Below are 121,165 nucleotides of genomic sequence, written 5' to 3'. Positions count from 1 at the left end.
GGGGGCGGCCGGCGGCGGCCCGGGGGCGGAGCGCCGCTCCCCGCCGGCCCGATCCGGGACCTGCCTGTCCGCACGGCCGCCGGGAGCGGCCGCAAAGTTCCTCGGTGCGCCGGGGATGCGCCTCTGGAGGCGAGAGAGCTGCCCCGGGAGCTCGGCCCGCCTTCCTCCGCCACGGGAGAAGGAGGGTGAATAATTCATCAGCGCCGGCCGCTTGTTTCGGAAAGAGAGAGGGGAAAAACTGTAAAGGGAAGAGAGGGGAGGGGTGGGGGCAGGGGAGGGGAGGGCGAGGGAGGGGGGGAGGGAGGGAGGGGAGGGCGAAGCGAGAGGCTGCTGGGGGAAGCTGCAGTTGGTCTGGCGCGGAGGAAGGGACAACTTTATTTTCTGCTTAAGGGAGAGGAAGACTAGAAGTCGGGGGCGGAGGGCCGAGAGGTCAGAACGAGGCTCGCTCTTGGATTTGATGGCATGGCGTTGGTCGCTGCTGCGCTCTCTCCTCTTTTCCACTCCAAGCAACCCAAGCGGGATTCCGCGGCCCTCCCTCGCTCCATCTTATCTGCGGAAGATTCCCGCGAAGCTGAGCATCAGGGCTTGGCCGCGAGTCACCCAGGGAGTGCGCTTGGCCACAGCCTGTGGGAGCGTCATGTTCAGGGGGAAGCAGAAGTCTGGATATCGGGCATGGAGAGATGAGCAAGAAGGAAGGTCCTTGCCTGGGGTCTTCTCTGAGGCATAAGACTGACCCTTCCTGGAAAGGAGAAGCTTGGATCGTAAGGCTCCTGGGCCTGATCATAGCCTATCACTTCTTAGGGGCAAGGGGGTGTTTTTAAGACATGTCCCTTTTTCTATATTTTGGAGGGAGACTTGTCAGAACAACGAGGCCGATTCCTCTGGAAATCTTCCAACTTGAGCCTCTGCCCATTTCTTTGTGGCTTTACTGGAGCTTACACCGAAGTAAAGAAGGATACCCAGAGGGACAGCCATGCAGGTCTGTCCTGTCCCATCCATGATTGCCTGGAATCAAGACCCACAAATTGCAATGATTCCAGAGGTTCCAGGAAAATACACCAAGGATTGATGTCTCCTTAGCCTGCAATGCCATACATCTCCTCATTTCTTTCCCTTCCTGAGCCTTAAAACTCTACTCTGGCTCATTGAACAGACACCCCTTGAAGGATGATGGCCCCCTTAGCCTGCAGAATTTGGGTGCTGATCTGAGCCTTCCAGCAGGCACTGAAGGGGAAAGAGGAGGGCAGACTTTAAGCCCAGAGTCCTAGAAGTCAGCCCTGGGCTGCAGAGGGAGTGAAAGACGCCCTAGGGGAAACCGGGGGAATCTATTCCTCCATTCACATAACCCAGGGACACTTATGTAGCATCTCCCAAGCACTCGATCAGGGATCCCCTTGATGCCTCCTTGGTGGGCCAGCGGGGAGCTCGGGGAGTGGTGCATCCAGGCACAAGGAAGCAGTAAAGACGTTCACATCGAGACAACGGTGCCTTGCCTGGCGGGACATAAGCCATGCATCTCCCTTGGTGCTTTTTGAAAGGATTAGTTTTATCTGTCTTAAGTATCTGTATCCTGACTTTCTGCCTCAGTATGAGGCACCCAAGGCAGCTCACAGCCTACATTTGCATTGCATATTTCAGATGTGGCTATTTGGAGAGACCCTGATATGTTCATGCCATTCTTTCTCATGTGGGATGTTTTTTCCCCAGTTCTTACTGGGTGCATCTGAGCAATGCCTTGTTGAGCAGGTTTGTATTTTAAAAGAAGCAGTGGGGGGAGATGATCTTTCCTTATTGGTATTATGCCCCAGGGGTTGGTATGGAGGGAGGGGGCAAGAAGAAGGAAGGAAGGAAGGAAGGAAGGAAGGAAGGAAGGAAGGAAGGAAGGAGAAGGTAGGATAGATGAGCAAGAAAGACAGAAGAGGTGAGAAAGAAAAGGGAAGGGAGAAAAGGAGGGATAGGAAAAGGCAGGCAGAAGGGGAGGGAGGGAGGGAGGAAAAAGGAAAGATAGAAATGGAAAGAGAGGGAAGAAGGGAAAGGAGAAAGAAGGGGGAAGGAAGGGGGAAGAAGACTAGGAAAAGGAAGGAAAGAAGGAAGGAAGCAAATATTGTCGTCATTTTTTGTTATCAGAGAAAACCTCGGGACCCTGATGCAACCATGCATGAAGGAGACCCTCCTTACGAAGTGGAAACAACACATATCAGCTACTTGCCAGGAGAACCAAGACCTGCCCTCTCTATTTAGCCTTGCAAAGAGCTGCTCTGTAATACTACCATTTTCTAATACGACCCTTATGAGCACTGGAAGGGGGGGGGATGGGGGAAACAGGGAAGTGAGTGGCCCCCCCACTGGCACATTAGATGCACATTACATGCACCACTCCTTATCTAGCTGGGGCAGCCTTTCCCAACCTGGTAGCCTCCAGATATAGTTACCATCAGCCCCAGCCAGTGTGAGTGTGAGGAATGCTGGGAGTTATAGTCCAAAACCTCCAGAACGTGCCAACAGAAGTTTGGGAAGGCAGACCAAGGGATCTATGCAGAGAAGGCTTTTTTCCAAACATAAAAACCCTACAGCAATGCCTGGGGCCACAGAAGCTCAATGATCAAGAAATTTTATTGCAGGTAGAATTGGGGGAAACCCAGGATTATCAATTTCCTTTAAGTTTCAGTTCAAATTGAACTCAGATGAAAGTTGACCCCCTCCCCGCACTCAACATGTTTGTAAGGAAACTGAAGATATTTTCCCAGTTCTATCCTGTCCCCTCCCCTTTTTCAGTACAGGCAAGTTTGATATGCGCTGCTTTTGTCATTCCGGAACTTGTTACTGATGGGTAGTTGACATTAAATATTGATCCCAGCTGAACAAACACAACTTAAGCAAGACAATGCCTTTGGAGCAGCACATCAATCACTCAAAGATCCAAGGGAAGTGCACGTAAAGCCAAATTTGGAACCAATCAATGTGAACTGAAGAGAAGAGAATATGGATTATGCAAATATTCCAAAACCAGCCAAAATTTAAATTTGCTGATGGAACAGAAAGAAAGTTTCCAAGATAATACCTGATCAGGAAATTAAATCCAGCATTTCTGTGTCTCTTTCTCCTGATCTATGTTAGCATCAGTTTCCTCCAGCTGGAGCCCTCCAGGTGCTTTGGACCATAACTCCCATCCACACTGACTATTGGCCTTGCTGGCAGGGGCCAATGGGAGTTGTCATCCAGAACATCTGGAGGGTTCCAGTTTACAGGAGGCTGTTTTAGCAGGAAGGGAAGCGATGAAGATGACACTGTGTGCAGACGGGCACCGAGACGAATGAAATGTCAGCGCCAGGCGCTGGGGAGACATCTGGGATTCCATAGTTGGGGTGATATGAGAAGGCCCTTCCCTGAGCAGGGTGATATGAGAAGGCCCTTTCCCTCTTGCAAAGAAGGTGCCCAGAGAAGAACCTCAGCGGACGATCTTAAGGTTCAGGGAGGTGTACATGGAAGGAGACATTACATTAGTGATCAAGTGGCAACGTGGAGAAGTTCCTTTTCAGTCGGTGGCCCCACCACCTCTGGAACAAGCTCCCCACTGAAGCTTTCCTGGAGCCAACTTGACTAGCTTTTCAGTGCCAGGTTAAGACTGTCCTCTATTGCAGGGCATCTAATTAATTTTCCTGGGACGTGTTAGTTGCTAACAAGATTTACAACAAGAAAACTCAAAGATTTTCTTTAAGTTATATTTTAAAATTTTGATTTTCATTTGATTTTAAAATTTGTATGGTAAGCTTTTGATGAAGTTTTGATTTGGTATGTATTCTACTTTTTTTAACGTACCGTTGGAAAATACCCAGAGAGTCTCAGTTATTGGGCAATAGAGAGAATGGATGGATGGATGGATTATGGATGAATGGATGAATGGATAATTCTACGCATCTAATAGGCCCCTGGTAGGAAACATTGACTTTGTGCATCTCTCGTAAGTCTCGGCAAGTTCAGAGTGAACAAGAGGACAAAACTGCTCAGAAGGACATGACTGCCCACCCACTGGCCTGAAAGGTCAAGCAAAGCAAGGGACTCTGGGGAAGCTCTTTGGCATAATGGCCTTCAGGTAACATCCAGAAGATGCAAGCTGCAGGTGGCTAAAGACCTGGAGAGCTAAGGCACGAGAGCTCAACAGCCCCTGCAGTTCTGTCTGTTTTATTTCTGGGAACCAGATCTGCTCTCTCTCCTCTTTTCATAGCAAGAGCCCCTCTGGAATCAATGAGTCAGGCTGGACTTTAATTGCTATGCAGACTTTCTCTGCATCCCTGACCCGGCTTCCCCCTCACTGGCAGCATCATGAGTCTGGCTTCTTGCTTCGCAAGCTGAGGGCAGTCAGGCCTCTGTATCTGAGATGCTCTGGAAACCGGGTCTACCCTGCTTGCACCGGGAACAGCCCAGAGCAGCCGGCACTGTTGCATCCATCGGGGTGGCCCTTGTGTCCCTTCTTTTTCCCCAAGGAGCTGCGGTTTCGGCATTTTCTGTGCATCACCTTTTCCCACCCAGCTGACCTACAGCCAAGCTAGATTGCAACCCCCATCATCCCCAGTAACATGGCCATTGGGAAAGGCTGTAGTACACTGGCATCAGCAATCAGGGCGTGCGGTCCATCAGGGCCATGCAACCTGGATGCAGGATTCTGCTCTGGACCAGATCTTTGGCAGGGACCTGGTTTCCGATGAAGCCAGAGACTGCTCCAGGCGGAGGTGGAAGCCAGACAGAGTTGCCTGTGCATTGCTCCAACAAGGAGCGGAGCAAGACGCAGGTTTAAGTAAGAGTTTGGCTGCACTGCGGCTGGCCGGCCACACCGACACACTGATGAACAGCTTTTCGGGTCTGTTTTAGCAAAGGGGAGTGGATGTTGCATGCTTGCTTCTTCATGCCCTGAATTCTCAGAGGCAGAAGACAGTTGGGTGACCTCTGCACAGAGTGGGGTGGGGGTGATCTGTGGGGGATATCTGGGCCCCAAGAGCTGGAAGATCCATGTCTACTTTCCACAGGACAGATCTTCTCCCTGAGCCATTCACTCCGGAGCCTCTTCTCCAAAGGAGGAGAAGTTCAGGTCCTTTAAGGATGAAGTTTTGGGAATATCATCCATGACACCATCTAGAAAATCCACAGATGACTGAGACTTCGAAAAAGTGCCTGCTAGCCCCAGTCCACTCCTGCAGATGTCAAAGGGAGGTGATCTGGCCATGAGAAAGTAAGGCAAGCCATGCTGGATAAGACCAAAGGTCATAGAACCACAGAATCCTATGGTCCATGCTGCCCAGCACTCTGCGCATGGTGGCCAAGCAGCTGCCCACAGGATCCCCCAGGCAGGATGGGTGCAAGGCCTCCTCCTGCCCAGGCTCCTCAGCGACTGGTGCAGGCAGGCAGGCCCCCTCTGGCGAAGGAGGGAGCACATGGCCAGCAGCCACGGAGAGCCCCCTCCCTCATCCATCTGTCCAAGCCCTTTTTTAAAGCCATCCAGATGGCTGCCATCACGACATCCCGTGAAAGTCGATTCAATGGTTTAACCACACGCTGTGTGAAGAGGGCCTTCCTTTTATCTTTCCCAAGACTACCCCCAGTCAGCTGCAGAGGGTGACCCTCGGTTAAAGCATTATGGGAAAGGAAGAAAAATGTCAACCTTTCCACTTTCTCCACACCATCCATAATGTTAGGCACCTCAGTCCTGACTCTGCCTACTCACCTTTCTTCCAAGCTGAACATTTCTGGCTGTCACAGCCTCTCCAGCTGCCTGATCATTTTGTTGCTCTTCTCTGTACCTTCTCCAATTCAACCATGTCCTTTTTCAGGTAAGGTGACCAGAATGGAACACAATATAACCTATCCATTTATTCATTATTAGATGCAAGTCCTACTTTTTTCTCATGAACTCAAAGTAGCTTACATCATTGTCCTCCTCCTTCTGCTCTCAAACTTATCCCCACAACAACAACCCTGTGAGGGAGGCTGGGCTGAGAGCCTGGGACTGGCCCCAAACCACCCCATTAACTCCATGGCTGAGTGGGGACTCGAACCCAGGTCAACTGAGTTCCAGCCTTGCCCTCTTAACCACTGCCCCACACTGACATATTCCTAGTGTGGCTGCACAAAGGATCAGTATAAGGGTGATGCAGTTTTGGCAGTTCTGTTTTCTGTGCCATCCCTAATGATGCCTAGCATGGAGTTTGCCTTCTTCACAGCAGCTGAGCACTGGACGGACATGTTCATGGAGCTGCCCACCACGACCCCAAGAACCCTTTGTGCTCTGCTACTGCTAGCTCAGATTCCATCACCGCATACTTAAAGTTCGGATTTTTTTGCCCCAACAAGCTTTATATTTGTATATTGAGCTACATTTGCCATTTTGATGCCCATCCTCCCAGTGTAAAGAGAATCCTTTGAAGTGCCACACCATCTCTTTTGGTTTTAACCACCCCAAAAAGTTTAGTGTCATCAGGAACCTTGGCCACCTCACTCCGTACTACTAATTCCAGATCATTTATGAATAGGTTTTCAAAGCATTGGTCCCAATACAGAACCCAATACAGAATTTAGTGTATTTTGTATTTTATTTGATGTTGTAAGCCGCCCTGAGGCCTCAGCAAGGGGCGGCATAGAAATGTTTTAATAAATAAATAAATAAACAAACCCCGTGGGACTCCATTGAGGCCATCCCTTCACTGGGAGAAATTGCCATTTATTCCCATCCTCTGCCCTCAACTCTTGACCAGTTAGTGATATATAAGAGGCTGCTGCACTCCCATTAACAAGGTTTTTCCAAGGTTCTTCCCATCAAAAGTTAGATTAAACATTAAAGAACACGACGTCCTCATCCACAAAGCTGCCACGGCTTACTAATATCACTATCAATTTAATTTATCTACCACCCCATAGCTGAAGCTCTCTGAACAAATTGCAACAATCCATAAAAACAAGGCATTAGAAGACAATAAAAATATGCATCCAAAGAACATGGGCCGGAACACGCAGATTCTCCTCTGACATTCCTGAGTCAGAGCAAATGTCACCGGGAAACAGCTGTGGAGCTGAATCCCCTTGGAACACGGGGCACATTTGCTCTAGCTGCCGGTCCAGACCATCTCCAGCGGCAGGTGGCCTTGCTGGAAGTTCACTAGGGAGGTGGGAAAGTGGTGGCCATCTCCTCCCTGCGGCTTCACGATCCAGTTAGTTGCCGCTCTGGGCTGCAGACAGCAGCACGCAAATGTTTTCCCTCTGGGCATGTGCAGACTCCAAGCTCATTACAAAAGCAGGAGGTTCTCTTCTGCTATGTGTGCTTTGAAGGACCCTCTCCTGATCCCTTGGTGAGCTGCTTGTTTAGGACTGACATCGTTAGGACAGGCGGTCCAAGAGCTTCGGCTCTCGAGGCAGCTTCCTGTATTGCAGCCATGCACCCTACTTAGCTGCAACTGATTTACTGCTGGTATGATAGGAAAAGGGAAAAAATCAATACAGAGTCCAGGTTCTCACTCACAGAGGAGTCTGATCTCTGCCTCTCTGCATGATTTATGGGACTGGCCTCATCCCCTGACCTGCAGCTTGGGAAAGGCTGCCGGACAAGTGACACAGAAGTCGCAGTGCACCGGGTTGTCCATCAAGGCCAGCACTGCCTGCTCGGACCAGCAGCAGCTCTCTTCCCACCACTGCCCCTGAAAGGTAGTGTAGCTCAGTGGTAGAGCACATGCTTTGCATGGAGAAAATCTGCATGACAACCTGTTGCTGCCGGTCAGTGTTGGTAGTCCTGGGCTAGATGGACATAAGGACTGGAGAAGAGCCATGCTGGATCAGATGAAGGGGCCATCTGGTCCAACTCAGTGGCCAGCCAAGTGCCCGTGGGATCCCGCAAGCAGGACAGGAGGGCAACAGCCCCATCCTGCTCCAGTTCTCCAGCGACTGGGGTCTGCAGGGCAACTGCTCCTGCTAGTGGAGGCAGCACATCCCTGTGCTTGAGACCTTCTGCCTGTACAGCACGCACTCAGCCTAGGGCTGGGGCAGGAGACGGAGCCATTCCACCAAGGAAGTCACCGCCTGGAATGCACCAGGGCTGAGCAGGGCTGCCATGGAGGACTCCCAGCCTGGGCTAAAGAGAAAACAAAGAAACTGGGGAGGGCTTTGGCTTGTGTTGAAAGCTTGTAAGGCTTGGCACAGCCCACAAAGGAGAAGGGAGGCTGTCCCGCAGCTGGGGTGTCAGCCCCGGACACACCTTTTCTTGGGGTGAAGGTATGCCATGCTGAGTAGAGGTAGCAGTAGCAGGTACCCGATGGCTCCCCCATCTTAGCACCGGGGCAGATACAGAAGGGAGAAGGTGTCCCATCAGTTGAGCAGGTCCTTAGCCACGCAGGGCACAGGTAAGCCACACAGGCCCATGGCTTCCAGTAAGCCTGGACCCCTTTCTTGGCACCCGCCAAGGTGGACTATCCCTCCCTTTTTAAATTAACACCTTTTCTGACGGTCAGCTGTGAAAGAGGCTTCTGCTGGGGCCAAACATTGAGACTTCGAAGGAGCCGCTGAGTGTGCTGGGGCTCAGACCCCGCTTCTGCATTGAATTCAGCCTCGGGAGCAAGCCGGGAATCCTTGGCCATGCCCCTCCTGGCAGCCATTTCGTGGCAGTGCCCCAGACTGTTTCTCAAAGTGCCAGATGCTCCCACAGCCCCCAAACGTTGCTGACAAAGGACTTCCGATGTCCGCATGAGCACCTTGGACATGGCCTGGCAGCTTGTAGGCGGCCCCTTCAGCTCTTTCGGAAGAGCTGTCACCTGCTCCTAGCCAGCTGCAGCCCACCGCCCTGGCGTTCTGCAGCACCTGCCACCAGAAGGCAGCCTCACGGCAGCTGCACATACAGCGTATTGCAAGAACCCCGTTGTGAAGTTTCCAGCACATGCAACCAGATGCACGGGTTCAACAGTGGAGAGGGAGACACAAATTAACCTCTCCAACAGATACTGTCCAACATCTGTTCCTCCCATCTCAGATTTCTCAGGGGAAACCCAGCGACACAGAGAGAGAGAGAGACCCAAATGATGCTTCCCTACAATGTCCAAACTCAGCCCTCTGTCTCTTGGAAAACTGGAAACTGCTTGGCCCAAGACAGACCACAAGTCTCCCTAGCCCAGGTTGTCAGCACAAGCTGCCAACAGGTCTCCATGTTTCAAGCAGCTTTTCCTGCCCTTTCTAGAATTTTCGGGGGTTGAACCAGGAGCCAACCAGATAATCTGCCACCGTGCTGTGCCTTTCTCAGTCTCTGATTGCATCTGGCTCATTTGGTCATTTATTTAAAAATCTTTAAAAAGATTCAGAAATCTTAGGAAAGATGCTTAAAACATCACCTCCCATTTCCCTACTAAAAGATGTGCTTGGTAACTATGATCTGGGACTATCAAAGGATATTTTCAGTCCTTCTGGCCCTGTTAATCCACTCCTGTCCCAACACCCCACACTTACAACATTATACTGAAGTAGAAACGAGACCTTTCACTTTAAGGGGCATCCGTGCCATTTCAGCAGGGCTTCAGTTCCAAAAGCAGAGTATCGAAGACGGGAAAACTTATGATACATTCTGCTTTCAATAGACTTAAATCACTTACATGGTTATTCATTTTAAGCAAGTGAGCCCCCTCCTTTTCTTCCAGCTTTTTGGATGCATTTTATAGTATTTTAAACAGAGAGTGTTTCGATTACTAGAAAAGATTATCATGCATAGGCAGCATTTTATGATACAACGTTCTTTACTATGATTATTTCATTAATCACCCCGCTCTGCAAAAATTGGAAAATAGGCTTTTATTAATATTATTATCTCATTTAATGCATGAAGAGCTATTATAAGTGGTCTATCAAATGAATTCATGGTTGAGTTGGAATATGAATCCATGTTTCATGGGTTTTAAAGCATGTATTCATTTCCCTGACTAATAGATGCTCCAAAGACTAATCTGGATTAATTCCCTCCAATGTTCAGAAAGGGTGTTTGACACCCCCTTCTTGCTTCAAGTTGGGTGGCTTCTTGGATACTTTTCTAAAAGGAAAATGGTGTGGGGAGATTCACCATGGAGCTCTAACTTGGAATGAATGGATTTTGTTAAATCCATTGTTTGCCATGGATTGTATGGCATCTTTGATTCCACCATCTGCTCACTAATGGAATCTGAATTTTTGAGGGTGCAGATGAATGTCATTTTGCTCGTGCTGATGCACATTTTGGTTAGTGCACTTGACTGTGACTGTACATTTGCACAAATATGAATTAATGCTATCGTGCATCAGCAAAGTTGAATTCTCATTTTTGTCTACCTACCCATCACACGGAATTTAATACACAATTACTGTAAATGGAATTCTCCACACGCTTTTGACGGCTCGGATTCTAACCCTACAACATGGGAAGGATGAATGGTCGTCTGCAATAAAATAGGATTTAATGAAACATTCAATTTAATGAAACATTCAATTCAGTTTTTAGGTTTCATTTACAAATGGATAAATAAGTAGAGATTTAGGCTGCCTTTGTTTAAGTTTATGTGTAATTGTTTTGTAAGCCGCCCTGAGGCTTTTGCGAATGGGGCGGCATAGAAACGTTTTAAATAAATAAATAAATATTTTTTACAACTGTGGTATGCGTTGTTCTGCTCTAGCACAATAGGGATTAATAACATCTACTTCATTAGTCTTGTGCATCTTCTTAAAAGAAGATTTTTTAAAAAAATTCTTAAAAATTTCCAAAAAGCTGTAATATTTTAGGTAATTTTATCTATTTTCCCTTCCAAGCTGTGATCTGGTTTGGTTTGGTAATACACAATTCAAAAATACATTCAAAAAGTTGAATTAGCACAAAGTGCAAATTCTTCCTGCAAGGGTAAAAAACCGCTTTACTAGTCGGTTGCTTCCATGCAACTCAAGCTAAGTCATTCTGCAACAAATTCTGCAGACCAGATTTGCAGAAGTCCAAACTCACTAGAAAGCACTGTGGATTTCTCGGACATCCTGAGCTGCGATATCATGTGCTGTTTGACCATCCGTTCCACCTCAGGAATCCATCTGCTGGGCTCCACCCCATGAAAACAACACGCAGCTGTTTTGCAAGGACTGGCACACCCCGTTTTGTCACAGAACAAAACTGGAGCTGCTCCCAAGAGCCCAGCAAGCATCCCACGATGCCCCGGGGCAAGGGAAATCAAAGTGAGGTGCACTGGCTATGAACTGGGGTGCAACTAGCCAGCAGCCCCAACTCCCACCTGCTCTGGGCCAGAGGCTCTGGGCCAGGCAAACAGGAGGCGTGCTTGGCCTGGCTTCTTCTATCTTAAATGCAGCTTCTCATGAGATGTGTCCCATTCATCCAATGCTCCCCAACCTGCCATCCTCCCGATGAGTATAAATACAGCTCCCATCATCCCCAGCCAACATGGAGATGTCTGAGAAATTAGTTTCAGTTTTGATCAGGTTTTACATTCAAAATTCTCACTTTCTGGACTGAATCCAATCACAGGCACAGTCTGCAAGTCCACGTGTTTCTGAGCTTCAATATGATCTGAGGACAAAAGAGAATGCATTCAACAATGCGCAGGCATTGGACAAATGTGTCTCTAAGTGTGCATTTTTAAATGAGCATGAATGCACTTCAATCAATGGGAGAAGAACGTGCACATTTCAAGGCTGAGCACAACTGATGCGAACATTTGGGAAATGTGCACGAAAAGAAAGACACGAAGCTCACAAAATCTATTACGAACCCATCAGAAGGACTCTGAGATGGAATTCGGGTTCCACAAGCTTAAGTTTGGCTGGTTCCCTGTCCCTAAATCAAACTTATTCAGGGGATAACAAGATGGTGAAGACCGGAGACTATGCTTAAGGTGGGAGAAAGCATGTCAAAGGCTTAGATCCAGCCCCTCTCCTTAAACATGGCTTAATAATAGGCTTGGAGACGGTTCAGAACGCACTAGCAAAAATGTGGCTTTCTCCTCTCCGTCTATCTCTCCTTCCAAACTCTCCTACCAAATTGGTCTGACTCCTATATTTTGAATCCGTCACCAGAAGAACAAGAAAAACGAAATCCACTGCAGCTTATGGGAATCGTATTTGTGGTCTACAGCTGGGATCCATTCTTCCCTTTCGTCTTCTTCCTTCTTCCAGAGCATCAACGGCAATGTTATTTTCTGATACCGACCAAACTGTGGGCATCTCTGAATGAATTCTAAGCACACAAGAAAAGGAGAAATCCAATAGCACAGATACAACTGGAACGGGGCTGAGGAGGTGCAGGACTGGATCTCAGAGTTCAGATTTAGGGGTTCAGTGCTGACACCCTGCTTTTATGAATCACGGACTGCACTTGCTGCAGTGTTCTGTGTGGTTCAACCTTATTACACGCTATTCTTTCTTCTACTCTTTTTTCATTAATCCAACCGCATAATTTGTTGCTATTGGGCGGACTGAAACTATAAGAGATACGTAAATAATGCAGCCATGTTGCATCTGGGACACGTCTGTTTAGAGGAAATAAGCAGTACTGCACAGAATGGAAGTGGCTTCTGGTATGCTTGCATTGCAGCCTCAATGATGCATTTATTATTATTATTATTATTATTATTATTATTATTATTATTATTATTATTATTAGAACATTTCTATGCCTCCCCTTGCCGAAGCCTCGGGGCGGCTTACAAACATAATAAAATACAATATACAAAAATAACAATATAAATTAAAATTAACAATATAAAATAAATAAAAATATAAAAGAAGAAATATATAAAATATATTTTATATAATAAAATAAAATATATAAAAGAAATATATAAAATATATTTTGGGGATATCATCCTGGATGTTGCCTCCGGGAAACCTGAGCCCTCCGGTTGTCAACTCTCATCAGCACCAGCCAGCGGTGGCAGGAATTTTGTCCATCCTGCCCAGACCCTCAGTCTTCCTCAGTACTCATCCCTGGGATCCCTGGCACAGAGAAGTGTGTGCGTGGGGGGGGGGGGAGCTCCTAAGAGGAGGGCCTTCAAAGTGGTGGCACCCCGTTGCAGAAAAGCATCCCAGAGGGGCTCGCCTGGCTCCAACATACCCTTTGCTGCACTAGGTGAAGTCCTCTTTGTCCTCATTTTGGGCAGTTCGTCATCGCGATAGCATTGCATTGATATCCCACCTTCTCTCTTTTTACAGAACCCAGGCCAGCCTACCTAGCGCCTATTTATCCTCACAACAACCCTGCGAGGTGGGTTGGGCTGAGAGTGAGTGGCTGGCCCAAAGCCACCCCCTGAGCTCCACGGCCAAGTGGGGACTAGAACCCGGATCGCCCAGCTCCCCAGCCCAACCTCTCCCCACCACACCACACCGCACCACACCACATCACAACACACCAGCCTGGGCCACCAGCTACCCATCTGTAGCCCTATCAGAGCACATCCTTGCCGCAGACACCCCCCTGCCCACGGGTGAGTTGCAGAGCCGTTGCCCAGCTCCCAACACCCAAATATCAAAACTTCATCCTCCACCCTTTTCCCTTCCTTTTTTGATTCCTTCACACTATGGGTAAAATGCAAGATCGACACTGGATCCCCTGCCATACGATCCCTCCCGTAGTAATGCTTTGGCAGCCGCAGAGGATGCTGCAGCGGCTGGCATCACTAATTAATTAACACGGAAAATGTCCCTAATTTGCCGTTCCACTGGATACTTAACTAACATAACCATTTATAATGGAAACACAGGTCTGGAATGAGCATAGCTTACTGCAGGCAAGAGGCAAAGAAGCGTCTTTTTAAAAAGCACGCATTTTGTGGTTTGGCTCCTGGAATGTATACTCAGATAGGGTGGGGGGACATTTGTAGGGTACTTTCGGGGGCTGAAAGGTTTGCTGCTGCACGACCTCATTGGAATTCTCACAGCAGCCCTGTGAGATGAGTCAGTATCGTTACACCCCATAATGCAAAAGAACAGAGGATGGATGAGAGCACTTTGCAAAGGCAGAAGCAAGAGAAGGTCCGGGGTTTGCTCCATGCAGAGCCCAGTCTCTTACCCTACATGGAAATTATGTGCATTCGGATCTTGCAAACAGGTTCCTAGATGTGGTGTGTGGGACTGAAATGTGATCAAAAGCACATTTCATCTTCCCTTGTAATCCACGGCCTGCTTCCTCAGAAGAACATCCCAGCAAGGAGCAACCAACCTGGTCCAGACATCAGCAAGAGAAGGAGCTTCACTGAGGGTACTTTGCTTCATCCCTCCAGGCCAGAAGAATCACTTCGAAGAGCTTTGCAGCTAAGAAAACAATGCCAGGCTATCTTTTTCCTCTTCCCTCCCAACACCTTTTCCTTTTGCGTTGTGCCTTTTAGATTATGAGCCTGATGGCAGGAACATGGCAAGTTACCCTCAGAGCCTCTTTTTCAGTTGAAGAATAGGCTTTGATTGATTAATTAGTTAATTAATTCATAGGTTTATCAGAGTTCTTGCAGCAGGCAGGATAGAGTTAATCAGGAATCAGAGGCAAGGATTTCAGGTCAGAAGATGCCCAAACATCTGCCCATTTCTAAATATAGTTTGCATTAAGAGAAATATGACTATGAAAATCCCTGGAGTGGCCAAGGTAACCTGCCAAAGACAAACAGATCAAATTGGCAAAAAGGCTTCTGGAAAAGCTGGCATGCAGCCTGACCAACAGTCCCTGCTCAGATGCTTATAATCTGAAAAGTCATAACACACAAGGAAAAGAGGGTGGGAAGGGAAGAGAAAAAAATAAGCAGCCATGCTCTGAGACTTGGGAGAAGATCTGGCCAATGGGAAAGGTGGCTTGATGGTTTCCTAAAAGTGAGGCAGTTGGAAGGAATTCCATCTTTGACCATTCCATAGGCACCGAACTGATCCATAGCTTCCAGTGAGGATTATTATTATTATTATTATTATTATTATTATTATTATTATTATTATTATAACATTTCTATGCCGCCCCTTGCCGAAGCCTCGGGGCGGCTTACAACATAATAAAATACATTGAAATACAATAGAACATAATAAATTACCACTAAATACAAAAATACAAAAAATACACTGAGATACAAACACAATAATATAAAATTAAAATTAACAGTATAAAATAAGTAAATAAAGAATACAGGAGGAGAAAAGAGAAGGAAGAAGAAGTTGCCCTGGCCAGATCATATATTTTAACAATTAAAATGATGTTTAAATAACAAGGTCTTTACCTGGCGCCGAAAAACCAGTAATGACGGTGCCAGGCGGACCTCTTTGGGGAGTGAATTCCATAGGTTGGGCGCCACTGCAGAGAATAGAATTTAAGCTACAACCCTGTACTCATTGACTTGGGACTAGATCCCATTGAACTTAATGGAGCTTACTTCTGAGTGGAAGCCTCTGGTATTTGCTCTTCTCAAATGTTCCAGAACAATTCTCAGCTCTCCAAAACAATCCAAACACACTTTAAAATTCATTCAAAGAAAGAAATGCTTCCTTAGAAAGGCATGTTTGGAGAGAAAATTGATTTAAAATACATATGTATATATTCAAATTGAAATGCAAATACCTGTGCAATTTTAAAGCTGCAGATTAAAATGGAAACTGGACAGAACAGACATATTAATTAACCTGTACGGACATCACATGGACTGGAGACAGACTGATTCAAGCATGCCCAATTCTGGGGATTCTAACTGTGTCTCCATCACTGGTTAAATGGGCCTGGTGAGGTGGACTTTCTGGGAGACACATCCCCACAAATCATTGACAGAGAACCTCCGCTCCATACACCTAATCTGGCCTGCACAGATTTCCCATCCAGCCGGTGGAGCCATCATGGGCCCCTAGCCCTGAGAGAAGTCCTTCCCATCGCAGACTGGCAAGAGATGCACCAGGGCACGTGGCCTTGGAGGAGCCATCTCCTGGCTCCCCACCGAAGGGCCAGCCTGAAAATGAGTCGACATTGCGGGTGTCCTCAGGTGGCAAATTCTGGGAGGTGGCAGCCACACACTGCAGGAGAAAGCCTGTGCCCTTCAGCCTTACCTGCCTCCCCAGCCAGCCTGCTGGCTTCAGGTCTGGGCTCTCCCACCCACGCTGTTGAAGAAAGCAGCTCAGTTTCGACGGAAGCCTTCAAGAACCCCAATTTAATTCCCTCGAAGCAGATCCTGGGGCGTCCCAAGGCAGGAGGTTCTCATAACCTGGACCTGGCACAGAGAGCGTTTCCTGTGTGTGCCTTTTAGTGGTCCTTCGTTGCATAGACCTTCTCCCCAAGAGAGCAGCTTCAGTGAATCTCAAGAATTGCATCTGTTCTGACCCTTAAAGTACACACACAGACACACAACACACATATGCACACAAATACTGCCATCCCAGCTTAAAGGCCTGTGTTGCAGCCAATGAAAAAACCAGAGGGTGGAAGATATTCTTTGCAAGAAAATCTTAATCCCTGGATTGTGACACTAGAATACCAGAGGTTAGAAGGAGAGCAGCAAAGACAGTGGATGCATTAAATATGAACCTGATTCCTGTTCGAACGAAGGCGGCCAGGCAGCTCAGGAATGGATGACACGAATGTGCCAAGGGCACAGAACATGTGCTAAGTATTTATTTTGCTGAAGAAAATCAGGCAAGGGCTTTTACATAAAATATGTCTCTGCCACAGCGGTTTCACAGCAGCTGAAATAGGCTGCCCCCTGAGAACGGAGCTGCTTCTGCATGATAGAAACATGTGGCTTTCAGTGTCAAAAGCAGAGCCCGACATCACGGTACGAAGACGGATTTCCTCTGGCCTCGGGATGCAGGTTAATCAGGTGCATGGTGCTTTCCTACACTGAATGTCCAGGTCCATGCCTTTGTCACTTGAGCACACGGATGGTGCGATACCTGAGCATTGGGTGCGCACATGAGCCGCAATGTTGTACATGGGTTAAGTGCATTTAAACCTGACTTTGTGCACAATGCACAAACTTTGGGTTTGTGCAAAATGCTTCCACGGGGTGCAGGCAACATGGTGTCCAAGGAGCCATTGGCAAAGGTAAGACAAGAGGTGTGAAATCTTCAGTGGGGAGGAAAGCCAGCAGAATTCGGGGAGGCTGGAAAACCTACAGGTTTTAATTCGGTTTATTTTCCAGGAGAGATTTTTTCCCAAGGGTGCTTAACAGTGGCACCCAAAGTGAAAGAGCAGAGTGTGAGTTGCCACATCTATGTTTCTTTTCCAAAAAAATATTAATTAACTTTGAGGTTTTGGTCTATGGTACTTATAGGCACAATTTTTCAAGCAATTTCCCAGGTATAGTTCAACTCTAGGAAAAGCTGCCTAAAGTAGAATGCTTTTAACTGTTGACACTCCAATAAGTCTTCTCTGCCTCAGCAACCTGGATTTGATGGTGTTGGCACGGGATTTTTCGCCTGATACACCTGTCCTTATTTTGTTTCTGTACTGCTCAATAGCCAAAGCTCTGCATGCAATTTACAGTGATTAAAAACCTTCAAAATGGTATGGAATCCAAAGCATTTATTTACAAGCATAGAAATGGACAACAAACAGCCCTACATAATTTTAACCATCAGCAAGTTTAAAAACTCCAGGATCTGGTTAAAAACCTTATGCCTACAGTGCTTGAGAGTAGAGGAAGGTCTTAATGTGGCACCGGAAAGATAACAGTGGAGGCACTAGGTGGGGAAATTGCTCTGGAACCAAGGGGCCACCACTTTGAAGGCCCTTTCACGTGTTGCCTTCCAAGCATCCTTTAGAGGAGATATTTGGAGAGAACCTGAGACAATGAACAAACAGGTAGTTTTGAGAGAAACACCTGTCAGAGACTGTGATTCCAAACAGTGCAAGTCTCTGTAAGTCCAAACCATCTGTCAGTATTAACTGTTTAACCACTTACCTGTTAAATGGTTTAAATATTGCATTCAATGGTTAAATAGTTTTAATATTGCATTTTATCCTATTCCATTGCTATGCCTGTGCACTGATTCAGTTGCAATTGCTGCCGTTTTGTTGCTTTATGCTAAATTTATACCATAAAGCAATAAATAAATAAGATTTAGCTAATAAATTTACCACGCTCTCTTGCATTCCTCCACATTTGCTTGGGAGACCTCAATAGCCAACAAGCTCCAGGGGCCGGAACGAACGGGAGGAGGAACAGCCCCAAAGATCGGAATTACTTGTTTTCACGTGCTTTGTAAAGCTCCGTCTGTCTTTATAAATTGCTCAAGGGCTATGCTGATGTTAATCCTCATATGTAGTCCATGGTGACCCCAAGGCCACAAAGATAAGAACAGCAGTGCTTTTACAATAATGCACTGTCATAACTCAAAAGGATTCCTGCAAATCGGCCTGGGAGATTGGTAACCTGGGAGAGGAAAAGAAATCCAATTTAACAAAAGCTTTTATACACACACACTCACACACACAATACATGTTGCGACCTGCTACACAAATCCATGAATAACTGCTCGGCACAGCCAGATGGAAAGGGGAAGGAAGCGAGCCCTGGCAAAGCTACTTCACAGCCGCTGCGAGATGCGGGCTGTCGATAGGGGAACTTGGAGCGCCCCTGGTGGCATTCGAGGGAAGAGCCTCACGCATTTCTCTCCCTCACGCTGCAAGCGCCCAGATCCAGCCGGCTTGGAAGCTGCAGCATGACTTGTCCACTCCTAATTTCATCCCTCATGCCTGTTCCCCACCCACCGCCGCGTCCCCATTCATGCAGGTGAATTTCCTTGCACAGAAATACTGCCTCTCAATTGCACAGCTGAAATACTGGCCGTAGCAGGTTTTACCTGTTGAACTGGGACCCCTGGATCCAGCGATCCACAGTTAAACAGGCTCATTTATGGGGCTGTGCACAAGTTCCTGGCAAAGCTCAGGGCTCCTCTGGGATTAGCTCAGGGCTCCTCCGGGATTTTTCTTTTTTCCTGCTCTAAGGGAAAGGCAGATGCCGGGTGGGGCTGCGGGGAGGGGAGGGAGACTCACAATGTACAGCATGGCTTGTTTTGTTAAACATTTATCACATGTTTATATTGTCCATTAGCTAAAGCTTTCCAGGCAGCTGTGACAAAGCATAAAACTGTAATAAATTCAAGCACTGGGAAAACAATATAAAACTGTACATATAAAACAGGATAAAACCAAAGTAACAAGCAAGATAAAAGCCAGCAGGAAATTCACTAGATGCAATGCAATGCAATGCAGTGGCCGGGTGTCCTGCTGTACAGAAGACAATTTTCTGTTTGAGGTGTCCTCTATTTCAGGGGTGTTGACCTCCTCCATATGTTGAGGAGATCACAGGTCCCATCATCCTCATGGAAGTGTGTTTTGGTTTGTGCAGTGATTGAGGAGGAGCTCTGCCTGAAATCTGATTGAAGGAATCTGATTTGTGACAGAGGAAATTTTCCCTCATCGCTGCCTCAGAGTCGACATTCATAGGATTGAGCTGCCAACCTCTGAGTATCCGATGCACAAAGCAGATGGAAATCTGGCCATTCCTGTTTGCAAAATTTTTGTTGTTGTTGTTGTTTAGCAAAGTCACGTCCGACCCATCGCAACCCCGTGGACAACACTCCTCCAGGCCTTCCTGTCCTCCACCATCCCCCGGAGTCCACCTAAGCTCACACCAGCTGCTTCAGTGACTCCATCCAGCCACCTCATCCTCTGCCATCCCCTCCTTCTTTCGCAGGTAATTGTTCCCAGCATCAGGGTTTTCTCAGGAGTGACATAAATTCTCCTTGGTAAACAGAGTTGGAGAGCATTATGGTGAGTTCATAGGAATCCACATCAGTGAACCTCAGTGAAATCTGATGCACACTGACCTGGAAGTATGTAAGACCCAGTGGACACAATGAGGCTTACTTCAGAGTAAACATATATAAGATGGCACTGCTAATCTCCTGAAGACCAGTGGCTCTCCAGCTATGGCGTAGCCCCCTCTGGGGAAGCACTGAGAGGGAGCAAAGTTCCAGAGAGACGCAGCCCTGAAGCTGGTGTCATTCCCCACCAGTCCAGCCACACAGCTCTCCCCTGGCAGGCACAAAGATCCTGCCTTGCTCCCAGGGACAACAAATTCTTAGTGTTGAGGGATGTGGGAAGGCATGTGGGGCTCTGACACAGACTGGCACCATGCGCTGGCAGCCTTGCATGCTTCCGGGCCCAATTCAAGGTGCTGGTTCTAACCCATAAAGCTCAGCAAGGCTTAGAACCTTGATCCCTGGCAGAATTCCTCTCCTGACCTTGGTCTACCCTGCCATGACAATCCGCATCCAAGGCCTTCCTCCAACTGCCAAGTGAGTCAACAGGAGCAGAGTCTTCTCCGTGGTGGCCCCCTATTATAGAATAGTCTCCTCACTGAGACCTACTTGGTACCATCTTTGTCATCTTTTCAGCTGCATTTAATAGCATATGATGAGATATGTCTGCTGTTTTAACAGGTCTACTTTCGATGGATATTGTCTAAATTGTTTAAGCTGTTTTAACTTGTACATACTTTCATTTTAGCATATATTTTATTTGTAATCTCACTGGAGAAGACCCTGATGCTGGGAACAATTGACGGCAAAAGGAGAAGGGGATGGCAGAGGATGAGGTGGCTGGATGGGGTCACTTGGGCAGCGGGTGAGGGCTTGGGTGGAGGACAGGAGAGCCAGAAGGAATGTTGTCGATGGGTTTGTGATGGGTCGGGCACGACTTTGTGACTAAACAACAATTTTTATTAATGTGCCCATGTTTAGGAATCGCTGTGAGCTGCCCAGAGATCTTCAGCTATCAGGTAGTATAGAAATGAAAACCACAACAAAGATGATGCACTGAATTAGGCAGGGCTCTTTCCCAAGCCTTCCTGGAGATGCCGGGAATCAGACTTGGGACCCTGCATGTTAAACAGCCGCTTTCCTTAGGCTGCCGCAGCTGCTGTTCCCCGACAGTCTCCCCTCCAAGTTCTAAGCACACCTGGCCTTGCTTTGCTTTCAAGATCAGAGGAGACGAGGTATGCAGAGGTCGGCGTCGAGGCTGTAAGAAGGGCAGCCTCCGCTTGGAAAGGGGGGCTAGACTTGGAAAGTATTAGAGAAACACACCACCCATGGCCTTTTTCTATATATAGGAAAACAGAGACGAGGGAGCTCTTGGCCTCGGCAAGCTAATTAGGAGAAAGCGCTGCTGGAACCGGCCTGTGCATCACCGAGCTCCTGCTTTAACGGCCTTCTTCAATGCGAGACGTTTGCTCCAAGTGGAGCTGCCAGACAAAGGAGCACAATTAGGTGGTTCGCACTGCATTCGACCAAAGGGCCGTGCTCTGAATGCGAGAGCGCTGCAGGGTGGCCAATTTTGCGTTACTCAGAGGAGGACCCCGCTTTCCATGACATGTAAAAATCCCCATTTATCTGCATAGAGGTAGATCACTGTAATAGAAGCACAGTGCAGCTCAGCCTTCCATGGTCCTCTGTGGCTACCCGTTCAGGTGCAGGCCGTTCAGACAGCTTATGATCTCTGAGCTGGGATCAGGCAGGACAGCACTGGTGCAACTGGGGTGTATCCATTCCGGGTTTCAGTCTGAACTTTTCAGAAGCTAGCTGAGCTCATCTGGGGACTGGGGCAGGGATCAGCGGCATGTATGGCTCCTTAGACCTTCAGTGGCTATACCACTTCGCCGACGTTGGAGCCAGCAGCCACTGCCGCAAGAGAGGCAGCCTCCTTCAAACAGAGGAGGCCCGCAGAGAATGGACAGTCCTCTGGCAGCCCTTCAAATACACGGGTGTCCTCTGTTGAACATTCCAATGTGCTACCTAAGTGCTCATTATTATCGTTATTCAGGCCTGGGAAGAACACAGGCAATTTTATTTATTTATTTAGAATATTTTTACCCCGTCCTACATGGAGATCGTCCCAGGATGGCTTGCAATGTTAAGAACAAAAAAGAAACAACATATATAATAACAAACAAAAAACAAAATGGACTGTAAATGTATTAAAACCAAGTTAAAATTCCACAATCCTTAAAATAATAGGTAAATAAAAAGGTTTTTACCGTGTGCCGAAAAGACTATAAAGTCAGTGCCAGGCGAACCTCTCTGGGAAGCGCATTCCATAGTCGGGGCGCCACCACAAAGAAGGCCTTTCTCCAGGTTATACGCCCTTTTTACCTCCTTCAGAGAGGGTTCCCGGAACAGGGCCTATCCTACAGATCTTAGGGGGCAAGAGGCATATAGGGAAGGAGACGGTCCTTCAGGTATCCTGGTCCCAAGCGGTTTAGGGCTTTATAGGTTAATACCAGCACCTTCAACTGGGCCCGGACTTCAGTTGTGCTGAAGACATTCGGCGTGTCGGTTTGGATGGAGACCTTTGCTGGTAGCAGCACCATGGCGCTGCCCAAAGCCCTCCAGACTCAGGGTTGTAGCCGGGCCCCTCTGAGCCAAGAGTTGTCTCTGGACGAGAGGGGTCACTTCCGCCTTCATAACACCGTTGCAGGAGCTGACAGGCAAACCAGCAACTGCGGGATGGACTCAGCAGCCCTGCTTAGCCTCCCCACGGCTGCCTATTTGCTGCAGCCTCCCCAACCTGGCGCCCTCCAGATGTATTGGACTGCAGTCCCCATCGTTCCCAGTTGCGAGACAGGAGCTCTGGATGCGGCAACGCAAATTCTACGGGTTCCTTGCCTGCCGTTTCGCTTGCTGGCCACCAGGGGGAGAAAGAGAGCAGCGGGATGCCCGGCAGCAGCCACGCAGCCGGCGGGGAAAGCGCCGTGAAGCTCCGAGAAATATTAGCATAATATTCAAGCGCTAATTGTGGACGAACTTTGCAAGGCAAGAAGGACCGACCCATCCAACCAAGAGGGAGGAAATTAGGCGTGACTTTAGACGTGCAAAATAATCCTCCAAGAGGGGTAAACACTTTTGAATCCCCTTCTTGTCCCTTAACTGTAAATCCACGTCCATTGTTGTATGTGAACATGGGATTCCCCTTTGCATTTGAGTCCATTGTAAGCCCCTTGGGGCAGGGGCCTGCCTTCTCATTATTTGTAACACACACATAGAGAGTGCCGTATAAATAATTATCTTTATCTGTGTAATGGACACATTTGTAGATCCTGGTACTAACCTTTGGTAACACTCTTGAGTGACCAAGAAGTGAAAATCAGAAGATGCCAAGCAATTCCAAGTCTTGTCCTCTTTTACTACACTCTAAGGGAGAAAAAGCAAAGTCTGTCTTCTACCACCCGAGAAAGGGACTCACCAGAGCAACTTTAGCCCCTATCCAGAGTTGTACGTTTTCCACACAGAAGTAAACAGCTGCTGCTCATGCCTATGCTGAAAAGTATCACTGCCCCTTGAACCCCCTGCATGGTTAAAAGACAACTTTTCTCCTCCAGCTGAGCGGTCCAGAAAGCGACAGACTTCATCCATGGAGGTGTTAGGATAAACCGAGCAAAAACTCTGCTATTATACAGCTGCCAAAAGCCTGACACTGAAAGAACAGTTTTAGATTTAAGATGGGATTCCTGATCTGACCCATATATACCTGTCAGACCCATATACGATATGCCAAGGTAACCCTACCCTGAAAGTCCTTCCTTTGTCTTAATCCATTCCACCCCCTTGTTTTCTTCTGATACCCACCTTCTCCCAATCTGCGTATGAAGCTCAAAGGTTATGAAAGCATCTTGTACCCACCCCATCTTGGCAGTCCCTTCGGGAGCTACCTACACACTGTATGTCAGAAGAGACTGTAAATGTTCTTTGGATTGTACACCCCCAGCATAGTTGTGTTCACAGATTGTTGACAGGGGCAAGAGGGTATATATGTCATGTTCAGAGTGCATTGAGATTTGCTCCATCTCTCAAGGGGGGTAAAACTTTGCTCCCTCTCCCCACACATGCACACACCTCACACGCAGCCCTCTGCAAACTACTGCGGAGAAACAAGCAAAGAACTAAAGATCGCCTCTGATAATTCCCAGCAAATTCCTTGTGCAACAGACCTCAGAACCCACCCTGTAAACTGAGAGTTTGAAACCTCCCTGGCTGCAATTACCCAAGGCTGTAGGCAAACAATCCAGTTCGCAGCAGCTCCACACACAGCCACTGGGCTGGAAATCTGCATTTTTAAATGCTCCCTAAACTGTGGTGTTTCTCCTGCTGCGAATGTTAGCTGAACTGCTTTCCTCGGGTTCCACGCTCAGGTCCTTTTCCCCCATATTCTCCACAGTGGCCCAGTGGCATGCCTTGCCTTTCTGGGTGAACTGTTTCACATTTAATTATTCATTCTCCTAGTCCATAAACCACTTGGCCAAGTTTCCCCTGAAAATGGCACTTCTAGGTTTTCCTCGTTTGCTTTTGAAGGGACGACATTGGCTGAAATGCCTGTATGCAAAAAGAACTGGGAATCTCCATGCTGGAGGCACACGGAGAAGTAGGTACCTCCATGCAATGGACACACCGCCACTGAGTATTGTTGGGAAAAGTCAGAGAAATCCAGGTAGAAAAGGGTAGCTTATATGTGCTTTTGTGTTATCAAATCAAACCTGCACCCCTTTCTCAGAAAGCAGCAGAATTCCAAGCCAGGTTACTGTTTAGCGTTGCTGTTCGCTTAAAAAGATGGAATTCTTAGCTGGACTGAGAAGCTGCTGGAGGCTGATGCTGTCAGTGGGGATATGCTGGTGTTCCCATCAGCTGCAGAGAGCAGGGACAAAGATGTCCATTTGTTTCTGAATGGACTCATTTAATCATCTAGTTCCACAGAGGCAAGTGCCTGAGCAGTGTATTTGTCAAACCAGTTTTTCTGAATGGTTCCTCCATCAGACACATCTGTATGTTTAAGGAGAAACAGGCTGATCCAAACTGTCAGGAATTCACTGAACTGATTTGTCAATAAGGCTCAATCAGGGAAATTTTCTATTCTATTGTCACGGGCATTTCTGATCAAGTTAGGGTATTGTTTTGTGTATGAAGACATCAAGATGCCGTTATGTTGACATGATCTGGAAACCTAATACTCTGTACGCGACTGGAAGGTTATAAAAATGTCTGCACATGGGCTGCGATTTTGTAGTTGGAGGTGGAGACCACCTGGTAGCAGAGTGCTGCGGGTGACTCCGGGGGGCCTGGGTGATCTCCCCAGGAAAAATGTTGGGGTTCAAGGCAACTCAATCTTCCCTGTGACTCCTGGTAATTCATTCTTGCCATTGGTAAGGAGACCCTGACAGCAGCAATTGAGGGGCAGGGTCCTCCCTTGTCATCCCCCCCCATGAACTATGTGGCGCAAGAGTGGCCAGGAACCACCCCCCCCCCGGACACCCACACACACACAGAGTCCACTGCCAGGGGTCTGCCCCCAGCACTGCAGCCACGGTTCCCAGTTTCCTGGAGCTTCTCTGCTTCCCAGAGACTGTGCACCCGCTTTCCCACTGTGGAGCATGGTCATGGTGGCTCCTCTGGCGTCGGCTGACCTGTGGGTCTCTCTCTGCAGGAGGAACATGTCGCCGCTCCCATGCACTGGAGCACCAATCAGGTTCAGACTGCTTTCTTGTGCCTCATCGGCGAGAATACCTGCAAGGCCATCCCTTTCACTCCACTTCACATGGGCTGGAGAGCTTCCTTGTGCTCTTGAGCTCCTCCATGAACACGCTCCATTGTGCAGCCCTGATGCAGTTCCCTTCACATGGTTGTTTATGGCCCCAGAAGGGAGCCAGTGACCCTCCAGTTTCACTTCTGCCTTTAAATGGCACTTTTGGAGAGCCGTTTTTAGAGCAGGGAGATGTGGCATTGGGTGAGCCCACATGATCCCAGAAGCCACGGTGAAACTGTACCACTGTGCTGACCAGTCCAAGTTCTGGAGTTGCAGCCTGGTAGAATCAGTTTCCTGAAACTAAGGAGAGAATTGGTGGAGTGTTCTCGGGCTTCCACACTTCACTGTGGTTTTTCTGGTCATCCAGTCCCTGAATCAATGTCTTGCCATGGTTCTGTATAGCTTGAAGTGCCTGATCCTGCCTAATCTTGGAAGCTAAGCAAGGTCTGGCCTGGCTGAAATCTGGATGGGTGACTTAAAATGTTGTGAACTGCCGAGAGAGCTTTGGCTATGAGCAGTATAAAAATGTAATGTAATGTAATGCAATGGTTGGTCTGGAAACACCCTGCAGTCCCACAGCAGGACCTATCAGTTTAGAGCCTGATCCACCCCGGGAGCACCCTGCAGGCGCTTGCGGGGAGCAGCTGTGGGGCAGTGCTGGTGGTCCCGGAGAGCAGCCCCAAAGGCTTTGCGGCACTGCCCTCCTGCCACGGCAACTCGGGCTGCCCTGCCGGCTTCCTCGTGCTCTGCCTTCCTGCACTGCCTTGCCAGGAGCCTTGTTCTCGCCTGCCTCCCCGGCTTCCACCCAGCTCCAGCTTGCCCCTGTTCTGCTCTCGTCTCCAGCCAGGCCCTGCCTGCCCGCCCAGGTGCCTGCACCCATCCTTCCTGACCGCACCTGGCTCCTGAGCCTGGCGGTCTTCCTGGCACCTGCCCTTTGGGTCTGATTTAGCAGCCAATTTTGGATCCACGTAATAGCTTTTCCATCTAGTCCAGTTTTTGCTCATTTGCTTATCAGAATGTTGTGCAGCACTGTGTCGAAAGCTTTGCTAAAGTCTAGGTAGATTATGTCCACAGTGTTCCCTTCATCCATTTGGGAGGCTACCCAGTCAAAAAATGAGATTCAATGGAGAGTCTCACTGGCTCTTGACCCCGAACTGTTCCAGGAAGTGCCTCTTGCCTCTGGCCCTCTGCCCTGGTGCAGGTCTCCTCCCCGTGTCTGCACCCCGGTCCAGGCGTCCTGTCCGTAGCTGCCTGCCGCCCTCATCCTGGACCTCCCAGAAGCAGCCGCAGAAGTGGCTGCTCGAAGCCTTGGAGCACAGCTGCCCTCGGCCGCATCCTCGAACAGGCGCATCATCCATCGCTTTATTCCCAAGCCACGTTGGCAGGGCCATGTGTCCCTCTCCCTGTTACCTTCTGGAAACGGAGGCAGTGCAAAAATACATGGGGAAAGAAGGGGAACTGCAGCAAAACTGTTTCCATTTCTGACAGCTCTTAAAACTCTCTGCGGCAGCTGGACCAGCCGGGAAGCACCACAGACTCGCAGGAACACTCGGAAGGGAGAACTTGGCTCAGGACCACAGCGGACCAATCAGTAGGATGCCGCTGCGGTTCCTAGACAAGAATAGGGAGAGGACAGAGGGCGCTGCTTATGGGGGCTGAGAGGTCAGAAACTGTGCTGCCCAAGTAACCCCATGATTCTCTAACTGGTAAGTCGAGTGAAGATCAGCACACCATAGAAACAGTGTAGAATTGTTCAGTGTGACACGTGAGCCCAGCTATTACTTCAAAAAGCAAAAGACAGTGCTATTTCCATTGGTGTAGCTGTGCTGTCCTGTTTTACCACAGTGCCACCTAGAGGTGACTTCATGGAAAAGCAAGCTAGGAAATGCTGTTTTTGTAGTGCTTGGTTTGCAGTTCTGTGACAAACGTCAGGACAATGCCAGCCAGCCTAATATGTGGCAAAGGACATTTTGACCCTGATCGTCAGGTATAATAGGGATTTTGAACAGCAAGCAAGCAAATAAAAACCAGTCAAGGGAATTTGCATGCGCACGCTCTACAGACATTCTTTGACTCCCCTCCTCATGAGGAAGGTAAGGAAGGACACAGTCCTCACGATATTCTGCTACCAATAAGTAGATCAGAGGTGAGCCCAACCCAGTCTTGAACCCATTCCGCTGCCACCGCTGCCCCCTCCCTTCTGCACCAGGTAACTTACAGGAGAAAGCAGACATACTGGCGTGACCGTCAGAGCGTTGGACTGGGGACCCAGGACAAGCATGTTCTCGTCCCCACTCAGCCATGAAGCTTTCTGGGTGATTTTGGGCTGCTCACACCCTAACCTCCCCTACAGGGGTGTTCTTGAGATGCCAAAAATTACTTATTTTTTTACAGTTTTTATATACCATCAAATCGTTACAGAATCTCAAGACAGTTTTCACTGAAGAAAATATATACACACACCATTATTACCCCAGTGCAACAGTTAAAAACTTCCAAGTGACAATACTTTCTGCAACTAATTAAAATAGCATTGTTAATTTAAAGACTGGGGAAATATAATGGTTTTGGCCCAGCACTGGTGCCAGGCGCACCTCTCTGGGGAACAAGCCCCATAATTGGGGCGCTATGGCAGAGAAGACCCTCCTGCTCACAGTAGCTCTCCTCACCTCTTCAGGGGTCTCAGGGCCTGGGCAGGCTGGCAGGGAAGGAGACGTTCCCTTTGATAACCAGGCCCCAAACTGTTTAGGGCTTTATATGTTATTGTTTAAAAATGCAGAGGAAACGAACGTTGCAACCTGCCCGAGTTTCTTGCCCGTGGAAGGAAGGCAGGAGATTCGTGCATGGTCGTCGTAATCTCCACCAGCTGCAGCATGGGCTTGCTCCCTGGGACCTTCGCCAGCTGTGGCGAAGATGCAGAAGGCAACGGTTATTTCAAGGATAATAGTGGTGCACAGATGTCTCCTTCTCAGCTCTAGACCGTCTCCGCCACCGCTGGTAGTTGTTAGCATCGTAGCTGGGACGGAGCTCGTATCCGTGCTGGCTTCCTACCAAGCCAAGTCAGTCGACTAGAACTTCAGAAGATGGGTTACCTTGAGTAGAATAGTGCACCGGTGCCCAAAACATTCCCAGGGTGCAGATTTCAAGCCGAGCCGAGTCCCCGAGCCCCCCAAAGGTGCTGCTTAAGACCAGAGGCAGTTACTCAGGCCGCGCTCTTTGTCCTGTTTTCATGGGAGCCCCCGTCCAAAGCTGATGATCTGTCTTCGGAAAACATCGCTGCAATTACCGTGCAGCGCTTTCCTCTGCAGCGCTGGCTTATTCTTGCTTAATTAAAGCATTAACCTTCTCCCATTAGTGGGTTTATTGTATTCTGAATCCTAAAAAGGACCGCTGCCTCCTGGCAACAGGCCAGCTCTGTCTCTGATAAGAGAAGATGCTCTGCAAAGGAACCAGGGCGGTTCCTCACTTCTTTCACCCTGCACAAGGTAGGGGAGGGGGTTTTTGGTGGGGGGAGCTGTAGCAAAGGGAGACAACAGGGAGGCATTAGGTGACTTGTGAGTAGGTTAAGCGCACATTCAGAAGACCTCAACCCGGGTCACTCACAAGGCATGGGCCCCTTTCCAGGAAATGGCGGGATGTTTGCACCATTGAATAGCGCATGTTACGGAGAGGTGCACATGGTTTATCTGACCCAGAATTATTGAACGAGAGGAAGGTCACAATACATGTCTGAAACATCTGGAGAGCACCGCGTTGGGGAAATCATCAACACAGCCAGTCTTTAATGCAGCTGGGAATGGGGGAACTCACTGAGCTGTGAGCTTGGTGAGGTTCTTGGAATCCCCACTTGATGCCCCATCTGCGTCGCCCATCCCTAATTTCAAACTCCCTACCTGGTTTCACTGCCCTGCCTCCACTGCTGTTCAAATGTGGAATATCCACACCTGGGTGCAAATGTTCCAAAGTCCACACCCACATGTGTGATTTCCCTGCATTCGACCCAAGCGTGAACATGCGATTTTCTCCCAAAATACATTTTTCTAAAGGATACATTTCTGCAAATGAACCTGGCACAGTCAGGAAATACAAGCTTTCCCCCTATGATGGCAGGGGGGCTGTAGTTATGGGGAGGGAAAATGATTCAGTGGTGAAAGTCCTTGTGTGCGGGCAGGGCTGAGAATTTCGTGCCTGAAACCCCGATGCAATCTGTGTTGCTCACACGGGGGAAGGTGTATCGAGGGCAAGGAGCAGGACAAGGCAGCTTGGCACGTTCACAGGAAGGCTCCAAGACAGAATGTCCTAAGTTCAAATTTCATCACAGCTGGGAATGGACTATACAGGCATGGCATCCAGTCCTCTCACTTCCTGGCAAATAGATGGGGAAGAAATGGAGGTAGTGACAGATTTTATTTTCCTGGGCTCCAAGATCACCGCAGATGGGGACTGCAGCCAAGAAATTGAAAGACGCTTGCTCCTGGGGAGGAAACCTATGGCAAATCTAGACAGCATACTAAAAAGCAGAGACATCATCCTGCCGACAAAAGTGCCTATAGTCAAGGCTATGGTTTTCCCAGTTGCAATGTATGGCTGTGAAAGCTGGACCGTAAGGACGGCTGAGCGCCGAAGAACTGAGGCCTTTGAATTGTGGTGCTGGAGGAGACTCCTGCGAGTCCCCTGGACCGCAAGGCGATCAAACCGGTCAGTCCTAGAGGAGATCAACCCTGACTGCTCTTTAGAAGGTCAGATCCTGAGGATGAAACTCAAATACTTTGGCCACCTAATGAGAAGGAAGGACTCCCTGGAGAAGAGCCTAATGCTGGGAACGATTGAGGGCAAAAGAAGAAGGGGACGGCAGAGGATGAGGTGGCTGGATGGAGTCAATGAAGCAGTTGGTGTGAGCTTAGGTGGACTCTGGGAGATGGTGGAGGACAGGAAGGCCTGGAGGAATGTTGTCCATGGGGTCGCGATGGGCTGGACACGACTTCGCAGCTAACAACACATGCTACCAAGAGGCCATAGCTTAGTGCAGCCTCCTCCAAACTGGCATCGTTTGAATGTGTGCGGACAACTACTCCCATCACCCACAGCCCCGTATGGGAGATAGGAATTGGAGTCATCCCACAGCAGGATCAGGCGGGGTTCTTGATGGGGCACATTCTTGCCTCCATGTAGAGTGTCTCTGGGACCAAATCCAGCCCAAAAGATCTCAGGGGCCCAAGTCGGGGAACGGTGTTCTACCAGAAATAGATGAACCGAGAAGCCCAAGCAGACCTGGGCCACTCCAGGTTGCTTCCACTGCCTCCCTTCAAAGTTCATCACCAGTTGCGTTTCAGGGATGGGAGAGATGCTAAGCACCTGTGCGGTGAAAGGACGGACAGGCCAGCAAGTAGCTCCCAGTTCTGAGACAGAGGGAAAGGTTCTGATTCTTCTCGTTGGCTTTTATTTCCCGTAATAGTGGGAATTTAGAAAGCCTCAAACAGGCAGCTGATCGGTCCCAGCCAAATCAGGCCATTTTCGGATGTACCGAGCTGGGCGCCCAGTCAGAGCCCGGGGTCGTGCGCACCTCTTGGTCACATGCCATGGAGTCTCTGGGAAAAGGGCAGCTGGGCTGCCCGGCTGAAGCCCTGAGCAGGTGTGCTCCGTGCTCCATGCCACAGTTTGTCCTGCATCCCAGCCTCACATCATTTGTGCAGTGGCGCCCAGGATCCAGGCAGGATGACCTTTGCCAAGGCCTTCTTGGCCCTGCGCATACACGGGACTTAAGCTGAGATGCGCGAGTGGGGCCCTGATTCGGAGGCTTTTTGTCACATCGCCGCCAAGGAAGGAGGCATTTTAAACAAGGGGATCTTTGGGGAAAGCTTAGCAGATCATAAAGATGTCCATGACTAACAGGAGAAAAAGCGAAAAGAACGCACACATTTGAGAAGGTGGGAAAGCCAGAGGAGGAGGAAGGCTGGAGCTGAGGAAAGACCTTATGGGGAAATGAAGAACTCTGATGGGAATCCAAGAATAGGGCCATTCCCACAACTGGTGCGTGAACTCAGAAATCCCAGTGTATCATCACATCTGCCACGGAAAACTAAAATTAAAGCTGTGAGGCCACAGCACAGCAGCTGGATAGGGAGAGACAGCTCCGCTCTAGGGGCCGCAGCTGTTTTCCGCAAGTAAGCAAGCCAGCGCACCACCATCAGTGTATTTCAGAAATAACCACACATTCTTAGACCCAGCTCCCTTCCCTCCCCAATGGCTCAGCTGCCCGCCCCCCAACCCCATTGCAAATTAGCAAGCAATCCTTTTGCAATTCACTTGATATAATATTGGTCAAAGGAAGAATTGCATCATTAAAAGCTGAAGGTCAGACAAGCCACAACATATTGCCATTGGGCCATTTTACGGAGAGATGCATCTCTACATGTTCCGTTTGTCTGTCACGCTTAATGTTTCAGGACGGAACACATCTGTTTGCGATCTCGATGCGGCTCAGCCAGCCTTCCTAAGCTGGTGTCCTGCAGGTGGGCTGCACTGCAATTCCCATCATTGCCAGCAAGCATGTGCCACACTTCTTTATGATTCCAGGTTGGGGTGGCTGCTCTTAGAGGACCAGATATGCAGAACAGGTTGCCTATGTTTTTAGGACCGAAGCGGGGAACCTCTTGGCCATGAGAAACTGCAGCCACCCCGCTCCGCAAGCTGCCACACCTTTCCAGTCCTTCCAGCCCCTTTGCCCCGTTCAGCAATAGCTGGGGGCTTTCCTGATTTTTGTGCAGGATCCTCCCCTTTCTAAAAAGTTGAAAAGCACCTTGTAAGTCTTAGTTGCTAGCAGCAGGAGCATCAAGCGGCCTAGGCCAGCGGTTTTCATTTTGACTGCACCCCCTTTTGCTCTGGCATATGACAGAATCTCGGTTTTCAATTTGTGAAAAGGAAATAAAAACTCAGGTTCATGGGAAAGATCAGTCATTTGAACCTCTGCTGCTTTATTGTCATAAGTACAGGTTAGAGGACAAGTGGCTGGAGAGCAGCACTTGTGAAAGGGACCTCGGGGTGCTGGTTGACTGCAGGCTGAACATGAGTCAGTCGTGTGATGCGGTGGCCAAGAGGGTGAACGCCACCCTTGGTTGCATAGCCAGAAGTGTGGCTTCTAGATCGAGGGAGGTATTACTATTACTCTGTACGACTCTGGTGCACCCGCAACTGGAGTATTGTGCTCAGTTTTGGGCCCCTCATTACAGGAAGGATATAGCCAGGTTGGAGTCAGTGCAGTGTAGGGCCACAAGGTCGGTGGCCGGTTTGCATGGGATGGGGTATGAGGCGAGTCTGAGGGAACTGGGTCTCTTCAGCCTGGAGAAGAGGAGACTCAGAGGGGATCTGTTGGCGACATACAGGTATGTGAGGGGATGTCACATAGAGATGGGTAGAGGCCTGTTCTCCCCTGCAGAGGAAGGCAGGACACGCTCCAACGGAGCAAAGCTCAGGGAGCCAAGGTTCCATTTGGATGCCAGGAAGCACTTCCTGACAGTCAGGACCCCGAGGGTGTGGAATGGGCTTCCACGAGAGGTTGTTGAGGCCCCATCAGTGCGGGAGTTCAAGGATAGGCTGGACATGCACATGGTGGGCATGTCGTGAGCGGAGCTGGCTGGAGCCGGGGGTCAGACTAGATGGCTCGGGAGGCCCCTTCTGACTCGCTCTGTTTCTATGTTTCTATTGTCCAGAGCCCCAGGATACCTGCAGTTACAAACGATGATGCATTACTGAGCAGAGGGAAACTCAACTGCAAGTTTTCACCTAGCATTTCAGAACCTGCTAGTCACGTACACAAGATAGAGTGTTAAGTTTCCAGAGAATCTTAGTACAACAGCATCCTGATGTCTTTAGGCATGACATGTTCTAAACCAATCAGAAATACTGGTAACAATAGCATGGAAAACATTACTGATTGCTGTACTGATAAGACAGTCTAGCAAAATTCTTGACAGTTCAGGTCAGCCAGTTCTGTCTGTTCACACATGCAAATGTGTCTGATGGAGGAAGCATTTACGAAGTCTGGTTTGGCAACTTAAACTCAGCAGGAGCTTGCCTCTGTTTAGGTGGGCCCATTCAGAAACAAATTAACAGCATTATTTCAGTTTTTTACAGCTGATAAGAACACAGGTTCTTCCCTAGCTAAGAATGCCATCTTTTTAAGGCAACAGCAGTATTAAACAGTGACTTTGCTTGGAAAGCTGGTGTTTAGTGAGAAAGAAGTGCAGGTTTGATTTTATAACACAAAGGCACATATAAGCATTGTTTTTCTGCCAGGATTGATCTAACTTTTCCCAACACACACACAATGGAATGTGACTACACCATCCTGAGCTTTATAGCATGCCTTTTTTCCTTACAAAGAACTCCCGCTCTCAATCTTACCCCCACAACAACAACCCTGTGAAGTAGGTTGGGCCAAGCAGGGACAAGAACCCAGATTGCCTGAGTCCCAGACCTGTGCTTTGAACCACTGCACCATGTTGGCTCTTGACTGAATTTGGGCCTTGGACTGAAAGCAGCTCCAAAGTCCTGCTTTAAGAACTGAGCGGCAGAGAAGGTTCCAGTGCCTTTTCACATCCTTTCCACACCAGGTGGGATTCTTTCTTCAGTACATGTCATTGTAAGTCCTTGAGCAACTCTGATCACTTCAGCAGTTATAACAGTATCAGCTGTGAAGCCGCAACTGGGCTGTGTTTGCAGGTGGCTTCCTTAGGAGATCAAATGTACTCGTAAGCAGGGATGGAAGAACTGGTAGTTTTCAGGCTCACCTAAATCCTCTGAAAATCACTTTGAAGCTTGCAGCTTCCTCGCATTCGCAATCTATTTTTCAGCTCTTTCACATGGCGAAAGTGTGTCTCGCTAGCAGGAAAACTTCAGAGTCCCTTTATTGAGTCAAGCATGAAAGTGGGTTTTTTTAATGCACGTTTTAAAGTATGCATTTTTAAATGCCGTTACGGAATGCAATTGCAAAGTTGTGGCTGTGTGACCAGATCTCGGAAAAAGCACTCCTGCTCGTGTTTGCATGCAGGACTGCAAGCAGGACATATTCGCATGATTTCTAACAGAACTGCTGTTTTTATGCCACCCTGCTCAGGACAGGATTTCCAGCAATTGTGCGATACACCTTCTTGAGGAGTTTCAGCCCATGCTGGTGCCCAGGTGGGTGGGGGCAATGAGGACGTTGTTGGGAGTGACAGATGGCTGCTCTTGGTGCACATTCCCAAGGCTGGACTTCGGAGGAGAAAGAGGAGGAAGAAGAGGTATGGGGAGAGGCCTTGGAATGTGGGTCACTTCCAGATGTTGAGGTGGGAGAAGTAAAGGTGCTCATCTCAAGGCCAGACTCCTCAGGTGCGCAGGCCGCCTCTAGGAACAACCAAGACGTGCCGTTGGTGGGAGGGAACCTGGAGCAGGGGAGTTTCTCAGAGACAGAGGAGGCAGGCAGGGCTCTTGACTGCATGGTGCATTGTCAGCAGGGCAGGGGCATTCCTGTTTTCAGAAGGCCCCTCCCAAAGGGATGCAGCCCAGGCATGCTCGTAAGGAGAGTTCCTGGAGGAAAACGCTAGATTAGGTTGAATGAACCAGTCCGAGCAGGCTCAGAGATTCCTTCTGGGTGTTTGTGCTTCTGGAAAACACTTTGGTCAATAAAGAAGAACAGAGAAGAAAAAAGTGGGATATAAATCTATTTTATTATTATTATTATTATTATTATTATTATTATTATTATAGCATTAAGGAAGGAAGGAAGGACGGATGGATGCAAGCAAGCTAGCTAGCTTTGCAAACAAGCGTTGCAAGAAAGCTTTGGAGGAGCCCTGCCTCATGACAGACCTTTTCTTCTGAGAAAATTGCCTGGACACAGGGAATACCTGATTTTTCCAGGTGTCTTTCTTGCATTTTTGCATGAGGGCTCGATGGATGAACCCCATGGAGACAAGATGCATATTTCCCTGCGGATAGTCCAAAGCACAGGGAAGAATATGCTGTGGCAGGATCAGCAGCTGGCAGGCAGCACCAGGCCCATGGTAGGAGCCAATCGAGCTGGCCAGGCGTGATGAAGGGGCTTACAGCGTTGGGGCCCAGGAGGCCGGGTTCAGGTCCCCACTTGGCCATGACGCTCGCGGTGTCACTGTGGGCTTCTCAAGGCCTCTCAGCCTGTCCTACCTCACAGGGTAGTTGTGAGGATAAAATGGCAAGGAGGAGAGCTGTCCACGATGCTTTGGGCTCCTGGGAGGAAAGGTGGAATAGAAATGTAGTGAATGAACAGTCTGGCACCAGCTGCTTGGCAGTAGAATGCCATGACGCGAAGGCTGGAGCGAACGCTGTGAGCACACAGGTCCCTTATGCCTTAAGAGAACGAGAGGACAATTCGGCTGCACAGTCCCAGTTGTGCGCAGCTCACGCAGCTCACGGGTCTGGAAGCTCATGCAGTTCACTGACCCTGCACTAGGGTTGCCTGAATCCAAAGCACTGCATCTGTTTTGTTGGTTTAGTCACAAAGTCGTGCCCGACCCATCATGACCCCACGGACAACATTCCTCCAGGCTCTCCTGCCCTCCACCCTCCCTTTATCCTCCTGTGAGCAACCCAGCATGACTACATAGCTCTCGCTTATCCTCACAACAGCAACCCTGTGAGGTAGGTCAAGCTAAGCTTCTGTGACTGGCCCAAATGCATGCAGTGAGTCTCAGGGCTGAGTGGGGACTAGAACCTGGATCTCCCAGCTCCCCAGTCCAATGCTCTCATCACCACACCAGGTCTCTCACTACCGGCTCACACCTTCTTTGCAATGTCTTGTACATTCTAGATCTTTGCCAATCAATATCAGTTGCCCAGTTCAATCCACCGGCTTCTTACCATCCTGAGAGCCGGGAGTAATGCAGAGGTGACCTAAGGGATCCCACCCATTTGATCCATTTGATGGGGAGCAGCTCTTCCAATGTCCGGGAAGAGACGGTGGCCTTATTAGATGCTCAGTACCAAAAGTCAGCCTTTGCTGGGCACCTGCCAAGGCTCAAATCTCACCAGGGGTCCATGCTGGAGCCCAAGAATTCCGTGCCATTTCGCCTTGCTGCTGTTGCGGCCTTTCCAGCAGCAATGAGAACAAGGAAGCAGAAACTCGACTGGTCTCGTCTTGGGGGATTGGGCCCCCTGGAGAAGGAATGGGGAGCGGTGACCGTGGCAAGGGGAGAAAGAGCTAGCTAGCACTGCAGTGGCCAGAAGAGCTTGGTCTTGGGCACTGGGACCCACTGCACTAATCCTGTGTGGGATTAGCCTCCCTTCCAAAGGCCCCTGTGGGCTACAGGGGAAAGCACTCTCTGGTACGCAGGGAGCGGAGTCTGGCCTGTTCGAAGATCACGAGTGGGCGAATTACCCAAGAACGAGCACACTGCTCCCGATGACACAGAGATTCCTGCTTACTAAAGCAGCATTGTTTCTGGTGAATGGGATTTTGGGGTTTCTTTCCGTTCATTCATTCCCTCACAGAAAACGATCGAAGCCTCAGCAAAACAAGGGTCTGGACTATTTGCCACAGTGCTAAGCCGTCCTCAAAATGTGGGGGGCAGAGAGGAAGCCCAGTCAAGAGTCAGGGTGGAATAGTGTGTTGCACACATAATTTAGGAGGGGGGAGCTGGAAGTGGTGAAACTTCACGAGGATGGAATGAAATGGAGTAGTGTGGGCGGGGGGGGGGGGGAAGCAGAAAGAACAGGGGAGGGTTAAGTGTACCCTTCCTCTGTCTTGGCTGCAATCTCTCCACCAGAATCCTGTACTGCAGAGCCTGCATCAAGCAGGGGTTGGACTGGATGACCTCCAGGATCCCATTACAACATGCTTCGCCTCAGTGGTAGAGCATCTGAAGAAGCACCCTGGTGCAAGCCCCTGGGTAGGATTGGGGAAAAATCCCACCTGAGAATCTTAAGAACTGTTGCTGCCAGCCAGTGTTGACAATATTGGGCTTAAGGAATGGAATGGAGCTGGAGGGGGGCCCATAAGACAAGCCTCTTGCCTTCCACATGTGGTCGCCCATCCAGCTGCAGGCCCGTGCCTTTCCAGCTTAGCAAAGTTGGCTGGACATGCCAGTTCCATCTATAGCTAGAGGCCAGTTCTGTACAGGTTCTGGTGCTCCCATGGTTTTTCCAGCTCTATGATTCCATGCTTCTGAGCTTCCCTTCCCATGTGTATATGCATGCACAGTCTGATGCTTATTTGTCTGGATCCCATGTGTTCACAGAGTGTTTGTTTCGAATGCAGGGAGTTCCCTTGGACCTCACACCCTTCTCCACCATGTTGGCCCTCCAGCAGGAAGCAGGACTGCTTGCCTAGACTTCCGAGGCACAGCATCTGGTTCACAATCAAGCAGGCATGGGGAACCTATGGCCCATGGGCCAGATGCGGCCCGTGGTAATTCCCTATCAGGCCTGCCACCTTCTTCTGCAGGCCACACCATCATCTCCTGCAGGAAAAAAAGTTCTTATCTCCATGCAATAGACATTCGAGGGGGGGGGCATCCCCTGACAAGTTTATCCATAAAGTTCACTGGATGATTTTGGGCCAGTCACTCCCCCTCAGTCCAACCTACCTCACTGGGTTGTTGCTCTGAGGACAAAATAGAGCTACATAAACTGCCTTGGGTTCCTCACGAAAGGAAGGAAGGTGGAATATACATGCAACATTGTTGTTTTGCCTTAGCAATTAGCCCAATATCTGGTGAACAGAGGTGACCAATAAAGAGAAGTCACTGTGTGTCCGTGCCAGCAGACTTCCAGAAGTGTCACCCCCAAAAATGGTGAGGATAAGCTAGCACCATGCAGGAGGTTATCTGGCTTAGAAGTCTCTTCATTCCACCCACCATTCAGCCTCTGGAGATGTTCACTACATTAAGCCAGGATCATCCGCGGTGTGAATCCCATCCTTCTGCTTGGGGAATTCTTCGACTGGATTCTTACAGGCCGCTCCAAGCCTGAGCTCAGGAGCTTGCCCTGCTGCTTATTTTTAACAAGGTGCTGGCCGGAGTGTGTGAAGAGACTTTTCCCCAAGCAAAGAGTGTCTCTTGCATTCCGTTCTATGCTTTTATAAGGAGACACCCTTTGAAAACAAGTATCCACCACGCTTGTTGAATTTAGGCTGCCATACTACCCTAGTCTGTGCAAAGAGATACTCTGCCCATATATTAGGAATGGATGCCACAACTCCACACACAGACAAACACACAGTTACTATGTGAACAAATTCCACTCATCTGGAGCACATCAGTCTGAGAGCTGGCCTTTGGGCCAATTAACCTGCAATGGCCCTGATCTCGCATCTGCCTTTACACAGGAGGAAGTGAATGTTCTTCCACACATTTTCTTTAAACACTTCTTTTCTTGAGAACTCTCAGAGCAAAGCTTGGACCACTCTGTCAATGTTGCTTCCTTCCCATTTGAACATTTAAAGCCTCGAGTTCATTTTCTCCTGAATATGATGAACTTCCAGAATGCTCTTTTTCTGGAGCAAGGCAGATTGGTGGTGGTTGCAGCCTGTCCCAAGCCAAGCACAGGAATTTCTGCTCATTCTGGGGCTTCCTAAAGGAAGTGTTAAATCTCTATTGTGCAAATGAAGATCTTACAATGAAATGTTTGAAAATTAAAAATTAATTGAAACAATTTAAAATAGCTAAGATATGTTAAAGTCACAGGATATGTTAAAGAGCCTGTTAAATTTAAGGAAGTTAAATTTCTGGGCATGTGGTTTTCTTCTAGCAGTTCCTGGGAATTGTAGATTGCTATGGATGTTAATTTCATCAGACCGTAGGCTGGCTCTTTGCAGAGTGCCAAAAGCACCAGTCAGAGCACTGGTTTAGGGTAACCCAGGGATGGATAACCTGGGCTGGGTGACAATGGGGAAAGGTTACATAATGCTCATGTCACCTGTTAAAATAATACTATGCCATGTGACGCTTTCCTCTGCACAAAAGGGTTCACCAGGAGTTCAGGATGGCCAAGGAAAGGCGCAACTTCCCTATGTTTGGGGGCTGGGGATGGGAGCTCCACCACTTGGTTTAGAGGCTGGTGGGACAGGTGCCTAAAATCCAGCACAGTAAAGCACATTCAATCATGGAGCATCCCTGGAGGAGGCAGGAGCATCTCCGGCCAGCTGATGCCTACGGGGAAGCACCACAGCAACCGTGCAGGACCAGAGAAGATGCAGAATTGGTGCAGCCGTGCCCTGGAAGGACCACAGCTCTCCTTAACGCATCCCAGATGTTTGCAGTCACTCTTCACAAGGGTCAGTCCAAGGGTAACGTCTCCAACGTGTGTGTGTGTGTGTGTGTGTGTGTGTGTATTCCTGACAATCCTTTTATACTGACATGCCAGCTCCCAAGAAAAGGCTGTCCCGACACATAGAAAGGGCTCATTTCGGCACCGGTCCCATCACCTCTGGAGTGACGGCATTCAGGACAGGCTTCTGGAGCAGGAAACCACTGAACTTCAGCCTGCAGGGAGACCTCTAGTGTTTTTCTTCCTCCATGTCCTGGCAGAGTTCCTGTAACGTACAAACACACACAGAGCTTCTATTGTTTGGAGCCCTTCATGAGCCCCACTGATCCTAATATGGAGTTCAGCAGGAAACCCATGATTTCCTGACATACAGCAAGCCGGAGAAAATAAAGGGGCTGCATGAGAAAAAAGCCAGGAGGAAAGAAACCGCTTCCATTAAATCCCTCCGGCTTCCCTCGCTTCTATTTGGAAAGGAATGGAAAATGGGATGGATCTAGTTCAAATCCCTGTTTTTTCAGGCCAATCTGGAGAAAAAGCGAAGGCATTTCACTCCTCGGACTGCTGCTATTTTTAAGCTGTGTGAAATACCGAAGCCTCTGCCTCCAAGATGAAGATTTCCTGACTTGAGCTAACACGCTTGTTGGTCGTCTATTTATTCCCTCGCATGTTTCTCTCGGGCTCTAAAGGATCACGTTGGAAGAGGCTGCAAATCGAAAGTTATGATTTCATGAACGTCCATCACTCGGGCAGTGACAAAACTTAACTCAGGAAGAAGCCAAAGACGACCTCACACCCCCTTTTTGTGTTCGACTGATTAGATGCGCCCCTGAAAAAATTGGAGGAACAAGGAGGAGGGAAGGATCCCAGAATCTACCAAGATGAGCAGCCAAGAGGGAGAGGACCCCAACCCGGAAAGTGGCCCGAAGAAGATGTTGAAGTGCGTGGTGGTTGGTGATGGGGCTGTTGGCAAAACCTGCCTGCTGATGAGTTATGCCAACGATGCTTTCCCAGAGGAATACGTACCTACCGTGTTCGACCACTACGCAGGTAAGAAGGCCATGTGCTTCCGAAATCTATTTACCGAAGGTGCAGACAGTGCTAACCTGTTTTCACAGTCAGCCTGCCTGCCTGCCTGCCTGCTCGCCATTCCCCTAAATACAAATAAATTGTAAATACTATCCAAATTGACATATTCATTGCACAGAATACGATGTTAGACTGAAGTGTGAGAAGTTAGGAATGTCTCAAATGGGAGGGTGAGTCATACTTATGAATCTTTTCTTCTGCAAAGGAGCCAAGCACGTAGTGAGCGAGCAGACGGAGCCACACTCTTGTTCCACGCAGCTCATTTCATTCCTCACGGAAGTGTCATTGCTGTTTTTATTATTATTCTCGTTATTCATGCAGTGGGGATGCAAAACAGGATTCCACATCTGAAGTGGGAGAATCTAGAATTCTAACCAATTCCTCTGTTTCTTGTTCTATTCTGTGGAACGTGTAGATAGTTGCAAACTTTGCCTCTTTGTTGGCTGGATGGAAAGTCTGGGGGTGCCCAAAGCACGAGGCTTGGTTGCCAGGGGGACGGGAGCTCCTCCCCCAGCATAGCCTGACGAGTGCTCTGATTGGACTGTGGGACCCCGTGCCCTTTTATTGGCTCGGGGACAGAGTGACCCACTAGTTGGAATCCCCTGGTGAAGCAGGTGTCCTTGCAAGCAACTTTTGGAGCATCCCTGGGGCAGTTTTGGGGCATGTTAAAGGCTCAAATCCTTTTTTTTTTTTAACAGTGGGGGAAAATAATTGGCACCCTGAGCAACCTCATTGCCTTGCCTAGCTGATGTGGGGAAAGGATGATGTTGGACCTGGGATCTCCTTTATTTATGCATCACTTGTTCACTGATTTCAAAGCAACTTACAAGGTAGAATGTATGGTCTGGAAACTGGGAAGTACATGCTCAGCAGCTGCTCTGCATCTAGTAGTAGTAGTAATGGCAGTAGTAGAAGGTTTATTTTAAATCGGTAACTCCCACAGGCAGCCACAGGTTGGAAAACCAAGTCTCAGTTGAGCAAAGCAAGAAAAAAATTGGTTGTGTCGCGGCAAAACAAACCTCCATGGGGGAGCATTTCAAAGAACTGGGGGCTTTGAGGAAGAAGGCTTTGGGTTTGGTGTAAGCACGAAGAGGATATCACTGACGATTCTTAAAGCATGAAGGAGAAGGTGTGTTATTATTTTATTTATTTGTTTATTTTATTTTATTTTAATTATTTCAATAATGCCCAGTAGCCATAGTTCCCTGGGTGGTGAACAACAGTAATAACTACAATAAAACAATATAGATTTTTTATATATTGCAAAATTTTTAAAACCACATTAAAAGCTATATGTTTATAGCCTAACAGCGAAAATCAGTCCAAAGTGCTAGGTCTGAAGAGACGCGGCTGGTACTGCCCCCCAACCCCTCCCCGCTCCCGTCCCTGTGCCGTTTGGAGTTGGTCAATCCCTCAGCAAGAGGGCTGTCTAAACCTGACACTGGAAAATAGTGAAAGGCAGGCCTCTGTGGGGCGATTGTTCCACAGTTTGGGGGCCACCACAGAGAAGGCCCTTGTCCTTGTCGCCACCAGCTGAGCCTTCCTCAGAGGTGGCGGTTGGAGGAAGGCCTCCGATGTTGAGCGAGGTGTCCGTGTCAACAGCCGTTGGGGCAGAGGTGAATATGGGCGATACGTGGATATGGCAGCGTAGAGGAGCTGTGATTCTTTGGCCTCAAGATGGCCAAAGGAAATGCCCATACAATGGGGAGCCTCATTGAATGCATCCAAGAATAGACCTTTGTCTCCTGTCCTCTCCCCAGTCCCTTCTACTGAAATCTCTCTACCCACACTCCTCGCTACTGAACCCTGGAACGGCAAATTCAGTCGCCAGAAATACCAAACAATCCCCTTTGAATGTTTTCCCCCTTTCTGGCAGGAGAGATTTTTCTATGGAAAAATTTATTCCAAGGATGGAGAATGTGCTAGGCCCACGGTCGTGGATGATGGGAGCTGCAGCCCATCAACATCTCCCTGCCCCAGCTTGCTTCCACAGTTTCCAGTCGTTCACAGCTCCTTTCTCCAGCAAGAGAACAGAAGTGCAAGCGGAAATGCCCAAGCTTGGCATTCGGGGGCCCCAATGTGCTCCACCTGTCAGATCTGGCTTGCGACTCTAGCCAGCCTTCGTGGGCTGTTTTATCCTCCTAAACAGTTTCAGTGTGTACCTCAGGCGTCTGAAATCTAAAACACACACCCACCCCCTTTATCAAGCTCACTGTAAGTCTCTCCCTAGTGGTAAATGATTCATGCACTGAAACAGAGTTTTGTTTTGGGGTTTTTGCCTGTGAAAACTGGATTTTTAGGGGTAATGGAGATCCTTCAGTGAGCCCTCGTTTAATGGACTTTCCTAATGTCTTTTTATTATTGTTGTTCTTAATGGACTGGAATGGGAGGTGGAAATGTGCCAGAGCGTTGGATTTTTAAGGAGTAAATTGTTCTATAATATACTGAAGTATTGTTAAGCATGGAGGTGGTGTGAAACAGTGGCCTGAGGAGGCACAGGCAAGCTGGTGCCTTCCAGATGGTGCAGACAACATTCCTATCATCCCTCACCATTGACCATTTGGGCTGGGGATTATGGACATTGTAGTCCAAAACAGTCCCGAGAGCAGCGGACTGTCTGCCTCTTGGCTATAGGGTCAGAGTAGGGTTCGGCGGACCTGATTTAAATCCCAAATCAGTCCAGCAGCCATGAGATCCACTGGGTGTCAGTGGATTATTTCTCAGCCTAGCCTACCCCTCAAGGCTGTTGTGAGGATAAAATAGGGATGGGAAAGCACCCTAAGTATGTTCAAGGAAGGGTGGGATGGAAATATCATTCATGAACCACTTAGGTATTTAATTTAATCAAACTGTATATTTGTAAATGGTAGGCATGTCGTGAGTGGAGCCGGCTGGAGCCGGGGGTCAGACTAGATGGCCCAGGAGACCCCTTCTGACATGCTCTGTTTCTTTGTTTCTAAATAATAAAGAATTTATATGTAAGTGGTGGTGATCACAGAAGCTACTTACGTAAGCATATGACAAGCAGGGTTGGATGATGAGAAAGGGATGGGTGGGTGGGCGGGCAGGTGGGCGGGCGGATAGCTGATTTCTGTACCCCCCAATAGATGAAGCTCTCTGACAGATTGATAGATTGACTGATATACTGACAGACTTATAACACAGAAACAGAGCGAGTCAGAAGGGGCCTCTTGGGCCATCTAGTCTGACCCCCAGCTCCAGCCAGCTCCATTCACAACATGCCTACCATGTGCACGTCTAGCCTATCCTTGAACACCCACACCGATGGGGCCTCAACCACCTCCCTTACATTTAAGATGCAGTCCATGGCAATGGCCATCAGCCACTAGGCTCAGAGGTTTTTGGTCACCATCAGTGGCAGAGGCTATTAGGGTCAACCTGGAGTGGCCCAGACCAAACCGACTCCGACTCCAACTTGCCAGCTCCAAGAGGAAGCAATGTCCATTTGCAAGACTCGGCTGAATGCTGCCAGGTCTGGATGCCGGCACTGAGATGCACAGACCCCGATGAAGGCAAGATCTGCCGGCCAGGAACTTTTACTTAACACTCACAGGAGGAAAACTCTGACCTGCCAAGAGCTCCCACACCAGGTGCCCAAACAAGGAGGAATCTCAGAAAGGCAGAAAGGGTGGGCTGAAAAGGCCAAAATAATCCCAGCCCTTGGCCATAGGCAACATCTCAGGGCCAGTAGGATGCTCCGATTCCTAGACCTGAGGTAGGAGAAGGCGCTCCAGCCTTGGAGCTGGGAATTGGATGCTGACTTTCTCCTTCTTGCAGCCGCTGCTTCCAAGCCTGGTGAGGCAACAGGGCGTGGGGCACAGGCCGCGGTTCCATGGGCAGAGGAGACGGTAGAAGCCGCAATGCACACTATTCTGCAAATCATTCCCTTCCCCTCCAAAACACCTGCACCAGGTGGGCAAACGATCATGTCTAGTGGCCATGTAAAACAAGGAATAGGGGGCAAGGCTACCTTGGGGGTGAGCTGGTGTCTCCCAGCCCCTTGGCTGTGGGCACAAGGCCTGGCACAGAATAGCCAGCTGGTACTGGCTGCCACCACTGAGAGTAAAACCAAGCCAGTCTGCATGGTCCCCAGGTGTTCTTGATCCCCCAGTTACACCTGGCCAAGGATCCCACTCAGGTGTATCAGGCTAGGCTTCTTTGCAGCCTGCAGGTGTCCAAAAGAGAGCACAGCTTAGGATACAGGTTTTGCTCAGCACATTGCATGCGTCCTGCTTGTTAAATAGGCATGAGTGTGACCAAAACTGTGATGTGAGGAAGGTTCTCAGCTTTCATAGAGAAACTACTACTTTTCGTGATTTGGAAGTAATACTTCTGCTAATGCATCCCAAAATAGCATTTGCCCCCTTGGCAGCTGCATTGCATTGTTGGCTCATGCGTCGCCTGTTGTCCAGAATTACTATGAGATCTTTTGCTTTTTCAGTTCTCTTGAGCCACGTATTCCCCATCTTGTATCGATTCATTTGGTTTCTTTTTCCTACGTGGAGAACTTGGCACTTGTCCTTATTGAAACTCATTCTGTTGCATTGAGCCCAGTGCTCAAGTTTATCAAGATCGCCCTGGATTCACTCCTGGCTTTGTGCTGGGCTGAGACTTTCTGTATTTTCAGCCTGCCCTTTGCCTTCTGCCCCACCCCCATTGGGACACATCCCCCAATTTCACCTCCAAAATGGAGCGTGGCCCTTGGACCGAAAGTCTTTCCCCACTTCTGTGATACTGGATGTGGGCAGGGCAGGCTGAGCATCGGCTAAAGCTGCTGAACATGCTGTGGTGGTCTATGGGCATTGGCTAGGCTTGCTGGGGCTGATGGGAGTTGTGGTCAAAGACATCTGGTAGGAACCCTGCAGTGCAGTGTGTAGGAGAGGGAGAAGCAGAAAGAAAAAGCTGTGATTGCAAGGTCAGAGGGCGGCAAACGCCTGCTCTTGGTCTGAGGTCTCCTGAACCCATTTTCTCCCTTGGCTTGCATTTTCAGAGGAAAATGGCAGCAGCTGTCATTTGCACGTGCATAAATCCCATGGAAATCAATAATGCACTTCTCACATGGTCATTTGAGACTGTGACGTTTGCAAGGAAAAGTCTTGGCTGCTGGAGCTCCCAGCTGCAGGCCGGTTTTGTGCATCCGCTCGCGTGAGTCAGCATTTGGCACGCCACCGTAAGCCGAGGGCCAGCTTACAGCGGCTTCCGTCATGGAGGTTTTGCATGGGATCAAGCATGGGAGAAGCGTCAGGACTGCTGTGCAGAGCGTACTGCGGGCATCTTGGATGTGTCCGCCCACTGTCCTCATGAGCACGAGGACATAAGCCTGTACCCCACAGTGGCACCTGACGTTCTGCAGCGGGCTCATGGCGATGCTGTGGAAAGCAGTCCATTGCTTATCACCCATCTGCAGCGGTCAGCCAAAGGCTGGATCCTGTGCGTGGAGATGAGGACATAGGACCGTGGGGCTCAGCTGTGGGGCAACATGGGCAAGTCTGTTCCTTTGGCCACCATCTGACTGAATGGGCGTGCAAGCAGAAAAGTGAACACAAAGATTGCCCACCATCCGGCTTAACACAGTAGAGTACATTCATTTCAATGGGGGTCACGCTCATTTCATGGTATTTCTCTGCAATCGGTAGGGACGTGGGGGTGGGGAAATTGTTCAGTTTACTTTGTAGGGTGCAATTCTATGAGAATGTCTGTAAATAGGAGCATGCGAGGAATCCATTTTGGGGGGCTATACTCTCAGGCCAGCCCCCCCCCCCCCAGATGCCAGTCTACTTTCTGTCTTCCCTAAGTCAGCCTAACCCTGAGCGTTCACATGTTCGACCAGCAGGAAATTCAGGATGTTCAAGCAAAGTGCTCTTCCACACACGTGACCTGCAGGCTTTGCGTATTTTGCACAAACAGCTCCATATTTTGTATCTCTTGTGCAAAGAATAATGTGCTTTCCATACTTGGTGCAAAGAATCCATCAGCATTCATGGACTTGATCTGCGCTGGGCTCACTTCCTGGCCGGGGAGGAGCATGGGCCAGGCGCTTGACAGGCACAAGAGGGCCAGATCCAACCTGATCTTTGCATCTCTGGCTGTAACCCTCCAAACTTGGGGAATTATGGGCAGATGAAGCAGGGTGGCCAGAAAAAGCTGGCTTCCTGTCCTTCCAGCCTTGCAAAACAACTAGGCAGATGGTTCTGGCACATCAGAGGAGGAGGGAAGAGGACTGTGGGGCTGGTCTCTGCCCCTCCCCATTCCCCGGAATACCCACTAAACCCCTTCCTGGGTTGCTTTGCAGCCTAAGAAAATAGCTGCAATAGTTCTTTCTGTCTTGCCGGCGTGGTTTGGGAATCCAAGCACAGATCCTCAGCTCAGAAATCAGAAGCATTTTCCATCCTCAGTGCTGAGAAGCTGAATGATCCTATGGACCACCCCTAGGTCTCCTCAGTTCATGTGAAATTACTATGAATTTTGCACTTTCAGACCACCATGTGAACACCATTATCCTGCAGAATTTGCACATCTCCAAAATTTGCAAAATACAAAAATGTGTCTATTGGACAAACCATAATCAAATCATGCATTGCAATAGGATAATTATTTGCAGAGCATACATATTAGGCAAAGTATGTGTGTGTGTGTGTGTAAAATGTATGTAATCAAAGAAACATGCACAAAAATGCTTATGAATTTTCATGCCAAATTTTAAAAAAATCAAGGTATAGGATGAACCAAACATAAGACTGGAGAAGTTCTCAAAGTTTTAAGTGAACTGAAGACTGAAATATGAGAAGCTAAATGCAAGTGATAGATTCATCTACCCCTCATGACCAGTTCTCTGGTTTTAATGTTCTGCGTATTGTGAACTAACAGCTCCCAGGCCAGCCAGAAGGACTATGCTATAAATCTTTCACACACCCTGTCAGATAGAAAGGAGTTTGTGAAGACTAAACAATAACTTTACTAATTACATCCAAAAAGGAACTCCGTAGTGGTTCAAGAAAATCTAGGCAGTTATAGAAACCAGTCTGTCTTTCAACACTATAAGGGAAAGAAAATCTTTGAATATTCCTAGGAGATTTTGTGGGGTGGAGGAATAAAAAGAAACATTTCAGGTCACCTCCCTGGACAAGGAACAGTCTTGAACCTCAAAAGGCAAATGTAAGGAAGATCTGTTGGTCGGCAACTGTGTGAGGCTGATGCTCCAATGTCAGTGGACTGGTGGACTGGATTCCACTGGTGGCTGTGGTCTGAGTCTCAAGGTGCTGTCCGTGGTGAAGAACCTACTGGATTTGAGGGTCAGCACCATGGACGGCTCCTGCAATGTTCAGGCTGAACCCCAAAGTGACTCTGCAGCCCAGCTTCCACTGGTGTGGCTTGGTTGTGTCCTAATCATATATTGGACCTATGAGTGGTAAGGCACAACGCCCAACAAGCACATTTTTCAAGGCTGCCTCTCCACGCAAGAAGGACCCTTCCCCTTCTTCAAGAGGTGGTTGAGAAAATAAAGGTGCATTGTTTTGGGCATGTGTCCCAGTTTTTAATCGGGGGGGGGATGTCCTCCCAGAAGTGTTGGGAGTGGGTGTCTCACTTGGGAATTGAGAATATTTAGGAAGAAACAAAACTGCCTGTCATGGAGATGAGATACAGTTGACTGTGTATCTGTTGGGATGAATAGAATTTGGATGCAAGTTATCAACACATAAGCAAAAGAGAAACCTACTGACGCCCTGTTACTCAGGGGGTTTTCTGATGTGACGACTGATATGCCCAGAGCACTGATGACTTGGACACTTTGCACGCTCCTAGTTCCAAGCGGAAAGCCAAGAACAACACTCTGTCATGAATTTTATAAGAGCCCTTCTCTCCCTCTGTTCCAGAAGTTCCCCTGTCCCTTCCCCTCTCCCCAGGAAGCAAGGAAGGGAGAATAAGAGAAGGTCCAGCAATCCCTATCTCAAGGACGAGGCAAGGAATTCATTGCAGCTGGTAATCTCCTGCCAGGCAACACAGGGGCCCTACCGGCTTCTCACAGCAATTGAGCCATAGAAGTGCCTTTGGCTGCATTTCATGCCCAAGCTGTTCACACTTAATTCCTGATCATGGTGTCTTCCAAACATTGATCACAATACCTAGTCTAAAGTATTGCTAGTTAAGTAAACATCAGCCTGACACTGAATGAAACGGGTCTTCTGAGGTGAGATGGGAGCCTAGCAAGGAGAGGCCTTTTCAGTGGTGGCACCTGATTTCCACAAAAGCCTCCCTGAACAGACTAGGGAGATGCCTTCTTTGATGAAACCTGGGCGACAGTTTCCTATTCCGTCACCCAACATCCTGCTTCTTTGCTGTCTTCACAGTCTTGGCTTTATTTGCTCCCCAGACTCCAGGCCACGTTCTCTCTTCCCTGACCCAAATCATGCAGAACATCTGTGTGAGCACCTGGTAGGAAGCAAGTTCAATCAGATTTCTGCTTCTTCATGCATGACTTCCATGTTTCGCACACTTTGCACAAAGATTTATGTACTCTGAGTATCTTGAGGAAAACATTGTAAAATATGTATACTTTGCACAAAGAATTGCATAATAGCATAGTCTGCACAAAGAATCTGCTAGCATTCCTGAGTGTTCATGAACACAGAAACACAGAAACGTAGTGAGTGAGAAGGGTCCTCCTGGGCCATCTAGTCTGACCTCTGGTTCCAGCGCTGACCGTTAATCCAATCCCCAATATGTGGTTGTCCAATCTTTCCTTGAACACCCTCACTGATGGGGCCTCCACCACCTCCCATGAAAGCCCATTCCATATCCCAGGGGTCTTAACTTCCTGACATCCAACCTGAAGCCTGGTTCCTTGAGCTTTGCCCCACTGGAACGTGTCCTGCTCTCCACCATGGGGGGAAACAGGTCACAACCCTCTTCCATTTGACACCACTTCACATACCTGCATGTCACTATAAGATCCCTTGTGAGTCTCCTCTTCCCCAGGCCAGAAAGACCCAGCTTCTTGAGTCTCGTCTCATATGTGTTCCCTTCGTTTGTCTTCCTTGTCACTCTGCACTGAACTGATCCTAACCTAGCTTGTCTCTCTTACAATGTGGAGCCCAGAGTTGGACACAGCACTCCAGCTGTGGGCTCATCAGAGCCATGCAGAGCTGCACCAGCACCTCCCTTGATCTGGAAGCCACGCCTCTGCCTTTATATCCAAGGGTGGCGTTCCCCTTCTTAACTGCCATGTCTCACTGCCGGGTCAGGTTTAGCTTCCTGTCGCCAAGTACCCGAATATCCCTTTCACAAGTGCTGCTTTCCAGCCACTTACCTCCACCGATGGCACCTATGCCTGTGTTCCAAGTGCAAGATCTGGCACTGATCCACATGGAATATCATCCCGCTGCCCCCCACCCACTTCCACAGTCTATCAGGACTCTTTCGGATCTGGAATGCCTGCTGCTCCTTTATGGCCACCATCCCCGCTTGGCTATCATTGGCAGATTTGGTCAGCGGACTGGCGACCCCCTGCTCCAGGTCTTTGATAAATAGATTGTACAGAATCGGTCCCAGAACTGAGCCCTGGGGGATTCCTCTCCCCTAGACTTGATTTATTTTGGCTTCTTCCCTGTCCAGGCCAAGCATGGGAAAGCAGGCTGGTGAGCACAGGAGAGCCAGATTCCAGCCCGATCTTTGCACCACTAAGATCTTTTAAAGCTTCTGCATAAAGGGTTGTCTTGACCTGGCACCGAAAAGAATGCAAGTTTGGTGCCAGGCAGGCTGCAGCAGGGAGGTTGCTCCGAAGATGGGGAGTCACCACCAAGGACCCCCACTCCCTGATTGCTACCCTCAAAGTTTCCCACAGGGTTGGCATTCCGAGAAAAGCCCCAGAGTAGTTGGGAGATGTGTTCCCACAGGTTTTGTGGTCCCAAGCCATGTGAGGCTCATACTTTAAAACCAGCACCTTGGATGGGCCCAAAAGCAGACAGACAGCAAATGCAGGTGGGCCAGAAACCATCCAAGGGAGGACAAAGTGAGCAGGATGTCCCCACTTGAGAAGAGAAGACTGAGAGGGGACATGAGATCCCTCTAGAAGTACCTCAAAGGCTGTCACAAAGAGGAAGGACATGATCTCTTCTTGCTGATGCCAGAGTGTAGGACATGGAACAATTAATTCAAGTTGCGACCACCCAGGTTCAAGCTGGACATCAGGAAGAGCTTCCTCACTGTCAGAGCAAGACAGCAGTGGGACCAGCTGCCTGGAGAGGTGAAGGGCTCTCCCACACTGGGTACATTCCACAAGAAGCTGGACAGCCACCTGAGTGGGATGGTGTGACTTGGTGTCCTGCAACAGAAGGGGGTTGGATGGCATTCACAACCCCTTCCAACTCTCCTATTCTATGATTCTAGGATGCAAAAAGTGTAGTGTCATTTGTGGATTGGGCTTAATTCATTTCTGCGGCCAGGATGCAATGGTGTGAGATGACTTAATACCGGGAGCTTCCATTTTTGTTCGAGAGAGAAAATCCACTTTTCTGTCCAAGTCCTTGGCAAAGCAATGAACCAGCGTGAAAGGGCCTCTCCGAATACTCAGCTTTTCCCACTTGAAAAAGCAGCAGCTGGACTGTGAGGGCAGGGAATCTGTGGATATTAATAAGGCTTCAGAAAATGTTTGTCCTTTGGGGAATGCGACAAAAATACCACAATAGAAAAGTCTCTTGACACTGAAGTTGCCCTTGCTATTTATATCTGCGCATAGAAGTGCACGCATGTCTCTGCGGGATCTCCCCCGTGGGACCGAAATTGGCATGGGGGGGGGCAGTGGAAGTGAGCCAGAGCAGAGCAGAAAACCTCCAGTTTTTCAAAAGCTGCTCGCAAGCCCCTCGGTTTGGATTGGTGCGTTAGAGGAGCAAAGAACATCCTACAGATACTTCCAAAAGCAGAGAGATGTCTCAGGGTAAACATCGCTGCTGGTTATGCAGCAGTGAAAGAAGGACAGAGGAGAGGAGAGGAGAGGAAAGGCACTGGAGAGGGGGGTGCCTGACACTCCTTTGTGCCAGAGTTTTCTCTACCGCTAATCCCCTGCCACGTGCGCCTCCCCCCTCAGTAGAATGACAAACTTGAGTTTCAGCCTACCCTTTTGAATCATACATGGCAGCGAAACATCTGTGTGGGCAGCTTAAAGAGGAGAAGCTAAAGAGAGAAACAAGTGAGCTCTCTTCTCCTGAAACCAGGAGTGGGTAAATATATCCAAAAGCCCCCCAGCTGCTTTTTCAGCCCTCCCTGCCCCCACCCCCACCCATCACCAAATTTGCTACCGATGGCTTGCTTCCATGCTGCAGCAGAGGAGCAGAAAACAAGGAGGGCCAGTTGCAAATCCAGAAGCACCGTGCAGGCAGGGCTGTAACCCCAAGTTGGCCCCACGGGGCAAATGGGGCCCAGAATGCCAAAGGTTGCCCACATCTACTCTAAATCCAGCTGTGCTAAAGCTAAACATCACAACTCGCCCAGATAGCTTGCTTCAGTTTTTATGCAGTATAGAAAAGTAACATGCCAATAAATAAAATGGAAAGAACTAGGATTCTGGTAGGTTAAAATCAAGGTCTGTGGCTGTTCAGCATCTTACATTCCACTCTATCAAGCCAAGTGCCTCTAGGATGCCCTAAAGGGAGAATAAAGACAATCACCCTTTCACAGTGGCCCTTCAAGGTATACTGCCTTTGACCATGGAGGTTCCATTTAGGTAGCACGGCAATCACTAGCCTAACCCTCACGAAAGAATTATTTATTTATTTATTTATTTATTTATTTATTTATTTATTTAAACATTTCTATGCCGCCCCTTGCCGGAGCCTCGGGGCGGCTTACAACATCAAATAAAATACACAATAAATTAAAACAATAACAATTAAAATACATACAGTAGAATAAAATAAGCCGCCCTGGCCAAATAAAATTCAATAATATTAACATTTAAAATGCTGCTTAAATAAAAAGGTCTTCGCCTGGCGCCGAAAAATAAATAACAACGGCGCCAGGCGGACCTCTCTGGGGAGCGCGTTCCACAACTTAGGCGCCACCGCTGAGAAAGCCCTCCTCCGAGTAACCACCCTCCTAATTTCCTTCACGGAGGGCTCCCGGAGGAGGGCCTCTCCCGCTGATCTCAAGGGGCGGCTGGGCATATATGGACGTAAGGTGAATTAATCTTTCACCTTTTCCTGCAAGGAGCCCAAAGCATCTGCACAACCCCCCCCCCTTCCTCATCTCCACTTTATCCCCACAACAACCCCGTGAGGCAGGTGAGGCTGGGAGTCTGCGACTGTTCCAAAACACCCAGAGGGCTTCACGGCTGAGTGGGGACTAGAACTCAGATTTAGCTGGGGACCAGAACCCAGACCTCCCAGCGCAGCAATCTAATCATAATGCCATACCAGCTATCACACTAGACTTCGGAGGAGCCTGACTCTGCACACATGGACTCCAACTAGCATCTCGCAAGGGACTTCCACTTCCTCCCCTCTGCACCCCTGGGAAGCCCCAAATCTCCTCCGAAGGCCACCCTCTTTGGAGCAGATTTTGTGAGCGTGCAGGGGAAAACAGTGCCACCAACTGTGTCCAGTCCACGGACGAGTGGGTGCCGCTGGCTTCCTCCCTTAATTAGTCACTGCCTGTCTTTGTGCCCAAAAAGAGCCTGCAAGTCAACATACAACTTCACAATATTTCCACAAACTGACCAAATTCAAGATGGAACCAATAGCTAGAAAGCAAATTAATCCAGTTTTGAAACACATAGAACAAAACCACAGGTCCAGTAGCCTCCCTAAAGGTAAGCAAAGACGAGGCCAAGCTCACCTTCACAGGGAGATGCTGCCAGCAGAGGGGCATAACCCATGGAAGAGGCCTGGTCCAACCGAGCTAGAGTTTGGCACCTCTTTCGCCCCAAGGACCAGATTCAATTTTAGAGACGCTCATGTGGGCATTCCATTGGTGGGTGTGACAAATACCAGAAATACCAGCATATTTTAGCTCTGTCATGCTCTTGCTGTCCACAGCTTAGCCTTCAGAGAGGCATTTCAACCAGTAGAATGGGGAAGAAAACCACACGCAAGCTGGAAAGCCACCAAACCCTCAGTGGTCCAGGGAAGGGAGATGGGCACAGGGGGAAGGCGGTGGCCTCTTAAGAACCCAGGTAGACCCTGTGGGCCTGAGCATACGCACCTTGCAATAGAGCTCCTAAAGGAAACTGTAGGTTAGGGAGGGGCAAGTTGTTGTTGTTGTTGTTATTGTTGTTGTTATTATTATTATTATAACATTTCTATGCCGCCCCTTGCCGAAGCCTCAGAGCGGCTTACAACACAATAAAATACATTGAAATACAATAGCACATAATAAATTACCATTAAATACAAAAATACAAAAAATACATTGAGTTACAAACATAATAATATAAAATTAAAATTATCAGTATAAAATAAGTAAATAAAGAATATAGGAGGAGAAAAGAGAAGGAAGAAGAAGTTGCCCTGGCCAGATCATATATTTTAACAATTAAAATGATGTTTAAATAAAAAGGTCTTTACCTGGCGCCAAAAAACCAGTAACAACGGTGCCAGGCGGACCTCTTTGGGGACTGAATTCCATAGGTTGGGCACCACCGCAGAGAAAGCCCTCCTCCGAGTACTTACTCTCCTAATTTCTTTCATGGAGGGTTCCCAGAGAAGGGCCTCTCCCGCAGATCTCAAAGGGCGGTCGGGCATATATGGATGTAAGCGCTCGTTCAGGTAGCCCGGACCCAAGCCGTTTAGGGCTTTATAGGTCATAATCAACACCTTGAATTGGGCCCGGGCTTCAATGGGAAGCCAGTGAAGCTGACGGAGGACTGGAGTCATGTGAGCATAACGCCCCGTCCCCGTCAGCAACCTGGCAGCTCTATTTTGCACCAATTGAAGTGTTCGGACCGTCTTCAGGGGAAGCCCCATGTACAGTGCGTTACAGAAGTCTAGGGAAATCACTCTTAGCTATAGCAAGCCCCTGACTCTCCTGGAACCATGCCAGTTTCGGGATACTTTTAAAGCTTCAACCTTCAGACCAAGGGCAGCCCACCTAGGACCGGTGGCACCTCCAAACCCGGAGGGAGCTGTCCGCCAGCTAACAGAATCACCAGCATTTTCCAGCCTCCATCGAAGCAGGCAGCCGTCACTAAACATCGAGGTCCTTGCTGATTGCACAGAGGGTGGAAGGAAGTATTTTCCTTTGTCTGGCTGGCACTTCATTGGACTTGTATCATAGCTCCTAATTCATCCCTTGCAAAGCGGATATTTTTATCTGAAAGAAACTAGAAGTGTTCTGCAGTTCTTATCATTCAGCTTGTTTATCAACACTGTGTTGCAGCAAGCATTGGGATGAAACCTAGCTGGATCCAGCCTCTTCTCCTTGTGGACTTTGCTCTTGCGCTCAGGTCAGTCTTGGAAAGTGAACTGAGCCAAGAGGAAGTCCGGAAATGCTCACAGAGCAAAGCTACGCAACTGGCAAACCAAGGCTGCTACACAGGACCCGGAAGAGGGATGCCGCTTGGGCAGCAGCCGTGTGGGGCTCCGTTCCTGGCAAGCCCCACACGAGCAGCCTTCTTTCCCATCAGGTGCAACATGGCACAGAAAAGGGATGCTGCTTGCACAGTGTAATGGGGCTGATTCCTGCTGAGCACCCTGCAAACACAGAGCGTGCTTGCAAAGAACCGGGACTCAGCCGCTACCGGAACTGGGACCGGGGATCCAAGCCTGGGGAATCTGATGGATTCCCAGCCCCAGTATGGATTCCTCCACACCCCTAGATGAAGCACTCCCCTGTTCATCAGATCACAACTTTCCAGGTCCTGCCAGAAAGCTCGTTAAGCCCACATATAACAAATTCAACCTGAAAGCAAGAAAGTTCCATGGAAGTCCCACGTAGGGTCGAAATGTGGTTTCAGTGACCTCCTCTAAGTAGGACTTCCATTGGACTTTAGCTGGTGGGGGGAGAGAAGGGGGGAATAAGGACAAGTTCTTCATGCAGGCACACATAATGCCCAGTTGCTGCAGCACCACTGGGGGGATCCTGCCCCCCCCCCCCCCGCTGCCAACTAGCACCAAACCTTTGGAATTGCCGCGATTCGGATTTTCTGCTCTGAGCCACGCAGGCAGAAGTCATGAAGTGATGCGATATCAAGTGATTCAGCTCTTAGTCAGCCCCAGCTGGGCTCATGATCTGGGGGAGGGTTTGGATGCTCCGCCCTCCATATTAAGCATCCCAAAGCTATTAAACGGGAAGGAGACTGTACTTCAGCTAGTCCCGTTCTGATGTCCAGAAGCCACCCCTGACCTCTGGAGCTCTGATCAGCGGTTGTGCGCTATAAAGTTTCCCGGTTTCATTACTCCACTTGTCTTCATTTCTGAATAATCATTTGCTGCCTGATCCATTCATTAAAATCACATTTATGATTCTTACTCACGTCTGTGCGGTGCATGTGCTTTTATTACGTCTTGCAGCTTGTAGTGGCAGCATTAGGACCAGTCCTCTTGCTGGTTGCTTCCTGGTGGCCACCATTTTATTTTCCCAGAATGCCCTGGGATGTTATTCCATGGAGGAAGGTTACCATCCCGAGACGTTCTGTAAGAGACAGCATAGAAAAGCTTTTAACAAATAAATGAGTAAATACCACCGGGGGGTGGGGGGAGTGATGGCCGTCATTTTATTTCCCTAGAATGCTCCAGAACAAAGTGTCTTCTGGGAAATAAATGGAAGCTGCCAGGAGAAATCCAATGAGAGGACTTCTATTCCTGTCTGAGCAGGTCAACCCTCTTGCCACTGAAAATGTGATGGCTAGGTGATAAATATAAGCTCCATTCATACGCTTTCATTGCACTTAGCATGCATATAACCAATGCAAATGGAATAGAAGAGATCTGATTTAGTTCAACTTGTAATATTATGAATTCTTGTTGGGATACATGCCAAAGTTCCCACCCCATGTTTAGGGTCGCTCCATATGAATTGCCAAACACATCATTGAAAAGGAGGACACTAGAGGACAGCAGTTTGCATAAAATCTTTAATGTACAAGTTTATTTGCAAATCAAAAATTACTGTTGCAATTTACATAAAAATACAGTTGATGGAAGGCTGTTTCCAGGTGAACTGACACCTGTCCCTTCTACTTGCCATCAAGATGCTAAGTGTGGATGGACAGCTGTTTTGAACTTTACCATTAAACTGGACAGAATAGTCCTTCAGACAGAGGGCTGTTTTCACCACTCTGCTTTCAAGGCTTACTTCAAAGAAAAGCCAGCCAGCACAAAGCCCTTGAATTCTTCTCTGGCCAGTGGCTGAGTGTACAGATGGACTCAGTTCAAAAGCACTAAGTTTTCCCAGGCTGGTTGCTTTGTAAGGGCCATCCCCTCCTGCTACAGTCACGCGGGTTATGAATATGCAGACATGACGGATCAGCCCTTAGAAGGGACAGGCTTCTATGATATCCCACCAGGAGTCCCACCATCCTGCCGGGGGGGGGGCTGGAGGATGAACCACGAGGCTTATTATCCTGTCAACATCAGTGCAGGTAACCATCACCCAGGATGAACCTCTCCCGCACCAAAAATAAATCTGCAAACTGCCAGCAAGTATTCCGTCATAATTAAAAGGTGACAGGATAGATGCAGAGGTGAAGGGAGTGGATAATTTCTTAATGTCTTTCTCTGAAAAGTGGCACTAACCTCCTGCAGAACTGGAGAGTTGAGATTTATGAAGCCCGGTGGCTAATTTATCTGGAAGGTGGCGGGGCAGCAGAAGCAGGTTTTCCTTGTCTGCATGCTTCTAGGAGAGGAAACACAAATGGCTGCATGTTAATTGCGAAGCCATTTGTTTTTGTCACAGTAAAAAGTTGCCGAAGGCGCCGCCCTGGGCATGTTTAGATGGAACAGAAGTCCTATAACTGCCGGGAATCCCAGGCTAGGCTTGCAACGAATTGCATTGCAAATGTATCAGGGGCTGCACCGGTATTTATTTATTTATTTATTTATTTATTTATTTATTTATTTATGTGGAATACTTGTATGCCGCCCCATTCGCATAAGCCTCGGGGAGGCTTCCAACACATAAATAAATATGTATCTGTACAAATACATAAAATACTGGAGACATCCTGACAAAAATTTAAAATCGATAAATAAAATCAACAATTAAAATAACGTTTAAATAAAAAGGTCTTGGCCTGGCGCCGAAAAACAAATAATGACGGCGCCAGGTGGACCTCTCTGGGGAGCGCATTCCATAGATTGGGCGCCACCGCAGAGAAGGCCCTCCTCCGGGTACTCACCCTCCTAATGTCCTTCACGGAGGGCTCCCGGAGAAGGGCCTCTGCCACCGATCTCAAGGGGCGGGAGGGCAAATATGGGCGCAGGTGCTCCTTTAGGTAACCAGGTCCCAAGCCGTTAACGGTTTTCCCTGTTTAAGAGTGGGCCTTGCCAAAAACGAAGTGCGGATGCACTTCTGAGTAAGCATGAGGGGTGGACAACCCAGTCAATTTCTCTTTCTTCCACACGTTCTTAAGTCTCAAGCTCTTTCTATCCTAACTATTGAGAAATGTGTGAATTGTGATAAGGTCTTATCAGAATGCAATGGAGGCCGTTTTCTCCCCCAAGCTCAGTCCGTGCTGCTCCCATTATACAGGAAACCACGTTGTGGCTGCTTGCCACATCTCTGCCAACGAGGAGGGCCTTGTGGTAAAAAAAGGGGGCAGCCTAGCCTGGTGCTTGAATACATGATCAAATGCAGATAATCTGCTTCTTACCAGCTAAGCCTGGATCTGTAACTTCTGGTTCCTACCACATTTGAACTTGCTAAATATTTTCATCTCAAGGGTGGAGACACTTATGAGCGTGAGTAAATTTTATCAAAAATGAACTGAAATGAAATTGTCACACATCCCTGGCATATTCTACCTTGCTGCAGCGTAAAGCTTCTATTCATCTGTTTATTTTATTCAGAGTGTTTGATGCCACCTTTACAGGTAAAGGCTCGAGGTTTTCTTTCCAAAAGAAATATGAAACCGAACTCTGTTGTTGTTGCCTAATTTTGTCAAGTTGTCTCTGATGTACGGCATCCTTATGAACGAGCAGCCTCCAAAATGCCCTGCTCACCTCTTGTGAACTCAAGACTGTGGCTTCCTTTATGGAATTGATTCATCTCTTAGTCTCCTTCTGCTTCTCCACCATCTTCTCCTTCTCTTTCTCCACCATGTGCCCCTTCCCCTTCCCTTCCCTTCCCTTCCCTCCCCTTCCCCTTCCCCTTCCCCTTCCCCTGCCTTCAGCTTTCCCTTGCATTATTGTCTTCTCCAGGGAGTCTTGCATTCTTGTGATGCGCCCACATATTCTTCTCATATGAATTCATTGTATAAAACTGATTAGTGGGAGATTTAGGACAAATAAAAGGAAGTTCTTCTTCTTCACACAAGCACATGGTTAAACTGAGAATCCACTTCCGCAATATGTAGTAACTGATACCAATTCGGGTGGCTGTGAAAGGGGATTGGACAAATTCCCTGAAGAGAAGATCATCGAGGGCACTGGGCCCAATGGCTCGATGCTGCCTCCAGGACCAGAGGCAGGGCAATTATGTGCCTCAGTGGCCGGACGGCATGACCGAGGCAATGCCGTTGCGCTTGGCATTGAGCCTGTGAGCCTCTGCCTGGCCACTCTCTGAAAAAATGCCGGATTGATAGGACTTTGTTTTGATCCAGCCGGGCTTCCTGATGACCACTGTCCCGTAACTGTGTCTAATCACCTTTTAAGCAGAGCTGGGCAAGTCAGACGGGGTTGGATACTTGATCTAATTCCTACAAGAGAGGAGGGAGAAGTTCGCTCCTGGAAGATGTCAGTGAGTAGAAGGTTTCTCCATCTGATTTTAGGGGGCTCCTCCTCATCTCACAGGTCACCCCATTCAGCAAGGTCTCCTCACTGGACTGAGCGGAATTTCGGAGGGCTGTGGGGTGGAGGGTGGGGCGGGAAAGAGGAGGCGGGCGAGTCCATTTCCACCAGCCCACATTAAATCTTGACCTAACCCGCCTTTTCCAACCCATGATATTTACCCCACCATAAATCTGTTTCACTGTTTTTCTTTTAATGCACATGAAAACCCACACAAACCTTTGCATTTAAATAATCTCGCCAATGTTTCTCTCACCATTCACATTTTTAAACTTACTTTCTCTCATGTTAAACTTCCTATAAGATTTTTTTCAGTTGAAACATATGTTGGAGGAACATGTAGCAAAGGCAAAAGTGGGTGGATGCATTTAATCCAAGAAATATGGAACTGGGTTGGCCATGGGTCCTGTTTTGCAGAGGACAGTCCTTTTATGGAAGGCAGCCGAGGGCAAAATCCTCTGGCCTGCAGCAGAAGCCTCTTAGATCAGTAGCTGCGGAGCATCCCAGACCCTCCTGGGCTCTTGCACCAGAGGCTGTTCCCAACTCTCCATCCTCCTAAACTGCATTGCTCACAAGATGAGCATCCGGCTGATTCACGCTGCCAAGGGCAGAGATGGCTGCCGAGAGGCTGGTAAGTCCGGTAGATCAGCAATTGCTCCCTCCTCTCCCGCTTTGGTCTACCAAGACACTCTTCCCGTTCCTCCAGAGGTCATGGCACTGAGCTCCAGAGAGGAAACCACCGTGGAGCTTTCCTTGGTGCCCGGGGTGAGCAGGGTGGGAGGAAAATGAGATCATTGTTGTGTCCACCGCCCTGGAGAAGGGACCGCACAGCATCCCGTGGTCCCGCAAGCACCATCCAGGGGTCATGGAGTTGCACAGCTAATCTGCTATTGCAACTCTGCTTGGGGAATATTAAATCGCATGGGCAAAGAAGGGGAGGAGATTCTGGTTAGGGATGTGCCAAGCCTCTCCAGAATCTGACCTTCAAGTGCCCTTTGGACTTCTTCCGGTTCTTGTCCCTCTCTAAGGAAGTAAGCCAAGTCTGGAAGAAGCCCAGAGCATTCATGGCGGTTGGACAACCGGCCACTTTCTCCAGCCACCATTCCCAGCAGCCAACCTTCTTCTCTGTTTGGAAAGGGACACAGTGAGCGGGTGCACCCCCCTCCACAGCCGACCTTCTTCCCTGCTTGCGGCTGTGGGTGTCAGTGGCAGGGGTGCAAGAATGAAACCACTTGCAAGAATGAAACCAGTGTGCACCATGACCCCGGGGCGCTCTTGCCAGGAGCTTGGACTCTGGGCCTCTGCAAAGTGGACTGGAGCCCAGGAAGCTGCAACAAGGGGATCCAGAGGATTTTCCACCCAAAGTATATTCCTTGCACTTCCCTAATTCTGATTCCTCTTGACCATCAATTGAGCAGGCTTCTACTGCAAACAGTGTTTAGTTAGAGAGTGTGCATATAGGACTTTCTGTCCACTAGACCCTGGCATAATCAAGGGCAGGAAGAAAACTGGAAGTGGAGCAGTCTGGCGATCCAGAAGGTTCAACCATGAAACACCCATTCTGGCCCACTGGTGTGGGTTGCCTGTACATTTCTGATGATCGTGAGGCCCTTCTCCAAGTGCTTCCTATGAGGAACGTGCAGAGTGGCGGTGGGGGGGTGGGGTTGGTGGTGGCCTCCCCAACATGGAATTCCCAGGATCAATACCAACGGGATTCCAGATACCCCAGAGAGCAGCCACATCAAATACAAGCAGGCAAACACCACCATGGGCTCAAGAGTACAGTCTGACACTGACATTTCAGTGCCAAATTAAGACATTCCTCTGTTCCCAGGCTTTTGACAGAGGAAGCCTGTCCTCATAATAAGAGGTTTTTAATCTATCCAAGGGTTCTGTTTTCCTGATTGCTAAAATTGCTCATATTTTTGTGTGCAAAATTGCCTCTTTCCAATATATATTATGTTACTTATTGCATTTTAGGGTTTTAATCATTGTAAACCGCAGATGGAGCTTTCACTTTGGGACAGTTTGCAATGAGTGAAATAATGAAATTAAATGAAACGAGGCTCAGACATGCCAGCCACTTGGACCACTGATGCAGAAAGTGGGCAAACAATTCTTTTCCACCACTCCCTTTATTACAGAAGCAGAAAGACCATGTAATGATCATGGTTACGTCATACAGCACACTCTGGGCAGCCGTTGGTTGCGGAGGTGTCATTTGCCGTCTCCAGACAGAAAAAGAAGAACTTGTCTGAAACACTGAAGCCAAATTACAAGAAAGACCCTCAAGACTCCTTTAGGCAACAGGCCGGGCTGTGCTTCTCTTCCCAGATTTATAGCTGTGCTAGAGAACACAGTGTGCTCACATCAACTGGAAGTCATGAGTGGGAGAGTTAAATGCATTCTCAGTCATGATTCCCCATGAGGGCACCCCTCTTCTCTTCCCCCAAAACAAAGCAGGAGTTCACTGAAATATAATTTGCGTCTTGATATTATTTGTTTCCACGTTGTACCCTGAGCAGGCTTGTTTAGGAACAAGCAGAATGAGGCCGCCTTCGTGTCTCAGCAGGGTTCATTAAAGCAATTGAGAGCCATTTTCTTTCCTGGGAGGTTCCATTTCATGGAATCCTTGAATCATAGAAGAGTCGAGTTGGAAGGTGCCATGGAGGCCATCGGGTCCAGCCCCCTGATGTTGCAGGACACCACGTGACACCATCCCACTCAGCTGGCTGTCCAGTTTCACCTTGAATGTCTCCAGTGTGGGAGAGCCCACCACATCCCCAGGCAGCTGGTTCCACTATCGTAATGCTCTGACAGTGAGGAAGCTTTTCCTGGTATCTGGCCTGAACCTGGGTGGTCGCAACTTGAATTAATTGTTCCATGTCCTACACTCTGGCATCAGCAAGAAGAGATCTTGACCCTCCTCTTTGTGGCAGCCTTTGAGGGACTTAGAGAGGGATCTCATGTCCCCCCTCAGCCTTCTATTCTCAAGGCTGAACATGCCCAGTTCTCTCAGTCTCTCCTCACAGGGCAGTGCTTCCAACCCCTGGATCATTTTTGTTGCCCTCTGCTGGACTCTTTCTAATTTTTCTGCATCCTTCTTAAATCTTGATGCCCAGAACTGGACACAGTATTCCAGGGGAGGTCTGACTATTGAGGAGTATAGAGGAACTATTACTTCTCATAGTGGTATTGTTTTCATTCTTCCATAGTACTATTTTCATCCTTCCTGGGAAACTCTCATGTTTTCTGAGCAATATCTGTGGAAGTCTTCTGATTAAGCCCCACTGCAGTGGTTTGTGTGCTCCATCAGCTTCCTTAGGGCTCATGTTGTCTTTCTTGGGACCTCCAAGGCCCTGTTGGACATGAAAGGAGTGCCCTCTAGGACTGGGTCTCTGTGAAAGTCCAAGGGTTAAATCTCATTTCAGTGATGCTTCAGTGGTGGGTGGGATGCAAGGCCAAATGGTGTAATTAAGCCTTAGCAGATGCATTTCAAGCTTTTAGAACAGAGATGGGGGAACTGCACAAAACCCAGAAAACCACCAGACAATTGGGATTTGAGAGAAATAGGCTATAGCCATCTAGGAAACTCTCAAGACTACAGGGGATCACATGAACTTTGTCACCGAAATGGAACCTGAACCTTCTCTGAAGGACCCCCGCATTTGGTCAGAGGAACAAGACTGAACCTACGATGGACAAGCTGAAGCAGCAGCTGTGAGCAGCTGGTCCTAATTTCTAAGACCTGAAAAGGTGGGGGGTGGAGAGAAGTATTTTACTGCCAGGGAAGGGAAGAGGCACTCGTGGGATTTTCTGTATCAAGTGCCAAAAGAACTCAACTGGCCTGAGTTACTCCACACCTTGTGCATTGCTTGCTGTTCCACCTCAAGCAGCAAGATATCTTCAGCCAACTTAGTTGAAGAAGGAAAGTTTGCTTTCTCAATGCAATCGAATAAAATTCAGCAAAGATACAAAAGAGTCAGCTGATTCCTATATTGGGGCTCCTTATCCATTGCTGCTTTTCTTTTGAGCCTAGTCAGAGGAGTCCATGCTGTTCCATGGTAATGTCTTTGGGCGTGTCTGGAGTTCAGAACCACAGATAGCCCCCGTGCAGCTCAAAGGTCACCAACCTCCCCTATCGCTCAGCTCCCTCCTTGAGTGAGTCCACACCACCAGTGAGTCAGTCAGTGAGTGTCCTCCCATATCTACTGGTCTATGTAGCTAGACCAGTAGATACGGTGTCTTGAATGTCTTGATGCTGGTCTATGTAGCTAAATGGGCACACATTTTCACATCATGGGAGGAGACAAAGAAGGTGAAGATGGCCATAAATTTTCATTAGTTTCATTGTTCAGAACTGAGTTTCCACCCAGAAAGGAAAATCCATACAGAAAAGAGAAACAGCATGGTAGATAATGTACAACAGGAATTCGAAACATTGGACTTCAGCTTCTACCATCTCTTAACTTTGTCTGGGCTGACTAGGACTGATGGGAGTTGTGAACCACCAACATCTGGGGACCACGCATCCCCATCCCTGACTCAGCTTGTTAAAACAACTGAGAGGAAGGTGGGCAGGGAAATTATCCCTTTTTCAAGTGCTCTAAAAATTTCCTGCTTGCTGGTTCTTGAAGAGTGAATATTGGCACCAGCTAAGCGTGCCAGCTCATTATTTCTTCCAACCCTGGAGACAGACACCTTCTAATTATGACATAATCCTCCAAAGCCATTCAGTGACTGCCTCCAGATTGTTTTTCCAGGCATTATTATTTATTCTAAATGATGGTTGACTCTGATCTATGATGTTTAAAAAGCAGTGAACACAATCCCCTTCTAGTCAACCAGGACCCAGGAAACCCCATGAGCACCTCAGGCCAGGGAAAAGGTCAACAGCCCTCTTTGGGAATAGAATATCATCACCTAGACCATCCCTTCCTGCTCACACTGCTAAAAAGTTGGATATAACTACCCCAAGTTGGCTGAGGAAGCACCTTCTGGATCAAAATATGGCAGGCCGTGACCCAGAACTCACTGCAGGCAAGGACAAATTGCTTATGGCCTCTTTTGCCCCCAGAACATCAGACCCCATAAATCTTAACCCAGTGCCACAAGGGCTTGGGCCTAGAGATGTGTGACGAATACAGTTTGGAAGTGGGAATCTTTCAGATCTCCTTTGCTCAGCTCCTTTGCTTGGCCCACTTTCTCTCTGCCTTAGGTATGGATGGGCACCCGGTAGTGACTGAGTCTAGATGGCGCCACGCTGCCCACCACCAGGCCCCCACAGCGCAAAAGAGGTTCTGCACCCACTCACACGACCGCTCACTTTGCCTGTTTCGCACAAAGAAGAATTTCCAGGTATTCACAGACCGGATCTCCAGCAAGCACGAGAGAGCCGGACCGCAGCTGGGTCTTTGCATGGCTAACTGGGGCTACAGTGGCCCATGCCTCCCAGGCTGATGTCGACCCAATCTGTGAGCTGCTGCGTTCATTTAAAAAGGAATGGCGTGAAGAGTGGCTGGCTGCCGTCCATCCCTTAAAACGCCACAACCGACGGTTGTGCCGAGGCAGCCAGAGAAGTGATTAACACTGCCAGTGCGGCCCTGGATCAAGGCCTCAAGAGCAAGATGGCCATTTCTCTCCAAGAAAAGACAACGTCAGAGATCCTCAATCAGAGGTTCGTAACTGTCAGAATAAGCAAAGAAGGAGAGGGGTTCCTAGATCTGAGAAGGGCAGGCAAGCTCTGCTCTTGCTCTTTGTGAATTGGTCGAATGGCTTTGGTCACTTTCAAAGCACACGGGCTTCCAAACTGGTCAGGGCAGCATCCCAGGGATAATCATGATTACATTTCGCCATTTCCAAATGAAAGAAAGCATGTTGCTTATGGCACAACGGACCCTGATCTGTCTTGGGAGGGGAAAAGGAATTGGATTTTCCAAAAGCAATGAAACATGGCATAAAAAGCATGATTTTTAAAAACATACTGAAAAGCCGCACTTTCAATATTGCTAGGATTCCCCTTCGAGGGGATAGAATTTTAAAATGGAACAGTTCCAAGTGCTATCACCAGCAATGAAGCAAAGAAAACCTTCATCTCCCTGAACCTAGACTGAGAAGGAGAGAGAAGAAGAAAGCAGTGGTCAGAATGGAGAAGACATCAATGAAAAATAAGGAATCAGATCTGAAAAATGGCAGTGATAATTCTGTGTCAATGTCAGTAGCTTAGTAACTTGAGAAAACAGGGAATACCTTTTCATAAATCTTTCTCTTTGCAAAACTATATAAAATCTAAGCAAAGTCATTTCATTTATTAATCTAACATGTCACATGCAAACTAACTTTTAGAAATTGCAAAAATACTATGAACGCAGTGATTAAAATTCAAGTACTCCGGGTTTTAAACTCACATGAACTGCTCAGTCTGCTAGGACACAGTGGAGAGCAAAGATATAGCACAGGAAAGATGGGAGGAATTTTTCAAGCCTTGTTCCTTGACCTGTATAAAGATCAGACATCACATTCTCAGCTTCGATCATTCCAGGGTGGGAGATCCAGAAGGGGACTTGCACCCAAGCACCCTAAGGGCTCGTAACTGCTGAGTGGAGGTCCATGTTCCTGAGTGGAGAGCTGTTACTGCCATTGCCAAACAGCTTCATGCCGTTCTATGGTTGTCCACTTCTACTGGGCTGAAGTGGCCCCTACAGGACCATCAAAGAAGGACACGTGTTGCTCAGAAGCTGGCCAAGAAACTGCAGTATGTGCTATCGCAAGTAGTCTGCCTAGGAAGGTTTTCCGCCTGAGGTCTTACAGAATCATAGAATCATGGAATACTAGTGTTGGAAGGGGCCATGAAGGCCATCTAGTCCAGCCCCCTGCTGTTGCAGGACACCACGTGACACCATCCCACCCTGACAGCTGTCCAGTTTCACCTTGAATGTCTCTAGTGTGGGAGAGCCATCACCTCTCCAGGCAGTTGGTTCCACCGTCATATTGCTCTGACAGTGAGGAAGCTTTTCCTGATGGCCAGCCTGAATCTGGGTTGTCGCACCTTGAACTGATTATTCCGTGTCCTACACTCTGGGATGAGCAAGAAGAGATCTTGACCTTCCTCTTTGTGACAGCCTTTGAGGGCCTTCTAGAGGGATCTTGAAGGATTCCTGCCAGTTCAAGTGAATACTGACCTAGATGGGCCAATGGATGCCTCTACCTCTACTCAAAGTAGAACTTTCTGACATCCGTGAAGGTGAGCCCACATTTGGAAGCAGTGGGGGCGAAACTGCTTCCCCTCTTCCGCATGATGCATGTTGCGGATGGAGGGAAGAACTACCAGCATTCCCTTGACTCCTTCTGGCTGCCAGTCATGAGTTTGATTTCCCACAATCCTCTGGAACCTGCCTGAAATCCTCCAAATCTTTCACTATTGTGTACGCAGAATGAAACATGGAAGCCAGGAGCAGACAGGAGCTGAGAGGAGGCATTCTCCCCGAAGTCATCCCCAGGAAGAAGTAGCCAGTATACAAGCACTGAAACATTGCAACGTAGAAACAGAGCGAGTCAGAAGGGGTCTCCCGGGCCATCTAGTCTGACCCCCAGTTCCAGCCGGCTCCACTCACAACACGCCTCCCATGTGCATGTCCAGCGTATCCTTGAACACCCTCACCAATGGGGCCTCAACCACCTCCCATGGAAGCCCATTCCACACCCTCGGGGTCCTGACTGTCAGGAAGCAATTCCTGGCATCCAAATTGAACCTTGGCTCCTTAAGCTTGGCTCCACTGGAATGTGTCCTGCCCTCCACCCCAGAGGAAAAAAGGTCACGATCCACCTCTGCATGACACCCCTCACATACCTATATGTCAGGAAGAGGTCCCCTCTGAGTCTCCTCTACTCAAGGCTGAAAAATGTTCCATCTGTGCGCAGAACCATGGAAAGAGGAGGTTTTAGATTTAGCCCTAAGCCCCACATAGGCCTGCATTTTACTCTCCCAAGCTTTATAGTTTATTTATTCTTACATTTAGATCCCGCTTCGTCTTCCTTCCATGAGGAACCTGACCATGAGGAACTTGCATGGTTGTCGCCTTCTCCTTTTCATGCTCATAATGCAACCCTGTGAAGTAGGTAAGGACTGAGAGTCAGGGATAGGCCTAAAGTGAGCTTCTTGCCCAAATGGAGACTAAAATCCAGATCTCCTAAGTTCTAATCCAGCATTCTAAGTGCTTGACCACAGGGGTCCTCAGTGTCTTTGAACTTCTTTCGCATTTTTGAAGATGCTCTCAGTCATTCCTGTATTTGATCTTGCTTTTGTAAGTTACCCTGAAAGTTCTGTAGAAGCTCATTAGATACAGATAGGAAGGACAGAAGGACGGAGACACTTGTCATGATGTTTGTGGGAAGCCACTTGCCATGAAGTGGTGGTAGGTGAGGATCATGCTCCCCTCAAGAGAGCTGGCTGCCCTCAGGTGTGGTGGAGGTCCAACTGCAGTCCAACTGGTTCCTGTACCTGGAACAGAGAAAGGAGGCACCTTGCCTTTTGCCTCAAACAGGAAAATGTCTTGGGCCAGCCTTGCTCCGAGTGGCCAAGTGTCCTCTTTTTCAGAAGACAGTCCTCTATTCACAGGGCTACCATTGGAAGTCATCCTCAATTTCAAAGGGCCATCCCAGTTTAAGGATAGAGAATAACCAGAGGAAGAGGTGGGTCTTGAAACTGCCCATCAACAATTAATTCCAGAATGACAAATTGACTCTAAAGAGGCACAAACACAGGTTGCCTGGCCACCATCTTGAAGGACACAAGAGGTCCGGACTTGGTGCTCAAGCCCAATCAAGCACGACAAGGATGAGAAGGAAAGAAACTGAATTTTAAGCAATTAAAAGCAAAAGGCAATCAACACAGAACACATGATACAGTTCCCTTTAGTGACCAGGTAGCAATGACAGGCACTGGATTGAAATTCCTGCTGTGGATGCTGGTTGGTACCTTTGAGTCCTGGTGATTCCTTGGGAGGCTGGGCTGCCTGGAAGGTGGGGGTATGGAGCAGGGAAGGATTTTGCCATCTCTGCCTCCGTGAGTCGGCTCTGATTGCGTCAGCATTGCAGGAGAAGTGCTTGGCCCGCTGTGTTTAATGCCAGCCTGCCAGGTATGTCCTGCAATCTTCCTGATGTGATCTAATTTATTTCTATTTAAATTCAAGAAATTGTATATGCATTTGCCTCTCCACGCATAAAAGCACATGGACATTCCATGCTCATTGCTGCCACCCTTTGGCCTCCCGTTCCGATGATGCATTTCCTCGTTTTTTGACCATTTGGAAGTTTTGCAAGGGGTAATTTTGTGTTGAAAAGGGACTGTTTGGTGACAGGTTCATTTCAGCTGAAATTTCAAGAGGCCCTAAGCTGACTGACAAACTGGGCCACTGCCAGCTCTCAGTGGACTTCTGAAGCTGTATCTATTAGGTGACCCTGGTAGGAAACAACCATACGGTTGTTCAGAACCATATGGAGCTTTCGTGCACACTGCAGCTATTCAGCTCTTTGCAGGCTTTGTCTGGTGGAGACAATAGTGCTGTTTGATTGTATCAAGTGTGGAAAACCAGGACACAACGGTGCCATTTTCTAGGAGGCCTTTCCCTGAGCAATGCCGCCTGGCTCTGGCAAAGAGAACATTCTGTAAAAGTTCAGCACCAACGTAAGCACGTGGCCAGGCACCCAACTAAGCTGTACCCCGGCCAAGCTCCCTCCTTCGCTGGGTTCTCTCAATGGCTGCAGCCTCCACAGCACAAGACCGTCCCCGGGCTTATCCTAACTGGAGCTCAGTCCACAAGCAGGAACCAGACTACACTGGAGCCATGAATAGGCTGGAATGTTGGACGAGTGCTGAGCAAGGGATACGACCCACTGGTCTGACTGGCCACCCAATTCTAGGATTTTGTAAGGGACCAGGTAGCGGTTCACACAGGTTGACCCTGGGCCCGTCCCGGCATTCCTCTATATGTGAGTGAATTCGTGGAGGAGGTGGGATTGGGTCCTGCCAGCCCCGGCCGTGATGCCAGTGCACCCACCTGCCGGGGTCTGAGCTTCCAGCAAGTCATCTGAGAAAAGCTGCACCCCTGCATCCACCTGTCAACTTGCAGGATGGGCTACATAATCTGTGGTTAGTTGGGCTCCTCCCTTCACACACTCAGAGCCACAAACCTTTCCTGCAAAACATTATTTATGGACCAAAGCATTTTCCAGAAGCACAACACCCAGAAGAAATCTCTGAGCATGCGCAGAGTGGTTTGTTGAACCCAATCTAGTATTTACTTCTAGGAACTCTCCTCATGACTATGCTTGGGCCCCATTCTTTTGGGAAGGGTTTTCTGGAAATGAGCACGGCTCCTCTCTGCACACCAATCCTCCGGTCAGGCTGCCCTCCTCTGCTGATGTCAGGCCATGGGGTCAGGAGCTGTATCCACCTTGTCTGTCCCTGCAGAACTCCCTTAGCCCAAGCCCCCTCCCACGAACTGCACACTCTGTTGTTCCCAGAGGCTGCCTGAGCACTTCGGGAAACTGGCCTTGAGAGAAGCATCTCTGTGTCTCCCCTCTCAGTGTCTCAGGGTGGCCCACCTTCCAAAGCTTCCTCCTCCCCCTGTCCTAGTCAGGAGGCCTTGGGGCCTGGCCCTTCCCACTCTCAAAGGAATCAGAACATCCCCAGCTGAGCAGGGGCTCTGATCGTGCGGTGTGCACATTCACCACCCCTTTTCAGACGTTCCACACAATGCACAGACTTCAGGGATGGGTTCCAGAAGGGTGAAGGGAGGTTGGAGCACACCGGGACAGCAAGACATGGCCCTGCCCACCCCAAGAGTTACGGAACGAGGCTGTGTGAGCTCCGCATCCTTCACTCCCTCCCCTTCCAATCCGAGCCAAGCCTGGCATCATCCAAAGTCTGGTTTGCACCTGCCCTGCAAATCGGAATCCCAGACCTGGATTATTAAAGTGTGGTTTACAGCCCTGGTTTTAAGAGCAGGAGCAAGTGATCATTTTGGGGTTGGATGCAGCTACGGAGATATTTTTGTCTCAAGCCAGGAAGTGACGGCGAAGGAGAGGAGAGCTCACAAGCCTGAAGCCCTTCAAACACTTGTTCACGGAGCACCAAACATGGCCTGGCATTGTCAGAACTGGCTCCTGTCATCACTGAAGAATAAAACGTTTTTTCTGATGACCAAATAACAAGGGCCAGTAACTTCGTGTTCTATTGGAGATATGCAAGAGAGTCGAGGTTATTAACTAAGACTTTGTCAAGAAGGTCAGAGCTGTACAGATAAATCTGGGAGCAGATGTTTCAGCACTAGGTGTCCTGAGGGGAGATGTGGGTCAAGACGTACTTAATGGGTCAAAAGGTACATATCTATGTACAAGAAGTAGCTGAATGCTTGCTGCTAATTATGTTTTGCCTGTACTGACAGATGTGTCCTGCTTTTCCTGAATAAGGTTTTCTGCCACTTTTCATTACACAGGGGAGATATATATATATATATGACTACAGTGACAATCCCAGCGTCCACTGCAGGAGGGTGCTTGGCCCTATATATGTATAGGGCCCCAAACAGAAATGTTGAATTTTATAACAGCTTGCTTACATAGATATAGCTGATGTAGTGCAAAGGAGCATGGGCCGCCTGATCGGCAGATCAGGATGATGTGTCTGGGTACTCTAAATGTAAGAATAAATTGCCTGCCATTGCTATCAACTGCACGCTCGCTCAGGAAATATACACATCAGAAGGTTGGAAACTTGACTGCAATCCAGCCTTTAAGCTTGGTCCTTTTCTTGAGGATTTCAGTGGTTGTTATTTAAACTGCTTCACCCTGAATGGATCCAGCCTGGCAGGGTTGCTGTAGGACTCCTAGATGACCAGAAGGACTTCCTGGAGATTCGAACTGTTCCAGGAGATTCTGCAAGAGTTCATCAACGTAGCATGCAATTCTATGCACATTTAGACAGGGAAAAAGACCGAGCTGATGCATGCATAGGGTTGCACCTGTATTGCAAACTGGCTGACCCATTGAGACTTCTGTTTCTGGGCATGCTGAGGGAGACTTCACAGGCGCTGGAAATGACCTTTCAAATATCCTGCGAAGACTCAGAAGGGAAGGCACCGCAGCTACACTCACCGGTTCCCTTGAGCCAGCTTCTGCCCGTGTGGCACCTGGGACCCAGTAACCCCAGCAGGGCTTCAAGGCTCTGTGGCACACAGCTGCAACTGCAGTTTCTCGGCAGGTTTTGACGGGGCTGTTCCCAGAATGACAAGCACATGTCTGTGTCCTGTGGGGACTCGGTTGGTTGGACAATTTGGAATGCAGTGCAGGAAGGCAAAGCCAGAAATGTGATGGTTGAATCCCCTGTCGAGAGCAGCGGGGGTAGACGGGGAATAAAAGCAATTGAGAGTCACAGACTGCAAACTCACAAAACACCTTTGCTCTTTCAGTGTCATGACCTGTTTTTGAAAGGCCTCCTGGTATTAGAAAATATGTGACTATTTTTGTTGTTGTTGTTAGCTATGCACAATAGAAAGATGGGAATGCTTTCTGGAAATGATTTCATGTTCCGCTCAATGGGCTGACTTCTACGGTAAGCCTGACTCACATGCCAAAATCAGTTTGCCAAACGGGAGCAGCCCAGGAAAGAATGATATGAAAACACGCAATGGGTTGAATTCCAGTGCTGATAACACACTGCCAGAGGTGTGGACTCCGTTCTCTTCTTGGGTTTATTTTCTTTTAACCAGACTCAAAAACAGCTTGGCAGTGTCCCCCACTAGAAATGAGATATAAACTATTCCTATTCATAGCTACTATTTGTAAATTTGCACCTATGCATATATATTAATGTATGCAAATATTATGCAAATCCTCTTTTGTCCTCTTTTTGGGTGACACCTTTTTGAGATTCATAAAAGGATACCCTGAAGAGCTCATCAAAGGGCAACAAAAATGGTCCAGGGTTTGGAAGCACTGCCCTATGAGGAGAGACTGAGAACTGGGCATGTTCAGCCTTGAGAAGAGAAGACTGAGGGGGGACATGATATCCTTGTATAAGAACCTCAAAGGCTGTCACAAAGAGGAAGGCCAAGATCTCTTCTTGCTGACGCCAGAGTGTAGGACATGGAATAATCAAGTCAAGTTGCAACAACCCAGATTCAAGCTGGATGGACATCAGGAAAATCTTCCTCACTGCCAGAGCAATACAGCAGTGGAACCAGCTGCCTGGAGAGGTGGTGGGCTCTCCCGCACTGGGGACTTTCAGAAAGAAACTGGGCAGCCATCTGAGTGGGAGGGTGTGACTTGGTCTCTTGCAACAGCAGGAGGTTGGACCCAATGGCCTTCGCACTCTATGATTCTATGGTTCTATGATCTGATGATGGAGTAAACTTTGCTTCCCCCAGACCTTTTTGGGCTGAGGATGATGGACATTCTCTCCTTTGGTCAGACGCATGTGGCCATCCTGTCTTCCTTTCTGCCACTGCCATCCCAACCTGGACTGTGGCCGGCTTTTTCCCTAATGTTAAAAGGCATAAAGCCAAAATCTCTTACTGGCTACTCTTGAAAATCAGACCACAGACACTGCCCATATTTTAAAATGATGGCAATGGACCCAGCCCGTTTCACTGCTTCTCTTTGGACCAACACATCTCAGAGCTAATTAAGCCCACCAACTTCCATGCCTCATTAAGCTGCTCAGCAGGTGTCCATCTTTATAAGGTGCCAGGTGCACACCTGAGGTGACTACAAGAGCCAGAATCACATGGTCCCGCAGCTGGTTGGTAAAGTGATAATTAAGACAGCAGCAGTGAGTCTTTGCATGCTTCTGGAGAAGCAGGGAAGGAATAAGAGAAAAGGAGGGCAGCTTGGCAAAGCTAAAGCTTGACTGGCGAATGTTTCCAGGAGAAGAGAAACACTATAAGGCAAAGAACATCACGTCAGTGGGTAATTCCTTAAATAAGTTTGGGAGAACCTGGAATGGCCAGACTTGACGACGTTCTCCAAAGACACAGCAAAGCCCAGTTCATCTCACTCCCATTTCTTCTTTTTGTTCAAACTAGAAAAACGTGCATGGCCGTGCCTCTTTTCCAAAGGGGTGCAATTGCACCAAATCAACACTCCATGTATGCTTTTGGAACAGGGACCAAGAAGAAAGTGGAAACAGGGGTTCCATTGGGTGGAAATGGAAGGAGATTAAAGATATCCTAAACTTCTCCAGTCTCCTTCTTTCACCCTCCAAAGCACGTGAGCTAGATGGCCTGAAAAATCTATCCAGCAAAAGTAGCCAAAGGATGGTGTTGGAGAAATCAGGAATGAATGCTTTCTCTCACTTTAAACCAAGAAGGTGAGAAATTTAGCAAGTAATTCTCCAGTTTGTTGATCTGGAAGTCAATAAAATAATTACTGTTTGTAGGACACAGCAAAATTTATTATTGTTCTGCACAGTGAAGAATCTGTTGTTAAAAGTAACAGTATTCGTTCAAACAAAGAGAGCATCAAGAATACATACTGTAAATATGTCATATAGCATGAGAATACATTAACCAATCACACATAGTCACATTTAATCCTAATGCATGCAAAAGCATAGCTACATATTATAATTTAATGGAACCTTAACATATATTCTTCTCAGTACATCCCAGCATATGAATCTTGATATGGAGGAATCTTCTAAAGCAATCTGCCTCATGCATGCATGCTCCTTTGAGTTTGTCTGATTAGCTTTCTGTTTAACCCTCGCATTTCTCTAGCTTCCTGTTTATCTCCCACTAAGAGATCCGTCTTTGCCATTTCTTCTGTCATGCCAACTTTGGCCCAGCAATGCATAGGAATCTCGGAAGGCTTCTGAGGATTCGACAGCATAGGTACTATTGATCCTCACAGAGTTCAAAACACTTCAGATATCCCTCTCAGCAATCTTCCAACGATCACATGACATCCGACTCTTATTATCCCCATTCTGCAGTTGGCAGACTGAGGTCAGGACGGAGATAGTGACAGTCTGAGATGAAAACTGAACAAGGGACGTTGTGGATCACAGCATAACAGTGTAGGCACAGTGTTCTTCTCTGCCACATGAAAACCCTTTTCTCAACTCCACATGCAGGTTGCTGCATAATTTGGAAATCTGGTTGCCTGGAGGTCCCAGGTGTGCTGAATTTAGAGTCAGCTGAGATGGTACATCCTTATAGAACCCGACAGGCAAGGAGAAATCTATTAACTGGAGCACCTCAGCCTTTACTTGCAGGACACTTTTGCTTGTGCAGGGAAACGATCTCTCTTCGGGTGGGAATATGGTCCATTTTAACACAGTGTCAAAGTACATCACAGTCTCAGATGTATTTATAGTAACGTGGCCCTGGCAGAACGAGATGGCATTGCCTCTCTGGAGGAGAGAAAGCTAATGCAAGAAGTAGCATATGTTTATTTGCTTCTTATTTAAAAATGCCCATAGCCCACCTCCAGCTCAATGCCCATAGCCCACCCCCCAAAGTGGTGCAGGGAAATGGGGGGCAAAGCATTAAAGCATTAAAACAAATTCCGCTTGTGACAGCTATCAATAGCAGCCCTGAGAACGTCAACCTCATATTAAGAGGCACTGAAAGGACAAAAGCCTCTTCACCGCCCCCTCTAAAATCAAGCGTAGATGCAGGCCAGTTTCATTAACCAAGGGAGGGAATTTCTCAATGCACTGTACATGGAATTGCCCTTGAAGAGCATCCAGTAAACCCAGTTCTGCAAAATACTGCAGCCCGATTGCTTTCTGGCATGCGTTTTCTCAGACAGGGGGAACAGTTCTTACTTCCAACTTGTTCCTGGCCCTGGGTGCTCCCCATCTTGGAGAAGAGGAGACTCAGGGGGGATCTGTTGGCGACATATCGGTATGTGAGAGAGTGTCACATGGTGGTGGGTAGAGACCTGTTCTCCCCTGCAGAGGAGGGCAGGACGCGCTCCAATGGAGCAAAGCTCAGGGAGCCAAGGTTCCATTTGGATGCCAGGAAGCACTTTCTGACCGTTAGGACCCCGAGGGCGTGGAATGGGCTTCCACAGGAGGTGGTTGAGGCCCCATCGGTGAGGGTGTTCAAGGACAGGCTTGACATACATATGGCGGGCATGTCGTGAGCAGAGCCGACTGGAGCCGGGGGTCAGACTAGATGGCCCGGGAGACCCCTTCTGGCTCGCGCTGTTTCTATGTTTCTGTGTTTTTACCTGGAAGCTCCAGATCAGGGATGGGGAACACATGACCTGGCAGATGTGGCTGGACTGCAGTCCCCTTCATCCCTCACCACTGGGGATGCTGGCTAGGCCTGATGGAGTTGCAGAGCATCAGTGCCTGGAGAGTCATGCCTTCTGCACTGGATCTAAATGGTTGGGGACTGGGACAACCAACTGGGTCATCCCATAGAAATCATGCGGACAGCAAGCAGTCCAGGCAGTGGCTCCAAATTGGGACTCCCAGCATTGAGATCAGAGGACCTTGGAACTGGGTCCCCAGATAACCCCACAGTACCCCAGCCAATGCTGTGAGACCAGAAGATGGAGCTTTTAGTGATGGTAACTTGCATCTTTCAGGGAAGTTTGTCATTTGCCTTATCATAAGGAAAGCACTTTATTCGCTCAGACTTTATGAATCGAGCGATCAATACATGCTCTTCAGCACCATGCTGTGGCCTTTGGCTCAAGAGATGCTCCAGGGACCAGAATGCATTTATCCATTTGTCCTTGAAGTCCAAAACATCCAGCTGGGATTTGTCAACTCATCACTGCGCGGAGACTGTCTTCAAAGCACTGTTGCACCATTTAGCCGGGTGCGTCAAGGTTACACCCATTTGGGGAGGGGAAACTTCACTCTGGTCTCTAGATAGCAGTCCTATCGACCTGTGCACTGCTGCATATGAACGATCACAAGCAGCCTTAACTGCAATTCAATACATCCTAATCCTAGCTTGCACGCTTTTTGGGTGACAAATCTCCTTTCTCTTTACTTTTGAATGATTCATAACTGGATACCCTCAAAACGGGTTTTGCAGTGGACTCGTGCTCCCCCCACAACTGACCAGTCATGAGTTTCGATGGCTGCTCGAAATGGGGTTAGAGAAATCCATCCCCTTCTCTCAACAGCGGCTGATGGCCCTGATGGCTACGGTTGACCAGAAGGTCCATCTTAAAAGAGTGACTGGCCAGCTGGAGACAACACACTGTGGTCCAATGCTGTAGGAGTCCTCTGGCATCCCACTGCTGGTGTTCATGCCTCATAGTGCCATGGATGCCAGGGGGGCTAAGTGGGGGCTCCAAGGTGTGTTGGCCCTTCAAAGAACACCTTGTGGCTTCAGATTGGCCAAGGGGTCTTGAACGAATGGAAACTGTATGTGTGCACCCATTTCAGTAAGAGACATGTTTTGGCCCACTTCTTTAGGGGGGCAAAATGCGCCACTGAGGGGCTGCCACAGAGAAGGCCCTGCCCTAGTCCACTGATCCAGCTCTTTTTGGGGGTGGCTTCTGAAGAGAATCACAGATGACAAGCAGGTCTAGGGCAAGTTCTCTCACTGCCTGAGGGGGGGGGGGACATGCCCCTGTCACTGCTGGTGGTGTGCTGGGGAACCATAGTGCCAGAGAGGTGGGGAGTACAAATAGCACCCCAGCCCTCCCCTTCCACGGCACTTTAGTTGGATGATCCTCGATGGCCACCTAGACGAAACACAGAGCGCATGTCCATGTGAGGAGCTGTATTTGCCTCAAGGGCAAACGACATCAGATTGCACTCTAAAAGAAAAAATACAACTGGTAGCAAACATATCTAAATTCCTCTCGATCTAAAGTCTCTCCTTCTAAGTTCCTTCAGTCTAAATTCCTCTCGCTCAAACAATTAATATCAAACTTTCATATTTACCATGGAAGGCATGGGGCATAGTAGAAGCATTAGCATGTTTGTTGGGTACCTCTTTCTCCCAGGATCTCTATTCCCACCTACGTCAAACTCTTGCTTTTTATGACATCCACATCTGCAATGTTTTGAACCTGGTCTTGCAGCCTAGCTTTAGCACCAACACCTAATCGGCCTCTTCCGGACGCAACCAGGTGTACTTCTCAGTTCAGAGGTACCTTCTTGAAAGCCCTTTTCCACTTCCCTCTTCCAGAAATTAACCAGCCCACCCCCGATACATCTTTGTCCTAATTTCAGGAATACTTTCTCGCAGTCAAAGTGAGCTCATGAGGCACATCAAACAAATTGCTTCTACAAAGTAAAATAAATTCTTGCTCATCGTGCAAGGACAATGTATATGCCATCGCAGGATGAACAAGAGTAATTCCACTTCCTGTGTTTCTAATTTCCATGATGAGGGCAGAGCAAACACAGCAGCCAATAAGCAGTGGGGAATATCACTAATGAGGGTGGATGAATGAAACATTTCCTTTTAAACATCCATTCGGTTCCCCAAAGCCCTGTGGTTGCTAATCGCAGAATACAGGAAAACACTTGCCTGAGAGCTTTATCAGGTTTAGCAGGAAGCTTCCAAGTTTGACTGACCTCAAAAGAACAAATGGCCCATTTTCCACAAGCAAAAGCCATACAGATGGAAACTTATAGTTTCATCCATGCAAGAGAAGCCTGAAGGACTGTTTCTTTGTCACAGCCCAGGGTGGTGGAGAGCAGAGGCAGGAAATGAACATCAGGGTGTGTTTGAGTCTCCCTGGCAGAAATGCCAGCCATTCACTAGGAGGAAAACTCAGCCCATAGCGCGGCAGTGCTCCTGTATACTTTGGTTTCATCCCATAGAACTGAATGGATATCATTCACTGCTATAGTAAGAGAAAAAAAAGTATAAGGCTGTGCGAAAGTATCACTGAGGTGGGAAAAATACAGATCTGGGGGCCAAGCCTTGTTTGGAAAGGAGACCCTGGTGGAGAATGTAATGCTCGTTTGCCCTTCTTTCCGAGCTCCTCCCCGTGAAGCAAGGGGGGGACTGGAAAGAAAAAGGACTTTTTCTGTTATTACGCCTCATCTTTGGGATTCGCTCCCTAAAGAGGTGCAACTGGAATCCTCGCTATTCTGCTTTCACTGCCAGGAAAATATTTTGTTATTTAGGTCTTGTTTTTGGAATAATCATGGTTTTATCATGCTATTTCTCTGCTGCTTCATTTGTTTCCCTGTTCTGTATTTTATATTAACTGGATTTCATGTTGCTTTCAATGTTACCGTTTTAATCTTATTATGGTTTTATGGCGATGTTGTTCTTCCTTAACCCCCAGCCTATGAGGCAGCATACAAACGCAAATGTTTCTGTACATTAGGAAATGTACAGATTTGGCCATATTCTTTTTACTGCTTTATATTTATCCCTGCCTTTCTTCCTCTTGCGAGAAGTGCAAGGTGACTTGCTAGAGCCAGTGTGGTGTAGTGGTTAAGAGCATGGGACTGGGACTCAGACGATCTGGGTTCTAGTCCCCGCTCGGCCATGGAGCCAACTGGGTTACTTTGGGCCAGTCACAGACTCTCAGCCCAGCCTACCTCACAGGGTTGTTGTTGTGAGGATAAAATGGAGGAGGAGATGTAAGCTGCCTTGAGCCCTTGGTAGGAAAAAGGCAGGATATAAATCCAAAAAAAAAAAAAAAAGATTCTCTTCCTCTCCATTTTATCCTCACAACAACAACCCTGCAAGGGAGGGCTGGCTAAGTGGCTGTGACTGGCAGCTTCATGGCTGAGGGACAACAAGAACATGGATCTCTCGAGTCCTGGCTCTCTGTCAAACTGGTTTCACATATTTTCAGACCTCTTTTGCTCCATCATCCACTCGCCAAAGGGTCAGCTTTTGCCCGCTTCACAGAAGGATGCCAAAGAGTTTGCACAGGTAGCATTTTGCATTTTTCTCTACCCAGCAGACAGTTAATCAGCAAATGCTCATGCGCACGAACACAGAAAGATGACGTTAAAAATGGCAGTTGGATATAAGTATGTTTTCCAGCAACTTTCCTTCTTTTGTAAACTAATTTTGCATACAATTCTGGAAAGTCGAATTCTGGTCCACAAGTCTGCAGAATCTGTACGTCGCAGAAAAAGTCAGTCTGTTGTGAACTCCACATCGGACTTGGGTCATGCCGGACTCAGCCACAGGGAGGTCCTTCAGTACTCAGACAATCCTCCCACCTCGTCCACATCGACAGCCTTTATGCACAGCTCTGCAAGATGCAGAAGGAGCAAGTCCAAGCCTCTTTTCTGGGCAACCTGCCCTGAACCCTGCGGTGATCTGTGTGATACGAGCGAGGAGAGGCAGTCAGTATGTGCTCAGAGTCACTAACGATCCCCTAGTGAGTGATGATAAGACTGGTGCACAAGAGAGCAACTCCCGTTTCCAAAAGAGATTCCAGAGCCCGAAGCTCTGGAGAGTTACATGCAGAAGCTCACCTGTTCATGCCTAGAATCTGCAGTTCAAAGGGCTGAGCAGCAGCTGATGGGAAAGAAACTCTGCTGAAGACACCCGCACAGCTGCACGCAGATGAAATGTGCCACCTCAGAGGCACCTCGGAGAACTTCGCTCTAGCGATGCGGGATTCCGCAAAACTCGAGATATCCCAGGGCCACCTCAAAGCTTATTCCAACATTTGCCCACCTCGGTTGGCGAGCTGTGTTGTTTTGTTTTCACCTGAAAGCCTCCATGAAGGCCTCCACGGGCTTCCACGGGAGGTGGGGGGGGGGGGCACCAGTGAGGGTGTTCAAGGATAGGCTAGACTTGCACATGGTGGGCATGTCATGAGTGGAGCCGGGGGTCAGACTAGATGGCCCGGGGGAACCCTTCTGGCTCACTCTGTTTCTATGTTTCTATGTGTTTTTGAGTGCATTTTTCCGAATGTACTCATTCCAGGTCCACAGTTCACAGTGGAAGGCATTTCTTCCATTAATTCCATGGATTAAAGTGCCTTTGCACATGTCTTGAAGCATTTTCCACATATATGTTTCAAATACCTTTTTGGTTGTTGGTTCATGAGTTGCATCACAAGCTTGGAAATGTACAGGTTGCATTCACGTTTGCTCTTGGTTGCATGCCTGGGAACTGGCTGGATTCTGGTCAAAACCAAACTCAAACCTCTTTCTCATAAATCTCTAGTCAGTTCATAGAATCACAGAAGGCAGGGTAGCAAAGGAGTTGTTGACCAAAGAGAATAAACAATTTTATTTCTGCCATCCTTCATCTTTTCCCGACACTCCGATTACATGTACCACAGTAATATCCCAGAGGCTGCTGCACTTCAAGCCCCTTGAAGTTAAATAGAAGGTCTACCTGATGTAAAGAGGGAAAAAACACGCTTTTATATGGCTGTGTCACTCCATCGAACATTTCCCCTGCCTTGCAAACTCTGCCTTGCAAACAGATTACAGGAAGATTGGATGGGAAAGAAATCCTATTCGGTCCAAGCAGAGCAGACATTTCAGAATAGCTAATATTTTTATGATGTGATTTATTGGGGTGACTGAACTTATGATAGAGCAGTAAGAATTAATTTACAGAGAGAAAACTTCCTTCTGCACAGAATTTCTAAATACATTGAACAGAGAATAAATCATTCCCTCTAACACTGAATTTGCCTGGCTCTGGGCCAATTGGTTTGGAGACAGAATGATGCCACTGGAACCCAAGGAGAAGTTGCTGCATAAGAAAGGAAATCCCAAGGAAAACAGAATAGCCTTTTCTCCAAGAGAGACAAAAACCCACTTGAAAGGATCTTTCTTGATCGTACATGCTTCAGATTTTTTGTCACCTGACATCCATAATAGTTTGCTTTCAGGAAGTGGGGCAGAAGCACGTCAAATTGCTTTTTCCCTTTCTTCCCCTCAACTATTCTGCACCACTTGACAAAAATGGACTCCATGCTTCTTCATAATGACAACAGGTTTCCCCCACCACCTCCATCTCTTCTTCATGTTGCTTTTGCCTTTTTCGCTCATCTCTTCTCATATTATTATTATTATTATTTTTATTATTATTATTATTATTATTATTAGAACATTTCTATGCCGCCCCTTGCTGAAGCCTCGGGGCGGCTTACAACACAATACAATACAATACAATACAATATAAAAATAACAATATAAAATTAAAATTAATAATATAAAATAAATAAAAAATATAAACGATATAAAAGAAGTTATAAAAGAAAAGTTGAAAAGAAAAGAAAAGAAAAGAAAAGAAAAGAAAAGAAAAGAAAAGAAAAGAAGTCGCCCTGGCCAGATAAATAAGTAAATATTGTTAACAATTCAAATGACGTTTAAATAAAAAGGTCTTCCAGCTTGTTTCCAGCGCTTCTTCTCCAAAGGAAGTGAGGTGGGCAGCTATTAAGCAAAGGGTCTTTTTTAATAGGACATCCCAAGTATGGAAGAAGCTTCTTGGTGAGCGTCACCTGGTACCTTCATGGTGCTCTCTTTTTGGCAACTGGCGAAACGTTTACTTCCCCATGCACTTTAGCCTTTCAGTTTATGTTGACGAAAATCTATTACAGTGCCGGTGTATGTGGCCACAAAGCTGGGGCTCCAAAGGCCAAGTCCCCCACCCCACCTTCCTTGCTTTCAGCAGTCATATTACAAAAGAGCTTTTGCTCATTTCGTCCTGACAGCAGCAGTGCCTGACATGCCCCTGCGTAGATTCGTATCACTTTTCTTCCAGCTTGGAATGCTGCAAGATTCAACAGAGAAACAGAGCGAGCCAGAAGGGTCCTCCCAGGCCATCTAGTCTGACCTCTGGCTCCAGCCGGCTCCGCCCACGACACGCCTCCCATGTGCATGTCCAGCCTTTCCTTGGACACCCTCAACCTCATCCAACTAACTTCTCAGAGCATCCCGGCAACTGACTGATAATCAGCTTTCCGTCATCAGAAAAGCCCCCACAAATCACTGAATGGGGGGCTATTATTTTTTAATTGCCACGCATCCAATCTGCAGCTTGACCATATGAGCAAAAGGGCTGACATTTATTTATTTATTTATTTATTTTGCTTATTTCCATTTATCTACCACCCCAGTAGCCCAGAGGGCTCTCTGGGTGGTTTACAAGCACTGGGGCCTTGCAGCCTGAGATCTGTGCCCCTGCACTTTAACCTGGACAGGCCTAATGACCACAGGGCACAGATGCACTGTAAAAAGCAACACTAGAATTATCTATCTCTGCATTTCACTATAGAAAGGGAACCCTCTGCTCTGTCTGCCACATCCCCCCTCACCCCTTAGAGACTGGGGGAGCTGGGTCTTTTCAGCCTTGAGAGGAGACGACTCCGAGGGGCTCGGCTAACGAGGTACAGGCATGTGAGGGGGTGTCACATGGAGGTGGGTAGAGACCTGTTCTCCCCTGCAGTGTTGGGCAGGATGTGTTCCAAAGGGTCAAAGCTCAGGGACTCAAGATTTAGGGTGGATGCCAGGAAGCACTTCCTGACGGCTAGGACTCCTAGGGTATGGGATGGGCTTCCATGGGAGGTGGTTGAGGCCCCATCCGTGTGGGTGTTCAAGGATAGGCTGGACATGCACATGGTTGGCATGTCATGAGCAGAGCTGGCTGGAGCCGGAGGTCAGACTAGATGGCCCGGGAGACCCCTTCTGACTCGCTCTGTTTCTCTGTTTCTATAATTCTCTTCCATTGTGACAAAAGCAGGGATGGCAGGAATACATGCTCCGCTCCGCTGCTCTCCTCTCTCGGTCTTCCTGCTCTTCTCCACAGTCTGTTTCCTCCGTTATCTCGCTTGGCACAAACTTGCCGCCAAAGGATGCCCCGGCCAAAACGAAGATCACGGCTTGCTCATCCAAAGCACCAGCACAGCCGAGACTTCTGCTTGCTCTACCAAGCCTGAGCCCTTTGGTTGGCCTGACCCGGTCAGTGCACAAGGAGATAAACAGTCCTGGCTCCCGGTCCCCAGATTGGCAAGGCTCCTCCTTTTCGCCACCAAGGTTGTCCAGAGGTGGAGGACCCACCAGTTGCAGGAGGAGGAGCAAGTCCAGGGGGCTTTTGCCAGTTAGCCTGCTGGCATGTGGCCCACGGGCAAGTGCCCAACCATGCCTGCCCGAGATGCTGGCCCTGGGGACAAAGCTGGCCGCTGTACCGCTGCTGGCCTCTTGCTGCGACCCTGCCGTCTTCTTGGTTCTGCACAGGTTGGGCAGCAGCAAGCAGCACAATGTGGATTTAGCTCAGCAGCTGCTGCTTGCACCTGGATTGCTTAGAAGCCCCACTGAGGGGCTCTGAAGAAAGGGTGGAAAGGTTTATTTCCGCACAGGCATGCAGAAGTGACTCGCATGAAGGAAAGACGTTGGTATGTTCATGCAGGGTCTTTTGGCCGAAAAGAAAGGCCCATTGTTAGCTGGCTAGCTTGGAAGAGCACGGGTGGGCCATGCGCCTTCTCTCCAGGTGTGCCCAAGTGGCGGGAGGGAGAGAGAAGAGGGCAGAACAGGTCACGTGACCCTTTTGCCTTTGCAGGTGAAATGGGAGAAGAAAAGGGACAGGAAGGACGACATCACCCAAGCAGAAGTTAGTCTCATTTTGTCTCTGGCGCGGTCTCTTCCTCCTGCTCTGGATATGGACAGAGCCACGTGCTGTGAATGCAGGCCATGTTGCATATGTCTGACTCCTCTCCAGCCCTCTGAGCAGGGGGAGCTCATGCTAACAATGCCCTGGCATCCCAGCCAGGTGTGTAAGGCACAGCGGAGCTTTGCTGAAGTCACCATGGGCGACTCCACGCGGGTTAGAGACTCGCTTGGAAACTGCCAGAGTAAGGACCTGGGAGTCAGGTGTGCAGCTAACGACAGAAGGTGTGAGGCGGGCTCTGTCGTCGCCAGCGCTGGCCTTCGCAAAATGGCATGTAATCTGAATGGTCTTTTCTCTGCGTAGGTTTCCCTCACGGGGTTGGTGACAATGAGAGAGTTGCAATGGGGATATAGCCAGGTTAGGGTCAGTGCAGCACAGGGCCGCAAGGATGGTGGCCGGATTGCAGGGGATGCCGTATGAAGTGAGACTGAGGGAACCGGGTCTCTTCAGCCTGGAAAGGAGACTCTGAGGGGACCTGTTGGCGACATGCAGGTACATGAGGGGATGTCACACGGAGGGTGGCAGGACACACTCCAACAGAGCCAAGATCAAGGAACCAACATTCAATTTGGATGCCAGGAAGTAAGTCCTGGAAGTTAGGACCCCAAGGGTGTGGAATGGGCTTCCATGGGAGGTGGTTGAGGCCCCATCGGTGAGGGTGCTCAAGGATAGGCTGGACATGCACATGGTAGGCATGTCGTGAGCGGAGCCAGGGGTCAGACTTGATGGGGGAGGGGAAGGGGGAGGCCCCTTGATGGGGAAGGGGGAGGCCCCTTCTGACTCGCTTTGTTTCTGTGTTTCTTCCAAAATGGAAGAGGAGAACGGCCCCTTTGGGAGCACTGAGATGATCAAATAGAGGACTGTCCTCAGTGCTTCCCATCTGGGGCAGAGGTCCCTGACTGAAACGGGTGCTTGTGCATTTCGCCATATTTATGCTAGGCACAATCTCCCCTTGCCAGTTCTCTGGATTGGCCAGTTCAGGATATGCCCTGAACAGCTTGCTTAGGTTACTGACTGGGCAGGAGGACATCTGCAATGGCTCACAGGTTTCTCGCTGGCCACTGGACACTCCTGGCCAGTCCCTGGTGCAGCTAGAAGCCAGCAAGATTGTGTTGCTCCTTTCCTGTGCTGCCTCTCGCTGGACCACGGCTAAGTTAGCACATGGAGACCAGAAGCAAGATATGAGGGTGAGTCTTCAAAAGGCCCCAAAGCTAATCTCATCAGTAGCGGGTCGACGTTGTCATTAAGCTACCTGCCATCACCTCCACCCCCAAATCTCTCTTCTGATCAGACGGCACCGCTCCAGGCTCCTTCACTGGATGTGCAAATACTGAACTGCAGTTGCTTTCCCGGTGTTAGTTTTACACACTGTGAAACCCCCTAGCTGGAAAAACCTCAGGGCCCGGTGGGGCCATAAGGAACCCCACAAGCTAGCCCAGATCCCTGGTTTTCAAATCTTTAAAAAGCACAGCTCTAGCCCTTGCAAGCCTCGAGATGGAAGGCAAAACTTTCAGTCACAGCTCATTAGGTTTGTGAGAAATGGACAATCATTTTATCCACTCACTTTGTGTGAAATGAGCCAGCCCTAGGCTTCCCGTGTGTTTCATCTATGAGCGAAGTCCAAATGGCAGTCAACATTTAGCCATACAGATAAGCAAACCCAGATCCAGGGGGGAAGGGGGCAGCCCCCCCCCCCAGCAGGCAATTTATTATTTTTAAAGCTGCTATGTGTATAAAAGGGCCAGCTGGGGTGGGAGGGGTGATCCCCCTCACACACATCCCAGATTCAAGCCTGAAGATGAGTATAGAGTGAAGACCTGCCTGAAGAAGGGACTTCCTGCTTCGTTTTAAAGCTCCGCCCCCCCTTTTTAAATCTACCCTCATTGAATAGTGATAAGTGCCCATAGAAAACAAGGGGTAAACCAGAATTTTAATGTAGCATATGCAACCCTCTATTTATTTATGTATTTAGAATATTTTTATCCCATTCTATACAATCTCAGGATGGCTTACAGTATAAACAAACAATAAATTCAAACAATCAAAGAATACAATAACCAGATAAAATACAACTGAGGATATTAATATTAATCAAACCGGATTAAAATTATTCAAGCATTAAAATGTTGGGCAAATAAATGGGAAGCAGGAATGACTGCAGTGGGTCATGTTCTTTCTAGCCCAGTTCATAGTTCATGTTTAAAAACGCTCCTTTTATATTGCATTTCCAAAGATTAAAAAATAGCTCTCTGGGTGTGTACACCCAAATTTTGTGTAAGTGCTTTACTGAGGGCTGAGTAACACAGTAGGGACCCTCACCAGTGCGCTCACCCAGGGGCCATCAAGGCTTTGTTCAGGCATTGCTGAAACAAAACTATTCCCAGGTGTATGTGTGAGTTGTGCTCTCAGGTACATACCTTCATCCAAAGTGCATGGAATTGCATGAATCCTTCTGGGCAAAAGATTCCTGCACGGAATAAAGGAAGTTATTATTGGCAATGTGGGACCACACAGATTGTGTTAGGAAATCAGCTCGTGAGCTACACGGCTTCAGCCAGCCACGACCAAAAGGTTCACCGTGACCACAAAACCCTTTGGCACACGGAGACGCGTTGTGTGTTTCCTGCAGTTAAGGAAATATTGTGGTCCTTGAGGTTGTTCCACAGTCAAATTTCTGCTCATAGTTTGGCCAGCCTGAGTGGTTAGGAATCCCATATTTTCCTTCACAATTTTGATTTTCGGTCTAGCTAATGGGAATTGGGGGTTTCCAGCATCCTTGGACCAGATCCAGCAAACATGTGTAGGAAAGATAAGGTACTTTTGTCATTCGTATTGTCAGACAGAAGCTGTAAAAACACACACAAAACCTGAACAAGGCTACATCCCTAATCACATTTAGTTGCAAACCATCTCCACTGAATGCAGTGAAATAATAATTCTGAATAAATTCTGAATAAGCGTGCCTAGGACTGACCAGCTGAATTATTTTACAATATCTTGCCCTTCATTAATCCCTCTTTCTAACTTTTTCCCTGTGAAGGTCCTTCCAGGAGCCTTTATTTAAACACCATTCAGACTCATTAAACTTATCCACATCACATAGGCTCCAGGAGTGTAATTTAAATTAAAAGGCAAGTTTCTAGGACTCACTAAGGCTGGGAAAACAATGGGTGGCACTTAGTGAAACCTCAGAAGGGGAAAAGAGGCCAAGCAAGGCTTCCCGAAGTTGGCGCGGAAGCTTCAAAACTTTGCAGGACCCCTCCTTCCTGTCCGGCCCCAGCGGTGACTGGAAGCTAAAGCAAACTGTGCCAGAAGGATTAATTTTGCTTAATTTATTTAGATTGCGGGAGCCAGCTTTTCTTGGCAAAGTGTGTGTAATGGCATCTGCACCACCCCAACTGCTGCTGTGCAATGGGGACGAGGCTCTGTACCACATCCATCTTACTTTAAGGCACTGTCAGTATGGCCGGAGGAGGTGGACAGAGAGGCAGCACCGTCGGGTTTCCTGCTAGCTAACAAAGCTGTCTGGCGCGTCACCAGCAGTGGGAAGCGAACCCAGGCGATTCAACCTGTGCAGATCTGACAGTGAAAAGCCTGATGATGCGCCTGTCTGGCTGTCCCAGACCCTTCAGACACAAACAAGTACACACTTGGGATGTACACAAGGCTGCAAAGAAGAGGAGAAAAAGGCAGGGGTCGTCCAGTATCTCAGGCAGCGGGATCGGCAGGGAGCGGTTGTGGTTGCACATTTGTGTCTGTGCATTAGGTGCATCTTTGCTGAAGTTAATTGGCATTCGTTGCCTATTCAAGGACAAGCCACCCCAAAATGCGGATCATTCATAACTCTCTGTTGTGGTTTGGGAAAACCATTTCTCCTGCACCTGCTGTGAGGATTTGCAGTTTGGCTCGGGGGTTGGGGGGGAGCTGGGAATTGTGACGGACATTGCAGGTCATCAGTCTGGAAAGGGTCCAGCAGAGGGCAACAAAAGTGATCTGAGGTTTGGCAATGCTGCCCTGTGAGGAGAGACTGAGAGAACTGGGCATGTTCAGCCTTGAGAGGAGAAGGCTGAGGGGGGATATGTTATCCCTCTATAAGGACCTCCAAGGCTGTCACAAAGGGGAAGGTCAAGTTCCCTTCTTGCTCATACCAGGGTGTAGGACACAGAATAATCAGCTTATGTTGGAACTACCCAGATTCAGGCTAGATACCAGGAGAAGTTTCCTCACTGTCAGAGCGATACCGCAGTGGAACCAGCTGCCTGGGGAGATGGTGGGCTCTCCCACACTGGAGACATTCAGGAAGAAACTGGGCAGCCACCTGAGTGGGATGGTGTGACTTGGTGTCCTGCAACAGCAGGGGGTTGGACTAGATGGCCTTCATGGCCCCTTCCAGCTCTGCTATTCAGTGATTCTAACCCCGCTGAGCAAAATGTCCTGTACATTGCCCGGTGAGCTCCCTCGCTGCAACGCCATTCTGGTCCTAGCACCCCTTCAGCAGACCAAAAGCAGGAGAACGACTGTTGTGTACATGATCACTGTGGTTAGAGGTAAAACGGCTTTAAATTTTAAAACCACTTTATTCTTCTCAGCACAAGGCAAAAACTTTTTATTTTCCCAATGTTTTAAGGTTTGATTGTTTTAATATGGGTTTTATTGTTGATTGGTTAAGATTTTGACTAGGTTGCTGGGTTTTATTTTGTTTTGTCTTATGGTTAAACCGTCCTGAGACCACAGTAAGGGACAGCCTAAAAAAAGTTTTAAATAAATAATAAATAAATGGAAAGCAGAAGAAATTTAATTATTGAAGACTGTCGGTTGATTATGTAGTAATGGTAAGGCTAACTAATTAGGTAGAAAGATTACCAGCCAAAGAGAATAAGAAGTGGGATTTGTGTTATATATAACTTCTTTTTAAGAGGGATAATAACGATGGAAAAATATAGGTAAACACAGCACAGAATTTTTGAGAAAATTGTATGAGATTAGAAGAATTTGCAATGAATTTTAATTAAGTGCAAATCTGTGATTTAATAAAAAGGATAGTAATTGTTGATTTACAGTGATTTTTCTTAAATACTTGACATTCTATGTAACATTTAAGAATTCTTGGTGTTTCTTTGTAATTTTATTTGTATTCTTCCTTTTTCTTATTCTTTTTTTTGGGGGGGGTTCTAAATTTTACTGTTATTAAAACATTTTTTTTAAAAAAGGTTCAGTAGAAGGCCTGGCCCAGAGCTCTTCAGCCAACATGTTTTAAGAGTCTTTGGGGCATGACACCCATGGTAGAAAAACCTTCTCTTTGCTGGTATTGCCATTCATTGCTCATCTCTCCCTTTGGGTTCACAGATACCCAGAGATAGCAAGTCAGTCTCTGTATTCTTGGCATACACCTGGCCAGGTGGAGATAACATGGTCCCTCTCCAGCGGCCAGCTTTTGGCACCATTCAGCTGCCTCTGATTTATGGCAACCCCGTGAATGGAAGCCCTCCAAAAGGTCCCATCCATGAGAGCCTTGCTCAGATCTTCCAAGGTCCAGACTGTGGCTTCCTTGATGGAATTAATCCTTCTCACAGTTGGTCTTCCTCCTGTTCTTCTGCCTTTGACTTTCTCTAGCATGACGTTCTTCTCCAGGGAGTCTTGCCTTCTCATGACGTGTCCAAAGTAATGGGATGCTTGTCAGGAATACGTATCCCCCAAAAAGAACGGTATGCCTTAGGGTACCAAATCTTCTATTTGCTGCATCAGACAGACTCCCCATCTGGGAACAGCTCAGCAGGGAAAGGTGAACAGGCAGAGAGAGGGATGCAAAGGACCCCATTGATGGATCTTCCCCAAAGGAGGACCTGTACTAGCATAAAAAGGAGCATGTGTGTGCATAAAACATGTACATGTGAATTCATACACAGAAATGGGAAGTATAATTTAAATAGAAATACAGTACATCTCAGCCCAGTGGGGAAGAGAGGGCTGGCTGGACAGTGGGTCGCGCTTGGTCTGGTGTGCATGGACAATTTCATGGCCCAATTCTCTCACCTTATTTTATTTATTCATTGAATTTCTATGCCACCATTTTTCCTTCCAAGGAACTCAAGGCAGCTTACACGATTCTCTTCCTTTCAGTCCTATATGCACAACAACAACCCTGTGAGGGAGGTTGGGCTGAGAGTGTGTGACTGGCCCAGAGTCACCCTGTTGGCTCCGGGGCTCTGAGGACTTAGGACCCGGGACTCCTGAGGTCCAGCCCAGCATCCATGGCCGCAGCTGGCACTGGCTCTCCTCGTGTGGTTCTTTATCTTTGAAATGGGATTGGACAGCTGGGCAGCTGTTCAAATGGACCGTGTAGGAGGCCTTCGAAGTCAAGGCTTCCTAAAACATACACAAGGAACCCACCTGATACATGCTTTGTGTGATGCACTGGCATTACAGGTATAAAAATAGTGTGGTGTAGTGGTTAAGAGCCTGGGACTGGGACTCAGGAGATCCGGGTTCGAGTCCCCACTTGGCCATGAAGCCAGCTGGGTGGCTTTGGGCCAGTCACAGACTCTCAACCCAACCTACCTCACAGGGTTGTTGTTGTGGGGATATGATGGGGGAGGAGAATGATGTAAGCTGCCTTGAGCCCTTTGAGGAAAAAGGCAGAATATAAATCGAAAATAAAATAAATAAAAAGCTGCTGAAGCAATTGCTGAAAAGCATTACTTTGGAAAAATGCACAAGGAACTATTCTCCAGGAAAAATGATCTTTTGCCTCTAAAGTGTTTTGCATCCAAGACATTTTAAGGGATCTCCCCATCCTTTCAACAGTACAGTGGCAGTCTGTGATATCTGGGCAGAGTATTTGCAGAGAGAGCCATTCACGGACTTCAGACACCTATCAGTCAAAAACTGTTGGGAATTAAAGATCATTTTTGTTATGCTCATCTCTGGACGCTCGGTTTGCTTTAGTTGCTATGGGTGGTACAGAGTGAGAGATGAGGCCTTGTTTTTCACAGTGAAATACTGGAGGATATACACAATATGATGAAACAGAGCATGGTGGGTGTAAAGACGGCTTGGTTGATATTTCGACTCCACTTGCTTGACACTTGGAAGAAATGTGGGGCAGGGATCTTTCAGGAAGCTCACATGGAATCAAGAGATACGCCTCAGTTTGGAAAACCTAACCCTCTTCCAAAGAGGGAGAGATCAAAAGAAAAAGAGGATTCTCCACAAATGTGGTCACTGTGGGTGCAGCAGCACATTTGCTTTACTCACACAAGTAACATGTGAGTAGTGCTAGAGTTAAACCAGGAATGCAGAGGGTGGGCATGTCGTGAGCGGAGCCGGCTGGAGCCGGGGGTCAGACTAGGTGGCCCAGGAGGCCCCTTCCGACTCACTCTGTTTCTGTGTTTCTAATCCATAGTTTCCTGTTTCATGTCAGAATTACTATGATGACCAGCTTTGGAACAAGCCAGGATATTAAACCAATATGAAACCCTAGTCGAATATCCTGGCTTGTTCCAAAGCTGGTAAGTATTGTTTCCAAGGTCACATAGAACTGGGAACTATGGTTAATTGAAGACTTCCTGGATTTTTTATTGCACCACAAAGGGAAGAGTAAGCAGGCTGTGAGCAAAAGACTAGTTCATATCTTGGCTTAATAAGCTAAATCGTGTCTGTTCGGAAAGAGACACGCTCTTTTTCTCCCTTTACAATGCACAAATCTACAGGTGCCCTCCAGATGCTTCAGGCTGCACCTCCCCTCACCCTCCCCATTGGCCATATGGTCTGGGACTGATGGGAATTGCAGTTCAAAACAGCTGGAGAGCATCCAACTGGGGAAAGTACTCAAAGCCATCTCTCCACTGGGAAAACATGTGTCTCATTTCATAAAGCCTCTTTTAAAATTATACTTGTGAAATTGTCCCTATATTCCTCCATGTGGTCGAGTCAAGTGCCCTCCACGCGGAGCAGGCCAGGAGTCCAGATTTGGCCCTGTCATCATAACTTTTGCACCATGTGGCCATGTGAGAAGTGCAGGGGCATTTTGGGTATAGCAGTGGGAGATCCAGTCCCAACTGCAGCTTCTTCGGGGCCTTCCAGTTGCCATCCCTTCAGATTCCTTCTTCGTCCTCTGAGTTCCTTAAGAATGCTGTTCAGTCAGTAATTTGTCCCCCAAGGAAACACAGAAACCATCTTCTGCTGGCTGCCTTCCTACAGGATTTGTTGCTGGCCCAAATTTACAACACTGAGCCAAGTAGGAGTGGAGATGTATTGGCCATAGGAGACAGATAGTGATCTGGAAAGACTTCACAACAATAGAAGCTTTTTTATTTTTATTTTTCTTAAAGCAGCCCTTTCCTTTAAACCAAGCATGGGGACTTTTGACTGAAAACATGGATCTGATTCGCTGTTTCCTGCATCAGTAATTCTACCCTGTTAATTCCATCCACTAGATGTTATTTTATTTTATTTTGGAAGATCAGTTTGAGAATAGAGAAAGGGTTGGGTCCTTGAAGGTCGCGTCCTCCAGCCATTACAGGGTCTGCTCGTGAGCCCTGTTGCCAAAGACCCCATCCCATACCTGTTTTTGTCCCTAACCTAACCATTCTGGGGACATGCAACCAACACAAGCAGGACCCTGCACTGGCCATCTTGGCAGAGGCCAGCTTTGTCCTCTGAGTTCCTGAGTCAAGTTATTACATTAGCAATTTGCTCCTCAAGGAAACATGGGGAAGTGCCTTATCCTGGCTGCTTTCATGCATGATGCTAAGCCATGGTTTATTGTATTAATCATGGCTTGTTTTGTATAAAGCTCAGGGAACCAAGGTTCAGTTTGGATGCCAGGAAGCACTTCCTGACAGGGCCCTGAGGGTAGGGAATGGGCTTCCATGGGAGGTGGTTGAGGCCCCATCGGTGCGGGTGTTCCAGGATGGGCTGGACGTCCACATGGTAAGGCTGTTGTGAGCGGAGCCGGCTGGAGCCAGAGGTCAGACTAGATGGCCCGGGAGGCACCTTCTGACTCGCTCTGCTTCTATGTTTCTAAATAGAACTATGTAAGATGGTAAACTTAAGTATGCTGTACATATATAATCGAGGTGGAAAAGGCATGAGCTGAATTGAAGCAGAGAGAAGTGTTTAACAAGCGTCTGAGGTCATGCAGCTCTCGTTCTCTGTCTCTTTTCTGGCCAGTTGCCTCCCCACATGTTCTGGTGTGTATTTTTCTTTCAGACCCGCTGTGTGTTAGCATTTGTCATTGTCAAAATGCACTATATTGTTTTTGACCCAGCCTCTCCGGACTGCCAAGGCCATTTGGAATCCGTACATCCAACAAACAGACAGCATGGCATGGAGCCACAAAACTTTGACCCGGGTGTCCACACAGGCTGATGCAGGAAAATACCATGGAATGATGGGCTTAATGGAGGCTGCAGAACCTTGTTCCAAATCACCCTGGCCTTGGTCGCGAGGTCGCCATCATTAAAACAGGTCCAAAGCCATCGTCCTCTTGTTTGGCTTTACAGAGCAAGAAGATTTCACAGGTCTAATTGAGAAATACTGGGTTAACGAGCAAGAGCACATCTTAATCAGTAGGCTGAACGAATTAGCATGGCTGTTTGTTTTTGAGCCTGATCGCTGTTTGCTCTATTGCCATTATTATTTGCAGTAATAGGAACCCAATTTGCTTCCAGCTGATTAATTAGCAGGGTGTTCTTCTCCACCCTCCCTCCTATAGAAACCCCCTTCGGATTCAACTGCCATTTGCTCTACAGCTGCTTTTCTGGCTGGGTTCAGACTAAATGATCACCTTGTGTGTGGGTTGCAGGGGAAACATGGATTGCGATATTGTATGAACCCCAGCAAAATAGCAAACCAAGTGAAATAATTCACAGTTTGCAACCTAGCAACAAACCATGGGTTCTGTTTATTGCTCGTTTATGGCAAATAAGCCGTGGCTTGTTAGTATAGCTGGGGTTCAGACAACAGGACACCAAGTTTCAACAACAATACATGGTCCAACAAGAACCCATGTTCCACCCATGAAGGACAGTTGTTATGTGGTCTGATCTAGGGATTGTGAAGGAAACTATACTGGGGCTGGGACTCCAGTGGATTCCCTGGGCCCAGATCCCTGGAATCTAGTTGGCTTTGTCCCAGATGAACTCCTGGAAAACCCACACAGTGTCCACGGCGTGGTCACTCGGAATGGAGCCCTGTGACTGCTGGGCAAGGTTGACCCACATCACCTGCAACAGCTTTTGTGCTGCGGAACAGAAGAAGGTGGCCCGTCACACAGCCTTCATTCCACAAGCATTTCTAAGACCAGCCGAGCATGAGAGGTTGTCTGCAGACGCCGGAGGGACAGATTCCTTGGATCTCCGTTGCAGCGTTAGGGGAGACTGTCATTGCGACGTGCACTGAGGGGCCCTGAACATGTCACGCGTGGTCTTTCTTTCTGGGCCAGAGACTCCTCGGCAGCCTGAAAGCGTGCATTTCCATTGCCTCTGCGTTTGCCAGGAGCTCGCGAGGGGAAGCACCTCAAGGAAATAGTTCCGTGCTGATTCTTGCTGCGATCCCTGATGGCTGGGGCAGAACAAAGATCTCTGAAGCCTGCTGCCTCCGGGGGGCCGTAAGGCTTCGAACTGGGGCCTCTTGAGTGCCGCACCCCACCCTGCAGTGGCGGTGTGAAGCAAGGGACAGCCTGGCGGAGTCATTTGTGCAATTATCAGCTGTGGCCTTGCAGCAATCAGATCCTTGGTCCGCCCAGCCCAGGAGGGGCAGCGCTGACTGGCAGCAGTGGCTCCCCCCAGTTTCAGGCAGGACATTTGCGCTGCACCGCTTGGAACTCCCAGGGGTGGGACCAGGGATGCTGGAGAAATCTGCATCAGATCCCAATAGGTTCTGCTTTCTGGGAATGCAGCCTCTGCTTGCTGCAGCAGCCCGACTTTTTCCAAGTCACGCGGACAATTTTTTTACCGTGTGTGTGTGGGGGGGGGGGGGCAAATTCACACTTACCCTAATAGGAGGGTGTGTTCGGCACTGATGCATGCTTGTGGGAGCAGGAGCAAAATCCTCATGCATCTCTAAAACTCATCCCAATTCATGCCTGTGTGGATGACACACGGTTTGCGAACAAGGGACTGGACAGATTTAATGAAATCCCCGACTGAACCTGGGACCTTCTACAGGCAAAGCAGGAACTCTCTCCCTGAGCGATGGCCTGCCCCCGATGGGCCTGCTCTCCTTGCCACCCAGCAATGATGTCCTGGCCTTGTACCAGAAAGAGAGATCCTCGCGGAAGGCTTCCTACCGCCCAGCGGAAGGCTTCCTACCTTCCCAGGTACAGTCCTGTGCATCTTTAGAAGAACAAGGCCCTGCAGTTCCCAGCACTCCATCTAAACATGGACAGCATCCTGCCCTTAGCTTGAAGTCCATTTTAACTTCTTGAAGGGGACCCAATTTTCCCCCTTCCTAAAGAGTTCGTTGGGAATCACGCTGTGGGCCGTTTGCCCACCTGTAATTATGGTTCCACCACATGAGAAGGAAGCCTGACAAGAGCTCGAGCAGGCGATGTTATTTCTTGGCTTTCCTCTCCAGGAGGATTGCCAAGCTCTATCCCTTATTTGAAGGAGCATCAATCATGTTAAAGGTTTGTCCATTATTCCTGAGCAAAACCATTCCGCTGAACCTAATGGATGCCCGTGTTCCAGACACCTCCTCTCTGGGGTGTCCTTGACTTTTGAAAACTTTGGCAGGCAGTCGCTTGCATCCAGCGTGTTTGCACTGCTGCTTTGTAGAAAGAGCCGGCTGATCCAGCATTTATAAAATGAGAGAAATGTCTCACTGTGTTTGGAAGGAAAGGCAAAGAGAATTTGCTTTAGAAAGAGGCACATCACTTAAGAAACAGCAAACGGGAGCAACTGGCTTTGCAAGCTGGCAAATAGCTATTCCTGGTTCCTGCAGCTCAACACACACACACACACCCAACAACCTGGCATCCTCCAGATGTGTCGGACTACATTTCCCAAATTCCCCTAGGCCACCTGTATGCACAAAATCTACTGCAGGTACAGGAGCGGGAAATCCAGCGCCTCCCAAAATACCTCCAAGGAAGAAGAATTCGTTGTGATGGCCAAGGAGCCCACAGTGCCCTGGTCAGGGGTGCTGCAAACATGTACTGCCCGTCCAGCACCATTTGGGAGACAGATTACATGACCTCTAGGGTCCCTCACTGCATCCATGAGTCCCTCACACACTCACCTCTGCCTGAGAGAGAACCATGAACAGATGTGCGATGCAACTGCCGTTGTTTGTGCCATGGCCAGCTCGTGTGACTCTTCTGTGTTTTTGGATCAAAGTGGCTCGGTATCCAGTCACTCTGTTTCTCCTTCTAACACAGTGCTGCTTCCTCTCACTGGCATCAATTCTGCAGGGTCATAAAATCACAGAATGGGAGAGTTGGAAGGGGCCAGAGGCCATTGGGTCCAACTCCTGCTCACTGCAGGACTCAAAGCATCTCTCTCGGATGGCTGTCCAGCTGCATCTTGCATGCCTCCCATGTGGGGGAGCCCAGCACCTCCCTAGGTCACTGGCTCCATTGTTGTACTGCTGCAACAGTCAGGAAGTTCTTCCTGATGTCCAGTCAGACCCTGGTTTCCCGGGACCTGAGCCCGTTATTCCATGCTCTGCACTCTGGGATGATCAAGAAGAGATAATCGGGCCTCAGGTAGGAAGAGCAGACCAGGTCTGGATCACACGAAGCATCCATCTGGTGGTTGTGAGAAACCAAAAGCAAGGCAGCAGCTTATTCCTTCTTATTCATGTTCCCCAGCAACTGGTGTACGAAGGCAGATTACTATCAAGACCAGTAGCCACTGACAGCCTCTCCTCTGCGAACTTGCCCATTCCCCTATAAAACCATCCAAATGGGTGGCCATCACTACTCCTGTGGAAGTGAGTTCCATAGTTTTGTGATGCACTGTGTGAAGAACGAATTCCTTTTGCCATCCTCAGTCTCCCATCAACCAGCTTCATGAGTCCCAGGATCATGCAAAGGGGAGAGAAATGTCCCCCTCTCCATTTTCCTCACATCATGCCTAATTCTGGACTCTTCTATCCTGTCTCCCTTACTCTCCTTTTTCTAAGCGAAACCTAAGCCTAAACAATCTAACTTTCTTCCTAGGGGAGTTGTTCTAGCCCAGGATTATTTTGGTTGCCCTGTCGCATTGCCCCATCCTTTAGCTAGAGCTACCTGGAATCCAGACAACCTCTTTCTGTGGACAAAGAACTGAGGGGACCAGGCCAAGAGGAAAGGGATTAGTCTTCCTATGGCCTCTTGGGATTTGTCTCAGCCTTGCTGGGGGCAATCCTTTGGATGGCATTTCCAGGGATTGACCCTGCATGGAAAACTTGCACCCCACCACGGAGCTGCCTTGACCTACAAGACCAGCCTGGAGGAAAAAAATGAAAAATGTACTTCCAGAAGCACCATTCTCACACTTTCTTCCCTCCCAGCTGAGTATATTTTGATGAGGAAAAAGGATATAAGCACTTGGAAGGGCTTCACCGCGACTTACCCACAAGCCTCAACCAACGACACAACTCTCATTCTGGGCTGCGGGGCAGCCGCAAACGTGCTCTGAAGATGACGGATTAATATAATAACCGCTTCCCACTTCAGCGCCTCCCATGTAAGCAACTGCCTGCCAGGGTGATGAAGCAGCTCTTAAGACACTGTTTTGCCCAGATGTGGAAATATAAATCCTGCGCTGCCAATCAGCACCGTTCCAAGCATTTAACAAATCAAGGCCCGGCTCCAGGACGGGCGAGGGGTTGTCAAGGGCTGTTGTTCTATTTGTCTTCCGGGCTTCACCTTCCTCCTCAGTGAAAAGCACAGATTTGTTGTACATTGTATTCCTATTACTGGCTTGTCAGCCTCTAGCAGATAAGGTTTAGGAAGCATCTTTCCCCTGGGGACGGGTTGTTCATTAACTGCCTATCACAGAGGTTTGTGCATCTTTATCGGAGCTGGCCCTGACTTAATCAATAGCCTGGATCCGTTACTGTCAACTAGGTTTTCTGGCAGGCCACTTGCAAACAACTGGCAGGGAGGGCCAGCGTAGCCACCCGCCTTCCAGCCATGTTGTGACGTTGCTCTTCCATGGGGATGGGATGAACCCTGTCCCGATCCCATCCCTGCAAGCATTCAGGGGCTTCCTCGTGTGTTTGTCCCAGTCTTCCAAAAAAGAAGCAAGCTCTAAACGGGGATCCATTCCTAGTGAGTGCAATCAACAGGAATGTGGACTCTGCAAGCTGGTTCCCTGGAACCCGACAGAATCCCAATCCTGGATGGACTCCTCACACAGCCCTGCCCTTTGAATAAGAATCCCGATCTTGGGAAGAAGCCCCTCTTGCCCCAACCCCTCAAACTCTAGAAGAAATTATGCCCTTCCTTCAACAGGGTTGTGATGGTGCCTTAGTTGTGGTTTGAAGGGTGGAAACATAATTAAGCAACATAATTTCCAAAATTAATTATGGAAGCATGATTAATCAAAGCTCTTATATTGATTTAATCTCTGATTGAAAATGTTATGCCCCTTCTGTGTGAAATGTTTGTATACTTCCTCAAGGCAAAGTAAACAATTTAATCAATAAAATTTAAACGCAGCCAACTTACCAAATGGCAGCTGAAACCCCTTAAAATAGCAGCAAGGAAACCTCACATATAGGCAACCGAAATGGGTATGCATGCAGTTGAAAAACAGATTGGAAAGACGGGCCTTTATGGCTTGTTATTTGTGACTCAAATGAGCAACTATGGACAACCCAAACTGATACCCGCTGATGGCTGAAATATGTGGCGAAGCTCTGGCCACTAGTCTATGTGGCTAGACAACCGAAGGATTTTTTGGCAACCCAGCTAAGAGGTCAGAAAGCCGTTCCAACCTCATAGCTGGGGATCTGTGCTCAGAAACCCTTCCTCCTCGTGGCAGGTGCAGGAGGAATTTCACCAGCTGCTTCTCCAAGGTTGTAAGAACAACTTTGCAGACGGACTGCTGTGGGCTTTCCAAAGGGCAGGTTGGGGAGAAGGGTTGTGCCCCAGGAGAGGAGACACCCGATGGGTGACTGGCCCGCTTCCCTTCCACTTAGAAGTTCCATGTCTAGGCAGCTGAAAAGGAGGGCCATCTAACACGTTGCAGGGCAGGAGGTGAGCAGGGCTGACCTTCGCCTCCGGGCTCTTCCTGCCCCAGAGCAGATGCCTGCACTCATCCAAGGTCAGAGGGCTCTGGGATCGCACCCAGCATGAAGGATGCTCAGCGAGGATTTTTAAAACTGGGAGTCTGAGCAGCTCTCAGAGCCACCGCTTTTGATGGGAGAGTTACCCATGTGCCTAAACGAAATGGCAGGTACTTACAAATTACTAATTGGAAGGTAAACCAGGAAGCAGGATGAACACCCACCCGTGCAGGGGCTGGCTGGTGCACAGTGACAAATGAGAACCGTCAGGCAAAAAGAATCAAGCGCCTGGTGGGTCTTGTCATGGGGAGATGAACAGACCGAGAAAGTTCAGTCCCCCACACTTTTTAATCCTTGCATGGAGAGAGATCTGTCTGCTTCCCCACCAACTTCAGGCAAGCATCCAGACAGCTTGGTTAGACGGCAGACCTGCTGAGCCGTCAATCTGTCTGCCTTCCTCTGGCTGCTATTGACAATGCTTTAAAGTGAGATGGATGTGGTACACATTTCAGGGCTGCGTATGCTGCAGCGGCCACAAGTTCGCAGTACGTTTTGATCAGCTCACTAGCAAAAAGCTTGGCCGTGTGATGGGTGGGTGGTGGTGCCCTGGGCAAGCCAAGCGCCATTACCTGGCACGGCAGGGCAGGTGCCAAGGCCCTGGGGTTTCCTTTAGGCAAACTTGCAGACAGCTTGACTAGCCAGGAAACCTCCTAACCGCCTAAGCACTGCAAACACATGCCCACCAACTGGCAAGAGGCAGAGGACAACCTTCTGTGGGAAGGCATGCCCAAAACACCTCAGCCAGGACACCCACAGACCTGCAGCTGTATCTGTGCACATGCTGGGGGAGGGATGGGAGGACGCTCCAGAGGGTGCCAGAAATGTACGAGAAAGGAAAAACTGATTTAAAATTAAAACTCAATATACACCCATAACAAAAGATGAATACAAGTCACGTTTGACTTCTGCAATTACAAGAGCTGCTCAAAGTGGTTACCACCAGCATCCAGACACTTCGGATTACGGCGAGCTACTGCTTGCGCAATGTTGACCAAAGTGTCTACTTTTATCGCCACACACGCCATTTTAATTTCTTCCTGAAGTACCGCCAGTGTGGCTGGTTTTCTACGGTACACCACATCCTTCAAGGTCCCCCATAGGTAGAAGTCAACGGGTGTTAAGTCAGGAGAATTTCAAAGATCGCTTCAAAATGGTCTTGTGCTTCTCAAATGACAAAGGTGCTTCCGCCATTTTCTTTGCCGGTCGCATGGCAACGCCAGCATTCATGTGATTACCGCCATCTTTTGAGCGAATGTCATACTACACGTTGCTACCAAATTCAATTCAACTTCAAAAAGCAACACTTGTTTGTTTGTTTATTTATTAGGGTATTTTTATCCCATCCATTACGATTCATCTCTTGATGACTTACAATATAAAATACCGAATAAATACATCAATCAACAACAAAATAACACACAACTGAGGATATTAATAAAACATAATTAAAACATTTAAACTTTAAAATATTGGGTAAATAAAAAGGTCTTGACCTGGCACCAAAAAGCATATAACGTCGGCACCAGGCGAATCTCTCTGGGGAGCACATACATACATGATACATAGATAACATCTCCTAAAATGTATATACGTATGGGGATTGGCTGTAAGAATTTTCTACAACAGGCCAGCAATATAGTAGTTATCTGACTCCCATTGAAGGCAATCGCCTTGCTCGAGGGTGAAGCGTCCAGATCTGTAAGAAGATGGCCCCATGTTCAGTTCCCAGGACCTCCAGTTAAAATTTAGAGGCAGCCAGCTGCTGCCAGTCAGAGCAGACCACACTGAGCCTGATGAGTAAATAGGTCGACTTAAACACAAGGGCTGCTGAATAATTTCACCACCACAGCAAGCTTCCTTCACAGGTGGACAGCTCTGTGCTCCTTGCATCCCAAGAGGGTTTTTAGGGTTCCCTCTTGGCCTCAACCTCCATCTCCAATCATGGATTTGTTGGTGATTTCCCATGCCCAGGTCATTCTTCCCTATTCTAAAAGGCTGAAATGCCACTCCTAAAATTTAATTATTGCCACTAACAAACTGCAGTTAAACAATGCCATTCCAACAAGATGGGGGTACTCGGCTCAACAATGAGGGCCAATAAACTGAAGCTCAATCCAGACAAGACGGAGGTCCTGTTGGTTGGTGGATCGGGCTTCGGAGAGGGTGGATTTGACCTAGTCCTGAATGGGGTTGCACTCCCTCTTAGGGACAAGGTCCGCAGCCTGGGAGTGCTCCTCGACCCAGAGCTTTCACTGGAAGCTCAGGTGACAGCAGTGGCGAGGAGCACTTTCTTTCAGCTTCGGCTGATCCATCGGCTGCGCCCCTACCTGGAGTACAACTGCCTGGTGACAGTGACACACACGTTGGTGACTTCCCGACTTGACTTCTGCAACGCGCTCTACATGGGGCTGCCCTTGAAGACGGTCCGGATACTTCAATTGGTTCAAAACAGAGCTGCCAGGCTGCTGACGGGGACTGGGCGTCATGTTCACATGACTCCAGTCCTCCTTCAGCTTCACTGGCTCCCCATTGAAGTCCGGGCCCAATTCAAGGTGTTGGTGATGACCTATAAAGCCCTTAACGGCTTGGGTCCTGGCTACCTGAACGAGCGCTTACGTCCATATACGCCTGCCCACCCCGTGAGATCTGCGGGAGAGGCCCTTCTCCGGGAACCCTCCGTGAAAGAAATTAGGAGGGTGAGTACTCGGAGGAGGGCTTTCTCTGTGGTGGTGCCCAATCTATGGAATGCGCTCCCCAGAGAGGTCCGCCTGGCGCTGTCGCTATTTGTTTTTCGGTGCCAGGCGAAGACCTTTTTATTTAAGCGTCATTTTAATTGTTAATATTATTTGCTTATTTATCTGGCCAGGGCGACTTCTTTTATATTGTTATTTATTTTATATTGTTAATTTTATATTGTTATTTTTGCATTCTATTGTATTTTATTTTGTGCTGTGAGCCACCCCGAGGCTTCGGCAAGGGGCGGCATAGAAATATTTTAATAAATTAAATAAATAAATAAATAAACAATACTGCAAGAGAGAATGACCTTGGAATTGCAGATCACAAACTGAATGTGGCTGCAAAAAGGGATGCTGTTTTAGGCTGCATTAATAGAAGTATCACTTCCAAATCCCATGAAGCACTAGTTCCCCGTACTCAGCACGGGTTAGGCCTCATCTGTTGTCCCGTGTCCTGGGAGTTGTGGTCCAACACAACGGAGAGCCAGTGTGGTGCGGTGCTTGGCCTGTTGGGCTGGGGCTCAGGAGTTGCAAACACCACTCTGGGTGACTTTGGGCCAGTCCCTCTCAGCCTGGTCTGCCTCACAGGGTTGTTGTTGCGAGGATAAAATGGAGCAATGTGAGCTACCTTGGGTTTCTCACAAGAGGAAAAAAGATGGGCTATAAAGGCAAGATAATCATAACAAGAATAACGAGGGTGCCAAGTTCCGGGAGGCTGCTGCAGCATGTCTGCGGTGCTTGGAACTGGATCGCAATGTATATTCATGGATTGGGTTTATCCTGCCACATTAACCAATAAGGCTGTGTACCGACCAAGACTGCCGGTGTTGCCCTCTCCTTTAGCTCAGTGGGCAAACTGCTGTGAAATTTCAGAGTATCCTTTTCTCTCCCAAGTGTCAACCGTCCACAATTCCCCACACACCTTAATTCTGAAATCTTGCTATGGGACATACAACCGAGCATCTCCATGTCCTCCGCATCTCCCACACGGCTGAGAAGTCCTCCTGCACTCTGCATGCTTTGGAGATCTGCCGAGGATGCAGTCCAGTGCAGGTTTTTAAACAATTGTCTTCAGATGCGACTCTTTGGCTGTGGCTTGTACATTCTCTGCAGTCTTGCCGTAGCAAAACACGCTAAATTACAACTCACTCCTTCTGTTGGGCTTCAATTATTTACTCTAATAAACTGGATAACTACTCTCCTGCAGCAGAAGTTCCTTCCTTCCTTCCTTTCCCTTCCCTCCCATCCTTTTGAGAGCAAAACTCTAGTTATAAAGGAAATAAGGATGCCTATATAGTGAGATCATCTTTGGAGGCTGTTCTCCACACTCACACACCCTGTGAGGTGAGGTAATGAGGGGAAACAGGTTCTTCTTGGTGATGGCACCCTAGTTTTGGTAAGCTCTCCCCAAGAAGCCTTATGTCTATTGCCTTGGTGGTTCATGTTGTCAACCACCAGGACAGCTCCAGCTGTTGAGCGGTATAGAAAATACATATATATAGAAATGCATTTGTGGCATTCCTCTTGTGCTCAGCCTGGTCTTAGAAAGCCAGTTGGACCAAGAGGGGGCCTGCAAACACTTGCAAAATGAAGGCTGTGGGGCCAGCGGCCCTTCTCCATGTCACGTACAGCTGCAGGTGCTGCAGAACAGGGAAGCTGCAGGTGCAACCTTCACGTGAGGTTTGATTCCGGGATTCCCACCCCACAAAATGTTTTCCCCCACAGCCTTCCCCAGAAGGCCAGTGAAGCCCATATGCTCTGTGCTGGAGGCCCCTGAGATCACAGAAAGGGAGGGAAAGATGCTTGGCAGCCCCCCGTTTCTTGTCATGGCCCCCCATCTATGTAATAACCTCCCCACTTGGACCTGGCTGGTGTTGAATCTGTCATCTTTGGCTACCCCCTCCTCTGAGGTTTCTAGGGGCTCACTTGGCAACCCAGGGACCTGTAGGGGCTCTCCAGGTGTTTTGCCAGGTCACTTTTTATTATTCTTTCATATTGTCTGTTTTTATCATCTGTTCTTAGCTGTTTTGAACCTTTTCCCTGTTTTTATGATATTTTTATTGTATTTTTATCACCTGTTTTCATGGACTGTGTAAATGGCCCAGTGGGGTGGTATAGGGAAGGGATAAATAAATCAAGGCTGCTTCCAACACTGTTCTGGAGGGGCTTTCAGCATTCAGGAGCAGCTTGTGTGGGGGGAGAGTTGCAAGGAGCTGGGGGTCCAAGGAAAAGGTGACCTTGCCTCCCCATCTTCCTGCAGCAGAGTAACCAGAGGATGAAACTTCGCCCACAGTGGGCTGCGTCCAAACCATCAAAAAGCAGCATATGCGTTTCTCTAAAAAAACCCAGGCAAACATCTGCATTTGTGGCCTTCATCCCATCTTGAAGTAGTCAGTGCCTTAAATTCCTTATCCATTTTTGTATCAGCCAAGGGGTGGGGTGCTCAGTTCCGGATTTCAGGGGTCCTATTTCAGGATCTCTTCTGTCGGCTCCCAGGGGTACAATACGTGTCTCCTGGCCCTTCTTGCTCTTCCCCAGCCCACCCTCTTCCCCTCCTGCAACAGACACTTTTCAGCAGCTTTGGAGAAGAAGCGGTTCAGTCAGACGGTGACTCATTTAATGGAAACCATCTGCAGAGCTGAGCAGGGTTGATCTTGGCCGGTTACCTGAATGGGAGGCTGCCTAGAGCGCCATTTACACTTCTCGGATCTCCTGAGTGGAAGGGCAGAACCCAAACAAACCCACAAACCTTCCAAGCGGGGAGCTTTCGGTGCATGGACCAAACATCCAGCCAGTTTCAAAAGCCAGGGTTAAGGCTATCTCATGTTGCCCAGAAGGTAGGAGGCACAGGCATGCCTTGTGAGCAGTGATCTAGTTGTGCAGTCTTCCAAATCAGGCTGGCTTATACCTTACCTTCCAATTTATGCATTTTTCTTTGGTTTTCCTAACCTAAACCCAGATGGAGATGCTTTAATGAAGGTTAGCGCACACACACACTACGGTTCCCATTTTATATTGTAAAATGCATTATTTCCCTCAAAGGCCTTCACCAAGGACATGTGATATGTGTCCTTTAATAAGACAACACCATCATCATCATCATCAATAATAATAATAACAACAACAACAATAACTTTAATGTGAATTCCATCAAAACAAAGCCATATAAATGAAAGAATACAACATTCTTACAATGCTGTCAAGGACAGGATATTTTGGAGAGTGTCCATTCACAGTCAGAGACCACTTCATGGGGGGAAGCAGCAAATTAAAATAAAGGACTACAAAAGATGCCTGTGAAATGCATATCTGTAGGTGAATAAGGTGCAGTAACAGCTGTTAATGGTGTTATGCATTAACTGCAAAAAAGGCAGAGCAGGTATTCTAGCTTTGCTCTAACTGACCGCGCCTACGCCAAGATTCTTACCATGACTGAGATGTCTAGATATTCTGAAACAAAGGCCAAAAGGTTAGAAGCAACCATGCAGAATCAAAGACCAGGAAGGAGAATGAATGCTATTTGTGTTCAGTCAGACATAACCCAAACACACTCGGTGGGGAAGTGTCGCTAACCGACTCTGGGGTCTTCTAGATACGCGCTCTCTTCCGGACCCCTGTGAGCTCTGTTGATCTTTTGCTACCCGCTTGGTGAAATTCACTTCTGCCCTGGGGATGGGCTAACAGAAGAGGAGCCATGTGAACAGAAAGCTTGATTTTGAGGGGAGAGTTCACCCAGCAACATGAACACTGTGACCAGCAGGACATCAAGGCAAATTGTCGCTCAGGGATTGTGTGCTGGTGTAAACCAGGTCCAGTGAAACCTGAACCCAGGTCCAGAGTTGTGCTTGTCTCTACTGCTTATCTACTTTGCCTTTCTTATCTCCCAGGGATCACAGGAGGAGAGGGAGTCAACCTCCTCCTGGTTTTGCTGATGCGACTGCTTCTGCCCTGAAAATGCCCCATTTGGATTCAGCCCTGAGAATACTCAGTGGCCAAGGAATGTGGGCTGAGCGTAGGCCAGGGGTGGGAATGGGAAACTGAGGAACGGGAATGAGATGGAGAACCCTGATAGCAGCACTATACGTTGCAGCATTTTGTGCAAGCCTGGGAAGCAACTATGCTGAGAGACCAGTGAACAACCCGACCCAGGGTATTCCTGCCCAGTGTGTCAGTTTCTCAGGTTCAGGGAAAACAGAAAAATGGACCGAAATGAATGGATTTCTATGGAGAGCCGGTGTGGTGTAGTGGTTAAGAACATGGGACTGGGACTCAGGCGATCGGGGTTCTAGTCCCCGCTCAGCCAAGAAGCCAGCTGGGTGACTTTGGGCCAGTCACAGACTCTCAGCCCAGCCTACCTCACAGGGTTGTTGTTGTGGGGATAAGTGTGGAGAATGCCAGTGTGGTGTAGTGGTTAAGAGCATGGGACTGGGACTCAGGCGATTGGGGTTCTAGTCCGCGCTCAGCCATGAAGCCAGCTGGGTGACTTTGGGCCAGTCACAGACTCTCAGCCCAGCCTACCTCACAGGGTTGTTGTTGTGGGGATAAGTGTGGAGAATGCCAGTGTGGTGTAGTGGTTAAGAGCATGGGACTGGGACTCAGACGATTGGGGTTCTAGTCCCCGCTCAGCCAAGAAGCCAGCTGGGTGGCTTTGGGCCAGTCACAGACTCTCAGCCCAGCCTACCTCACAGGGTTGTTGTTGTGGGGATAAGTGTGGAGAATGCCAGTGTGGTGTAGTGGTTAAGAGCATGGGACTGGGACTCAGGCGATCTGGGTTCTAGTCCCCGCTCAGCCATGAAGCCAGCTGGGTGGCTTTGGGCCAGTCACAGACTCTCAGCCCAACCTACCTCACAGGGTTGTTGTTGTGGGGATAAGTTGGAGGAGGAGAATGATGTAAGCTGCCTTGAGCCCCTTGTAGGAAAAAGGCAGGATATAAATCAGAAAATAAAATGAGAGCTATAGATTCTACTGCAGACCAGTTTTTCCTGAAGCTGGTTCCTTCACACTGATTCCTCTAGTTTTACACTTTTGGAGGGGGAAAATTTGAGCAAATGTGGACTTGCACTAATGTGCACTAGCGCTTTAGCACAAGTGTGCATTGGCACTGCGGCACATCAGTTAACGCATGTTAGTGGTAATTTGCATTAAAGGAAGGCATGGTGCACATGAGCACTAATATATATTTTCACTAATGCACAAGAGCTCAAGTAGAACTAAACTCTGGTTTAAAAATTGAAATCTGGTTTAGTTACTTATTTATTATATTATACCCCACCGTTTTTTCTTTTCAAGGAACCCAAGGCAGCTCACATAATTTTCCTTCTCCCCTAGCCTAGCTCCAGTAATCCAGGCTCTGGCAACCTCTCATTTGGATGACTGCAATGCGCCTGTGAAAACAGAGCTGCTGTTTCTGTGAAAATGGTCCAGAAACTTCAATTGATCCAAAACAGGGTAGTGAGATTGCTTGTGGGGACCGGCTCACGACAACTCATTGCCCCAGTCCTCTTCTAGCCGGCTGCACTGGCTGCTGGTTGAAGCCTGGCCCTTGATTCAAAGGGCTGGTTTTAACATTCAAACCCCTAAACAGCTTGGGGCCAGTTATGGCTAACCACCTTCTTTGGTAAGGTCATCTTTAGGGGTCCTTCTCCGGGAGTCCTGTCCAAAGGAACTACGGAGGGTGGCTGCCAGGAGAAGGGCCTTTTCAGCTGTGGCACCAGAGCTAAGGAATTAGCTCCCCACAAAGGCATACTTGGTGCCTATACTGTGTTCTTTTCAGCACCAGGTGAAAGCATTTTTATTCTTCCAGTATTTTAGTAGTTAACTTTCGAACTTTAGTTTTAATATTGCATTTTATCCAGTTCCGCTGCTATACTTCTGTGCTAATCCGTCTGCAATTGCTGTGATTTTATTGTCTTATGCTATTTTCCCCCTCTTTCTTTCTGATGTGTTTTTAACTTTTCTTAATCACCCAGAGAGCCTCGGCTATAGGGCAGAATAAAAATTAAATAAATAGATCCATACAACTCTACACAGAAGAGTTTGGAGCAAAAGGGATGCTGAACAATTCAGACTCCCAAGCCTGGTTCCGAGTGGCTCTTCTAATCTCCTTATTTGTTTCTTCCCTTCTCTCATCTCAAAATCTGTAACTTCTGCCTTTCTTTGACAGTGACGGTGACAGTCGGAGGCAGGCAGCATCTGCTTGGGCTGTATGACACGGCAGGGCAGGTAATCTGCATCCCGTCTTTTCTTCCATTTTCTGTGCCGTAGTTTTGCTGAGATGAAAAATGCAGGCATTATATCAGCTTGTGGGAGTGAAAATTATGAGCTTTTCACTTCCATAGCATTTTGCACAGATCACCATGTAGAAAGAATTCGTAGAATCTTCCCTTAGCAATTGGGTGAATGATTGTATTAAGGGTGAACGCACATGCCCACACACACACACACACACACACCCCTGCACTGAACTCCTGTGCACAGTTGCAGAGTCTCCTGGGCATGAAATTCTATGCATTAGCCAGTCTTTTGTCATTCAGGGTAAAATCTTATACATGCTTAGATGAGGAAAAGTCCCAACTCCCAAAAGTTCCAGGACTTTTCCCCATCCAAACATGCATCAGGTTGAGCCCTAAAACGATTTGTGCATGTTCATCTCACACCCCATTTTTCCAACTTGTTTCAAACATTCCGATGTCCAGCATTTCACTGTTTAAAATGGCAAAGCCTTGAATATTTGAAGCAGACACGGCTAGCCAGCCAAAAGGGCCTGGCTTGGATTGTCTACATGCCTCTAGTACCATCTTGTGGTTTTGCTAAGAGATCTGTTTGGCAAAGATGGTAGCTACACCCAGCTGCAAGCTGCTCTAATTCACCCCACAAGGAGCACACATTGGACTTTTCCACCCCACAGGCCTCTGAGCATCAAGTAACCAACATCTAGATGGACTTCAGGAGAGTGACCCGTTGCCATTAACAATACCCAGTGCTTTTTTTGTAAGAAAAAAGGTGCCGGAACTCATGAAATTATTTACCTTTCGCACATAGTCAATCACTGTACACACGCACACACAACAGTTGTGTAACAAAACATAATGGTCGCCACCCACAGTAAGCTCTGCGCGCGACCACACGACCAATCACAAGCCGAGCAGCGCCATCGCAAGCAGTGCGGACGAAGTGCGCATGCATCAGACTCGACACACAAGCAGCGCGCATGCACCGTTTTAATGATTTTGCTGCTGACCTACTACACTCAACAGGGTGATCCAAATCCGCATGGACCAAACATCACATTTTCAAAAGTTACTTTTAAAACTTGGAAAATCTGTTGAAAAAAGGTGCCGGAACTCCGTTGCGGTGCATTCTATGACAAAAAAAGCACTGACGATAGCAGCCAAATACCCAGTGTGTCTCTCTCTCCGTCACATTGATTCTACTTGCTTGTATTTTTGACAATACTAAATTCTTAGGTTGGCCACTGACACGGAACTAAACGATGTATCAGGAAAACAAACAAAAGAGGATAAAAAGCACCACTCCTTTGCACAGTTGCATATGCTCGTTAATCAGTTCAGGAGCAAATTTTAAATTAATAACTATAACTAAAAAGCATTCTATGTCTCCCCGTAGCAGGCAGAAATGTTGGCCAGGTGAGTTCTGGGTACTGTTACCTGCAGTTTTAAGGTCCTCCTTCTCCCTTTTTATGGGACTTTATGTTTCAACCAGCTGGGCCTGCACAGGTCATCCAACAGAGGACCCCTTCAAATGGAGGACTGTCCCTGTGATGTGGGACACCTTTTCCTGTCTGCACAGCAGAGGCAACCCCCCAACAGGGTGGGCTTGGGCTAGGGACACGGAAGGATGCTCTTTGATGTTGCAGGACACGAGGCTGCCATTTTTGAGAGAAGTTCTGCACTGAGCACCGCACTGCATCTGTCCGAGGACTGCGGCCCTGCTCAGTGAGCTCGCCGACGGCACGATGCAGCACGACGTGTGGGAGGCAGCGAACTGGGCTGGCCCCGTTCCTGACACCCCCATGCTCAAAATCTCCCCTCAGTTCTTTGCACTGGTAGGAGGGCCAACGTGGGAGGCGATGCTGCAGCAGGACCAGCGCACGCGCAAGTCGCCCCTTCACATCTTGGGCGGAACTCCTTCGGGGAGTTGCTGTCTGTCCACGATGCAGGGGGAGGCTTGGTGGGAAGGTGCGCAGCGTCTCTTCGGAAGGCCTGCGCTGCAGGAGCCAAGCACAGCGGAGCAACCCGGAGGTGGCAAGTCTGGAAGGCCACCAGCCATTCCCTTGCCGCTTCCATGCCGTCATTGATCTCCTTCTGCTCTCCGCCAGGAGGACTACAATCAGCTGCGGCCGCTCTCCTACCCCAACACGGACGTCTTCTTGATCTGTTTCTCTGTGGTCAACCCGGCCTCGTACCACAACGTCCAGGAGGAATGGGTGCCCGAGCTGAAAGTGTGCATGCCTCACGTGCCGTACGTCCTGATCGGCACTCAGGTAAGCGAAGGATGAAGGGCAGGGGAAAGCTGCACCGGGATGGCGGAGGAGCCTCCGAAAGACGGGCCCTGGGCAAGCCCTGCCCTTTCCAGTTGCTCTCTGAGCGTCGCAGCCACCGTGTGGGCACTGTATTGCAATTTGGCAGTGGCCCACGGCACCCAGCCTCCAGAACTCACCCCAGGGAGGTTCCTCAGTGCCATCCTTGTCTCTTTCAGCACCGTGTCTGGCAAGGCCTTTCAGACGCATTCGATAGCTGCGCTAGAACTAGTGAAACCCGTAGCAGAAGGTTGCTGGACCCGGAGTGGCTCCTCCTGCCTCAGCCAGACCCTCCCCCAGGCCCTTACGGGCAGGGTCCTCACTGAGCCAGACTCTGAGGAGAACGGCTGCCATCGGTGATGCTTCAGTGAGTCGTGAGGTCTACTGCACAGAGCAATCTGCAGCCAGTAGCGAGGTCTGATAGCCCAGATCCCCCCTGCCGCCATACACGGCTAAGGCAGAAAGAACCTCACTGACGTCCAAAGCCCTGCAAGGTGTCCCCACAGTCCTACGAGCAACCTTGAAGAAGGGCTTTCTGGGACATTCAGAACATTAAGGGGATCCTGGTCCAACTGTGCTCATAAATGCTGTTGATTTTCATGGCTTCTCTTCTTTTTATGGTCCCTTTATTATTACAATTACTTCCTGTTTTTTTTTCTTTTGCAAGGAACCCAAGCTGGCCTACATAAACCAATTGCTGCTCTCCATTATATCCTCACAACAACCCTGCTAGGTAGATTAGGCTGGGAAGTAGGACAGGCCCAAAGCCCCCCAGAGCACTTCATGCTGAATGGGAACCAAACTCCAGATCTCCTGAGTTCCAATCTAACATTCCAGCTACTACACTATATTCTACTTTCAGTATGACTAAATGTGAATTTTTAAATTTTATTTTATTTTAGTTATTTCTATACCCCCAATTAGACTTTCTGGGCAAAATCAAAATAAATAACATATAATATCCAGAAACAAAACACTAACAATTAAAATCTAACATAACTCATACACAAGAATAAAATAGCAGCAATCAGCACAAGAATAAACTCACAATTGGCACTCATACTGGTTCAGGGTTACAGCAGTAATACAACATATACTTTAAAAGATTAAAATAGTTAACAAATAAAACATTGGGTAAAGAAAAAGGTTTTTTGCCAAGCACTGAAAAGAAGAGAGGGTGAGTGTCAGGCGCATCTCCTTGGGGAGCTGATGGCAACGTCAAGGTGCTACCTCTGTAAAGGCCCAACCCTCGCAGTCAGCCTATTTTTCTCCTTTAAAGGTGCCTCTTTGAGAAGGACCACAGGCAAAGATTTCAGGGTCTGGGGAGGAGTATATAAGAAGAGGTGTTCCTTTAGATAACCTGGCCTATAAGCCAGCCCTGTAAGTCAGAAATGCGCAGCCTATGGGCTCCATGTGGCCTCCAAGACACGTACTTGGTTTCAAGGCTGGTGCAAGATCTCCCCCCACCTGAGACAGGTTGCATCTCCCCTCACCTGAAAGGGAATCCGAAAGGTAAGCAAGAAGTTAACCAGGTCACCCTGAATTGATGCTGCAGCCAGTTTGTCTGGGTTTGCCCTCACATTAGCTTTCTTTCATTTCTGTCTTTCTGTGATACCAAAGTTGGGTACCAGCATCCAGATTTCCACAGAACTCAAGCAGAAATAATGATTTCACATTGGGTTTTAGCCTCAAATACTCCAGGGCCTTCTTTGTTTTTCAGACCCTATAGATGAGACAGACAGACAGAGGGAGGATGGGGGAAGATGAAGGAAGGGTTGCCACAAATGTGGACAATTTATTTATTGCTGTAAAATTTGTCCTGCTCCTCAGCCAAGCACGCTCCCAACTGGACTTACATAGAATCAGTAAAATGAAACAGTTTCTCCTCACGTTTTCGCAGTCTAAAGAGGCATGACATGCGAGGAAAAAAATGGGGAGGGAAGAGAAAAAATGAAGCCTTTCAGGAACATGAATGAAATGGCCCCGTTTCCCCTCTCCTCCTTCATTCCCCAGTACCTCTGAAAGTGGAAGCAGTAGCAGCGGAGGGAGGAGACCCCTTTTGTTCTATGTGCTTGTTTCTTTCTAGATTGATCTTCGCGATGATCCCAAAACACTGACTCGGTTGCTTTACATGAAGGAGAAGCCCCTGACTTATGAACACGGCCTCAAACTAGCAAAAGAGGTAGAATTTTCCTGACTTAGTTTCCTGAGGATGGCAGGTATCTCACCAGAACGGCAACTCTGCATGAAAAGAGTTTGCTATTTCTTGTTCATCCGTCAGTGGCTTTCTTTATGCCGGGGTGAGTACTTTCCGGGGGTCGGTGGGCTGCATTGCCACCTCCTCTGAAAAACTGGGGAACACCGTCTTCACATAGCTGTGGAATTTGCTGCAATGGAGGTGGTGATGGCCAGCAAACTAGATGGCTTTAAAAGGGGATTGGACAGATGGATGATGGAGGAGGCTATAGATGGCTACTAGCCTTGCTGGCCATGGGCTCCCTCCTTCCCCAGAGGCGGCCTGCCTGCACATGCCAGCTGCTGAGGAGCCTGGCCAGGAGGAGGCCTTGCACCCATCCTGCTGGAGGGAGCCTGTGGGCAGCTGCCTTGCCACGGTGTGTATGGAAAGCTGGAGCAGATGGGCCTTGCGTCCGGTCCAGCATGGCTTGTCTTGTTTTCCTAACTGCCCCCAATTTTGCCTCTGCTGTGGCAGCCCCAAAAACTGTTTCTTCTACTGCACCGTTCCAGCAGCTGCAGCAGGAAGGTCACAAAAGGGCCAAAGGAGACCCTACTCCAGCGTAGAGGCAGATGATGTTTCTCCCAGCCCTGCTGGAGATTTTCTTTCCTGCCTGAGTTAAGCAGACGCTTGAGAGCACAGTCCTGCTAAACATGCGTGCAGTCGTGCTGTTAATCATGCTGTGTTTGTTACTGCCCACATTCCTGTTAGGTTATCTTTAGGTTTTTATTTTCTGGAGTAATCAAGGTGAAAATTCAAAAGCAAACAGACAGTGAAGGGTCAAAAAGTAGTACAAGAGGTGCAGAAAATGTTGCCATACAACTGCGAGATGTGCAAGGGGTTAATTCTCCTGCCTCTGGAAATGGAGTGGTACATTAAGGAAGTAAGTTCTTTTCAAAGGCAGAGCAGTCCTCTTCAAAGAAGGATACATGGTCACCCTAGCTTTGTATCTTCCTTTTAAGCTAGGCCCACTTGCAATAATATCACAGGAACATCTGCATATATACCTGTTTCAACAGCCGTGCAATAACATCTGGAACATGGAGGTTTCCTAGACATGTAGACACATTTGCTTCTGTGCATATATTGCTTCTATTCCTTGCACATTTGATGCACAAAAGATGGACCTTAACACTGAGAGCTTGCACAGAAATCTGAACAGGGAATGAAGAAAGATCTGTCGGGATGTTCCTGCCAGAACTGGCGATATCAGGCTAGTGGAAAACAGAACTTGCGCAATGTAAAGTTGCAAGTGGAAAGCGACACTTGCGCAATGCTGTTGACTATGAGAAGCTAAGGCAAGATCGGTAGCGTTAGCATAAGCGCAGCCATTGGGTCTTTCTCTCAGTTCTGTGATTTGCGTTCTGGAAGCAAATGATCTAAGGGCTTGTTCAGCCTAGAACAGGCTTTCCCCGTCTGCTACACTTCCAGCTGTGCTGGAGTGCCGTGCTGGTTGGAACGGTTGAGCAGTTGGAGCCCAACAATTCTGGAAAGCCCCAGGTTGAGGAAACGTCATCTTGAGCAGGAGGCCAAGCGCATGGGGCTCCATCCCCAGCCACCCATCCATGCCCATAGCACCCCAGACCTTCCCGCTCAGTCTGGGAAAGTTCAGAGTGGAGCAGTTGGGGCTGTCACCCACTGGGACATTGGGATGTCCACGTGACCCCATGCCCCCAACATGAGCTAGACGTCCCTACTTAGGGAGACCGGGTCTGCCAATGACTATTAGGCGTGAGACCTGTTTGGAGCCTCCAGGTGCAGGGGCAGTGTACCACTCAATCACTTGTGCAGAGAAACCATAACGGGAGAAGGCTGTTGCCTCCATAGCAACCTTCCTGGAGGCATCTGGTGGCCCGCAAGATGCTGGGCTACACGGACCACTGGAAAGCTCCTTATCTGCTGAGCATCTTCGCTCAGGCCTGTTTTCTTCTCTCGTTCCAGATCGGAGCCCAGTGCTACCTCGAGTGCTCTGCTCTGACTCAGAAAGGCCTGAAGGCCGTCTTCGACGAGGCGATTCTCACCATCTTCAACCCCAAGACCAAGAAGAAGCCCTGTGCCCGGTGCTGTGGCTGCTGTGCCGTCGTATGATCCCGGTGGAACTGTGCTGGCGTCTGGCCAAAGCGTTCCACCCACCGGCACAGAGGGACATGACCAGGGAGAGGCCATTTCGTTGACAAGCTCCTCCACGTGCGCGACTCCTCGAAGCGACATCCTCGCGGCCTTCTCATGTTTTCCGCTCTTTTTCTAACCACTGCAGAGCTGTGCGCGCGGCCATCCAGACTCTTCTTGGGACTATTTTCCCTGAGCTGACCAACTTATGAAGCACAGCAGCCAAGGGAGTTCCTCCTGGTGTAAGGAACCATGAAGGATGAGAAGGAAAACCAAAGTATCCAAAGATCCTGCAGCAGAGTCCAAAGAAGCTGGATCCACGATTTCTGGCCTGCAACAGGGAATGGCCCATCAACCCCAGCATGACTATGCAACAAACATAAAAACAACCAAAAAACACAATCAACTTTTTAGGAGTTGATTACGTCAACTTAGATGAAAAGTAGGGATTCTCTCTTCATGGCTGTTCCCCATTTTCCATGTCAAAAATTGGCACGGAATCAAAGACATCTATACTGAATTTTTCTTTGTTTTATATATAGAAACAGAGCGAGTCAGAAGGGGTCTCCTGGGCCATCTAGTCTGACCCCCGGCAAAATGATTCAGTGCAGGCTCAAGAGAAGCCAGCAGAATGTAGTGGCCTCTCACGGTTGAGCATGTTGGGATACTTTTCTTAGCAAAATCTGAAGCCACTGAATTTTTTATCTGTCGCCTTTGTTTGGAATGAGCAATGGGCAAGATGCAGAGGAAGCCGGACAGATGCATTGCAGCCTAGTGTCCGTGTTCATTCGTAACCTTCAGGTGCCGTTGCCTGCAGAAAATCACCAAGCTGCTCTTCTGGCAATGCGCCACTTGCAAAGAGGGCACAGGATTTTTCAAGATGGAAATCAGGGGAAAGGGGAGCACACGCAAACACACACGCCAGGAAAAGCCGTTGCTCAAATCAGCAAGGAGCCGTCTCAGCACGAGCTGCAGAAGGACAGAAGGGGTGGCAGGATAAACTCCAGCTATTTTTGTGGGAGAAGCTTGTACAAGGTGCCTTCTGCACCCCCCTTTCTCAGAGTAGACCCCTTCCCCTTTCTCATCACTGTTGCTGCTGCCTGTGCACCAGCCGTGTCCCCTGGGGCCCGACTCACATCACCACCCAGATGGAGAGGTGAGTTGAGTCTCCTGGGAGGCGCGTGTTGATGGAGCCACCTGCTCAGCAGGTTTGGAGGCAGGTGGCGGGCCTCCTTCTGAGTGTGGGCACCTGCAAATGCCCAAGAGGATGCTGTGTATACAGGGTCCAGGTCTTTGCCCACCCAACCCCCTATTGCCAACACGGGCTGGCAGCATCGGCTCAACAGGGTTTCACACAGGCATTTTTCCAGTCCTGTCCAAAGATGCCAGGGACTGAACTGGAGGCCTTCTACATACAATGCGTGGGTGTTCCAGGTAAAGGACTAGTATAATCCCATGTTACACGCACCACCAGCAGCTACTGGCAGTATTTGAAAAGGTGACTGCACAGGTGCAAAAGCAGGGCATCAGGTTGAAATGCATCTCCTAGGAAGCAGACTTGCTCAGACCTTGAGCTCATCCAACCCAGTATTGTCAACACAGGTTGGCAGCAATAGCCAGAGTTGTAGACCTTCCTCCTGTCTAAAGAGGCATAGCATTGCATAAGAAAGATGAACTAAGCTCATAACAACTTCAAAATATATTTAAAGCTAAACATGTTGGCCTCCTCATTCACTGTGATGTGTAACGAATTCCAAGAATTGCTTCTGGAGCACTGGGAGAGGAAAATTCCTAAGGAAGAAAAAAAAGGAGGTGGTACCCATTCCACATCATAGCAACCCAAGAGGGCAAAAGTCAAAAGGGTTGGCTCTGAGTATCTCTTGAAATTGTGCTGTTGTTGGTTTTTCTATCCAATATATCATGCACATTCTTAGACTGAGTGAGTGCAGGTTGTTTGCCCGGAATGATAGCTATTACATGCTAGATATTAAAGTTTTTGTGGGGAATATGGGCCACGGCAGTCTTCACAGAGCCTATGTGAGCTGCGACATCTCTCCCGTGGACATGGGCCGGCCACCCACACCGAAGCCTGCAGTAGCCAGGAGCCTGGGCTATGAATAAGACAGGCCAGGGCCCAGCATTCACCTTGGCTTCAGTGAACTCGCTGGATGCAGCCTTAGGCTAGCCAACCTGTCTTTTCCATGCCAGGCGGTGATTCTAGCCAGGTGGGTGTCCAGCCTGAGCAGGGGGCAGTGGTGCTAAACCCGAGTTCAGGCTCCGGCAGTGGAAGCAAGAGAGGGTCCAAGCCAAGTGCAGGTTTCATTTCAGGAAGGCAAAATCCAAGCAAGGTGGAAGTCAAGTACGGTTAAGATGAAGACATGGGGAGCAGAGGTCGGGCTCTAGAGAGGAAAAGTCAGAAGAATACAGAGGGCAGGGCCTGCTAAAGCCAAGTCCAAGCAAAGTGGAGCTCAGGTTCCAGTAATGCAGAGGTCAAAGGCCAGGCTCGCCCAGCAAAGTCCATGGAGGTGGAAGTCAGGTTCAGCTAAGGCCAAGTCAAGCAAGTAGCACTGAAACAGGTCCCCGTGAAGCTCAGCCTGGAGAATCCGCAAGTTCCAGTGTTCCTTCAGCACAAGCAAACCCAGACCAAGCCCAGGGCAGAACTGCAGCTCCAGGGAGTGAAATCTCTTGACCGGCTCCAGTAGCCAGTGGCTGTGTTGGCCCCAGAGAGGCTCTGTTTCTTCTGGATCTTCTGGTCTGGCATCCTCCTCCTGCAGCATCTCAACCTTCTCAGGTCAGAGACTTGCTGGCAAACTGAGGCCCTTTTGCTCCAGAGCTCCTGAGGCAGAGAGGAAGTTGGAGGCTAGTTCTGGGAAAGTATCTCTCCTCTGAATGCAACGGTGGAGAATCAGAGACTGGAGTCCTGGCACTGCCTAGGCCTCAGATCCCCTCTGCAGTACAGGGAAAATAGTGACCTGCCTTGTACAGGTGTCACATGGCTCAGCATGCTAGCTAGGGGTGATGCCTGGGGGCACCTGGAGAAAGAGTGCTCCATGGCATGTGTAGACAGCACCAAACTAGGCAGACCAGTGAGGCAATCAATAGAAGGCCGTTTGCGAAGTTCCTAACAATGGATGAACGGCACAAATGCACAGCAGATGTGCAACAAACACACGTACCTGAAGTTGTTGCAAAATTCTGCAGGGTGGAAGGCAGGTTGCAGTATCTACTTTAGGGCTGTTGTGAGCATAAGATGGAAAGGAGGGAGGTGACAGGCAGCAGCTTGGAGGAACGGCAGGGATACCAATTTTACAAGTAAATAAGATGCCTAGTAAACAGACATGCTTGGAAATGCAGCTGGGCAAAATCCTTTTGTAAGATTGCACTTTAAAAGCCATGCAAATGTGAACCATTCGAGGGGAGAACCTGGAGGAATCGGGTCGTACTTGAACTGTAAGACCAGCCTTCAGTGACTGGTCCCCACTTTACGTGATCGTTCAACATTATTCAGTTTAAAGGTAAACTGGAAGCCACTGACCACACTCTCATCGCTCTTTCCACTTCCTTTTCCTCTGGAGAACCTGGCGTAACATCCTTGGCTGACCTTCTTGAAATTTTCTTTCTTGCGGATTGCACTCTCTTTAGGCAGATACAAATCTTCACATTAGCTACTAGGAAATCTTTAGGAATCTTTAGGAAAGATTTATGGGCTCATAATTTCTTGCAGAGTAGGTTTTGTCTGGACACACCAGAGACAAAAGACAGCTGCAGTCTTTAAACAGGACTTTAAAGGCACAATCCAATAACACGTGTTGGACTGGGAAAACAGTTCTGATTCCCAGCATGTCCCAGTGAGCTTGGACTCCACTGTTACTTAATATGACCATCCACTCAAAAGCTGTATTCTTGTTACCCCTAAAAACAGGCAAAGGAAGTTGACAAAGGTTGAAACAAAAACCAGCAATCCAAGCCTCTATGTACCTTTGAGAGCACAATCCAACATACGCTGCGATGGGAGAAGAGGATTCTTCCAGTTTTTTTGATGTTTTTCCCTTCCATATTGTGGTTTTGAACTCACAACCCGCTGAGCTGATGTTAGCAGTTAGGTGAGATTTGACAACATTTGGAGGGGGAAAGGACGGTAGGTTTTCAAATTGTGAATGCAGGAGAAAATGCAACGGACACGTTTGCCCATTCTTAGAGACAAGGGTCCCTTTGACCACAGAACCCCACTTCTGCAAAACTCTGCAGCCCGTCAACGGTCGAATAGCAAGCTCTGTTTGCAACACCCTTTCCATGAAGTTCCTCACTGCCCTTATTTCCCACACAACTGGGTACAGGGTGGTTGCCCTCACTGTTTCTAAAGAGCCATTTATTAAAAAAAAATAAGGGCTGCAGATGCTCCCAAAACTGGAAATGCCTCTTCTGAGTTGGTGGCCGCAGTGACACATTTGTGCATAATAGGAATGTGGAGGATGCTGTTTGCTCCGCATTGACAAGTGACCCAAACTAATATGCAGGTCCAAACACCTTTGTGCTTGAAGGACCTCCTGCTGCTGCACTAGCCTGCCCAGGCTCCGAGGTCTTCGGCGGAGGATCTTCGCCTGGCTTGCCACCAAGGCGGTTAGAATGAAGAGTTCATGAGAGAGGGCAGTGGCCCCTGAACATCTGGAAGGCGCTTCCATCGGGGTCTGCCAGGGCATTATCGGCAGCCCTTCAGGAAAGCTCTGAAACCCACCTGGCTTTGCTGGCCTGTTTTCAACCTTTTCTTTTAAATGTCTTTTATTTATAGTCATTTTAATGGAATTTTATTCTCATGTGGTTTCATGTTGTATACCACCTTGGAAAATGTCCACCTTTAAAGACACTTTAACACTGTTTTTAGATAAATAAATACTACTTTCAGATTATGCGCTTCTTTGACTGGTGTGATGCAGTTGTCGGCTCCAAAAGTGTATGCAAAAATGGGCGTAGGAATATTACATACAGAAATACATTTTTAGAGACAGATGCAACTCATATGGGCATGCTAAGGACAGATACATACACACATGGGTGTAATTGGGGAAATACATTAAAAATTAAAATTTGTGTAAGTTTTGGGGTGGGGGGAGGCAGAAATAATGTGGGCATCCAATGAAACACCATGAGCAGAATAATACAGAAAGACTTGCCACTCAAACCCAGCAGTGAAGGAGTGGCTGGCAAGGTTCTTTGGAGCAGCCCGCTGGCCCACTGGCGGCGTTCACACACAAAACTGATCCACGCTGCACAGTTGCCACGTGGCACGGTTTCCTACCTGGATGAGGCTGTCAGGTGATCACGTGGTTTCCACAGGTGTGTGGTTGCCACCTTCTTGCCTCACTCCTCCTGCTGGCAGCATGTCTCCCATCAGCCGCTGCAGCTGGACTTCTACCCCAGGGTGTACGACCCCTGCCCACATCGCATATAGAGACTGGGTGGCTAGAGTGGCTCCTACAATGGCGACTCTTTCCACTGGACACTATGGTAGCCATGGAGAAACTATGTTGCTTCATTCAGATGACTGCATAACCCATGGTGAAGCACAGAAGCCACGCAACAGACCATTGTGTCTCCCTGTGGTTCCTCAGAAACCAAATGTCCCATGCAGCAAGTCCATGCCCGGGCTCAGACAACACAGCAGAGAAGCAACCCTGTAGTGGAAACCACCATGGCTTGTTGTTACGTGTGAACCTAGCCAATGTCTTGCTCTTAGGAAGGATCCCCCAGGTCTGGCTTTCTAGAGAGCTGCTGCTGCTGCTTTCTCCAT

The 121,165-nt window shown here is 48.4% G+C and overlaps 1 protein-coding gene across 1 annotated transcript; it reads left to right on the top strand.

Annotated features, from left to right (window-relative positions):
- The first annotated feature begins 40,249 nt into the window (after positions 1-40,249).
- RHOJ (ras homolog family member J) lies at positions 40,250-120,280 on the top strand. Its single transcript, XM_044436245.1, has 5 exons — positions 40,250-40,900; positions 108,660-108,718; positions 110,835-110,999; positions 113,122-113,217; positions 115,210-120,280. Exons 1-5 carry the CDS (start codon positions 40,732-40,734, stop codon positions 115,354-115,356), a joined length of 636 nt encoding a protein of 211 aa, XP_044292180.1. The 5' UTR covers positions 40,250-40,731; the 3' UTR covers positions 115,357-120,280.
- The last annotated feature ends 885 nt before the right edge of the window (positions 120,281-121,165 follow it).

The sequence above is a fragment of the Varanus komodoensis genome, unplaced genomic scaffold (assembly GCF_004798865.1).
Source record: "Varanus komodoensis strain SLA01 unplaced genomic scaffold, ASM479886v1 scaffold3, whole genome shotgun sequence".
Taxonomy (NCBI): Eukaryota; Metazoa; Chordata; class Lepidosauria; order Squamata; family Varanidae; genus Varanus; species Varanus komodoensis.
This window is presented reverse-complemented; position numbering and strand designations above follow the sequence as displayed.

Coding starts and splice junctions, on each gene's coding strand:
- RHOJ (XM_044436245.1), top strand. CDS start 40,732: ATGAGCAGCCAAGAGGGAGAGGACCCCAACCCGGAAAGTGGCCCGAAG. Junction 40,901..108,659: donor CGTGTTCGACCACTACGCAG/GTAAGAAGGCCA, acceptor TTTCTTTGACAG/TGACGGTGACAGTCGGAGGC. Junction 108,719..110,834: donor TGTATGACACGGCAGGGCAG/GTAATCTGCATC, acceptor GCTCTCCGCCAG/GAGGACTACAATCAGCTGCG.